Below are 144,179 nucleotides of genomic sequence, written 5' to 3'. Positions count from 1 at the left end.
CTGTCTGCGCAGTTTCCCGGGTCTCCCGCTTCTTCCCACCGTCCGCCAGGCTGATCGGCAGAGCGAAACTGCCCGCAATGGGCTGCGCCAGTCCTGGGGTGTTCCCGTGTTCCTGTGTTCCCGCCACCCTGACCAGGATAAGCGGCTTCAAAAATGGATGGATTCTTATTTTATTAAGGACTTTTGCATTGTCTCTCTAACGTATCTTAATTCTACATGCATTTTATACTGAATGTACTTTTCTGCTTTAAAACCATGTCTGTAGTGCTCTGTACAAAACCTGTTGGGAACCTTAACCTTTGTCGTATTGTCTACTTCAAATAAACCATTTACAAATGTGCCTGCACAATATATATTATAAAGTAAAGTATATATATATATATATATATATATATATATATATATATATATATATATATTCACATTAACCCATTTACACAGAAAAGTATATTTAATTGATGTAAACAGCAACATCTTTTATTATTATTATTATTATTATTATTATTATTATTATTATTATTATTATTATTAATGAGTGTTATTCTATCTTTTGGAATTGCTCTCAAATTAGCCTGCCCCACTTATGCGTGACCAGACGTTGTAATTTACATTGGATCAGGACTACTTTACTTTTTAAACGTAAAATCTTTCAAAGACAGTTAACAGAAAATAAAGCTTCTACAGTAAATTAATAACTGTAACAGAAAAAACACCACCGAGTACATACTGACTCTAGACATGATGATTCTTCGGCGGTTCTGTCGACCCTCTTGGTTGTTCGTGAGTTAAAGGGTTCGTTTAAGACCCGTGAGATCCGTGGAAACACAAGGGAGCATTTAAGAGCCTTTTCATCATGATCGCGATTGATTTAACACACATTCAACTGCTTTAAGGATCCTGGTTTGCAGGGAACCTTGGTAAAGGCCTCTAATAAGAACCAGGATCCTCCACAGTATCAACCCTGGGATCCAAAAAGGTTCTTATTACAACCTTCACTTCTTAGAGTTTACATATAGGCTGAGTACTGTAATTGTATATGGAAATATACATGTTAATTTAAATTAGTGATACCATAAGCTTTCATTAATTCTAATACATGTTAGGACAGCCCTATAACTCTTAATATGTCAGCACAGTGGACAGAGAGCAGGACAATATCACAGCGATATTAATATGTCATCACAGTGGACAGAGAGCAGGACAATATCACAGCGATATTAATATGTCATCACAGTGGACAGAGAGCAGGACAATATCACAGCGATATTAATATGTCATCACAGTGGACAGAGAGCAGGACAATATCACAGCGATATTAATATGTCAGCACAGTGGACAGAGAGCAGGACAATATCACAGCGATATTAATACGACGCTTCGCGCTCGTTTCTCAGATTCTGTCGGCTCTTCTGAGAAGCTGCTCGGCCCACGTGACTTGCTTGCTGTCCAATGGCGTCAGTCAAATATATTCACAATGTCCCTCCCTTTCCGTAATCGCTTCTGAAAATGGTGCAGCAGCTGCTTTATTTTTTCAGCACTTCCAAATCTCTCAGCCCCTGCTTTATTTTTTCAGCAGCTGTTTTATTTTTTCAGCAGTTGCACTTCAGGGCCACCGTAGTAATTGGTGTGTAATGCCGTTTCTTTGTTGTTTTCTTCACTGCAAGTTTTTTCTTTAACCATTTGTTTTTTCGAACCAAGTGCATCTGAAATGCTGTGATTTATTTATAATCTATTCTGAGAAATTACTTTGACTTAGTCAATTTGCATTTCATGTTATAATAAACGTATTTATATAAGCAAAGTTAAGAACTACACTTGACACTGTCTACTTCCATTTATTTAGAAGGGGTTTTGTGTGAGGAAACCTGAAGAGTCGAAAATCATCCAGAGATGTATGGTCAATCAAAAGGAGCAGCTGCACGAAAGAGGTCCAACAGGCAATCTCAAGAACAGTCTTAGAAAAGTTGGTCAGGAACACCCATATATGATCAAACCGGGGCAAAATGAAGGCATGCGTTGTAACACTCACAGTGTTACACAAGTGGTTAAACACCCACCTGCTCCTTTAGCTGGAGACAGTAGCCTGGCCAGGTAAAAACTTCAATTCCCACAGTCCTCTGTTCTCTCTCTCCCCCATTGGCTCATTCAAATCCTCCATTGTCCAATGACAGCCTAGGCAGCACCTGTTAGTATATACAGAGCAGCCATAGCCGGGGTGCCTCGATGGTTTTGCAATCCCTTCTCAATCCTATCTCTATTGCGTTTACTTTCAGCAATCCTGCGGTCACGGGTGACCGGTACACCGGACTGGAGAACCCAGGTGCAGAGAGAAGGAGAAGTGTTGAGACAGGCGAGGGTCTAGTGCAGGCAAACAGGATCCGAAGAGATAGGCAAGAGAGTAGTCAAAGGGCAGGTGGTGAGTCAGGCCATTGAGCAAACAAGTCCTTAGGGAGAATCCGAGAGGCGGTGAACAAGGTGCAAGAAGAGATATCTGGAATACTTAGAATTGACTACACAAGGAAGAACAAAACTGAGAATTGATTTGTGGCGATGCAGGGGTTTAAATAGAGGCCTGGGTGAAGCAGAGGACAGGGATGTGAGGTGCGGGGCCAATAGTGTTGAAGATAGAAGCTAGCATGTGCACATGGTTCTGTGGAATATAACTGGAGTGATTGATGCTAATGGAATGGAGAGAAATGGTTTATAACTCGGGAGATGGCGACCTCTGGTGGCGAACAGGGGAATGGGCGAGTGAGGATGACACACCTGCTAACAGATAGTTGTACACTTCTTTGTTTTTTGTTTCTGTTAGCACTATTTATTGTGTTGTCTAGTGTGGATTCCTGTTGAGTGTTGTTTTACAGTCTGTGCGTTCATCTCCACTCCTCATACCTCATACCTGGACCATTGCAACGCTCTCAATTTTTCCAATCAATCTCCTCAACATCCATTGCTGTTTTTGCTGGAGTTCTGCTGGGTGAGCTGACTCCACCCTGTTGACATTGGTTTGGTTTTTATGATCATTTTCATCAAGACTTGGACATTTTTCATTTCTTTTGTTACTTTGCAGGATGGTTCATTTTGCCTTGACTTTTACTTTTCTTCGGCCTGTTTTCAGTTGTGTTTTCTGGACTGTGTGCATCCATTTCAATCTAATTTATCTCCAGTCCAAGTATTCAACTTGTTTCTTACAAGGTATGTTTATTGGGTTGATGGTCTGTGGATGGTCTGAATGTTAGTGAGTGTTTTGGGCTCCTGCTTCAGCACAACACTTTCTTTCTCTTTTCTCTCTTCTTTGTCTCCTGTTGTATTCCAAGTACTTTTCTACCTTTACCAAGTTATTTTCCATTTATCAATTAATATCCCTTCTCTATCCATATATAGTGTAGTTGTACTCTGCAGTCTTTCTTTTGTCCCATATTGTATACTTCACTTATTTAGTGGCTTCTTTCCTATATATCCTATTTCCATTTCTGTCACACTGAATCCCCACAATAAACTGAATTGGATAAGAATTGACACATCTGACATCCCTGCCTTTGCTGTTTGTCACCCATGCCGATATACTTTGGTGGATAAGGCACATCGGGGGGTGTTTCCCCTGTGTATGAGGCGAGAGACAGACACACCTGGCTGCCTCTACTGACCACAACTGCTCTCTGTGAGGAGCAGTGAGAGAGATTGGGTATTCTCAGTTTCTTTCCTGTAACTCGGCAGAAGCTTAATATTACCTGTTTCAGTAATTATATTAGTTTTTTTGTCACCAATTAATGATTATTGCACAGCTTTGACTTGATCATGTCTTCCCTTTAAAAATAATCTTATTAAAGTATAAATTGGCCTATGAGTTTTCAGTTTTCAGTTAAACTATTTTTTGAACTCACTGAAAAACCAAGCATAAAAAAATCCTATTACAATCCTGTTTCGTTTGCAGACTTGTTTTGATTTTGCCCCTTCGCAATTCTCTTTTTTTAAGTTACGATGTGTTGCTTGGTAAACTAGAGCGTGGTTATATGTAAACCTGTAAAATGTCTTTGACTGTCTTTTCGTTGTGAATGTATTCACTGGTTAAAATAAATTCCAAGTGATGTTGATATGTAGGTATACTCTCGTGTCACTGCTCCTTTCTTTTGGTGTGGTATTTTTGATTACATTTATCATACTTAAAGATTGTTTATACACTATTGAATGTATGTGTGAAGCACACACACACATACATTTAGGTCCATACATTTTTGGACAGTGACACTGTTGTCGTTATTTTGGCCACCACAATGGATTTGAAAGGAAACACTCTTTTTCAGCATCTGGTGATGTCTATGGGTTCCAGACTTCAGGCAGTCATTGACCGCAAAGGATTTGCAACCAAGTATAGAAACTCACAATTTAAGTCATGATTATGTTATTTTGTCTAAATTCTTTTGGGCCCCTAAAATTGGGGAGACCACATATAAAAATGGGTGTAATTCCTACACCGTTCACCCAATTTGGATGTAACTACCCTCACATTGATGAGTCTACACTTCAAACACATCTTGATTTTTTCCTTTCAAATCCATTGTAGTGATGTACGAAGCCAAAATGATAACAATTGTGTCACTGTCCAAATATGTATGGACCTAACTGTATATGTGTATATGTATGTACAGTACTGTGCACAAGGCCAAGCAACTCAAAAAAATGGCAGCAGGTGCTCTGGACTGATGAGTCAAAATGTGAAATATTTGTCTGTAGCAGAAGGCAGTTTGTTCGCCGAAGGGCTGGAGAGCGGTACACGAATGAGTGTCTGCAGGCAACAGTGAAGCATGGTGGAGGTTCCTTGCAAGTTTGAGGCTGCATTTCTGCAAATGGAGTTGGAGATTTGGTCAGAATTAATGGTCTCCTCAATGCTGAGAAGTACAGGCAGATACTTATCCATCATGCAATACCATCAGGGAGGCATCTGATTGGCCCCAACGTTATTCTGCAACATGACAACGACCCCAAACAGCGACAGTCATTAAGAACTATCTTCAGTATAAAAAGAACAAGGAGAACTGGAAGTGATGGTGTGGCCCCCACAGAGCCCTGATCTCAACATCATCAAGTCTGTCTGGGATTACATGGAGAGAGAAGCAGCTGAGGCTGCCTAAATCCACAGAAGAACTGTGGTTAGTTCTCCAACATGTTTGGGTCAGCCTACCTGCCGAGTTCCTTCAAAAACTGTGCAAGTGAACCTAGAAGAATTGATCCTGTTTTGAAGGCAAAGGGTGGTCACACCAAATATGGATTTGATGTATATTTTTCTTCTGTTCACTCATTTTGTTAAATGATAAATATAATCTATTAACGTCCATTTTTTAAAGCTTACTTTACAGCATTTCTTCACACCTGCCTAAAACTTTTACACAGTACTATATGAATACATGTGAGTCTGTCTGTCTGTCTGTCAACGGCAAGGCAGTGTGACCCCCTCCATGGGCTTTATCCCTAAGGGTCCAGATTTAAATGTAAGCACTAAATTAAATGTAAGTCAGTTTCTATTAGAGCAAGTGGGTCAATAATAGATCCTTGGTAAAATGTCTTTGCTACTCATATGACATTAAATAACATTGGAAAAACAAACACACAAGCACCCATTAGCAGATATATGGCTGAGAGTCAGACAGGTTTCTTTAATTAACAAAATCAAAAGCGAAATTTTGATACTGACCTAGCTGCATGGTTTGGGGCGGCCAATTCAGGAATAAACACTACAGATGCCGAGTTTAATAATGCAATCTGCATCCCTCCAGCATGCTTCAATGGGAAGCCAACATAATGCACTTGCAATTTTACCAAAATTAAAGTAGGAACTACCTCTAACTGTGCCACATTGAGCCCGATAGAAGCAATTCTAATTGATATTTCGATGTCTTCCCATGAGGATTAATACTACAGGATGGGCATTGTGTTAACTCTGGCATTTGGGTGGGAAGTTTCTGATTAATTAATTTAACATATCAATCCATGTCCCATTGTAGCTGAATCTGTGTTTTACAAGTTGGAGACTAACATCCACTTGCTCAAATCCCAAAAGTGAGTGTTTAAGACTGATATCAGGTGGTGTATTTTCACCAGTAGACATAGTTTAGCTTTGACTTCCAGTTGAATTTCTTCTGTTCTAACTATCCTGGTTTTCCAATTCTCACTGCTAACCCATTTCTGCATTCAAAGGTCTCTACATAAACAGGACATACGTCTAACTGGTGTTAGAGCCTCTGTTATGGTCAACAAGCCAGAAGCAGACCTGAAACAATTTCTCTGATCCCACTATGATTCGTGTGTGTGACGTGGTAAGAATGGGCATTTGGCCAAAAGGGGGGACAGTAGTGGTAAAATGTACTTTTATTATTCTCTTTATATTCTTTGCTATTAATGGATTCATGCTGTAAATTCAGTTTTCTCTAGAAAGCAATCATTAGTATGTATTTATTCTTTCCCTGGGGCTCCTTTATTTTTATTTAATTGTACACAGCTAATGCCTTCTAGGTTATTCAATCAGCTAAAACCGTTAAACAGTATAAAGGTTTCATGGTTCCCAAGCCCTTACCCTTTATTACCGCTAGAGGCCATCATTTCCCTGCCTTTTCATTCACTTCTCCCTGCTCTCATTTTTCAATCCACTTAACATTCCTCTACACCCATGTGCACTCTTGTTCTCTCCCTCTGCTCCCATTCGCCCTGCACCTCTCAACCTGGTTTCTTGTTCCCTTCATAAACCCCCCACTGCCCTCACTCTGGGCAAAGTTTTGTCAGCTCTGACTGCATCATTAAGCCTTGCCTCGCCTCTTGCCCCCAGCCTACTTGATCCTGACCCTCACCAGTGACCTTGACTACATCTCTGCCTAGCCCTTTATTGCCTTCATCAACCTCCTCTACGACCACTGCACTTGGGTCCCCTGTTCCCATGCCCTGGACTTAAAACAATATCTTTGATAAAATCTGCTACCAATCAACTAATCAAACACTTTAACAACAGTAACAAACTCAGGTTCATGCATGTTCATCATGCATGCGGTAAATCTGTTTTGTACAACTGTATTTTAATGTGATAGATAAAACTGTAACATATTGTCTATCTGAAGATACAAAATGGCTTCTCACACTCCCATGCTTAGATATTTTTACTTAAGGCACTGACTTAACCCATATTTATTTTCTTGTAATAAAGTTGTTGCTACTCCATTGGTGTGTCCTGAGAATTCATGAAACCACTTCACAATTGTAGGGGGATTTTTTTTTTTTTTTTAATAATGTTTCAAATGTGTAAAAAAAAAAAAAATACAGGACACAGGAAGGAGCAGTACACAAAACGAATAACAAATCTGTGGGCCAGAACTGTAACCGAGAGGTACATGTTTCCGTCCCGGTGGGGAGAGAAGGATAGTGGCAAAGTGAAAATGGCAGTGGAGGGCAGCAGGCTTTTCCACTACAATGACAATGACAGACCAGTCTGTCTATTACAAACCTTCCCTTACAAACCACGACACTAAATCATTTATGGGTGGAGAATCATAAAGAGCTTATGCAAACAAATCAGTGGTAACAAAATAAGGAGACATACATACTGTGTGTACATTTTACGTCACCTTATTCTATTATCAATGATATGTTTGCATAAGCTCTTTTTGATTCTCCACCCACAAATTATTTAGTGTCATAGTTGGTAATGGAAGGTTTGTAATAGACAAACCGATCTGTCTTTGTCATTGTAGTGGAAAAGCCTGCTGCCCTCCACTGCCATTTTTACTTTGCCACTGTCCTTCTTTCCCCACCGGGATGGAAACATGTACCTCTCGGTTACAGTTCTGGCCCACAGATTTGTTATTCGTTTTGTGTACTGCTCCTTCCTGTGTCCTATTTATTTATTTTTATGTGGGGACACTGCTATGTTTAGTGCAGCCAACTTAACATAATACACACTGCCGAGGGTAATACACACAAAGAAACCTAGGAGGGGCTGGGGGTGCAGTGGGGCTGCTGTGGGAGTATCAAAGCAGGGAAAAGGGATTAAAAAAAGAATTACAATAAAAAAAAGTCCAGTAAGAAGGAGGGTCTTCATAAAGGGGATCTTCACTGCAGAGATATCACATCTGTCTCTCTCCCTCTCATCACACTCACACCTTCTTCACATAAAAGCCACATCTGGGATCTTCCTTTGAGCCTGAAGAGGAAGAGAGAAAGAGAGAGTGAGCAAGAGAGAGTATGAGAGGAAAAGTGAGAGGTAAAATGAGAGTGAGTGTAAAAGAGGCTGACCTTGAGCTGGGTGAAGATCTTGGAGGCTCTGTTGAAATCCCACGCATTGTCCTGTAGACACCTGCAAAACAATCTCTACTGTTAACAACACTCAGCACACACAACACACACACTATTGTATATAATCGACACACTGATGTTAACACACACTATTGCAAATATCAATGTGGCACAGTATGCTGTGTCAGTGGTCCCTGTCCCACTGTGTTCAATGTCCAGCAGTACGTACTTCTGTGACCACTCCAGGTTCATGCGGGACCTCATGGAGAAGATGGACAGCATCTTTTGCTGCTTTGCCGTCAGTTTGGGCACGGAGCTGCTGGGTGGCATGGGGGCCAAGGTGGTGAACGCCCGTCTGATCATCTCCGTCTTTGCATTCCGCACAAACAGCTCATCGTTCACAATACAGAGCCTGAGAGACGGAGAGAGAGACCGAGAGCTCATCATTCACTATACACAGCCTGAAGAGAAGGGTGGAGGGATGAGAGGCAGAGATGAAGAGATGAGTGGAGCTCTTACCCAGAATCTGTTGCAGGAACAGTGATGAACGTGCGAGAGAACATGCGCACTGAGTCTCCAGACTTCTCGTTCACTGAGAGGAGAGAGAGAGAGAGAGAGAGAGAGAGAGAGAGAGAGAGAGTCAGTGCCAGACACTGCAGGATAGTAGAGTCCTCCCATCTTCCTTCAAACAGTATAGTCCACTGCAGTACAGTCTAGTGCAATTTGCTGTAGTCTAGCTCAGCATTATACCCCTCCTAGCTCAGCCCCACCCCACTCACCTTCTTTAAACACCCCACTCACAGTGAAGCACACCATCTTTTTCTGGAAGAGAGAGAGACACCTGTCAGTCAATCCATCAATCACTGAAAACTCCCTCTCTCTCACACACACTGTGACACCCAGAGAGAGCGAGAGAGACAGACAGACAGACAGAGAGAGCCCCAGAGAGAGACACGCAGACACACATGGGTCAGTGGACACTCACAATGCTGGTGTGGACATCCACCACAAAGGAGCTGGGGTCGTGCTGCGTCTTGGGCAGCTCGTTCAGCAGGGCCACCACACCCTGGCGTGTTTGCTTCTGCAGGTGGAACCACGAGGCTGTAACAGGAGGGACAGGAGAGATGTCAGAGAGGCGCACAGGAGTTCACCTCACTGCGCACACCATTTTTACTATATCCACCATTCACACTATCAATGGCTTGCAGCTTGTATGGTAAATTACTTGCTAGATGCCATTATGCTGTGTATATTATGTGGAATGCTGACATATGAACTGTCTATTGTACTGAATACATTAGTCCTGTGAATTTGGACTGTGTCCATTTTACTGTATATACACACACACACACACACACACACACACACACTATATACAGCTTGCACTTGTAAATACTCACTGGGGTCTTTCAGTTCTTTGATGTTGGAACTGTTCTTGTAACCTTCCAGACTGCACCTGTACACAAGAGAGCAGGAGAGATAGGGGTCAGCACTGTTACCCTGACCACAGTGAACTGACTGACAGACACACACAGAGGCAGAAACACACACTGACAGACACACACATACAGAGTCGCACACACACACTCTTGTGGTACCTGTAGGGGTTCTGAGAGCAGAAGGGGTAGCTGAGGGAGAATGTGGCCCTGTCCTGATATGCCTCGAGAAGCGGCCGTCTGTCCCCCGAGTCGTACACTTTGTAGTACCTGACAGACAGACATAAACACACACATTAACACACTGCAAAAGCAGACAGACACATTAACACACTAAAACCAGACAGACGGACACATTACTACTTTAATAGCTAGATATAAAGACTGACACAAACAGCTACACGAACACTATCTGATGGAGTCACTCACTGCTGCAGGAAGCGCTGAATCACTCTTTTCACCTTCCTACCCACAGAAGTACTGCCCTGTAGAGAGAGAGAGGGGGAGGGAGAGTGTTAGACAAACCCATCCTCACTTGGGGACATCAGCTGTAATCTTTAGAGGGGGCATGGAAGGGTTGGGGGCTGTTACTTACCTTCCAGGCCGGGAGTGTGGTTGGGGGTTCAATCTCAAATGTAATCAGTCTGGGGAGGACATGACCATCCTGACAGAGAGACAGAGATGTTAGTGTGCATGTGATTGTATGTGTGTGAGCGTCAGAGAAAGTGTGTGAGAAGTGCGTGCAAATGGATATCTTACCAGCCTGAGCAGTCGGGGGAACTTCTCTCTGATGGCGCTGTCAGACAGGGAAACAGAGGAGAGCAGTGTGAATACAGAACCACAGAGCAACACTCTCACACACACACACACACACAGCCACAGAGCCACACTCTCACACGCACACACAACCAAAGAGCAACTCACACAAACACACACAACCACAGAGCAACTCTCTCACATACACACACACACACACACACACACAACCACAGAGCTCACACACCTGATGTAGGATGGCTGGTCTTTGTAGTTTTCGCACAGGGGGTTGTGCTGCAGCCACAGCTCCTCCAGCTTGAAGCCCTTCACCTTGTCCAGATCCCTCTCTGACTTCAGCTGGACACAGGGACAGATAGGACAGAGAGGAGCAGTATGTAGTCAGTGGGCAGGTGTGGACAGGCGCAGCTCAGGGTTGGACAGGTGCAGCTCAGGGGTGGGACTCTTACCTCGTTGTGGGAGAGGTTGAGGATCTTCAGGTTGGGCACTTTTCTCACCAACTCCAAGACTTCGTCCAGTTTGTAGAGTCTGTTGTTGCTGAGGTTCAGAGAGAGGAGCTGGGGGGAGGGAAGGAAGATTAATAAGACCCCATCCTTGTCAGCTGAGGATTACTGCTTCTCCTCTACTGCTTCTCGAGGACACAACCACCCCACCCCACAAACCGCCGTAACCCCAGTGCAGGCTGGTTGCTATGGCTTACCTCAGGGATGTTCTCCTCGATAATGTCATTGATGTCCTGCATGCCGCACGTCCTGTTCAGAATCACCTCAATATTCCGAGACACCAGGTCTGAGAGACAGGGGCGGGTTAGAAGGGTGACTGTGCGAGTAACAGTGTCAGAGAGTGAGACTGTCAGAGTGAGAGAGTGGGCAGTGACAGCGTGTGCTTACCTGCGTCAGTGCGAATGCTGCTGAGGTCCAGAGCTTGCTGGGAGGCATCAAAACGCTTACTCATACATTGCTGGCGAGAGAGAGAGTCAGAGACAGAGAGAGTCAGTTCTCAGAGTCCGCCAACCCCGGCACAATGGCGGCTGTCTGATGGCCTGAGTCACGAGCAGTCGCACAACTAGTGTGATATTGCATTGTATGCTTTAGTGTACGTCCACCCATCCGTCTGACCTTGAGTTGCTCCAGGTCCTGCGGCTTCAGTCTGTTCAGCATGCTGGGGGGCGGGGGGCTGCGGTTCATGACGATGTACACCTGTGGGGAGGCGGAGCAACAGAGCAGTCACACCCCTGAGCCAATTGACCCAGAAACCAACAGACAGAGAAACAGAGAGACAAAGAGACAGACAGACAGACAGACAGACAGCTCTGCTCACCTTGTGTCCCTCAGTGGCAGTGATTTTGCCGGACACTTTGCACAGCGCGTTGGCTGTGCAGGCGTCATCCACGTAGAACACCACCCTATTACCCTTGCAGTGATACTGGAAAGAGGGAGGGAGGGAGAGAGGTCAGTACATAGTCCCACACACAGAGAACAGTTGCATTAAAAGCCACCTCCTCCTATTATGTCACATGGTGCAGACATCAGTTTCAATCACTTGGGTCACAGATATAAACACAGGCTCACCTGTACTGGGATGAAGGGCACGGTGCACAGGCCCCGCAGGGCGGTCAGCAACAACGACTTGTCGTACTTCTCACTACAGAGGACCTGGAGCCGGAGAGAGCAGCACAGTCAGTGCACAGCAACACACACACACACAGTCATCCACACACAGTGCTGCTCACACAGCCACACAATAACTTACACTGCTCTGCTCTACTCACCGTCATTTTGAACCAGCTGCCACTGCCTCCTCGGTCACGGTCACAGTGATTCTGCCTACTGAGAGGAGAGAGAGATGGTCACACACGTCCCACAGTGGAGCTCAAAGACAGCCACAGCGGGTTACAGAGTCACTCACAATCTCCTCAGAGGGTTGCTGCTGTCCTCCTTCAGCCTGGCCCTGCGCATAGGGCCTCCTGCATCCAACAGGTGCTGCTGACAGCCTCCATTCATGTACACTGGAGGGGGAGAGAGAATTAATCAGAATAATGTGAAACAGAGGTGCTTCAATATCTACCATATACATTACAGCAGCCTTGGAATAACACTGCAGCCCTGTATCTCCATCATTCCTGCCATGTGTGATGCATGGGACCAATTGTACCTCATATCCCAGGCCTAAATAGGTTTCACAGCCACCAGCTTCACACACACTCTAAGTGTTATCATTATTATAATTATTAATAATAATATCACATGTAAGTTCCTTCATCTGCTAAATATTATTAATTTCTTGGCAGACACCCAAATCCAAGTGCAATAGTGTAAATCAATACAAATTTCAACTGAAGCAAAACTTGCCCCCCAAATTCCCACACCCCCCACACACACAATCTCATTCTGTCTCACATGTGCACACACAACCTCTCTGACACTCGCTGGTGATCACAAATAGCATTGTACCTGTCACTTTCAACAAATGGGATTTCTATATCTGTTAACCGAACAGTAATCAAACACAGAGCATTTCAAATTTTCCAAACTGTAAATAATGCTAAAGTATATGGGACTCAATATCTAAACCAAAAAGTATTTTAGTTGGACATCTGAACATCCAAAGTGCAATATCAAAAGCTGATCTAGTACAAAATCTATTGACTGAATCTAACCTAGACTTTGTTGGTCTAAATTAAACTTGGCTTAAAAGTAATATCCTGACTAGATTGATTGATGTTCCCGGTTATAAAAGATGGACCTACTTAAATTGATTAATTGAAACACAATTTTCAACAGATGGCTAATGAGCCAACATGGAAAACTAGAAAGAGTAAACCCTGATTGATCTGATTTGCACAATTAAGCCAGAAAGAGTGACAAAAACATTATTCATTAACCGGTCTGTCTGACCATAACATGATCCTGATTGTTAGAACATGTTCAAAAAAGTTTCCTGAATTTTATTCCCAAGAACAAAACGCAATTATTTAAAACAAACTAGAGAATATTGATTGACTAAATTAATAAAGAAATACGTTTTATTTTAAATGCAATCAACTAAATGTTTCTCTACCAGAATTAAATAAGGATATTTGTCAGTTATGCTTATTTTATAGTTAACATTGAGATAGAGGAGATAGAGGAGGTTAATGATTTGTATTGTTTAGGTATCACATTGGACTCTCAATTGAAATTTGATCAACATGTTAAGACACTTTGCAAAACTGTCAAGGCAAATTTAAATTGTTTCCGAATGTTAAGATATTATATCCCTCTTAATGCAGCTCAGTTGTTTATGCATGCCATGGCATTCTCACATTTATCTTATTGCATTACAGTATGGATCCAAGGATCCCAGTCAACAATTAAACCAATTACATTATTATATAAACATTAGTATTTAGTAAACATATATTGTGCCAACTTGTTTTAACACTTAGCAGCGATGGAGTTGCCACACAAGGCTTGGTGAAGGGCAAATCTTTCTCTATAAAGGCACACACCTGTGGAATACTTTACCGACTGAAATGAAAATACAAACAGAATTCAAGGATTTTACCACAAATGTGAAACGATGGATTACACAGAATCATTGATCCATATGGAGGTATGTACATATATAATATGCATATGTATGTACATATGTGCATGAGATATGCATCAGTAAATATTGCTAATGTGACCACATGACTAGCAATGATAACAGTTGTTTTGTAAGCAAGTGTGCTTGTGTTTCAAAATACTTTTACTGTCTTTCTTGCTCATTTATTGGAGGGGACCCCCCACAGGCAAGTTAGTATTCAAAGTATTTGTAAAGACTCACTCTCGGCTCGGTAGTGCCTCTGGCGGTCGGCATTAGTCATTGTAATCCAGCGCGACATGTTTGCTGCTCGTCGTCGGTCTGTTGTGTCCGTCAGTCGCAGAACATCACAGCCTCGCCGGCGGCCCGGGTTGCTAGGTTACCGCACACGCGTCTTCTTCATTATGATGTCATTTAGCTAAATAACTTCACACTCTACTGTATTACTGTACTGTGTCTAAAGACAGGGTGAGCGGATTTTCAAAAGTACAAACCAGGACATTTGGAAAAAATATTAATCCAACATATTACAGCACTTAGACATATGGTATTTAATAAATAAATAAATAAATAAAAGTATTACTTTCCAGATGCCTGCTGCTGTTTCCTATAGTTGTCCTCCTTTTTGAGCAGTGCGTTTGCAACAATAACAAATGCTTATGACTTCTCCCTGCATCATGATCCCAATTACAGTTTTTCACAATCATTGAACTTGGTTTGGTGGACACAATATCCCAAACCATTAGTTTAGGCCCCAAAAGAAAGATTATTTCAACAAAACTATAACAATTTTTCACACAGGGTTTCATACAAATTTCAGATTCATTAAACACAGTTCTCTACATAAAGCACAACTTTCATCAGTGACAACTAAGAATATAAGAAAGTTTACAAATGAGAGGAGGCCATTCGACCCATCATGCTCATTTGGAGTCCATTAATAACTAAGTGATCCAAGGACCTCATGTGTTCATGTAGAAAGCACTGCCATTCAATATACCAAGCTCTGATCACTAAAACTCAACACTAACAACACACTGCCCTCCAGGTGCAAACACTAATAAACTGAATTGTTCAATGAGCAATCAAAACTTTGGCATGAATGAAAGGGCCACAGGTGAGCTCATCTGCATTTTGCAGCAATCCCCTGTGTTTTGCAGCTTCGCTCTCTCTGCAGCTGTCAGCCACCATGTGTCCTCCACCAGCATGCCATCCTTGGTCCATATCACACAGGCCACCTGCTCATATTCCTTGATGTTCCACTGCATGCTCTGTTCCCACAGGAGCAAAGGGAGACAGGGGTGTTTCTCTGCTTTTCAACACGTGCTCTGTTTGAAGAATTTGTTTGCTGGACTGGGTGTCCTGCTCTCTGACTGATTTTATTTTCAGGGTAAAGCACTGTAAGAATAAGACGCACACAGTGCAGCTGGACAACTTCCTCCTGGGCCAGGAAAAGCTGGCCATCCAGTCACCATACCAGTCCTGACAGCAACAGGGAAGCGTGTTCCTTCAGTGTGTTAAACTGTTTTTTTTTGGCAAAAAAAAAAATGTTGTCGTTGTATTTTGCCCTTCAAGTCAGTGATGATGGCGGCTCTAGCAGCTCCGGTGTACTCATCATATTTTTCCTTGTGAGTGGTGTTGTAATGGCGACTTAAGTTGAAATCCTTCAGGACCGATTCTGTCTCCCATCTTGGCTGGAATATACGGTTCGTGATCAATTTGTCTTTTTTAGACGTCATTGCATCCCGGCTCCTCTGCTGCTGGCTACAGCCAAGATAAATGCGCTTTAATATTATTATTAGCCTAATGCTTGTCGAGCTGGTGCCCTCTAGTGGTTGACTGTAGTGATTAACTGAGCTAGCAATTATTGCGTTGAAGTGCGTGTGTCGCCGCCTGTCTGCTGGAGGATGAACTGCAGCTCAGTCCGGCTGTCCAGGAGATTTCCGCGGCCGCTATGATGGGCCGAGTTGCCCATCGCTGTGATAGTCGATCTGTTCACAGCAACACATCCAATACTTGATCCACAGACATGAGGCTGGCACACACACACACGCACACACATTAACACACATACACACACTAACACGCCCACTAACAATGATACACACCAACATTGACACACACACACACATTTATTTACAAGCAGGTCTCACAAATTAAATACTCTGGAAGTTGTATGGTTTGTTTAAAGGCAGCTCTGTGATACCACTTCCTGCATTGACAACAGAGAACCATGCCCTTTCTCATGTGATTGGTTCATTTACATTAAAAACTAAACAAACCTTATCTACAACCAACAAATGCACAATACTTCATTGCATAAAACCTATTGCTTTAATATTAAAATGGAATAAAATAGAAATTATGTTTTGAATGTCAATTACAGTGAAGAAATGGATTAACAATATAATTTTCTGAAGTATGCAAAGCAAATAAAAAGAGTTAATCAGTTAATTAACATAATGCAGTCTGTCTTTATTGCTGTTAATTGCTTATTAATATTCTTTACTGTTAATATTTCTATGCAAACACTTGTTTAAGGGTGATTTACAATTGTTTCAAGATATCACATTATTTTACATACAGTTGCCCATTTACACAGTTTATTTTTTCAGATAAGGTTGAACTTGCAGTGTACAAAACTGTAGATGACAGAATATATATATATATATATATAGGCAGTCAAAGCTATTTGTGCTATGTTTTCAGTGTGTTATCGATATTCCAGGCCTGTCATTCCACTTTTATGTTTTATATGAGGTTATTTTAATGAAAGCGTATTCAGGATTTTAGGATTCCTGTGTGGGCATTCTGTTTTGTCATTCCTTTAGTCTGTCCCAAATACGGCCTCCTGTCCTGACCAGTGATGTTCCCCACAATAAACTAACAATAAATTTATAGCAACATTTCTTTGTGTTCTAGGTAAGTTGGTATTGTGATTTTATTTGTATTTATTTATTTAAATATCATCCACAGCCCTTTAGAAATAATAATAATAACAAACTTTCAAATCAATAGAACTGTTACTTTATTGTTACCCATCTCTGCACTCTAGGCATGATTGAGGAAAGAAAAAAAATATATATACGTATATATGTGTTAGTGTTTGCTTGGAGATGATGTGACAACGCTTTGTTAAAAGTAACTATGTAACATGTACTCCAAGTAGTTTTAAATGAGCTACTTTTTACTTTTCCAGTACTTTAACTTGTAAAATTTCATTAAAGTAACAGTACTTCTACTCAAGTAAGATTTTTCAGTACTCTTTCCACCTCTGACTACACCATGTGGTACCGTGGTATAGTTTAACTACACCACTGTATTATTATGGTTGTACAACATTATTGTAACATATCAGGGAATGTTGACCATGGAAAACTGTGGAATATACTCAAAGACATGGGGGTGCCAAGCCACCTGATCAACCTCATGAAGAACCTGTACACTGATCAAGAAGCGACGGTGAGAACTGACTATGGAGAAACGGACTGGTTCAGGGTTGCAAAGGGCGTCCAACAAGGCTGTATCCTGTCGCTGTATTTGTTCAACCTTTATGCTGAACATATTGTATGAAAATCCAGACTCGGTGATGCTCAAAGTGGAACCATATTTCGAGGAAGAAAAATCAACAACCTGCGGTATGTTGATGACAACCCTAATTGCGGAAAGTGCAGAAGATCTGAAAGCAATGATTGTCAAGATCAAAGAAGATAATGCCGCAGTTGGACTAAAGCTGAATGTGAAAAAGAAAAACTCATGTCAACAGGAATCTTACAAAGCCTCAAGACTGGTGATGAAGAGCTAGAGATAGTTAAAGACTTTATTTTCCTGGGATGGCAGGTAAGTCGAGATGGCAGTTGCAGCCCTGAAATCAGAAGACGGCTACTCCTGGGAAGAAAAGCAATGATGAAGTTGATGAAGTCCAAGGACACCTCTTTGACAACAAAAATATGAATCATCAAGGCAATGGTCTTTCCTGTAGCGATGTATGGATTCGAAAGTTGGACAATCAAGAAAAATGATCATCGAAAAATGGACTCCTTCGAACTCTGGTGTTGGTGACGGCTTTTGCACATTCCCTGGATTGCCAGAAGAACAAATCGGTCAATTCTGGACCAAATCAAGCCAGAACAATCACTGGAACCATGTATGATCAAATTGAAGCACGCATATTTCAGACACATAATGAGGAGAGAGGACTACCTGGAAAACAAATATCATGCTTGGAATGTTGGAAGGAAAACGAAAAAGAGGAAGACCAAGATCAAGGTGGTTGGATGCTGTGAATAATGATACGAACATGAGTTTACAAGACCTAAAGAATGCCATCAATGACCAAGGAACTTTATAATAATAATAATAATAATAATAATAATAATAATAATAATAATAATAATAATAATAATAATAATAAAATCATAGAAAACAGAAGGCAAATTTGAATTAAGGTAGCATTTTATTCTTTTGTGAAAACGCATCATGTAAAAATCTTTAAATTAACAATTTTATAAATAATGTTGACAGTAACACAAATAATTTATTCAAGTACAGTATAAATACTACCAAACCCTCAATTTCTCTGATAAAAAAAATACACTTCTGTTGCAGACCTGATCACAATATCTTTTAGATAAATAGTAGTACAAAAACATTCAGTAAAAACATATCATTATCAATATATCAAAATAAATACTATTGAAGTCACAAAAATGCATATTCTGTGTTGTTCTGTGTGTATCACACTCTTTGTCTCTGTGTGTCAGTCTATGTGTGTCACTCGGTATCTCTCAATGTGTATGTTCTGTGTAGCAGTGTGTCTCGTTGGTGTGTCTTTATGTGTTATTGTGTGTCTATGAGTCTCTGTCTCTGTATAGCTGAACATTATAGTGTTTCAGGTCAGAAACTGAGTGCTGAGGTCCAGGGCCAGCTCAATGTACAGGCGGACTAGATGGTCGCCTAGGGCCTCATAATATAAAGGGGGCCCCTAACACATGACATAAATATTAATTAAAAAATAACTTTGATAGCTAGCCTACTGCAGTTGCCATCCAAATGATGATAATGATTACTAGTTAATTACTACAGTAGTTTGCCAGTTGTCAGCTAATGATTGTTGATAGTATTGTATTAATTTTGTTATTTAGTATGCACTATAGTATTTTCAATACTGAGTATTTTTGGTGTGGATGCTATTTTACCTAAACTGAAATAACAGCAATAACTAATAAACAATGTGCACTATTTACACTTGCATTCATTACTAAATGTATTCTCAACATGTACAGTGTATGTAAAAGTGTAATACATGTTCTGTGATGTGTACTATTTCAATGTTTGTTTGCCTTTTAGTTTTACATAAATATTTTCTTAAAGATGGGTACCACTTAACACATTTTCAGGATGGTGGTGGGCTCCAGACCTCTAGCCTCTGACCTCCAAAAGGCTAAGGCTGGCTATGTCGCTGATCCAGGCCTGTATGAGGGCTTTGCTATACTTCAGGGAGTCCCATGGATTGGAGGTGGTGCAGGGACAGCTGCATTCCAATGGGGGCATAAAAGAGTTTTTAAGTTCGAAGTGCTACAAGAGAGGAGAAAGAGTGGGAGAGAGATAGTTAATACAGTACAGACACACACTGTAAAAATTGAAATATCTGCTTGCTGTACTTTCTCCTATTTCTGTGAAATGTGAAATGTTACTTAGTCACAGCTTCACTAACCTGGACCTCAAGCCCAGGAGGAATTCTAACTATATAACTATGTGGTGTATTACTATTGCTTTATCTCGGTTCATCTGTCTTTCAGTGGACAGAAGGGATAAGTCTGGAAATGCAGATGTCTCTGCAATCTAGACAATCTAAACATAATGATCTGGGTACATTGCTACAATGTACAAGGAATTGATGTGAGCTAATAAAGAAAGCAACTCTAAATAAAGTCATATTTATAAAACGATGGGAGATGGGAAGATGGGCAGCTACAATAATGTCTTTGCCGTTCTTGAGTGATGTAATAGAAACACATGGCTGCTGACAAGGAAGGCTGAGGGAAAAGAGACACAGAGGCCTGTATACACAGAACACAGCACTCCCCCTCAGAAACAATATGAGATAAAGCCAGCAGCAGAGGCAGCTCTACAGAACATACTAAATGTACTGTAGCAGAGGGACATTTTTCGCACATATAATACAACCCTCAACTCACCCGTGCTAAAGTCTGACAGGTCAATGGCAGGTCGTTACCACAATCTAAACAGTGTACTTCCCAAAGTCAAGTCTATTGCAGTCAATCTGGTAACTTGAATGGGTGGAATGATAGACCGGATCATAGTATTGTAGTGTTGATGATATACTGACAGCCACGACTACCGGAGGCAAAGCACAGCCTGTGTGTGGGGAAGAACAGTGTGTGGAATTTGCTCTGATACCTGAAGGGGAAAGCATCACAGAGGATCACAGACATGCCACAGCCCCACACTCTGAATGGCCTAAGGAAGGTATTAGGAATAGCAAATTGCCTCACAGAGTTTATACCAGAATATGCAAATTTTCAGCCACACCATATGAGTTGTTGTAAGGCCAAGGAAAACTCTGATAAATATGGCATGCTATAGAATGATAGGGAGAATATGAGGAATCTTTCACTGACTTAAAAACACAGTTTAGTTCCAGTCCTGCTCTTGGCGTACCAAACAGAGAAAAATATTTTCATATCCAGGTGGGCTCGTGTAAAGGCAGACTTAGTGCAGTGTTGGCACCTGACCATGAACGGAGGGTCAGAAAGCAGATGTGGAAAAGGTCCCCTGTGGACGATGGCGGGGGGAACCTGCACACAAGACGTCTTAGCACTGCTGCGCCTATGGTGGGTTTTCACAAGCTTACTTTGCACAATATGCATACACCTGAACAAATGTTGTTGGAAGGGAAAAGCAAGGGTGTCTCTGCAACAAAGAACGGCAAGATAGCTTACTGACATACAGACACAAAAGCACAAAAAGGTCAGAAGGCCAGTTTCACTCAGGCTGTGCCAGGTACTGTAGGTGCCTCCGCAGTTGGGGGAGCACAGATAGTCTAAATTGTGTATCTTGCCTCCTGCTATTTCTGCACAATGAGCTAAGATCTATTTGGTGCAATTAAGTCGCATCGAAATGCTGTCTGTAGATGCAGACATCAGGAGCATGTCAATTAGTCCCTGCGATAATTCATCCCCGTGACAGTTCACACACACACAATTACTTATTTTTACTTATTATAATGTAAGTTTTTAATTGATACATTAATTTGAGACTATAACCCCAATAATACAATTGTATGCAATTAATCACGCAACTGGCAGTGTGAGCTGTAGGCTACTTAAAAAAGGTTTCAGATTAAACATGTATATCAGTTGGTGCAGTGGTTAAGGACTGGTGCAGTGAGCCTAGTTACCCAGTTTCAATTCCCATTCGGTGTTTGTTATTTTCTTATGTGTAGATTTTTTTTACATATATATAATTTCCTGAAGTTAAACAGTATCAGATTAGAACCAACAATTATAAGGCTTTTGAAAATACAGTGCTTACATGTGGAGGGTCATTCCTTCTGACAAATATAATTTATTCATTTGTTATTTTTTCACTTCAATGTTAAATTCAGTGCATATGTGGCTGCCTTAATAGTGGTTAGGGCTCTGGGCTCTGGAGTAGAGGGTTGTGGGTTCACTCCCCAGGTATTGTATCCTTGCGCAAGGTACTTTACCTAGATTGCTCCAGTAAATACCCAGCTGTATGAATGTGAAAAATAATGTGATATGTTGTAACAATTATAAGTCACCTAAAAAAATGGACAATATTATTGTTATTGATTTCTCACATTAAGTTTGGCTGAATTCGAATAATGATCCACTCTAATTGGGTGTCAATGAGTGAATTTGCCTTGCTGTCTGATTTGCTACTAGTTCATGTTCTCTGAACCACAAATCTACTATGATACCATTTAACTCTGTCAAATTATTAAAAACAAAATCTACACATAAGAAAATAGAAAACATTGATTAGGAATCAAATTCAGATCACAAGGTTTGCAGTACTGTTCCTTAAACACTGCACCAACTGATATACACATTAAACTTGAAACCTTTTTTTAAGTAGCCTACAGCTCCCACTGCCAGTTGCATGATTAATTGTATAAAACTGTAGTATTGGGGTTATAGTCTCAAATTAATGTATCAGTTGAAAACTTAAATTATAATAAATAATAAAAAATAATTGTGTGTGTGTATATATATATATATATATATATATATATATAGCCTGCTTACTATATATAGACATTGACAAATTTGTCGGGACGGATTGTCACGGGACAAATTGTCATGGACCCGCAGACAGCCGATATGCATTTGGGGTGCTACACGATTACATGACGGGCTATGACTGCATCTGGACACCCTATCAAAATCCAGTGGTTATGCACATTTGGGACACAATGGACACAAATTCAGGACAGTTATCTGTGGTGAAAGGGAGGGTGCACCTCACGCAAGATCCTGATGTTCACAAGTAAAACAATAACATGGGGGGTGAGCTGACTGAAGGGGCTGGGTTGGGAGCCATGGCCTGGTGTGCAGAAGCAAGCCTGAGCCACAAACCTCTGGATTTGAAAGAGTTTCAGAATTAATTTTGGGAGAAAGGTGTGCTATTGCCTGGTTTAGCAAAAGATCCATTAATTTAATGGTGGGAGGGGTTGGTTGTGAGAGAAAACAAATGGGTAGTTCCACATTCCCTGCAGCAACCTGTTATGAAACTGTAAAAACAATGCCTGTGGTAAGAAATAACTTTTGATGGTCTGGAATGCAGACTGCCATGGAGGAGTGGTCCCATTCATGTACTGCAGTGAATCAGGGAAAGGGAGAGAACTAAGCTGTTTAGGCCTGAACCCCCCAAGGGACCTTGGGAGGCAATCCAGATCAATTTAATTGGACCCTTGCCCAGTGCAAAAGGGGGGTACCACTATTGTTTGGTACTGATGGGTGAAAATTATTCCTACAAGTTCATACACTTGCACAGATTTTAGCTTGCTTCTTAAATGGCTCTATTACCAAAAATCATAGTGTGGATCCCTTATATAATACATGAGGCTTACACTAGAAGCAAGGAGTGAAAACATAACTAGATGAGTGAATTTGTTTTAATAAGGGAAATTGTATGCTAGGACTATTTCCAGAGTGGAAGCATAGGATAGACTTTAAAACACGTTTGAAGTATTCGGATCTGCCTACAGGATTGTAGCACTGTGAACATACTGTTGCGATGAATTTGACTCACACCAAACTGACTAAAATCTAACTTTCTAGACCTATGCATGGCTGAAATCTAGAATGAGTGATTTGGTGAATGATTATCTGACAGATCTTGCTTCCCGGGTTCGTGGACTGATGGAGTGAAGAAAGTGAGACTAAAGGGAGGTCTGATGTTTCTGGATTGTTTGGGGCTGGTAACTCTTTGTTTAACATCAACTGGCTTGATGGAGAGTCTTAGTATGCCACCTGATTAGTTCCCACATTTCTAAAGGGATACGACATTTGGCCCTGGGAGAGGAAAATATAATAAGGGCAGTACAGGCTAAGCTGCGGCTTAGGGACAACAAGCAGAGCCCATTTCAAATAGCCCAGCATGACGTGTGCTCAAAACCTTTTTCGAGCTGCTATTTATGCTTGGGAGTAGTGCCCTGACACGCTCTAACAGATATAACTCATATTCAGAGTCTTAAAAATAGTCTTTAATGTATTAATAGCATTAACGTTGCTGGTGCTGTAGTGCTTGATGACTGCTATGATGTTCAATGGTCAGTAATGTGATGATTGTATTGGATTCCTTGCTCGTTTTCCTGAATACCATCCCGATCAAGTGTAACTACAATTTGGGCTTTAGGAGTAAGTTATCAATTGGGAACTGACTGGGTATATGACCCTCTGTAATCTATAGTCGTGGTTAAATTCTGACCCTGTTTCATGAGACTTCTCCTTTTGTAATTTGTTCATTTAATACTCTGCCATTTATTTCTGAAAATAAGACTAAAATAATGCATGTTGGTTCCTTGCACAGTTATGTAAATGCAATACAGTACATCAACACTGTACTAGGGGGGTAAATACAGTACAGACACATTGACTGACTGATCTATCTATAAATCAGCTGTACTTACCATTTTGTCCAATGTCTTATTTAATTCGTTTGAGTGTTTAATGATCTCGTTCAGGCGTTCTCTGTAGCCTGATTCATTTCCTCCGAAGCGTGACAGACACTTATTATACACACACATCCTTTCTGCTATACTGCTCTGTTACAGAGAGAGAAAGAGAGAAAGAAAGGGTTAATACAGTACAGTACAGACACACTGACTGGACACTACAGTACATTAACACTGCACTGAGATAGAGGGTTAATACAGTACAGACACACTGACTGACTGAACACTACAGTACATTAACACTGCAATGAGAGAGAGAGGGTTAATACAGTACAGACACACTGACTGACTGGACACTACAGTACATTAACACTGCACTGAGAGAGAGAGGGTTAATACAGTACAGACACACTGACTGACTGGACACTACAGTACATTAACACTGCACTGAGAGAGAGAGGGTTCATACAGTACAGACACACTGACTGACTGGACACTACAGTACATTAACACTGCACTGAGAGAGAGAGGGTTAATACAGTACAGACACACTGACTGGACACTACAGTACATTAACACTGCACTGAGAGAGAGAGGGTTAATACAGTACAGACACACTGACTGGACACTACAGTACATTAACACTGCACTGAGAGAGAGAGGGTTAATACAGCACAGACACACTGACTGACTGGACACTACAGTACATTAACACTGCACTGAGAGAGAGAGGGTTAATACAGTACAGACACACTGACTGACTGGACACTACAGTACATTAACACTGCACTGAGAGAGAGAGGGTTAATACAGTACAGACACACTGACTGGACACTACAGTACATTAACACTGCACTGAGAGAGAGAGGGTTAATACAGTACAGACACACTGACTGGACACTACAGTACATTAACACTGCACTGAGAGAGAGAGGGTTAATACAGTACAGACACACTGACTGGACACTACAGTACATTAACACTGCACTGAGAGAGAGAGGGTTAATACAGTACAGACACACTGACTGGACACTACAGTACATTAACACTGCACTGATAGAGAAGTGAGACAGAGAAAAAGAGAGAGACTATGCCTTGCAGTCATTCATTCCATAGTAATGACATTCACCATTATGAAATTAGCATATTACACTTTGAGTAAATGCATATTGGTGCCTTGATTCAGCAGCAGCAACTACAGACATTTATTTAAAGACACATGCATCCCTTAATTACTACATCTTATTCAATACTATTTCATAGAATTTATAAATAAATCACCTATTTTTTCAGTTAACTAGTAGGAACACATAATTTGCCAAAAAAGGATACTAATTAAAAAAACTGAACTATTTATATAGAATAGTGAAATAATAATATCAATGCTGTGACATATATATTAGAAAGATGACATCATAATAACAATGCAAGGTTGTGGCAAATAGCACATTAAGTGTCACTTTCACTGTCATGTAAGAAAATGTGCTGTACATTACATTTTGCAATTAAATATAAGCATCGTCATTTGGTTCACCCTGCCTTCTTTCATAGATTGACATTGTTCTGTAATCACTTCTGACAGCATCTACAGAATTCGAAAAAACTAACTTTGGCCTTTTATATTAAATTGGGAAACATTCCTTCAGCTTCACTCCAATGTATAGGTATTTTATCCATTTCTGATATATAGTCAGCATGAATGTCTTCTTCAGAAATGTCATGAAAGGTTTTTACACATCGTTTGTTCATTGTGACGTCTGTTCTGCGTACCTCTTGTGCCATTGCTCAGTATGTATTAATAATTCTGCAACTTGATTATGTTTGGTGGATTCTTTCAAACCACTTAATCACATCCAGCTGTCCCATGCCATGCTTCAAACCAAAGAGAGTTGCGATTTTAAGCTTTGCACATCTTTAAGCAATTTAATAACTACTGGTGAAATGTGTGTTTTCTTGTCCACGAAGCCAGTGTGAAAAGGGATGTATTTGGAATGATATTCAGTAGCAGAATACCAAGTACCTCATCGTGTTATGTGTGGCTCAGGTGGAAACTTTATGGATCATGTCCCTGGCATTATTGGAGACAAATCCAGTGACATTATTGAAATTAACTTCAAATGTGTTTAAACATTTAATGCAGTGCAGATTAACTGCATGGGCTTATATTACTTTCAGTTCTCAGGTATTACATAGTCCTTGGAGAGCAAACAAAATGTGTAAAGCATACAGATTGATTTACATCCATAGACTATTCAGTAACTATAGGTACACTGTCAGACATCTTTACCAATTGTACAATTTTCCTCTTGTACAAATCAGCATTTTGATGTAGACTGTAGATTGAGACTTGAGCCAGCAGTGTATAGTATAGTTTAGGGCCCAGATTGGAGCCAGCACTTTGTGGACTGTTGTATAATATATGGCCCAGATTGGCCGTGCAAAAACACTAGTCCAGGTAGTTTGCTGTAGACATTCAGTGCATTTTTTTAAGCTTGGCATCGGTACAGCTTCCCCCTTTTGACAGGGTATCGATAATTGGGCAACTTCCTGTTGATGGCGGCCTACGAGGTAGGTACGAAGCTTACAGGGTCATTCTCTGTGACCCCTGGGAAAGAGTCAGTGTCCACGCGTTTATAATTACATAACAATGAGCGTTCAAAAGTCCAGTTCCTGTGATGTCACGTTTGAGGACACTGACAAGTGTACCAGAGGTATTTAGTATCACATGGAAATGCTTTACATTGATTTCCTTTTAAAGAGGCTGACAGGAGATATGATAGTGTTGCTGTACTCACCAGAGTTGTGTTCCAGGCACTGTTTTCCTCAATTTCACACTGGATTGTCTATCAGGGAACATAGTAAATACTGGGTTATTCATACAGTAACTGAGTGACTGTGTGTGTGTATGTTTGTGTGTGTGTGTGTGTGGGAGGGAGGCAGTGTGTGTGTGTGTCTGTGTCTCTGTGTGTGACTGTTTCTCTGACTGTCTGTGTGTGTCTATCTGTCTCTGTCTGTGTGTGTGTCTCTATGTCTATGTGACTGTGCCTGTCTCTGCATGTGTGTCTCCCCCACTGTCTCTCACTTGGAAGTCCCTGTCTGTGTGACTGTGTTTATGTGTGTCTTTTCTCTTGCTCTCTGTCTCTCCCTCTGCCTCTCACCTGGACATCAATTCCTGCGAGCCACTTCTTCCCATCATCCAGCGCCCCCTTCAGAATATTCAGTTTGCCCTTTGCGTTGTCAAGCTCTCCTTTAGTGGGGGCACCACTCACACATAGCACCCACAAACATAAAATACCCAGCACATACTCCACACACAAAGCAATGCACCCACACTGCACTAAGGGGGAGAGAGGAGTGAGAGGGAAAGGGTGGAGAGAGAGAAAGAGGGAGAGAAAGACAGGGTTAATATAGTGTAATATGACGAGCACTACAGTATCGTAACATAACATTACACTGAGAGAGAGAGAGAGAGAGAGAGAGAGAGAGAGAGAGACAGCCAATACAGTACAATAAACACACACTGTCAACTTGTATAATGTATAGTACATAATTAATATTATACTAAAGCACTCCCCATGATATAAAACCAAAGGAAAATAATAGTAGTAATAATAATAATAGTCATAGTAGTAATAGTAGGACTAGCAGCAGCAGAAGTGGCAATAGTAATAGAAATAGTGATAATAACAGTAGCAGCAGTAGTAACAACATATAGTAACAGTAGTACATATACTTTTAGAATATTTCTATTCTTCGTATTCTCCTTTTATTTTTATGTTTTTCATAAGTGTAGATATGCATGTATTTTTCAATATTTCTCCAACATTTGGACAGCATCATTTGTCTTATTGTTCTATGTTCACTTTCTTGCAATATTGCGACAATATTATTGGATAATTGGGTTAGTAGTAGCAGCAGCATCCACATTAGCAGTTATAGTAACCACAGCAGGAATAATAGGAGTAGCAGCAGTAGCAGAACTGGTAGTAATTGAAGTAGAAGTAACATACCAGTGGTATCAGAAACACTAGCAGCAGCAGTAGCAGTACTGGTAGGAGGGGCAGGAGAAATAGTACCAGTAGAAGCAGTAGCAGTAGTCTCAACAGTAGCAGTAGTTGACGTAGTAGTAGCTGTGATAACAGTAGTAGTAGCTGTTGCAGCAGCCCAGTAGTATCTGAGTAGGAGAGGTAATATTTTTAGTAGAAGTAGTAATAGAAGCAGTAGAATACCCAGTAGTCACAGCAGCAGAAAATCACTGCAAAATCAGTAGTGGTATCGATAGTAAGTACTCACTTGTCTTGATCGCTGAAGACAGAGACGCAGATACACAGAACCAGAAAGGACCAAGTCAGTAGTGTCTCTTCACAGACAGTACTCTGAATATCCAACACACAGCCCATCGCAACAAAATCACAGGTATATATACAGCAAGAGAGAGAGAGAGAGAGTGAGAGGGAGAGAGCTCTTACCTCACTGACACCACACTCACCAACAAAGAGAGAAAAAAAAAGAATATTTTGGGGATTTTTATTTGTTAATTCTAAGAAGAACATCCGTTGCATTACATGGTTGAATTTGTGTGTGTGTGTGTGTGTGTGGGGGGGGGGTGTCTTGGCTTGAAACACATCCTATTGCCACACAGGTGAGAGAGAGAGAGAGAGAGTGAGAGAGAGAAAGAGAGAAGGAGGGAGTGTGGCGGTAACTGTTACAACTTGCTCTGTGGTGCTGAAATTTGCATATTTCAACCTCCACGTGCCTTGTGACATCATAGGGCTAATGCCTAGAACTGTGTTACTACTTATCCCCCCTGAAAATGTATACATTAATCAATCTCACTTGCATACTTGAAAACCACTCTGGCCTGATAATCTCTGATCTTGCCACACTACAGTGTCACCACAGCAGGGGGATACAGTGAAAGTACTATAGAAATACAGTGGGTGGTTGCAGTAAAAGTATAGCCATTTGGTTACACAGTACAGTTACTCTACAGGGGGTAGGGGGCTACAGTAAATGTACTAATGAATAGTTACACAGTTGAATTTCAATACAATAGGAGGCTGTAGTAAAAGTACTAAAAAAAAAGGTCTGACGGTACAGTAACTCTACGCTGAGGGGACTGCAGTGTGAGAGCTTAGTGGGGGATCTGTGGTGGACTGTGTGGCACACTTTTTAGCAAGATCTGTCAGTTGCTAATGAGTTACACTCTTCTTCTGAGCTTTTGAGTTGATCTCAGGCACCAGCCGCACAAAATGTCGTGTCCCCCACTTCAACAATACTGCCTCAATGCACGTTCAATGTCTATGCACTAAATTGCTCCCCTCTGTTGATTCCTGTTGTTCAGGTACTTATTCCTGCGCTTTAAATCACAATACTATAACCATCCATAATTTTCACCAGCTCTGACCACAACGCACACAATATTGTAAAAGCTATTGTGCTGACTGCTAGTACTTAGTAGTGACTTATGTTTTCTGTTGTAATTACTTACATTTGCAATACAATGTGTTGTTCTTGTACTTACAAGTTACCCCTTATGCATTGTCCACAGGATCAGTGCACTGTTAACTTGGTGTGACTGCGGCTGTGCCCTACAGGGTTACCATGTTTTTCTTTTTTGTTCAACACTCCTTCACTGGCCTTCCATAGACACCATGCCTCAGAAATATTGATTGTTGTGTATCATGGTATTCCCAGTGGTGCCGTTAAGTGCAGCACAGACAAGGTGAGACATGTGAGGTGTAATTCTAATAATAATGAAAAGAGTCATTTCAAAAATAAAATAAATCAATAAAATAAGTCTGTACATAATAATCGTGCATGAACAGGCTGAGGGGCTGCAGACCCCTCCTGTACTGTACTGGACTGTAGCTCTCCGGGACCATGGCTAGATACCTCCTTATACCTCCTTATAAGTAAACGAGAGCTGATTCTTTCGCCACAGTGAGAAAGGAAGGTGGTGTGAAAACATGCTTCCTAGCTGGTGCACAGCTTCAAACAGGCACGTCTTCATTGCACAATAACGTTCACATGTATTTGAGCTCTGGCTGCCCGGCTGCAAGGCAAACAGCACTCCACCCCAGTTTGACCCCTCGCTCACAGCTGTGTAAATAGCTCTTAATCGCTTTCCAATACTGTGTGTGTGGAGGCTGGCACAATGTCTGTGTGTGCGTGGGCCCTCGTGCCCCTGTGCCAGGGCTACTGGCTTATGCGACATTGAGATGTTCTACAATAGGCCTGCTCTATGTATCTGACCGTATGTGTATACTGTAATGTACAATATCGGTGTGACTATTTCATTGTCTTGCTGCATTGTTCTTGACCCACAAAATCAACTTCTCCTGATTTGGATTCAGATATGTCTCAGTGACAAACAGTGGAAATGGTCCCAGAGATCTACAGTACAGCAGGGGACTGCAGGCCTGGTCCTGGAGATCCGCAGTACAGTACAACAGGGGTCTCTAACTCTGGTCCTGCAATACTGCACTGTACTGTAAATCTTCAGGACCTGGGCTGTAGACCCCTGCTATACTGTACTGTACTATACTAGACTGTCAGGACCAGGACTGATGCTGAGCTGAGGTGTCAGTACCTGTGCGAGTCACAGTTACATGCACTGGAGTGTGTCAGTGGGGTTTTTCCTCAGTGTGCTAAGCTTTCCTATCCTTTTCTGAGAACTTGGGAACCATTCACTTGCTCAGGCACTAACGGCCTGAGGACTGCAGGTATGCAACAGTGATGCAACATCAGACGATATCAGCACAGTTACTCATACTTTTAAGGAAACCAACAAACTAGAAAGGTGATGTAATTGAGTCGCAGACAGTATTACCAGTCTGGAACTAAAAGTGAAATAATGGATGTTGAGATCAAAAATTACACAATTGAAAGCAAAATGTGTAGAATTGTAAACAAAAATAATGATATTGATATAAAAAGCAAAACAAAATTTGCAAACAAATAATTTGAAATCGACAGAAAAATTGTAATTGATTGAGTCAATTTCCCTCATGCCTGTCCATTGATTAGGTTAGGAACCATCACACAAACCTAGTGGACCAATGGAGACCCATGATCTACGCCTCCCTGTAAACCCCACCATCACAGAAAAACTGCCAACACTCGCCAAAATGTCAGCAAAAGCAAAGAAAACGGTGGCAAAAACAAAGATTCAGTAACTCCAGGTGAGGGAATGAGAGAAATTGATTCAAGTTTTGCTCTCGCTTTAAAATCATTTGCTTTCAAGTAAGTTTCTTTTGCTTTCGATTTTTTTTTGTTTACAATTCTAAATATTTAATTTTCAATTATTAGATTTTTTATATCAACATCCTTTGTCTATTTCATTTTTATTTAATTTTTCTCGTTTACCATATTTTTAAATTTGAATTCAATACTTATGGCACTAATTTGATTCTGTAATGCTTTGCTGTTGTGCACAGCTTCTTCTTAGCAACTGTTGGTAAAGATGGCAAGGAGCACAGTCTGCTCTATCTGTCCCACTTCTTTCCAGGCTCCCGTTCGTCATAGCAGGTTTAACCAATTCAGGCATTAGCTGGATTCAATTAGCCCGATCATTGAAGTCAGGCTGTCTCCATGCCTCAATCCCGAATAGTATGGAAGCATATAAAGGACTTAATTCAAAAGAAAGTGCAAAATGGAACATCATTAATCCCACAATTGCATAATGATGTTCCATTTATGCACGGATTATTTGCGACAAAATTAAAATGAAAATGCAATAATCTCATTTGCATTTTCATTTCCATATACTAATATGCACATTCCAAGACAATATTAAAATGTAAATGCAAAGGCCCCTCTACTATTACAAATGCATGATCAACCCCACTTCAAGTCTTTATTCCATTGATAATGCAATTGTGAAATGAGAGAAACAGCGCCCCTCTTTGCAAATGCATGTCATACCTTTTATGCTGTTTTGCAGATTAAATATAAATGCAATTGCAATCGCTATTGCAAATACATGATCATGTTGTGACTTTTGACCTTTGACCTCTGAACCTCTGGACACGCCCACAGGACTGAAGCACTGTCATTGGTCAGTCATCTCTGTTCTCTGCTCTGTGCTCTGCTCTGTGCTCTCGGAACATATTACATACAAAGGAACAAACATATCCTAACAGAATAAACAGAACAGGTACTAATAAAATAAAAATGTTCTAATAAAATAATACATTATTCTCTCTCCCTCTTCAAAGAAATATAGTTGTATAAGTGTGTCTCATTTTACATACATATACAGATACACACTGTCCAGTAGAAGAAGGTTACAAAATGGCTGCTCCAAAGTGCTTCATTAAGTGGGGGATAAACCCTCTCACTCACCCACAAGCACCCTCCATGTTCAAGTCATATTGGGAAAGGACATTAACTCAGTTAGTTGGGGTATACAGTTAGGTCCATAAATATTTGGACAGTGGCACATAATTTTGTTTCTGTACGCCACCACAATGGATTTGAAATGAAACAATCATCAAGGACTTTCATCTTTAATTTGAGGGTAGCTACATCAGGGTACATGAGGGTATATACATTACATCCAAATTGGGTGAATGGTGTAGGAAATATACTTATTTTTATATGTGATTCCCCCAATTTTAGGGTCTCAAAAGTAATTGGACAAACTAACATAATCATGAATTAAATTGTGAGATTCAATACTTGGTTGTGAATCCTTCACAGTCAATGACTTCCTGAAGTCTGGAACCCATAGTCATCACCAGATGCTGTGTTTCTTCCCTGGTGATGCTCTGCCAGGCCTGCACTGCAGCTGTCTTTAGTTCCTGCTTGTTCTTGGGGTGTTTTGCCTTCAGTTTTGCCTTAGAAATCAAAACAAACCAATCAGAGAGAGCAAAAACATTAGGCGTGGCCAAATCAACTATTTGGAACATTATTAAAAACGTACTGGTGAGCTCAGGAACACCAAAATGTCCAGAAAACCATGGAAAACAACTGTGGTGGATGACAAGAATTATATCCCTGGTGAAGAAAAACCCCTTCACAACAGTTGGCCAGATCAAGAACACCCTCCAGGAGGTAGGCGTATCTGTGTCAAAGTCAACAATCAAGAGAAGACTTCACCAGAGTAAATAGCAGCAGGATGAATTCTGAAGTGTTTAGGGCTATATTATCTGCTCAGATTCAGCCAAATGCTTCAAAACTCAATGGACAGCACTTCACAGTACAGATGGATGATGACCCAAAGCATACTGCGAAAGCAACCCAAGACTATTTAAGGCAAAGAAGTGGAATGTTCTGCAATGGCCAAGTCAATCGTCTGATGAATCCATTGAACATGCATTTCACTTGCTGAAGGCAAATCTGAAGGCAAAATTAAATTAAATTAAAGATGTCTACCCTTAAAGCACATCTTTATTGTTTCCTTTCAAATGCATTATGGTGGTGTATAGAGCCAAATTGATGACAATTGTGTCACTGTCCAAATATTTATGGACCTAACTATATAACACGGGGTGAATTATGTCCTTAACAGCACCTCATACATATGTTATTTCTATATGACACATGTTTCTTGTGTGTGCCAAATATGTCTGTTTTATGTATAGTACCTATTTTTTAGCAATAGTATTTTACCTTGCAGATAGTTGCCAAAAAAAGGAATTATTGTATCATTGTTCATGCTTCACTGCTGGTTTAAACTTTAGTTGCCTTCATCCTCAATTCGTGGAACGACTTTGCTCCCTTTTTCTTGTGCTGTCTCATAGGCGGTCCCTACGTTGTCCATATTTTAGTTTATGCATGAAATGGCTTTAGAACTGTTGCTATTTTGAACTGGAAGTTTGATTGATTTCAGGAAAAGTTGTAAACAAAGATCTGTCGCAAAAAAATATATATTTTAACATATGGTCCAATGTATGACTCAAGTAGATGTATTTGTTAAATTATATCTTGCCAACCGCATTTATAGTGTTCAAATAGACAACCACCTGAATGCTGCAAATTATATTGGCGATCTCTCGGTAGCCTACTCATTATCTAATAGCTGATCTAATTACAATTGCTCATTGATCTCTAAGGAAGGGCGTTGTCATTTTAGAGGGGTGAAGTACGAGCTTTGAATGCACAGATCCGGCTGGGTCCTCCTAAATCCTGCCCGGTGGCGCCCGGAGATCAAAGATAATAACTTTATTTTTATTTAAGTCCAGTTGGCGACAGCAAAACATGATTAAGCCAAGGAGATCAGCACACATGATCAATGAAATATCAAGGCGATTTACAAAGCAGTCACATCCCAGCTAACACACAACGTAGTCACAACGTTGTAAATGAATGGCAACATTGTGTGTTAGCGGGGATTTACACTGTACTTAAATGTAGTCTGACAATACAAAATGCAATCAAAGCCCGTATAGTATTGGAATAAACATTATTATTATTATTATTATTATTATTATTATTATTATTATTATTATTATTATTATTATTAGTAGTAGTAGTAGTAGTAGTAGTAGTAGTAATAATAATAATAATAATAATAATAATAATAATATCCCCTATGATATTGCTGTATATGTCATTTAAGGGGGTAAGCGGTGCACCATATATGAAATAATAGTAATAATAACAATAATAATTTATACATATCACAGATGGGCAAATTATTTTATTTGCACTTTTTATTATTAGTATTCTTAGCAGTAGTAGTAGTAGTAGTATGTGTGAATTCCTTTATATTATTATTATGGGTTTATTTTTTCAAAATACTGCACTGCTTGTTTGACTGTTTGCTTCACTAATTATTGTTTGATTGTTTAATCACATTTTCTTTTCTTAAACTATCCAGGATACTGATTAATAACGTCTGGGAGTGAACCGTATTCTGTCTTTGAACATTAACCTGCTACTATTATCTTGACTGGGAAAATAATGCATTATTTTAGTAGATGTGTTATATGTTATGTAATCACACAGACTTCTTGGCGTGTCTTGTGTAATCAATAAACCTGTCATTACGGCAATTACTTGTGTCCGAGCCTGCGTGGGGGTGTATAGAGAGAGACCCCCCTCTAGTCACTCCAATTTTCGGGAGAAAGTAAAACTGCTTTGTATTGTAAATCACCTTGATATGCCCTTGATCATGTGTACTGATCTCCTGGCTTAATCTTGTTTTCCTGTCACCAACTGGACTTAAATAAAATCTTTGATCTCCGGGCATCACCTAGTGCCACCGGGTGCCACCGGGCAGGTTTTAGGAGGACTGGATCCGGGTCACTTAAAACAAGCCTGCGCTGGAGCAGGTTTAATACTTAGGATGTGTTGCTATAGTATCTGACTCCGCTGGACTTTACGCTTTGCTTCGAGGAACAGAAAAATCCAGACTTCTGTCAAGTTATCCCAAGAGTGCTTTTTGTTGTTGTTGTTGTTGTTGTTGTTGTTGTTGTTGTTGTTATGTATTTTTTCTGTTAATTTTGTACAGGCAGTATAGAGGGGGGCAGAGAGCCCTGACAATGGGAGATGTTCCACTAAGGAAATTAAAGAAAGGGAAACTGCTAGTAGGAAAGTGCTGAAATGTTTGTACCTCAAAGCCAGGAGTATAAGGAACAAGATGTTAGACCTAGAAGTCACAGTGCTGGTGTGTGACTATGATGTTGTAGGAGTGACAGAAACATGGCTTACAGAAAATGATGGGGATGAATACAAGTTGGAAGGATACACACAGTTTAGGAGAGACAGGCAAAATCGAAGAGGGGGTGGGGTAGCAGTATATGTGAAAAATGACATTGAGGCAGAAGAACTCAAATTAGATCCCAGTAACGAAACAGAATCTTTGTGGGTTCAACTTTTGAATAAAAGTTCCGGAGGATGTTGCATTGTACAGTGTAATCAGGACTGCATGTAGCAAGTATGTGGCTGTTATAATGGGGGATTTCAATTTCCTGAACATAGACTGGGAAAGCCCGGTTGGGACTACAGAAGCAGAAATAGAAATGGTTGAGATGGTAAATGACTGCTTTCTAACTCAATTTGTCAGGGAACCAACCAGAGCGAGTGCATTAATTGATCTGATCTTTTCAAATGACCAAGATAGAGTCAGAGGGACACTAGTTAGAGAACCAGTGGCAAATTGTGATTGTGAATTGTTAGCTTTGAGCCATACTTTAAAAAAAACAAGGACCAAGTCTAAAACAAATATCTACATTTTTAGGAAAGCAAACCTTGAAGGTTTGAGGCGGGACTTAGAAGAGTTAGACTGGAGCACACTGGCTACAGATTTAGTTGAAAATGGATGGTTACATTTTAAGAATATACTACTTGAGACTCAGGAGAAATTTGTACCAAAACTTAGCAAATTGAGGATCAAAAAACAGTGGCCAAAATGGTTTAATAGAAGTATGCAAAAAATATCAAGAGAAAGAAAATATTGTGTATTGCATACAAAAGGGTTAGAGATTAAACAAAATACAAAGAATATTATGAACTGCAAAGAGATCTTAAGAAATGGATCAGGAAAGAAATTAGGGAAATAGAAAGAAATAAGGTTCTTGGAGCTAAAACTAATGCAAAGGGCTTTTTTCAATACTACAACAGCAAGAGGTCAATAAAGGAGGAATTGAAACATAAAGGGCAAAAATTGAAGTATCTTCGAAAATGAACAAGATGTGGCAAATGTTCTATATGAGTATTTCACAGAGGTTTTTAGAAAAGAAAAAAGAGTGAGATTGTTAGTGGAGTTCCACAGGGATCAGTACTAGGGCCTTTGCTGTTTCTAATCTATATTAATGATCTGGACCCTGGGATAGTTAGCAAACTTGTCAAATTTGCAGATGATACTAAAATAAGTGGCTCAGCAGATACAATCTCAGCAGCACAGGCTGTTCAAAGGGACTTTGGTAATACATGCAGGTAATACAAATGTCCACTATAATTACACTATGGGAGGAATAGAACTGGAAGAAGTAAAGCATGAGAAAGACCTAGGAGTCTTCATGGACTCACTCTCCCCAGCCAAACAATGTGGGGAAGCAATAAAAAAGGCAAACAGAGTGTTAGGGTATATTGTCAAAAGTGTAGAATTGAGAACAAGGGCAGTGATGTTCAGACTGTACAATGCACTAGTTAGAGCTCATCTGGATACTGTGTACAGTTCTGGGCTCCACACTTCAAGAAAGATATCGCTGCTCTAGAGGCAGTTCAGAGGAGAGCAACCAGACTTATTCCAGGTCTGAAGGGAATGTCCTACTGAGAGACTGAGACTGAACCTTTTCACCCTGGAACAGAGGAGACTATGTGGGGACTTGATTCAAGTCTTCAAAATCATAAAAGGCATCGACCACATCAAATCAGAGGAGCTTTTCCAGATCAGCAGGGACACACGCACCCGGGGACACAAATGGAAATTGGGCTTCAAGGCATTCAAGATGGAAAACAGGAGACACTTCTACACTAGAAGTAGTGAGAAGTAGTAGACTAGATAGGATCCTTGGATCACTTAGTTACTAATGGTAAACCCGATTGCGACCGCTACAGGATATAACAAGATGTTGGAAGTAATCCACACAAAACACAGGATAATCTGTCCACCAGAGGTTTTCCTATCCATCACTGGCCATGTTTTCCCTGGCCAAGCAAAGGATGAAATACCCCCTGACATGCCTTATCCACCTCTGACAGGACTGTACTGTATGTCCCCACAAGCCATTTCCATAGTGGAGGAAGGTTTTCCCATTCATAGGGATTTCATAGACCTTCTACTGCCATGCTAAGAAACACTTCTCTTTGGGGTTAAAGAATGGTGAGTAGAGTGGACGAAACATATTAGAGACTGTTGGATTGGTATTGAACCAGTTACAAATTGGGCTGCTCTGACTCTCTTTGATTGTGTTGGAACAGACCATCCCGTAGACCATCGAGGAAGATGAGCCGATGGCCTATGTTATATGGGCCAAGGGTGGTGTGGTGTTGGAGGACACCATGGTGGCTGATAGATGCACAAAGAGTGATATGGCAAAACCCAGGTGAGCTCACCTGTTTCCCTTTCATTCATGTCAAAGTTTTGATTCCTCATTGTGGGTCCTCAATGGATGATTGACTATAGGGGTCATTTTGCAGTTTCTGCAGGAGCTGTTGGCTATGGCATGTCCCCATCCATACTAAAATCTACCTGGCAGCAACTTCTTCTTGTCATGTTAGGATTGATGAAGTGTCACCTGGGTCTCATTTTCTGGCATCACAATTATTGAAATTGTAGTATCTTCGCCCCCCTGTGTGTCCTTGCTTCCTTCGAGGTGCTTTCTAAGGACCCTTCAGTCAGTTGACTTGAAGTTTCTCTCTATGAAGATGACATTTTTCTCAGTGAATGTGTCAGCTAAGCAGATGAGGGAGTTGCTTGCACTTTCTGTGCATCCTTCTTGTTTGCACTTTGCTTCAAAGGAGGATCAGCATTTGCATTCCCTTTGCCCTGTGCGTCAGACTGACCTGCTCTGTGTCTGCCATGCTATGCAATTCTTGGGACAGGCCATATCTAATTAACACCTGGCCCATTGGATCGTGGACACCATCTCTTTAGCTTATTTGTCAGCTGGTTTACAGCTGCCTGAGCACTTACTGGCGCATTCTACACTTGATGTATCGTCTTCATGGGCCCTCTTTCAAGGTGCCCCGCTGTCTGAGTTGTGTGAGGTGGGGAGTTGGTCTGTGCCCCCATTTTACATGTTTCTACAGGTTTCATGTGATGTGCGCTGCTCCATCCCTTACTGCTTCTGTTTTACATAAGTTGGAGCAGGTCTGAGTTTCCCTGCTCTCTCATCATTTTCATCTGGTGTTGAAGGAGTTCCTTGGGTGTGAAATACAATAAAGTATTCGGCTGACCTAGTCCTCCCTCGTGATGATGTGGGTATACTTTGACCCATAGTCCATGGGAAACTTTATGTTAATCAATTTTCAAAATTGCTTTCTTGGCCTATGTAACTAGATCAAACGAGGAAGTTACGCATGCATGCAGCATACATTGGCTGTTTCAGGGGGCGTGCCAAGTGCACCAGTGCACGCAGGAGCCTATTGACAGCTTTTTTATAAGGCTTTTAATTGTTTCTGTGTCACAGGTCATTACCCATAATGCCTGGGGAACTCTTTCTTCTTTTCAGATAACCAATATTGCATCCACAACCCAATGTTGTATATTTAAATAAACACTTTTTATTATACATTTTTAAATAGAATTTAAGTCGGTCTCTTCACTTCTATAAACAGAGGTGCTGCAGTGAGGGACCGCATACTAAAGCCACTCTGTTACAGACCCTCTCTCTACCAATATTGCAGTGGGCAATTCTCTGAACATCGGAAGAGAGAGGGAGAAAGGGGATTCTGTGAAGACAGAGAGAGAGCAGGAATGTACCTGCCCTGGGGCCCAGCTTTCTCACGTTTCCTCTCTGATCGTCACAGAAACAAAGGGAAGGAAGGGAGGGAGAGGAGCTGCAATACCTGGTATAATCAGTGAGAGAGAAATGACGTTAATTATGTCATAGTTCGGTTGCATAAACATAGACTAAGTCTTTGTCATCGTATAATTATAAGTCATTCTAAAGATAGACTCTTAGTTAAAATGGTTGCATAATACAGTATTTTGTTAGACAGGTCTTACTGAGTCAATCAAGCAACACATTCAAGGAATTTCACTTGAAGAAAACAAAAACATGGCAGACGCTTCTCTAAAACGGCAACGATCCCAGTTAACAGTAACTGACAAATTATGCTAGTTTTTCAAATATAATGCTGAAAAACATATACATTTTCTGAAACTTGCACCAACGCACTCAAGGTGTGAGATAAAATAACTAAACCTGCTTTTTGTGTGGTGTGTAAAGGATGTGCAGAAACGATAGAAGAATATGCTAAAACAAATATTAGAGGAAACATCCATGTACTGGAGGAGGACCTCCCTCAAATTATATATGGAAAACAGGATTGGTTAGTATTTGGGGAGGAGTTTCAATGTTTTGCGGCATTGCCGTGGGTGGGAGAGTGTGTGTGAGCCAGAAGGAGTCAACATTCGTCTTAGTCTCAGGCAAGCAGTTTTAATGGAAAGATAGATTTTTTATGTTTTATGCAACCAGCCCCAGTACACTACAGTACATTGAAATAAACCAATACGCAGTATTAAGTCTGTATATATTGGTGTGAATGTATTCATATATTTACATTATTAGCATGAAATAAGTACATTTATAGGTCCCTTATATTGTGTTACATTCCCTACCCCACCCGCTCCTACTGTCACCTTCCACGGGAATCTCCCCTCTCTTCACTTCTGCCTGCATCTTCTCTGCTCTGACACCTCTTGACTCACGGGAAGTGATATCATGTTCTGCTTTCCACCCTGTAATTTCACACCTGAATAATTGGTTTGCATTATTGCATTATAGAAAATAACAATAATAAAATAATTTCATAATTCTATTTTTTTTTCTCTCACTACATATTTGGTTTGACTTGCTTTTGAGTGTTATATTTCCTTTATTTGTATTGTTTTACTGAGCTATTCACCCCTAATCAATCTACCCCCCTCACAATGTTGAGCACAGATCCCTATTGGCTGCCCAGGGGATTAAATATAGGACACCTGAAAAATAAAGGAGAGCAGACTAGACAGGTAGTTGGCAGGAGTCGAGTGGTGAGAGAGTGAATCCAGGCAGCAGACAGCCAAGTGTTTGGGGGGGTGGAGTAGAGTGTATTCCTCACCCCAGGGCAAGAAAGTCATATAATTGAATTAGTGTATTCAGAGTTTTAATGGTTAGGGATTTTTATGTGATTTTTGTTTATTCGTACATTAGTTAGGAATTTTTAATTACATATTTTATCGGCCTGGCAAATGTAATATGATATGTAAGATGATTTTAACAGATACTGAGTTTCCCCAGCCGGACAGAACCGAAACCAAAAGAAAAAACCTAAACGTAAGAAAAGCACAAAGATTACAAAATAAAGTAATGAAAGTAAAGAGAAACAAGCTGATCAACAAAAACAACCATCATCCGCACTCCTGCCGGAACTCCCACAACACCCCAGACACTCACAGCATGCACTATGTGTGTGAGAAAGAGAGGGTTAATACAGCACAGACACACTGACTGACTGGACACTACAATACATTAACACTGCACTGAGAGAGAGAGGGTTAATACAGTACAGACACACTGACTGACTGGACACTACAGTACATTAACACTGCACTGAGAGAGAGAGGGTTAATACAGTACAGACACACTGACTGACTGGACACTACAGTACATTAACACTGCACTGAGAGAGAGAGGGTTAATACAGTACAGACACACTGACTGACTGGACACTACAGTACATTAACACTGCACTGAGAGAGAGAGGGTTAATACAGTACAGACACACTGACTGACTGGACACTACAGTACATTAACACTGCACTGAGAGAGAGAGGGTTAATACAGTACAGACACTGACTGACTGGACACTACAGTACATTAACACTGCACTGAGAGAGAGAGGGTTAATACAGTACAGACACACTGACTGACTGGACACTACAGTACATTAACACTGCACTGAGAGAGAGGGTTAATACAGGACAGACACACTGACTGACTGGACACTACAGTACATTAACACTGCACTGAGAGAGAGAGGGTTAATACAGTACAGACACACTGACTGACTGGACACTACAGTACATTAACACTGCACTGAGAGAGAGAGGGTTAATACAGTACAGACACACTGACTGGACACTACAGTACATTAACACTGCACTGAGAGAGAGGGTTAATACAGGACAGACACACTGACACTACAGTACACTGAAATAAACCAATACAAAGCCCAATAATCCTCATATATAAAAATGTGATTTTATTTTGATATGTTCCTTATAATGTGTATCATCGCAGGTCTGTCTTTATCTGAACACAGAATCGGATAGAAGAGAATGAGAGAATGAGAGAGGAAGACAGGAGATATGTGGAATAGAGCAGGTGATGTAGATGTTTAGAGTATAGGACAGGACAGAGAGATATAAAGATAGGAGATAACAGGGGGAGTAGGAACAGGGGATATAGGAGGAGATGACAGAGAGAGAGAGAGAGAGAGAGAGAGAGAGAGAAAAAAGATGGAGAAGAGCAGTGACAAACACACAGGGATCAGTGAGCTCTGAACTAATTACAATAATCCCAGGGTTACAACACCCTTACCAGGTATTCCACTATAGGAATAGTCACAGTGACTCTGTCAAAGTCATGGTTCAGGAACCACCACAGCCCAATCTGCACAATGCAGGAGCAGACAACAAAAGCTGGGCACAGAGGATGTTATAGTGTAGGGATGTGCAGTATGGCAGAGTGAGGTATATTGCAAAATATAGTGTATATTTGTAGTGTAATATGTAGTGTAGAGTAGAATAGCAGTGTAGTGTATTGTATGGTGTAGTGTGGTATAGTGTAGTGTAGTTTAATACAGTGTGGTGCAGTGCATTGTAGTGTAGTGCTGTGTGGTCATCCACATAAATATCCTGCTAATACACACTGTCTGGTCATAGTGCTCCCTTTTCAGAAACCCCTTTCCTTCACACAGTAGAGTCCCTCTCAAATCAAAACAAACCAATCAGAGAGAGCAAAAACATTAGGCGTGGCCAAATCAACTATTTGGAACATTATTAAAAACGTACTGGTGAGCTCAGGAACACCAAAATGTCCAGAAAACCATGGAAAACAACTGTGGTGGATGACAAGAATTATATCCCTGGTGAAGAAAAACCCCTTCACAACAGTTGGCCAGATCAAGAACACCCTCCAGGAGGTAGGCGTATCTGTGTCAAAGTCAACAATCAAGAGAAGACTTCACCAGAGTAAATAGCAGCAGGATGAATTCTGAAGTGTTTAGGGCTATATTATCTGCTCAGATTCAGCCAAATGCTTCAAAACTCAATGGACAGCACTTCACAGTACAGATGGATGATGACCCAAAGCATACTGCGAAAGCAACCCAAGACTATTTAAGGCAAAGAAGTGGAATGTTCTGCAATGGCCAAGTCAATCGTCTGATGAATCCATTGAACATGCATTTCACTTGCTGAAGGCAAATCTGAAGGCAAAATTAAATTAAATTAAAGATGTCTACCCTTAAAGCACATCTTTATTGTTTCCTTTCAAATGCATTATGGTGGTGTATAGAGCCAAATTGATGACAATTGTGTCACTGTCCAAATATTTATGGACCTAACTATATAACACGGGGTGAATTATGTCCTTAACAGCACCTCATACATATGTTATTTCTATATGACACATGTTTCTTGTGTGTGCCAAATATGTCTGTTTTATGTATAGTACCTATTTTTTAGCAATAGTATTTTACCTTGCAGATAGTTGCCAAAAAAAGGAATTATTGTATCATTGTTCATGCTTCACTGCTGGTTTAAACTTTAGTTGCCTTCATCCTCAATTCGTGGAACGACTTTGCTCCCTTTTTCTTGTGCTGTCTCATAGGCGGTCCCTACGTTGTCCATATTTTAGTTTATGCATGAAATGGCTTTAGAACTGTTGCTATTTTGAACTGGAAGTTTGATTGATTTCAGGAAAAGTTGTAAACAAAGATCTGTCGCAAAAAAATATATATTTTAACATATGGTCCAATGTATGACTCAAGTAGATGTATTTGTTAAATTATATCTTGCCAACCGCATTTATAGTGTTCAAATAGACAACCACCTGAATGCTGCAAATTATATTGGCGATCTCTCGGTAGCCTACTCATTATCTAATAGCTGATCTAATTACAATTGCTCATTGATCTCTAAGGAAGGGCGTTGTCATTTTAGAGGGGTGAAGTACGAGCTTTGAATGCACAGATCCGGCTGGGTCCTCCTAAATCCTGCCCGGTGGCGCCCGGAGATCAAAGATAATAACTTTATTTTTATTTAAGTCCAGTTGGCGACAGCAAAACATGATTAAGCCAAGGAGATCAGCACACATGATCAATGAAATATCAAGGCGATTTACAAAGCAGTCACATCCCAGCTAACACACAACGTAGTCACAACGTTGTAAATGAATGGCAACATTGTGTGTTAGCGGGGATTTACACTGTACTTAAATGTAGTCTGACAATACAAAATGCAATCAAAGCCCGTATAGTATTGGAATAAACATTATTATTATTATTATTATTATTATTATTATTATTATTATTATTATTATTATTAGTAGTAGTAGTAGTAGTAGTAGTAGTAGTAATAATAATAATAATAATAATAATAATAATAATATCCCCTATGATATTGCTGTATATGTCATTTAAGGGGGTAAGCGGTGCACCATATATGAAATAATAGTAATAATAACAATAATAATTTATACATATCACAGATGGGCAAATTATTTTATTTGCACTTTTTATTATTAGTATTCTTAGCAGTAGTAGTAGTAGTAGTATGTGTGAATTCCTTTATATTATTATTATGGGTTTATTTTTTCAAAATACTGCACTGCTTGTTTGACTGTTTGCTTCACTAATTATTGTTTGATTGTTTAATCACATTTTCTTTTCTTAAACTATCCAGGATACTGATTAATAACGTCTGGGAGTGAACCGTATTCTGTCTTTGAACATTAACCTGCTACTATTATCTTGACTGGGAAAATAATGCATTATTTTAGTAGATGTGTTATATGTTATGTAATCACACAGACTTCTTGGCGTGTCTTGTGTAATCAATAAACCTGTCATTACGGCAATTACTTGTGTCCGAGCCTGCGTGGGGGTGTATAGAGAGAGACCCCCCTCTAGTCACTCCAATTTTCGGGAGAAAGTAAAACTGCTTTGTATTGTAAATCACCTTGATATGCCCTTGATCATGTGTACTGATCTCCTGGCTTAATCTTGTTTTCCTGTCACCAACTGGACTTAAATAAAATCTTTGATCTCCGGGCATCACCTAGTGCCACCGGGTGCCACCGGGCAGGTTTTAGGAGGACTGGATCCGGGTCACTTAAAACAAGCCTGCGCTGGAGCAGGTTTAATACTTAGGATGTGTTGCTATAGTATCTGACTCCGCTGGACTTTACGCTTTGCTTCGAGGAACAGAAAAATCCAGACTTCTGTCAAGTTATCCCAAGAGTGCTTTTTGTTGTTGTTGTTGTTGTTGTTGTTGTTGTTGTTGTTGTTATGTATTTTTTCTGTTAATTTTGTACAGGCAGTATAGAGGGGGGCAGAGAGCCCTGACAATGGGAGATGTTCCACTAAGGAAATTAAAGAAAGGGAAACTGCTAGTAGGAAAGTGCTGAAATGTTTGTACCTCAAAGCCAGGAGTATAAGGAACAAGATGTTAGACCTAGAAGTCACAGTGCTGGTGTGTGACTATGATGTTGTAGGAGTGACAGAAACATGGCTTACAGAAAATGATGGGGATGAATACAAGTTGGAAGGATACACACAGTTTAGGAGAGACAGGCAAAATCGAAGAGGGGGTGGGGTAGCAGTATATGTGAAAAATGACATTGAGGCAGAAGAACTCAAATTAGATCCCAGTAACGAAACAGAATCTTTGTGGGTTCAACTTTTGAATAAAAGTTCCGGAGGATGTTGCATTGTACAGTGTAATCAGGACTGCATGTAGCAAGTATGTGGCTGTTATAATGGGGGATTTCAATTTCCTGAACATAGACTGGGAAAGCCCGGTTGGGACTACAGAAGCAGAAATAGAAATGGTTGAGATGGTAAATGACTGCTTTCTAACTCAATTTGTCAGGGAACCAACCAGAGCGAGTGCATTAATTGATCTGATCTTTTCAAATGACCAAGATAGAGTCAGAGGGACACTAGTTAGAGAACCAGTGGCAAATTGTGATTGTGAATTGTTAGCTTTGAGCCATACTTTAAAAAAAACAAGGACCAAGTCTAAAACAAATATCTACATTTTTAGGAAAGCAAACCTTGAAGGTTTGAGGCGGGACTTAGAAGAGTTAGACTGGAGCACACTGGCTACAGATTTAGTTGAAAATGGATGGTTACATTTTAAGAATATACTACTTGAGACTCAGGAGAAATTTGTACCAAAACTTAGCAAATTGAGGATCAAAAAACAGTGGCCAAAATGGTTTAATAGAAGTATGCAAAAAATATCAAGAGAAAGAAAATATTGTGTATTGCATACAAAAGGGTTAGAGATTAAACAAAATACAAAGAATATTATGAACTGCAAAGAGATCTTAAGAAATGGATCAGGAAAGAAATTAGGGAAATAGAAAGAAATAAGGTTCTTGGAGCTAAAACTAATGCAAAGGGCTTTTTTCAATACTACAACAGCAAGAGGTCAATAAAGGAGGAATTGAAACATAAAGGGCAAAAATTGAAGTATCTTCGAAAATGAACAAGATGTGGCAAATGTTCTATATGAGTATTTCACAGAGGTTTTTAGAAAAGAAAAAAGAGTGAGATTGTTAGTGGAGTTCCACAGGGATCAGTACTAGGGCCTTTGCTGTTTCTAATCTATATTAATGATCTGGACCCTGGGATAGTTAGCAAACTTGTCAAATTTGCAGATGATACTAAAATAAGTGGCTCAGCAGATACAATCTCAGCAGCACAGGCTGTTCAAAGGGACTTTGGTAATACATGCAGGTAATACAAATGTCCACTATAATTACACTATGGGAGGAATAGAACTGGAAGAAGTAAAGCATGAGAAAGACCTAGGAGTCTTCATGGACTCACTCTCCCCAGCCAAACAATGTGGGGAAGCAATAAAAAAGGCAAACAGAGTGTTAGGGTATATTGTCAAAAGTGTAGAATTGAGAACAAGGGCAGTGATGTTCAGACTGTACAATGCACTAGTTAGAGCTCATCTGGATACTGTGTACAGTTCTGGGCTCCACACTTCAAGAAAGATATCGCTGCTCTAGAGGCAGTTCAGAGGAGAGCAACCAGACTTATTCCAGGTCTGAAGGGAATGTCCTACTGAGAGACTGAGACTGAACCTTTTCACCCTGGAACAGAGGAGACTATGTGGGGACTTGATTCAAGTCTTCAAAATCATAAAAGGCATCGACCACATCAAATCAGAGGAGCTTTTCCAGATCAGCAGGGACACACGCACCCGGGGACACAAATGGAAATTGGGCTTCAAGGCATTCAAGATGGAAAACAGGAGACACTTCTACACTAGAAGTAGTGAGAAGTAGTAGACTAGATAGGATCCTTGGATCACTTAGTTACTAATGGTAAACCCGATTGCGACCGCTACAGGATATAACAAGATGTTGGAAGTAATCCACACAAAACACAGGATAATCTGTCCACCAGAGGTTTTCCTATCCATCACTGGCCATGTTTTCCCTGGCCAAGCAAAGGATGAAATACCCCCTGACATGCCTTATCCACCTCTGACAGGACTGTACTGTATGTCCCCACAAGCCATTTCCATAGTGGAGGAAGGTTTTCCCATTCATAGGGATTTCATAGACCTTCTACTGCCATGCTAAGAAACACTTCTCTTTGGGGTTAAAGAATGGTGAGTAGAGTGGACGAAACATATTAGAGACTGTTGGATTGGTATTGAACCAGTTACAAATTGGGCTGCTCTGACTCTCTTTGATTGTGTTGGAACAGACCATCCCGTAGACCATCGAGGAAGATGAGCCGATGGCCTATGTTATATGGGCCAAGGGTGGTGTGGTGTTGGAGGACACCATGGTGGCTGATAGATGCACAAAGAGTGATATGGCAAAACCCAGGTGAGCTCACCTGTTTCCCTTTCATTCATGTCAAAGTTTTGATTCCTCATTGTGGGTCCTCAATGGATGATTGACTATAGGGGTCATTTTGCAGTTTCTGCAGGAGCTGTTGGCTATGGCATGTCCCCATCCATACTAAAATCTACCTGGCAGCAACTTCTTCTTGTCATGTTAGGATTGATGAAGTGTCACCTGGGTCTCATTTTCTGGCATCACAATTATTGAAATTGTAGTATCTTCGCCCCCCTGTGTGTCCTTGCTTCCTTCGAGGTGCTTTCTAAGGACCCTTCAGTCAGTTGACTTGAAGTTTCTCTCTATGAAGATGACATTTTTCTCAGTGAATGTGTCAGCTAAGCAGATGAGGGAGTTGCTTGCACTTTCTGTGCATCCTTCTTGTTTGCACTTTGCTTCAAAGGAGGATCAGCATTTGCATTCCCTTTGCCCTGTGCGTCAGACTGACCTGCTCTGTGTCTGCCATGCTATGCAATTCTTGGGACAGGCCATATCTAATTAACACCTGGCCCATTGGATCGTGGACACCATCTCTTTAGCTTATTTGTCAGCTGGTTTACAGCTGCCTGAGCACTTACTGGCGCATTCTACACTTGATGTATCGTCTTCATGGGCCCTCTTTCAAGGTGCCCCGCTGTCTGAGTTGTGTGAGGTGGGGAGTTGGTCTGTGCCCCCATTTTACATGTTTCTACAGGTTTCATGTGATGTGCGCTGCTCCATCCCTTACTGCTTCTGTTTTACATAAGTTGGAGCAGGTCTGAGTTTCCCTGCTCTCTCATCATTTTCATCTGGTGTTGAAGGAGTTCCTTGGGTGTGAAATACAATAAAGTATTCGGCTGACCTAGTCCTCCCTCGTGATGATGTGGGTATACTTTGACCCATAGTCCATGGGAAACTTTATGTTAATCAATTTTCAAAATTGCTTTCTTGGCCTATGTAACTAGATCAAACGAGGAAGTTACGCATGCATGCAGCATACATTGGCTGTTTCAGGGGGCGTGCCAAGTGCACCAGTGCACGCAGGAGCCTATTGACAGCTTTTTTATAAGGCTTTTAATTGTTTCTGTGTCACAGGTCATTACCCATAATGCCTGGGGAACTCTTTCTTCTTTTCAGATAACCAATATTGCATCCACAACCCAATGTTGTATATTTAAATAAACACTTTTTATTATACATTTTTAAATAGAATTTAAGTCGGTCTCTTCACTTCTATAAACAGAGGTGCTGCAGTGAGGGACCGCATACTAAAGCCACTCTGTTACAGACCCTCTCTCTACCAATATTGCAGTGGGCAATTCTCTGAACATCGGAAGAGAGAGGGAGAAAGGGGATTCTGTGAAGACAGAGAGAGAGCAGGAATGTACCTGCCCTGGGGCCCAGCTTTCTCACGTTTCCTCTCTGATCGTCACAGAAACAAAGGGAAGGAAGGGAGGGAGAGGAGCTGCAATACCTGGTATAATCAGTGAGAGAGAAATGACGTTAATTATGTCATAGTTCGGTTGCATAAACATAGACTAAGTCTTTGTCATCGTATAATTATAAGTCATTCTAAAGATAGACTCTTAGTTAAAATGGTTGCATAATACAGTATTTTGTTAGACAGGTCTTACTGAGTCAATCAAGCAACACATTCAAGGAATTTCACTTGAAGAAAACAAAAACATGGCAGACGCTTCTCTAAAACGGCAACGATCCCAGTTAACAGTAACTGACAAATTATGCTAGTTTTTCAAATATAATGCTGAAAAACATATACATTTTCTGAAACTTGCACCAACGCACTCAAGGTGTGAGATAAAATAACTAAACCTGCTTTTTGTGTGGTGTGTAAAGGATGTGCAGAAACGATAGAAGAATATGCTAAAACAAATATTAGAGGAAACATCCATGTACTGGAGGAGGACCTCCCTCAAATTATATATGGAAAACAGGATTGGTTAGTATTTGGGGAGGAGTTTCAATGTTTTGCGGCATTGCCGTGGGTGGGAGAGTGTGTGTGAGCCAGAAGGAGTCAACATTCGTCTTAGTCTCAGGCAAGCAGTTTTAATGGAAAGATAGATTTTTTATGTTTTATGCAACCAGCCCCAGTACACTACAGTACATTGAAATAAACCAATACGCAGTATTAAGTCTGTATATATTGGTGTGAATGTATTCATATATTTACATTATTAGCATGAAATAAGTACATTTATAGGTCCCTTATATTGTGTTACATTCCCTACCCCACCCGCTCCTACTGTCACCTTCCACGGGAATCTCCCCTCTCTTCACTTCTGCCTGCATCTTCTCTGCTCTGACACCTCTTGACTCACGGGAAGTGATATCATGTTCTGCTTTCCACCCTGTAATTTCACACCTGAATAATTGGTTTGCATTATTGCATTATAGAAAATAACAATAATAAAATAATTTCATAATTCTATTTTTTTTTCTCTCACTACATATTTGGTTTGACTTGCTTTTGAGTGTTATATTTCCTTTATTTGTATTGTTTTACTGAGCTATTCACCCCTAATCAATCTACCCCCCTCACAATGTTGAGCACAGATCCCTATTGGCTGCCCAGGGGATTAAATATAGGACACCTGAAAAATAAAGGAGAGCAGACTAGACAGGTAGTTGGCAGGAGTCGAGTGGTGAGAGAGTGAATCCAGGCAGCAGACAGCCAAGTGTTTGGGGGGGTGGAGTAGAGTGTATTCCTCACCCCAGGGCAAGAAAGTCATATAATTGAATTAGTGTATTCAGAGTTTTAATGGTTAGGGATTTTTATGTGATTTTTGTTTATTCGTACATTAGTTAGGAATTTTTAATTACATATTTTATCGGCCTGGCAAATGTAATATGATATGTAAGATGATTTTAACAGATACTGAGTTTCCCCAGCCGGACAGAACCGAAACCAAAAGAAAAAACCTAAACGTAAGAAAAGCACAAAGATTACAAAATAAAGTAATGAAAGTAAAGAGAAACAAGCTGATCAACAAAAACAACCATCATCCGCACTCCTGCCGGAACTCCCACAACACCCCAGACACTCACAGCATGCACTATGTGTGTGAGAAAGAGAGGGTTAATACAGCACAGACACACTGACTGACTGGACACTACAATACATTAACACTGCACTGAGAGAGAGAGGGTTAATACAGTACAGACACACTGACTGACTGGACACTACAGTACATTAACACTGCACTGAGAGAGAGAGGGTTAATACAGTACAGACACACTGACTGACTGGACACTACAGTACATTAACACTGCACTGAGAGAGAGAGGGTTAATACAGTACAGACACACTGACTGACTGGACACTACAGTACATTAACACTGCACTGAGAGAGAGAGGGTTAATACAGTACAGACACACTGACTGACTGGACACTACAGTACATTAACACTGCACTGAGAGAGAGAGGGTTAATACAGTACAGACACTGACTGACTGGACACTACAGTACATTAACACTGCACTGAGAGAGAGAGGGTTAATACAGTACAGACACACTGACTGACTGGACACTACAGTACATTAACACTGCACTGAGAGAGAGGGTTAATACAGGACAGACACACTGACTGACTGGACACTACAGTACATTAACACTGCACTGAGAGAGAGAGGGTTAATACAGTACAGACACACTGACTGACTGGACACTACAGTACATTAACACTGCACTGAGAGAGAGAGGGTTAATACAGTACAGACACACTGACTGGACACTACAGTACATTAACACTGCACTGAGAGAGAGGGTTAATACAGGACAGACACACTGACACTACAGTACACTGAAATAAACCAATACAAAGCCCAATAATCCTCATATATAAAAATGTGATTTTATTTTGATATGTTCCTTATAATGTGTATCATCGCAGGTCTGTCTTTATCTGAACACAGAATCGGATAGAAGAGAATGAGAGAATGAGAGAGGAAGACAGGAGATATGTGGAATAGAGCAGGTGATGTAGATGTTTAGAGTATAGGACAGGACAGAGAGATATAAAGATAGGAGATAACAGGGGGAGTAGGAACAGGGGATATAGGAGGAGATGACAGAGAGAGAGAGAGAGAGAGAGAGAGAGAGAGAAAAAAGATGGAGAAGAGCAGTGACAAACACACAGGGATCAGTGAGCTCTGAACTAATTACAATAATCCCAGGGTTACAACACCCTTACCAGGTATTCCACTATAGGAATAGTCACAGTGACTCTGTCAAAGTCATGGTTCAGGAACCACCACAGCCCAATCTGCACAATGCAGGAGCAGACAACAAAAGCTGGGCACAGAGGATGTTATAGTGTAGGGATGTGCAGTATGGCAGAGTGAGGTATATTGCAAAATATAGTGTATATTTGTAGTGTAATATGTAGTGTAGAGTAGAATAGCAGTGTAGTGTATTGTATGGTGTAGTGTGGTATAGTGTAGTGTAGTTTAATACAGTGTGGTGCAGTGCATTGTAGTGTAGTGCTGTGTGGTCATCCACATAAATATCCTGCTAATACACACTGTCTGGTCATAGTGCTCCCTTTTCAGAAACCCCTTTCCTTCACACAGTAGAGTCCCTCTCACACAAAACAGTCCATTATTGTCTGAGAGAGAGACGGAGAACGGGGGCGATGGGAGGTGGTTCCCGACACTTTTGTCGGGCCATGTATTTCATGTCCAGTCCAGGTTTCACAATGCTTTCAGGCACATTCAGGAGGTCTCTTCAGGTCCGTCAGAGAGGTCACAGTAGGGTAGACAGGAGCTCCATTCGGCTCCATCATGTCAGAGCACCAGTCTGTCATCCCCTCCAGTACAGCTCACCCAGTCAGCCCATGTATCTACAGGCTCTGAAATTTTCAGTCTTTTACTAAAGTCCACCAGCACTGGCCCCAGTCTAGGCCCTACACTATACTATACTATACTATACTATACTATACTATACTATACTATAGTCCACACAGTGCTGTCACCAGTCTGTAGATATTCAAAACTGCTTTTCCATATGTGGCCACTAGAGGGAAACCATTCCACTGTTTCTTTTTAATGTTTAAATACCAGTCACACTCCCACGGGTCCTGCAGATGTCTTGCTTAAGAAGACAGAATACACAGCCTCATTGAACCACTGTTTCTGTCCCAGGTGGTAGTGAAGTTCTTCCCAAGGGAGCGGATGGGGGGCAAAGGTCACCCACCCCCAAAGCTTGTGGTTTGGAGGATGTCTGTCTCAGAATGGAGGGGAGCCAGCTCTGACTGGGGGGTTATGAAGCATCATACCCCCACCAATATGTCAAAATGAAGGGAATGGATTTGATCACAATGCAATCCATTCTCTATAATATAGTCTGAATCCGCCTGCTGATCCCTCACCTATACTGAGGAGGTACTTTGTCTTCGGTTTGATGATGGCAAACCTTTTTCCCAGTGTCTCAGTCCTGTTATTGATCAGATCAACAGGAAACAGGGAGGGGTGGGGGGTAAACCTGATGACCCCCTCCTCCCCCAAACAGTTTATGCTTCAGGGCAGCTCCAGATATGGGAGTGTTGTGGCCAGGCTGGGCTCAGCAGACTGTAGGGATGGAGTCAGTGGCGATGGCGTCTCTCAGCCCAGACACCAGGTGAGTCCACAGCACTGACACCTGGTGGAAAGTGGGGGACATGGAGACTGACTGGGAGTCATAGTGGGATTTGGACTGGAAGCTGGACTCGATTTTGTTGCTCTTGGTGAGGGACTCTTCCCTTAGGTTCAGCTGGCAGGTCACATTCTGAGAGTGAGAGGGAGAGGGAGAGAGAGAGGGGGTTAATATAATACAGTACAGTACAGACACACTGACTGGACACTACAGTACATTAACACTGCACTGAGAGAGAGAGGGTTAATACAGTACAGACACACTGACTGGACACTACAGTACATTAACACTGCACTGAGAGAGAGAGGGTTAATACAGTACAGACACACTGACTGGACACTACAGTACATTAACACTGCACTGAGAGAGAGGGTTAATACAGTACAGACACACTGACTGACTGGACACTACAGTACATTAACACTGCACTGAGAGAAAGGGGGTTAATACAGTACAGACACACTGACTGGACACTACAGTACATTAACACTGCACTGAGAGAGAGGGGGTTAATACAGTACAGCACAGACACACTGATGGACTGGACCCAACAGTACCATCAAACAGACCATCACTCTGTAGCGATTTAGCAGGTCTCCCAGTGTGGCCTTGCCCTCCTCCAGCTCCCTCCACTCCATGCCCTTGAAGATGGATGGCACCCAGGACTGCTGCGTGATGTTCAGCAACCTCTCGTATAGAGAGTGGTAGAATGAGAGAACGGAGAACAGCTGAGAGAGAGAGGGAAGGAGAGACGTCAGTGGCAGTGCAAGCAGCAGCAGTAGTTGTACTAGTAGTAGTCGCCATAGAAGCAATAACAGAAACCTGTTTGAGGGTACAATAACAGTAGAAGCAGCAGCAGTAGAAGTAGTAGTAGATGTAGCAGTAGTAATAGTAGCAATAGCAGTAAGTTGTTTTGTGGGGTGTCAGCAGCAGTAGTAGCAGTACTTGTTCTATGGTATAACAGTAGTAGTAGTAGTAACAGTACCTTGTTGTGTGGGGTGACAGTAGCAGTATTAGTAGAAGAAGTAGCAGTAGCTTGTTGTGTGGGGCGACAGTGGCAGTAGTAGTAGTAGCACTAGTAGAAGTAGTAGCAGCAGTAGTAGCAGTACCTTGTTGTGTGGGGCGACAGTGGCAGTGAGGTCCTTGTAGGAGAGGAGAAGAGTATTCTTTAGGCTTCTGTTCTGTAACAGAGAGAGAGACTGAGCCACACTGTGTTCAGGCTGTAATACACACTTACTGTACTGTTGTACACTGTGGTCCCCTAAACTGCAATACATTGTGCTGTACTATACTGCACTGTATTGTGCACAGCAGTTTATTAATAATAACTATATACGCTGGCACGATGGCTAAAACAAGTGCAAAACAAAATCAAAACAATAACAACTCATGTCCATCTTATATCATACTTTTATGGGTCTTTTCAATGTGGATTTGAGGTGAAGGTGATGAAATTTGCTGCAGCTGCAGTGCTATGGACTGGCAACTGTCCGCACCCCAGTATTTGGGCAGGATTGCTGTATTGTACTGTACTTTAGTGCCCCACACAGCACTGTACTGCACTACATTGTACTGTACTGAACTGCACTAAACTTTAACACACTGCCCTGTACTGTACTCTACTGTACTGAACTGTAGTACTACATGGTAGTACACTCTCCTGCTCTTTAATACAATGTAACACACAGTTATGTACTGTACATACACATACTGTATTGTACTGTATGCCACTAGCCTATACTATACTCTTCTACAGTGTAAAACACTGCCCTGCACTGCCCTGTACTCTGCTGTACCCGACTACACTCTACTGCACCCTGCTGTGTTGTACTGCACTGTACTACATTCTACTGCACCCTACTGTACTGCACTGTAATGTACTGTACTACACTGCCCTGACTGCACATTGACCTCTACCTGAGCAGCACCAAAAAAGGCAGCATGGACTTGTTTCCATGTGTTTCAGTGATTATCTGATCTCAGGGATGCATAATCTCATACCTATCAGACTCTATATTGGGAAAGGAATGCTTCATTTTCATGGGATATCAGTTTGTCTTTATGGTTTTTGATTTCATCTTTTTTTAACACACAATTTGTTGTTTCTCAGTTCCTGAGAATCACAGCATTCCCAAAATAAAAACACAACAAAGCCAAACAAGAAACGGCTTACACTTTAGTTGGAAAAAGGAAGGAGCAGACTGGCCATGTTCCAAGGTAAAGCAAAACCACATCCACTCACACAGACACTCACAAATGCATGCTCTCTCACACACACACAGAGACTCACTGAAACACACACACACACATGTGCACTGACGCACACACTCATTGACACACACACCTGCTCACAAACAAGGAGAGAAAGAGAGAAAAGGGCCAAAGTGAATTTGCATATAGCAGAGGAATGGAGCACTGCTTGGACTTGCTGGGAATGCTCAGGTCAGACCTGCCTGGAATTCACAGCTTTCACAGAATTCAAGCAATCACTTCCCTGCATGTGGAGACTCTGAGATACTGAGAGACTGAGAAACTGTAACATTGGGATTGTGTCAGACTGGACTGATACACTGCATGACTGGCACTCTGACTAACTCACTGACTGACTGACCAACACACTCACCAGCAGATCTCTGTCCAGTCTGCCCAGGGTGTGGTTCAGTCTGCCCATAGCCTTCCTGTTCCTGTGCGTCTCTGAACACTGTAGCTGACAGTGGGCCCCCAGGGGGTGCCCTAGAACAGCAATGGGGTACAGCCACAGCACACACTGGGACAGCACACAGCACAGCAGCCAGGGGCCGGCTGAGAGAGAAGGAGAGGAAGAGGGGGGTAAATGCAAACATTGATGGACATACTGGACTGCAGTACATTAACACTGTGCTGTCAGTCAATCAATCAGTGCATCAGTCAGTCAGTGTCAGTTGGTCAGTCAGTGTATCAATCAGTCAGTCATGCCGTGCTCAAAAGTATACTATGCTGCATTGCACTACACTGCACTATCACTGCTTTATATTAAGCTACACAAAGTCACAGCGCACTACACTACTGTGTTGCACAACACCGCACTCCACTGCACTACAGTATAATACAACACAATACACTTGAGTAGCGAGATCCAGTGATATGACTGTAAGCACTATAATCAGGATGCGATGATTCATTCTCTACCCTCCAGGTGTTTTCTAAACAATATAATGTGATAACCGCACAATAACTCTCATTACTATTACGTAACCGAACGTAACGTAACGAGAAAGTAAAGCTTGTGGGGCTCCTGTGTGTATGACCAACCGCCAAGAATCACAACTTGCACACTTGCTAAAACTCCCAAAACTCACTTATTATAACATAAGCATCGTTTTGTTTGTTAACATTTCGGCCTTCATCAGAATACCCCGCCGCCCGAAACGCACTTTAAAACCGCAAATGATCAATCATAACTCGTTTTTCTTTTCTTTTTTTCCAATGTTTTTATTCACGACAATGGAACGTGGAATTGCAGATATGGGAATAACGACTGTGCATGTTACAAACCATCTACATTATGATGTTGTGTGGTTTCCTGGTGTAATTTCGTTGATGGGAAACGGCACAATAATCAGAACAGGTCATCTAAATCTTAATTCAAGGCGTGTTTGCCTTACAGCGCCAGATATTCATTCAACCGGCTGCAAGTCCGCAATGCCTGACCTGATGCGACGCGATACAATAATTGCAAACATGCGGGTCCGTTAGAAAGGCGAGCTTTTAATAACACCCATTGATAAGCAATGGGACGTTGGGAAGTAACACATTCGCAAACAATAATAATATTATCAGGCAATAATAATCATCATTCATTATTAGACAACATCCTTTCACAAGCTCAGCCTCTCTCTCGTCCGTCGATTCTAACATGTGGAATTGTACTGCCCACACAATCATGTAGTGATTCACTATGCTGCACATACTATATTAATCACCTCTTGCACATACGACCCGACCCGACCCGAATCTCTTACCTGTTCGCATTTTGTCTCGGATTGTTCACATCAAAGTTTGTTGCATCCTTCCGACTCAGCAACTGCATCCCGCGCACCCATCAGCCCCTCTCTTCCCCCTCTCATACCCAGTGACAGCGAGCAAAGGACCACTGCATCATTTTATGAATCAGTCTGTATCTAGCCAGTTACCACAGGTCTCTATAGCTCTGTGTCACTTTGCCAGTATTAAGACCTCTCTCTCTCTCTCTCTCTCTCTCTCTCTCTCTCTCTCTGTCTGGTTAATGTAAATCTAAGCGCTATACAGTATTTCATAGGTATTTTTGTTTCGTGGGAACCCGCCGCGCACTCGAGCAGGTGAGCCAATGTGGGCTTCTGCCAAGACGACTGCGGTTCCAAGGAAAAACATCTCTCTGCCGTCTGACGAGCTGCTAGCACTAATAACAGTAACTACAGGAGCAGCGGCGAAGTAGCAGTGGAGTTGCAGTTACAGCTTTAGCAGTAATGCATTGGCATTAGTAGTAACAGCATAAGCAGCTGCAGCACTACGCAGATGTAGTAAGCCTAGGAGAAAGAAAAAAACATGTTTGTAGTAGTAGTAGTAGTAGTTGTAGTAGTAGTAATAGTGGCGATAATAGTGGAAGTAGTAGCAGCAGTGGTAGCAGATGCAGAAATTATAATATTAGTATAGTAGCAGTAGAAAAAAGTTGTTTGTGTAGTAGTAGTAGTAGTAGTAGTAGTAGTAGTAGTAGTAGCTATATTTTACTAGTAGTAGTACGAAAGCAGCAGAAGCACCAGCAATAATAGCCACAGCAGCAGCAGTAGTAGTAGTAGTAGTAATAGTAGTAGTAGTAGTAGTAGTAGACGTAACAGTAATAGTAGTAAGTACCTTGATGTGTGGTTTGACAGTACTAGAATCAGCAGTAGTAGTTGCAGTAGTTTGAGTAGCAATAATAGTACTACTAATGCTACTACTACAGCTGCCATTGCTATTGTAGCTGTTACTACTACTACTACTACTACTAATAATAATAATAATAATAATAATAATAATAATAATAATAATAATGCTATTGCTATTGCTACTTCTACTAGGCTACTACTGCTGCCATTGTTACTGCTATTGCAACTACTACTCTCTTTCTATCCATCTCTGTTTCCTCTCTCTCCCTCAGGCAGGCCAGGACAGTGCTGATTGCAGCGAAGCATTACAGTTTACACAAGAAACATTTTCAAAGAATAAACAATTGCAGCAATTGGATAAGGGCGTCTGCTAAGAAATAATAAAATAATAATAATAATAATAATAATAATAATAATAATAATAACTAATAATACAATCAGAAGACAACATATACATCTATATTCGGATGTGTGACAGGTTTGTATTAATGGATGGGGTAGGGATAGGAGAGGATACAGTAATATGATAGACGTCCAATACAAGTAATCATGAGCATAAGGAAGCCAAGTTTAATTAGAAAGTGTTAGTTCATAAACAACATTGCAAGCATGCTGCGTTAACGAGCTGTGCGCGCTGACAGTTCCTTGCCTCGGGGCCAAGGGCGGGATAGGCCAGCGAATGGGTTCAATATGTAATACACAAATGATCAGCTGTGAATTTAAACACACACTTGAAAGAAAACGAAATGAAAATACAATATTAATATTAGCAGTGAAGAAATTATAAACAAATCAGTGATTCATAACTGAGACCCGTCACCCTATGCGTCTGGTTAGTTCTGATCCAGCCTAACTGGTATATTTAAGACACCTCTCCGATTAGCCTTTAAAGGACCCTTTAAATTTAGATTTACCATCAACTGCAAAGGACAGATTTTAAATGAAATGCCTGATGGAAATTACAAATGCGGAAATTAGGCACAATGAACGATTACATATCCATGTAGATGTGCCTACTTTGGAAAAACGATCAAGCAGGTTTTTCAAAGTGAGAAAAAGTGAATGGCGGAGCAACACCAGGGCTGTGTCATAATCCGCCCTTGCGGGGCCAATTCGCCATTTTAAGCGCTGCAGCAATGGATGGGAATGAGTGCATCCGAGAGCAGTGGCATGGGCAGTGGCATGGGCATGGGCAGTGGCATGGGCAGTGGCATGGGCATGGGCAGTGGCAGTGGCATGGGCAGTGGGTAAGAAACGTTGCAGACGTCCGCTGGGGGTGGGTGAGTCCAACGACCAGGGCAAGACATTTGGATTTTAGCGTAAGAAAATTGGGATGCTAGATTATTGAAGACATAGCATTATTAATGATTAATATTATAATTATTATTGTTGTCTTAGGTAGGTTTATGTAGCCTAATATTACCAAATATGTATGTATGTATTTATTAATTTATGTATTCCATCTCCGTGGTAGGAACAGCTGCAAGGCATTGTGGTTGAAAGTGACAATATTATCCAGGTAACGTTTTTTCCAGCAGAAGACGGTGCGGTGCGTAAACGTGAATCTGTTGGCGTTTCTCTTGGGAGCCTCGGCTGAATAGTCAGTCATGCAAATGAACTAAAACAAGTAGCCTACAGAACATAACTTTCAGTTGATTAATTAAGCTGCTCTAATTGCATGATACCAGTGAACAAATATATTTCGAGGTTTTTATTGTTAAGAAAAACAGGGAGGTATAAACTTCAAAACCTTGCAGCTGCGAGCAGCGAACTCCGCAGACGCCGATTGCTGGTGAGAGAAGTTCGTGGCGGAGCAAACGTTGCCCACCTGCAACACAGCCATGCAGCGCACATGCATACAGGCTGGTATTTAAATAGAGAGCCAGAGCAAAGAAGCAGTTATGTATGTATGTGTGTATGTATGTATGTATTTATTTAATATAGCTCATTAACTCATTGAAACTTTGTGTTTAAGGTATGGGCAGATTTACTTTCTTTCCCAAAAGATCCTGCAGGACTTAAAATGCCTTTAAAACTCCAGGTCAGAGCTGTCCATATTTTCTTAATGGACTCATTTAGCATCCTCGTTGCTAAGCCGGTTGCTTCCCCTGACTCTTGCAGTAAAAGCGCAACTGCATGCAGAGTGCGGCTAATCAGATGCTAAACAATTACAATGTAGTGCTTGTTACTGTCACTCGTCAAGCGATAATGGAGCTACAGTAGCGAGAGTAAAGTGACACGAGTTGCCATGCTTTTAATATATATATATATATATATATATATATATATATATATATATATATATATATATATATATATATACACTCACCTAAAGGATTATTAGGAACACCTGTTCAATTTCTCATTAATGCAATTATCTAACCAACCAATCACATGGCAGTTGCTTCAATGCATTTAGGGGTGTGGTCCTGGTCAAGACAATCTCCTGAACTACAAACTGAATGTCTGAATGGGAAAGAAAGGTGATTTAAGCAATTTTGAGCGTGGCATGGTTGTTGGTGCCAGACGGGCCGGTCTGAGTATTTCACAATCTGCTCAGTTACTGGGATTTTCACGCACAACCATTTCTAATGTTTACAAAGAATGGTGTGAAAATGGAAAAACATCCAGTATGCGGCAGTCCTGTGGGCGAAAATGCCTTGTTGATGCTAGAGGTCAGAGGAGAATGGGCCGACTGATTCAAGCTGATAGAAGAGCAACTTTGACTGAAATAACCACTCGTTACAACTGAGGTATGCAGCAAAGCATTTGTGAAGCCACAACACATACAACCTTGAGGCGGATGGGCTACAACAGCAGAAGACCCCACCGGGTACCACTCATCTCCACTACAAATAGGAAAAAGAGGCTACAATTTGCACAAGCTCACCAAAATTGGACAGTTGAAGACTAGAAAAATGTTGCCTGGTCTGATGAGTCTCGATTTCTGTTGAGACATTCAGATGGTAGAGTCAGAATTTGGCGTAAACAGAATGAGAACATGGATCCATCATGCCTTGTTACCACTGTGCAGGCTGGTGGTGGTGGTGTAATGGTGTGGGGGATGTTTTCTTGGCACACTTTAGGCCCCTTAGTGCCAACTGGGCATCATTTAAATGCCACGGCCTACCTGAGCATTGTTTCTGACCATGTCCATCCCTTTATGACCACCATGTACCCATCCTCTGATGGCTACTTCCAGCAGGATAATGCACCATGTCACAAAGGTCGAATCATTTCAAACTGGTTTCTTGAACATGACAATGAGTTCACTGTACTAAACTGGCCCCCACAGTCACCAGATCTCAACCCAATAGAGCATCTTTGGGATGTGGTGGAACGGGAGCTTCGTGCCCTGGATGTGCATCCCACTAATCTCCATCAACTGCAAGATGCTATCCTATCAATATGGGCCAACATTTCTAAAGAATGCTTTCAGCACCTTGTTGAATCAATGCCACGTAGAATTAAGGCAGTTCTGAAGGCGAAAGGGGGTCAAACACAGTATTAGTATGGTGTTCCTAATAATCCTTTAGGTGAGTGTATATATATATATATATATATATATTGCCATGCTTTGACAGTAGCCTAGTAGAAGTAGCAATAGCATTATATATATATATTGTCACTGCTATTGCAACTACTCTCTTTCTATCCATCTCTGTTTCCTCTCTCTCCCTCAGGCAGGCCAGGACAGTGCTGATTGCAGCGAAGCATTACAGTTTACACAAGAAACATTTTCAAAGAATAAACATTTGCAGTAATACAATCAGATCGTGTATGGTGGCTGAAAGGTGCTAAACATTGTTTTTCCATGCATTCCCATGATGTGCGTTTCTCCAAGCCTTTTGTTCTACAAACACTGATATTTAAATTTATTTTTTTAAATATATACATACAAAGATCAGCCATAACCTTATGACCACAGACAGGTGAAGTGAATAACACTGATAATCTCGTTATCATGGCACCTGTCAGTGGGTGGGATATATTAGGCAGCAAGTGTACATTTTGTCCTCAAAGTTGATGTGTTAGAAGCAGGAAAAATGGGCAGCGTGAGGATCTGAGCGACATTGACAAGGGCCAAATTGTGATGGCTAGATGACTGGGTCAGAGCATCTCCAAAACTGCAGCTCTTGTGGGGTGTTCCCGGTCTGCAGTGGTCAGTACCTATCAAAAGTGCTCCAAGGAAGGAAAAGTGGTGAACCGGCGACAGGGTCATGGGCGGCCAAGGCTCACTGATGCACGTGGGGAGCGAAGGCTGGCCCGTGTGGTCCGAGCCAACAGACGAGCTACTGTAGCTCAAATTGCTGAAACACTTAATGCTGGTTCTGATAGAAAGGTGTCAGGACACATAGTGCATCGCAGTTTGTTGCGTATGGGGCTGCGTAGCCGCAGACCAGTCAGGGTGCCCATGCTGACCCCTGTCCACTGCCGAAAGCGCCTACAATGGGCACGTGAGCATCAGAACTGGACCACGGAGCAATGGAAGAAGGTGGCCTGGTCTGATGAATCACATCTTCTTTTACATCACGTGGATGGCCGGGTGTGTGTGTGTCGCTTACCTGGAGAACACATGGCACCAGGATGCACTATGGGAAGAAGGCAAGCCAGCGGAGGCAGTGTGATGCTTTGGGCAATGTTCTGCTGGGAAACCTTGGGTCCTGCCATTCATGTGGATGTTACTTTGGCACGTACCACCTACCTAAGCATTGTTGCAGACCATGAACACCCTTTCATGGACACGGTATTCCCTGATGGCATTGGCCTCTTTCAGCAGGATAATACGCCCTGCCACAAAGCAAAAATGGTTCAGGAATGGTTTGAAGATCACAACAACGAGTTCAAGGTGTTGACTTGGCCTCCAAATTCCCCAGATCTCAATCCAATCGAGCATCTGTGGGATGTGCTGGACAAACAAGTCCTACTGCGCATGAGCGTGTCATGTCCCGCGTGGCAGTGAGGTCGCGTTGCTGTAGCGCAGATTCCAGCAGTTCTGCGCAGGTCTGCAGAATTCCCCCGATCCCATTGGTGGAGCAGCGCACATCTGCGCACAACTGCGGAAATCTGCGCTACCAGAACGCGACCGAGTCTACTATTTTGAGTACTGTAGAATCGTTATCAAGATGAACAGAGTCGATTTCTTATTACAAATTTGCTTTTCTTTGTTGTCATTTGAAGACAATATTGAAATCCAACGTTTAGGTCACGATCAAGCGACGCAATCAATAGGGCTTTATAGAGGGGTTCAAAGGAAACGTGTTACGCAAGCGCTATTGGAAAATCGCCGTTTCGTTTTCCTTGTGTTTTAACTCGGGCAGAGACCGTGTGGACAGACTGGACTCTCAGAGACACCAGAAAACATGAAGGTATTTATAAAGGGACATCAAGCGCACTGCTGCTGTTCAGGCAGATGAGACAACAGACGTGTACGGTCTATAAAAATCAGGTCAGCTATCGGTGAGTGTTATTTTGAATTAATTAGCTACATGATTAGCTATAGAGAAGACAGGGATATTTGGGTTTGACATCTGTATTTGTGTTCTACACTATATTCGTAGGCCTATTTGTATTTTTATGTGATATGGGTTGTGATGTAATTGTTATTTATGCAGCTTCATTAAGTAGAATATTCAAATCTTTAAATCTAGCGAAATGTATTCTTGTATATATACACAAGGTGTCTTGGCACATCATTTACAATTGATTGTGTTTTTTGTTCATGTATTGTTGTTTTAATATGCTTTCTCGTGATTATTGACTCGAAAACTGAATATCAGTTCTGCGTGCCATGACATCATATTCACTAAAATGTTGTATATGTTTTTTCTGATAATGTATATTTGCACCCCAGTGGATATATAATGTTACACGTGTTTATAGGTCTTTTCTGCTCGCTGCTGGCCTATAGACTGATTGATGCTGGAGTGAAAAGACTACCAACATTTAAACACAATACATAGGCTACATAGGCTGTTGAAATGAATACATATATATTTGATTTATGTATATGTTTTTATTTATGTTTATTTGTTTGTTGGCACAAATGAGTCTGCATATTTCACCTGATGTTATGTGCCCCAGTTGTTTGTTGTTAGTTGACTAATGGCTTTGATATCTTCATAAAGTGTAGTAATATAATCAGTTCACAATACAATCAGCATACATACTAGTACAATGAGATTACAAGTGCAGGGATAATACAGTTAAGTTGTAGGTGTGTGCTAAAGGGTGAGGTATGCATAGAAGTTGCAGTAAAGTGCTAACAATATGTAAGTAATGAGAGCATAAGGAAGCATAGATGAATAAAACAGTAGTACAGTACAGTAATATAATGCAGCACAATAGAATAGTACAGTGCAGTATAGTACAGAACTGCGCAGTATAATGCAGTGCATTACACTGTATAAACTACAGTGGCTCTTTATCTCCCTCTAGGGTCTACTACTACTACTACTGCTGCTAAAACAAGTACAACTACTATTAACTAATATTTCTTATACTGCTACTACTTCTACTGCAGGTAACTAACCACAACAATTATGATTCATTATAATGTATTATTATTATTATGATTAGTAGCAGTAGCAGTAGTCATACTAGTAACAACAACAACAATAATAATAATGATGATGTCAAAATGAAGGGTAATTGCTGCACACAGTCCTTGCGTCATTCCGACAGCACCGCCTCAGTGCACCCACGAATTCTGCACATAATGTACATGGTTAGTGTGCTGTGTTGCTGGTTTGGATACATGGTTGCAGTTCTCTGGCTGTGTGGCAGGCTGTGATGTACTCTGCTGCGATCACAGCGCAGTCTCTGTCCCCCCAGCCCCCCCTCTGAACCTGGCCTCTGTGCTGAGCTGGGGGGGTCAGGGGCTCTGCTGGTGAATCTGGGGAAGAAGGCGTCTCTAACTTGTGTGCATTTGGCGCAGGTCAGCAAAGTGCACCTGTCTATCAAGACCCACACTGTCCATTGTCTGCACAGGCGTCGGTCTCTGGGTGTCCAAGCCTGCCTGTGTCGTCCAGTCTCCACCTCCTGTCTCAGCGTGGGCTCTGTGACCTGTGTCAGGTCATCTGCAGGGGTGTAACCTCTGCTCAGGGTCCTGTAGCACTCCAGCTTGTTTTGCTGTTTGATGAGCATCAGTACTCGCTTGCCTGGGAACAGGCGCCTCTCGTTCAGGTACTTCCTATTGGAGTCGAGCAGGGCTGGCTGGCTGGTTGATCGGGCCAGGTCTGAGGGCTGAGCTGAGGGATGCTGCCTCCATCTGTGTCTGACTCCCTGTGTTCCTGTCTGTGGCAGCTCTGACTGTCTCTTATCTGAGCAGCTCCTGTCTGGTGTTGAACAGTTTTGTTTTGTTGCTGCAGGTCGTGGAGTTGTCTTTTTCGGTGGGATACTGTGGCCCTGTAGTCATTTGTCGCCTTGCTGATCTCGTCGTTGATCAGCTGCATGTAGGACGCCGCCAGCGGGGTGAGAATGTTCTACTTGAATTCAGTGAATTCTGGGTGACTTTGTTGGGCTAGGTGTCTATGGTCTATGGCTAATAGGCTGGGCTATTGCTTGCTAAAGGCTGATGGTTGGGCACGGGCCCTTTTGTCCTGTTACACAGAAAGTGCCCTCCCGCAGTGAAGCTGTGCCTCCCCCGTTGGACAGATCGTCACCCCCCATCCCCGGCTCTACCGATTCCCCTGCTCCACTGATTGTTAGGACCAGCCCCCCCACCCCCCGCCCGGTGATGGATCACCAGGATTGCCCCCTTTTTGGGGATTTTCACTCCTGCCTTCTTTTCAATGTGCATTTCAAGAAAAACTATCAAATACACATTAAACCATAACTTTTAAATGTATCATTGTGTGGATAAAGAAACAGAATCTCTCTCGCTGCAGTGTTAATGTACTGTTGTGTAGTGTGGTTATTCGATTGTACATGTATTTTTATTATTAATATTATTTCAATTTACTGTTTGAGATTCCTTGTTGTTTTAATTGTTGCGTAGTGTCTGTGGGTTGTTCAGTTTTTCTTTTAAGTCTCAGCTGGAGATTTCTTGTTGTTTTAGCTGTTGTTAATGCACTGTATTTTCCAGTCAGTGTGTCTGTACTGTCCTGTACTATGCTTCTTTTGTTGTCTGACTTCTATAAAATCTATTTTAGTTTTTTGTTCCGTGTGATTAATACCTGTACTGTACTATGTGTCTGTACTGTAGTGTGTTTCTGTACTGTGTGTGTCTGTACTTTGTGTGTGGGCACTGTAGTGTTGTAGTGCAGTGTAGTGCAGTGTGTGTAGACCGTGTGTGTACTTTCCGTGTGCTGGGCAGTAGGGTGAGCTATAACGCCACAAAACTCCCTTTGACAGTTGAAATATAGTACAGACAAGTGCCAGAGAGAGAGAGAGAGAGAGAGAGAAAGAGAGGGAGGGAGGAGTGGGGGAGAGAGAGAGGGAGAGGGTGGGGGTGTTTTAAAATGTCGAGCCATTTATAGAAAGCAACGAGAGAGAGAAGGGGGGGGAGAGGAAAAGTTGCTAGTACTATTACATACCAACCATGCACACCATACAAACTGGATTAGCCTGTATAGTAGGGTCTTAGTACAATTAATAATAAGAAAAGTAGTCCTGCTGTTTCGGGGAGTACAAGCGTGTTGGTGTGTGTGTGTGAGTGAGGGGGGAGAGAGGGAGAGAGAGAGAGAGAGGGAGGGAGAGAGAGAGAGAGAGGAAGTGGGCAGAGAGTGAGCTTTTTAATTTGTATAAAGAGAAAAGTAACACGTCCTACAACAGGAACAACACATCGTAACGTGTCATCGGCGTCAAAGACAGACTGTCCTGTTTCCCGCGCAAGTAAGTGACTTTTACCGTTGTAGTAATGAATAATGAATAATGTTGTGTTGGTTGTGTACAGTGTACATGTACACATAGATCTGGGTCCATTTTATGAGAGCGTGTGTGCGGGTCTGATGCGCAGGTTTGAGACAGAATCGCCGCACCGCTACACACGTGGCAGCCGGGCGAGCGTCTCACAAGCGCCACATTTCATACACATTTAATCACCACCACCATCATCATCATCATCAGCATTATCATAATCATTATCATTATTATTATTATTATTATGATAACTTTGTTGCTTTGTTTTAGTCTTGTTTCTAGCTCACATCGAGTCGCGGTTAGTGTAATAGGTTATTTATGCGATTAAAACCCGAACGAAAGTATGATTTAAAAAGTAATTAAACTGTTAGTCACTTAAAAATAATAAGACTAATAATAATATAGCCCAAACTTTAAAAATAAATTTAATATATTATTAACTAGCATATTTTACTATGATGGCTATGATTATTATTACTGTTATTATAACTATATATTATAGTATGACTATAATAATAATAAGGATATTTTTATGAGGGATTATTTTTTAATATTAATAATAAAACATTATTATTGGCAAATTATATGACAATAGGTTAAAACTATATATATATATATAATGTCTGCAACTCCCAGTTCAAAAGTTCAATAGTACTAGTATACAGTTCAAATACAGTAGTACAAAATGTTTGAATACATTATTATTACTGTTATTGTTGTTATCCTTTACTGAGGTCTGACTGACCTTGTGATTTTGACTGTGGAGGGAGGCAAGAGAGAGGGTCAATACAGTACTACAGTACAGACACACTGACTGGACACTACAGTACATTAACACTGCACTGAGAGAGAGAGGGTTAATACAGTACAGCACAGACACACTGACTGACTGGACACTACAGTACATTAACACTGCACTGAGAGAGAGAGGGTTAATACAGTACAGACACACTGACTGGACACTACAGTACATTAACACTGCACTGAGAGAGAGGGTTAATACAGTACAGACACACTGACTGACTGGACACTACAGTACATTAACACTGCACTGAGAGAGAGAGGGTTAATACAGTACAGACACACTGACTGACTGGACACTACAGTACATTAACACTGCACTGAGAGAGAGAGGGTTAATACAGCACAGACACACTGACTGACTGGACACTACAGTACATTAACACTGCACTGAGAGAGAGAGGGTTAATACAGCACAGACACACTGACTGGACACTACAGTACATTAACACTGCACTGAGAGAGAGAGGGTTAATACAGCACAGACACACTGACTGGACACTACAGTACATTAACACTGCACTGAGAGAGAGAGGGTTAATACAGTACAGACACACTGACTGACTGGACACTACAGTACATTAACACTGCACTGAGAGAGAGAGGGTTAATACAGTACAGACACACTGACTGACTGGACACTACAGTACATTAACACTGCACTGAGAGAGAGAGGGTTAATACAGTACAGACACACTGACTGACTGGACACTACAGTACATTAACACTGCACTGAGAGAGAGAGGGTTAATACAGCACAGACACACTGACTGACTGGACACTACAGTACATTAACACTGCACTGAGAGAGAGAGGGTTAATACAGTACAGACACACTGACTGACTGGACACTACAGTACATTAACACTGCACTGAGAGAGAGAGGGTTAATACAGTACAGACACACTGACTGACTGGACACTACAGTACATTAACACTGCACTGAGAGAGAGGGAGCCTGGTTTTTTATCCACACAATTATTATTTCATATTTATGGTTTAATGTGTATTTTATAGTTTTTCTTGAAATTATCCTTTCTAACCCTGATTGAATGGAAAAACAAAACTATGACTGTACTAAATGCCTGTCATGCCAATTAAGTCTTTTGGATTTTGAGAGAGGAGAGGGAGAGGGAGTGGGAGGAAGGAGTAGGGATGTGCAAAATCATTTGATGCCAAATATCACAAACAGTTTGCCTACACTGTGATTAAGGGGGTGGAGTGTGGTGTGGCACAGTATGGTGCAGAGCAGCCTATGTATTGCAGCTCAGGTTGAGAATTGCAAATAACGCTGACAAAAAATATGTTTTAACTATAAGCGTCCCGTTTTAAGAACCAGTTAAATCAATATTTTGCACTTGCAGCCTGTGATCAAAAGTGAGTTTTGCTGTGCAGTACTGTGCTGTACTGTGCTGTATTGTGTTGTTTAAACATCACTTCTTGTAAAATAAGACAGTTTGTGTTATCTCTGTAACAGCTTGTGTTATCCCACAGAGTGTGTAGAGAGATATTGGGAGCAGGCAATTAAGATAATGGGTTGAGTTGAGACCAAAGGGGGAGGGGTGAAGGAATCTCTGTCACTGACTCTCTCCAGGTATGTGTTTTCTTCATGACCTTGACATTTCCCTTCTTAGGGAGAGGATATGGTGGTGGTGGGGGGTGGACACAACACAAACAGAGAGATGCAGAGAAGGGAAGGGTCAATAAAACATTGTACAGGACAGGCGCAATGACTGATGGACTGGACACTACAGTACATCAACCCTGCACTGAGAGAGAGAGAGAGTAAAAGTAGCAATAGTAAGAAAAGTAGCAGCAGTAGGAGTAGCAACACTAGCACCTGTAGTTGTAGTTGTAGTTGCAGCAGCCTAATTCTTTAGAGTAGGAGCAGTAGCAGGAAGAGTAGTGGTTGTAGTTATTCCACTCTACACTCTCTCTCTCTGTCAGACACACACCACTGTGTACAGACACAGATTAACACATGTGTGTTACTGCACTGTACTCCCTCTCTCTCTCTCTCTCAGTGCAGTGTTAATGTACTGTAGTGTCCAGTCAGTCAGTGTGTCTGTACTGTATTAACCCTCTCTCTCTCAGTGCAGTGTTAATGTACTGTAGTGTCCAGTCAGTGTGTCTGTACTGTATTAACCCTCTCTCTCAGTGCAGTGTTAATGTACTGTAGTGTCCAGTCAGTCAGTGTGTCTGTACTGTATTAACCCTCTCTCTCTCAGTGCAGTGTTAATGTACTGTAGTGTCCAGTCAGTCAGTGTGTCTGTACTGTATTAACCCTCTCTCTCTCAGTGCAGTGTTAATGTACTGTAGTGTCCAGTCAGTGTGTCTGTACTGTATTAACCCTCTCTCTCTCAGTGCAGTGTTAATGTACTGTAGTGTCCAGTCAGTCAGTGTGTCTGTACTGTACTCCCTCTCTCTCTCTCTCTCTCTCTCAGTGCAGTGTTAATGTACTGTAGTATCCAGTCAGTCAGTGTGTCTGTACTGTATTAATCCTCTCTCTCTCAGTGCAGTGTTAATGTACTGTAGTGTCCAGTCAGTCAGTGTGTCTGTACTGTATTAACCCTCTCTCTCTCAGTGCAGTGTTAATGTACTGTAGTGTCCAGTCAGTGTGTCTGTACTGTATTAACCCTCTCTCTCTCAGTGCAGTGTTAATGTACTGTAGTGTCCAGTCAGTCAGTGTGTCTGTACTGTATTAACCCTCTCTCTCTCAGTGCAGTGTTAATGTACTGTAGTGTCCAGTCAGTCAGTGTGTCTGTACTGTATTAACCCTCTCTCTCTCTCAGTGCAGTGTTAATGTACTGTAGTGTCCAGTCAGTTAGTCAGTGTGTCTGGATGCTACTGTATGAATCCTTTCTCCCTCTCTCTCTCTCTCTCTCTGTCACTAACATACACAGGAAGCTATACATTTGACAGACCAGAAAACCTGTAGGAGAAAAACAGAGAGAAAACTAGAGAGAGAGAGAGAGAGAGAGAGAGAGAGAGAGAGAGTGGAGGGAGAGTGTGTCAGTGGGTCAGTGTCAGTATCAGTTACAGCACAGAGCCCTACATTAGCACAGTCTATAGAGCACAGTCAGACCTACCAGGGTGTATCTAATGGGATTAAACATGGATATACTGATTGATGGAAACACTGATATACTGACTGATACACTGACTGTAGATTATTGTTGTAGTGCATAGAAGAGGTATTGTAGATTGAATAACATTATAGTATACAAAGATACTTTATACAGAAATATATTGTATCTTATTTATATGTTTATTAACATTTTAGTGCATGTAGCCTAGATAGTGTTTAGGAGAAAGTTGCTATGGATAGAATAATATTCAAATGCATAAGCAGACGCTGTATGCAGAATTGCATTTTGGTGTATAGAATAGCATAGGGTACAGCATGATTACAGTATATTTAGACACTATTGCTTATTAATGTATAGGGAGACACTATAGATAAAATATAATTTTAGTGTATTGGAGACAGAATAACATGATTTAGGCTTCAGTAGATGCACCTCTCTCTCACTATTTGTCTCTCTCTCTCCATTTCAGTTCATTAGCCCTCCACAGTCACTCTGTACCCGTGAGTTAAACAGTAACTGCAGTAACTCTGTGCCATTACTTTGCACAGTGTGTGTGTTGGCATCAGAGTGGTACCAAAACACCATCTAATGACGCCATTAAAAAGGCTAAACAGCAGCCTGGCTACGAGTCTCTGGGATCTGTTAACGGATCCGAGAATCAGAGTGTGACGATTCTGTACTTTCTGTCAGTGCAGTGTTTAATGTACTATAGTATCCTGTCTGTCAGTCAGTCAGTCAGTGTGTCATTACATTACATACATACATTAACATACATTGTTAGCAAACTGTGTTTTAAATATTGAATGTCATGCTTTGAATGTCATATTTTTTAATACATTGGATAATACAGGATAATACATACATTGTCATAATACATTGTCTACAGTCAGCACATTTCCTCCCCTCCACGACTGTGCTCATGTGCCGAGTGTCACAGTCTGCCCCTCAGGCTGTTGCAGCTGGCTATGTATTGAGCAGCCATTATTATTATTATTATTATTATTATTATTATTATTATTATTATTATTATTATTATTATTTTAATGTATTTATTAGCAGACACCCTTATCCATCTGAATAAGTCAATTGGGGCTGTGAGTCCCTCCCCTATTAGTTTTCCATGTTCAAAAAAATTGGATGGGCATTTCTTATTTATATAAATATTAAGAATATTTCCCGAGTTTGGGAATATGTATTGCAGTGCAGAAGAAAGTGCATCTGTCTCCACCCCCCTGTCCCACAGTGACCTCCCTCCCTCTCTCTCTCTCTCTCTCCCAGTGGTAATGCCTTCAGAGAAAGCGTGTCTATCAGTGTTTGTACTGTTCTGTAAACTGTCTCTCTCTAGACTCTCGCTCTCAGTGCCGTATTATTAACATTATCAAGGTACTGTAGTGAAGGTTATGCATGGTTAAAAGCAGTGATGTCGTGCTATAGAAAAAGGTACCGGAGTGGTCCCAATAGGAATCGTCGCTGGTGGGGCTGGGGGGTGCTGCTGACTGAAACTTACCCAGGACTGCAGAGTGCCACATATGGTTATCAGAAATTAATAATTTGTAGGTCGAATTCCTGTTTCCAATGTAAAGAAATCAGCCTTAATGACATAAGGTCATCTAGTAAAGAGGCCTCCTGACAGAACTAGGACTCTGCGTTGGGCAGTTAGGTGGTCCCTTATGTGGAACCTTGTGTGTGTACTGTGTTAACTCTCTCTCTCTCTCTCTCTCCCTCCCCTTGTGTGCAGTATGGCTCCCTCTCTGTCACAGGCATACCGCAGGCGGTGGTGGATGGCCGGCTCTGCGGTGGTGGAGAATCTGCTGTTCTCGGCTGTTCTGCTGGGCTGGGGCTCGCTGCTCATCATGCTCAAGCACGAGGGCTTCTACTCTCACCTGTGCAAAGGTATGCAGCACACACTGCAACACTGCACACAGCACACACTGCACACAGCACACACTGCAACACTGCACACACACTGCAAGACTGCACACAGCACACACTGCAACACTGTACACAGCACAAACTGCACACAGCACACACTGCAACACTGTGCACACACTGCAACACTGCACACAGCACACACTGCAACACTGCACACAGCACAAACTGCACACAGCACACACTGCAACACTGCGCACACACTGCAACACTGCACACAGCACACACTGCAACACTGTACACAGCACACACTGCACACAGCACACACTGCAACACAGCACACACTGCAACACTGTACACAGCACACACTGCAACACTGTACACAGCACACACTGCAACACTGTACACAGCACACACTGTACACAGCACACACTGCAACACTGTACACAGCACACACTGCACACAGCACACACTGCGCACACTGCAACACTGTACACAGCACACACTGCACACAGCACACACTGCAACACTGCACACAGCACAAACTGCACACAGCACACACTGCAACACTGCGCACACACTGCAACACTGCACACAGCACACACTGCAACACTGTACACAGCACACACTGCAACACAGCACACACTGCAACACTGTACACAGCACACACTGCAACACTGTACACAGCACACACTGCACACAGCACACACTGCAACACTGTACACAGCACACACTGCAACACTGTACACAGTACACACTGCACACAGCACACACTGCAACACTGTACACAGCACACACTGCACACAGCACACACTGCAACACTGCGCACACACTGCAACACTGTACACAGCACACACTGCACACAGCACACACTGCAACACTGTACACAGCACACACTGCACACAGCACACACTGCAACACTGCACACAGCACACACTACAACACTGTACACAGCACATACTGCAACACTATACACAGGACACACTACAGCACTGTACACAGTACACTGCAACACAGCATACACTGCAACACTCGATATACATCAGTATATACCATAGAAGAATTTACTGCAGTGGCCAGTATTACCGTCAGTGGGTGGGGCGGGGCAGGGCATCCCCTATGCCTATGGAGTCAGGCATACATACTGTTAATACTGGAGGGGATTTTAATATTCTCTCAACAACCCCCCCTTTAAAATGTATTAGATTATTAGAAGAAAATGCAGCTTGGTAATGGCACAGACAGCCAACACTTAAGCTCTAAAGAATGACTGACAGGTGGTTTGTGCTCCTGCGAGAGAGAGAGACAGTTTGAGCTGCTTCTGCTCACCACGATTGAGGCACCAGAGTTACTGCTGACACACAGCATCTTCCAATAGGTTTTCTGTCATTTATGGAAATATGTTGATGCTGCAGCTGTGAACAACCTGACAGACTCCTTTTCCGAAGTTTCATTTGCAGCTGCAGGTTATTAAACAGCTTTATACAATACATTATTTTTCACTGCGGTGAGGTGGTATACCATTTACTGCCACAGCCCTAGTACGCAGCACACACTACACTGTAACACCACTGTACACACAGTAGGTGAGTGTGTCTGTACTGTACAGTATTAGTCCTTTCTCTCTCTCCCTTCTTTTCTTTGACTTTTTCACAGTGCAGTAGTAAGGTACTGTAATGTCCAGTCAGTGTGTGTGTACTGTAAGGTATTAACCCTCTCCCTCTCTCTCGCTTTCTTTCAGTGTCCAATTCCTCCACAGTGTTCAGTAACTCAACCTTGAAGCCCAGCTGTGTTGAGCAGGAGGAGATGCTGAACCTGGGCTTCACCATTGGCTCCTTCTTGCTGAGCGCCGCCACCCTGCCCCTGGGCATTCTGATGGACAAATATGGGCCCCGCCCACTGAGACTGCTGGGCAGGTAGAGACCGAGACAGTTAATACAGTAGAGCACAGACACACTGACTGGACACTACAGTACATTAACACTGCACTGAGAGAGAGAGGGTTAATACAGCACAGACACACTGACTGACTGGACACTACAGTACATTAACACTGCACTGAGAGAGAGAGGGTTAATACAGTACAGACACACTGACTGACTATAATTGTTTTGTACACATTTCACAAATGACTGTGCTAAACTCTTGAAACAAAAACCAAAACTATGCAATCCAGCATGAATAGCCTATAACCAGTGCAAAATGCAAGTTTTGGAGTGAACTTATTGCACCACAATATGGCACCAAAACATCAAATAGTTTGACTCATTGTGCTGCAGACCACTCTCACACTGCGTGATGGACGTTTCCACTGTCCCAGACCACCACAACTGTATGGTATGTCCCTATGTTCCAGCCTGTGTATGTAGATGGCTATTTCACAGCACTCCCAGTAAAGACAGCAGGTGGGCAGCACTGTCGGGCCCCAGCACAAGGCTTCGTGCCACAGCTGCAGAGTCTGTGATGGCAGCACACATTGTTACATTCCCTCCTCGATGTCCTGTTGTCTGCAGTGATGTTGTGCTGGCTGTCCTTCAGACGAATGTCCTTCTGTGCAGCACCATTTCCTCTGTGGCCCTCCCCTGCATCGCAGTGAGCACACGGCCCGACCAAGCCTGACATCTGTCCTTTCAGGGCTGAAATACAGAGAGCACTGTAAATACAGTCATTTCACACTAAGAACTATAGTAATGTGCACATTCTTTCAGCCATTTCTGCACCCTCTAGGATGTGGTCAATCAGCGGTGCTCTCATTTCATTTGAGACAATACCCTGACCACGAGCTATCGCGCTGGACCACGGCCACATCTAGCCACTTCATCTGCAACCTCCATGTTGTCACACACTGCTGCTGTTTCCTCAATTCAGTTTCCTTGCATTCTCACAAAGCTAGTTGCAACAATGAGCAGTATTTGTTACCAATGAGGAAATTAGTACATGAATACTATTTACAGTAATGGAGCAGGTGATTGTTGGCTGGAATTTTTCAACTCAGGTTGGGATTCTGTGTTGAAAGACTTACAGTGTGAAAAATGTGTTGAGTTTAACGTAGTACAGACAGCGTTGTGTTAATGTCTTTTTCTGTTCAGTCAGTCAGTCAGTTTTATTTTTAGATACTTATATATTTTTTAATTAATTGTTGTAATAGCTCCCTCTCTCTCTTTCAGCTCATGTTTTGCTTTATCCTGTGTAATTATGGCTGCCTCTGCCTACGACCCAGGGGGTGAGTCTGTGTGTGCGTGTGTCTCTGTGAGAGTGTATGAAGCTGTGCGTTTGAGTTTGTGTCTGTGTTTCTATGTGTGTGTATGAGTGTATGTGTTTGTCTGCTTCTATGTGCATCTGATAGTCGGTGTGTGTGTGTATGAGTGTATGTTCCTCTCTTACCCCTTTTCCACTGGCTTATCTGACCAGAACCCGGCTGGCGTGGCTCGGCACATTACCCACTGGCAATTTTGTCGAGCCAACCGAGAACCAGGCTGTGAATTTTCGGCCCAGCTAGGTGCGGGCCAGCACTAGGAAAGGAGGAGTTAACTGGACTAGGTAGATCAGTCTACCCTATTACTAGGTCTAAAAACATTACAAATAGTTAATACAGTAATAAAATACATTACAAATACTTAACAGACTAGTACTGCTATTTATATACTGGATCATAGGATTGATCTACACATTTAAATCTATTTATTTGTTATAGATCGATCCGAGCAATAGCCCTTCTTCATCTGTAAGTTAGGTCTTTAACCTCTAACAGCCAATAACTTTTTTAACTCGTTCTCTCGCCCCTCTATAACAGTAAAAGCTGATAGCTTTTTAATTACAAATTACCATGGTAACAAGGATTAATCCAAACATTTGCATGTTCCAACAGCTTTTGAAATAGTTAAGCTTCCCTTTTTTCCCCTAAGGTGTTTCCTCAAGTTGTAAATTGTTTCTCTCTGAGAAGCTTGTCTCGCTTCTTTTCGCAGTTGGTGCGTCTTTGGTGCGTCGTTGGTGCGTCGTTGTTGCGTCGTTGTTGCGTCGTTGGTTAGACTAGTTTGAATAGATTCTTCAAACAAAATTATTTGTACAAGTAAACTAATAATACAGGTCAAATCTACCTACAGAAGATCAGCATATTAAGTTGTACTGAAATGTCATTGTATGAAAAGAGTAGCATTACTTATATTACTATTGACAGTTGCCTAGAACTTGGACATATTTACATATTTACATATTCCTTATTGTGAGATTTTTGTTAAACATATTTTATTTTCCAATGCCAAAAGTTAGAGAGTCTAAAATACTTAATGTATAAAACGCTTAAAGTGGCTAATGTGCTTTAAACAACCATTACTTTTTAAAGTTTGTCCTTTTACATTTGGGTACTTCCTAATGCTACTGATAAAAGATGGAGTGATTTAAGTAACATTAAGCCCTGCATATAATCCACGCTTAATGTGGCTTAATGTACTTACAAGTTGTTTATTATTATTATTATTATTTTTATTATTATTATTATTATTATTATTATTATTATTATTATTATTATTAACCAATTAGATCCTAACATTATGAATGACAAGACCCATTTAACTTAACACAATCAATATCAACTTCACGTTAAGCCCAAATACAGTAAACCACATTAAGCATGTTCAACTTTAAGCGCAACACACGCTTGTCTACAATACGGCATGACAAGATACTTATGCTTTTAATTTTAATAAGTGGAACAGGGGCATTGTGTCTGTCTGTCAGAGTCAGCCTGTCACTGTGTTAATGTAGAGTTGTGTCAAGCTGTTCAGGTTATTCAGGTGTGTTGAGTGTGTTCAGTCATTGTGGAGTTTCGGTTTGTGTTGTCGTCAGCTTGTCTGTACTGTGCAGTAATTTCTCTCTCTCTCTCTCTCTCTCTCTTTCTGCTGCAGTTTTGTCCGCACTCATCTTCATCGCTCTGTCCTTCAATGGCTTTGGAGGAATCTGCCTGACGTTCACCTCACTCACGGTGAGAGGGAGAGGTGTTACAGATAGAAATGCTGACTGACAGGACACTATAATACTGGACAAATGGACAGAGAAAGCGAGAGTCAGTCTCACAGTGCCTCAGCGTTATTGTTTTAGTGTGTCTCAGTGTTATGGTGGCACAGTACTATAGTGCACTGTTGCTGTAGGGTCAGTGGGCGTCAGTGTTGATAGTGCACTGTTGCTGTAGTGTCAGTGTTTTGTATTTTGGCTCTGCAGTAAACGGTGCCTCATGACTTCCAGCACAGGATTCCAAAACACTGCTCTGGGCAATCACAGCGCCCCTCTGCCAACACACCCCCTGCAGGCTCCGCCCACCCACCTCTGTCCGGTACACAAGGACACATCTCCCTCTCTCTCTCTCACGCTCGGACTCTCTCTCCTGCTCTCGGTCTCTGCTGCGTCTCTGTCTCACTCTCTTTCACTTTCTCTCTCACACCCTCATCTCCTGTCCCTCTTCCTATGTTGCCCTCTTACTCGTCCGTATCTTTCTGTCTCTTTATCTGTTTCTTCTGTCAATCTATATACAGTACAATATAGTACAGTACATAACAGTACAGCATAATATAGTATACAGTACAGTTCAATACAATACTGTACTATACAATGCACAATAATACACAGCACACTACACTACAATATAGTAAAGTATAATGTAAGAAAGCACAGTGCAATTCAAGACAATACATTGCTACTATAAAAAGTTATTATATAGTGCAGGTACAAATGCAGATGCTACATTACAGGTTCACAAGCAGAGACCAGATACAGCCCTGGAATGTGCTCCCTTTGCTGTCTCTTCATGATAATAATCAATCTAGGTACAGTCATATTGGTGAGATAGGGAAATTATTATTATAATAATTATAGAGGATACCCTTATATTGCTACAGTACCTTGTTCAAGGGTACAACAACAATGTCCTCCATCTGGGATTGAACCCACAAAGCCACAACCCTACAACCCTCTGCTTCAGAGTCCAGAGCCCTAACAACTACTCCACACTGATGCCCATGTGCCTGAGATGGAGAGAGAGTGAGCGAGAGAGAGAGAGACAGACAGCGACAGAGAGAGGGAGATGGGTGCTGTCACACAATAGAGACACTGTGCGGTTGTGTTGCAAAAGAGGGACAGCTGTAGTTGTTTTAAGAGAAGGAGGTATGGGGGGGTGAGGGGAGAAAGAGTAGGAAGGAGGGAACAAGAGAGAGAGACTGTGTCAGTGTTAGACAGCAGACACATACTGAGGTAATGCAATACACTGTAGCCCCACTACACACTGGCTGACGGATACACTGACTGACAGACAAACTGACTGCCTGACACAGTGAATGACTGACTGACACCCTGATGGACTGGGAAGGAGGGCAGAGGGAGAGACAGAGGGCGAGGGGGTGGTGAAGGAGGGGGGAGTAGGATGGTGGTAAAACGAGGGAGAGACAGAGAGTTGCTGTGGTGTGTTAGTTCTTTGCAGTAACCCTGTTGTTTGTTTTGTGGTTGCCGTGTTCAGCGCATTTGGCTGTTTTCTGTCAACTGGATCTGCCAGTTCAGAATGTCAGCTCGAGAGAGCTAATGAGAGAGGAAGAGGGGGAGAGGGGGTGGAGGGAGGGCGAGAAGAGGGAAGGAGATAGGGAGATGGAGGGAAGGGAACTCAGGGAGGGAGAGAAGGAGCAAGAGAGGAATAGGACTGGAAGGAAGGGAGGGGGAGTGTGAAATAAGGGGGAGATGGATTGACAGGTAGGAGGAGATAGTGGGAGATGCGGAAGGGAAAAATGAGAAAAGTGGGGAAGGGAGGGGAGAGGGGAAGAGGGAGTGAGTGAGGTTATAAAAAAGCATGTAGTTTTTCTTTTTAATTTAGTTTTTCTGTGGTTTTCTCTATCTTTTCTGGAATGGGATGGAGAGGGGGAGAGAGAGACATTTCTTGGCCCAAGCTTTGGAACATACCTTGGACAGAGAGAAGGAGGGAGAGGGGAAAGAGAAGGGAGGGGGTAGTCAGGGGTAAAGGGAGGGAGAGGGGGAATGGAGTGATTGACGGAGAGGAAGGCGAGAGAAAAGGCGTGGAGGGTGAGAGAGGGAGGGAGGGAAAAGGATTCAAGGACAAAAGTCCTGATATGAACTTGGAGAGAGAGGGGAGTGGCGGGAGAGGGAGGGACAGAGGAAGAGGTGAAAGTGGGGGAGGGGAGACGGAGAGAGAGAGTGAAGGAGAGGGAGTGGCACAGAGAGAGGGGGGTTGAGGGTGTGGAGAGAGGCATGTCCTAAATTTCAAAGCTGATTGGCTGAGGCTAATTTTAGGAGTGTATGATGTAATGTTCCATTATGCTGATGCAAGTTTCGCTCCCAGTGTCTCTGTACAACTAGATGCATGCCTCCGATTCCCCCTGGTGGCAGGAGTCTATCGTTGCAACAAACCATTTACCCAGTACAGTAAATGCAGAGACTATAATAATTATTTTATGTGATATAATGCAATGTAAAATCTGTCACCATGAGTATTAATCCTTTCTCCCAAATTCAAAATCAAATGTGTTGCCAAAGCATTTACAGATATAGTAAACAGAAAATGAATACAATAAAATAGAAAAATAAACTTTTAAATAGCTTTACAGGTTTTACACATGCTGAACGGACTCTATATCTCTCCCCTGCATTGCACAGCCCAGTGACAGGCGCCCAGCTCTGCTTGGCAGCCATTGTTAGAAGTCCTCAGGATACTTCTGAAGAACTAACTTTCTCTCTTTGTGTACTGTAGTATCCAGTCAGTCAGTCAGCCTGTGTGTCTGTACTGTACTGTATTAACCTTGTCTCTCTCTCTCTTTCTCTCTCTCTCTCTCTCAGTTGCCCAACATGTTTGGTACTCTGTGTTCCACAGTGATGTCTCTGATGATCGGCTCTTACGCCTCCTCAGCAATTACCTTCTTAGGAATCAAGGTTTGTGTGTGTGTGTGTGTGTACAGGTTTTCGTGATATATGTGGACTTTTTTTTAGGTTACAAACTGGTAATTACTAGTTTATTATGCTATAAATGTGAAATGTGGGGAATTTGTCTAGAGTCCCCATGAGTCAGATTGCTTAAAAACATACTAAATGATGTTTTATTGAAAATGTAAAAATGCAGAAAGTTTTTTGTGAGGGTTAGGTTTAGGGTTAGGGTTAGGGTTAGGGGATAGAATCTATAGTTTGTACAGTATAAAAATCATTATGTCTATGGAAAGTCCTCACAAGGATAGCAAAACAAATGTGTATATGTGTCTGTGTGTGTGAGTGTATGTGTGTCTGTGTTTTTTAACTCTCTCTCTCTCTGTCTCTCAGCTGGTGTATGACGCTGGGGTGTCGTTCACAGTGATCATGTGGGTGTGGGCAGGGCTGGCCGGCTTGGTTTTTGTCAACTGCTTCCTCAACTGGCCACTGGAGTCCTTCCCATCTCCCGAGGAGATCAACTACACGTCAGTACTGAGAGGGTTAATACAGTACTGCAGCACAGACACACTGACTGACTGGACACTACAGTACATTAACACTGCACTGAGAGAGAGAGGGTTAATACAGTACAGACACACTGACTGACTGGACACTACAGTACATTAACACTGCACTGAGAGAGAGAGGGTTAATACAGTACAGACACACTGACTGACTGGACACTACAGTACATTAACACTGCACTGAGAGAGAGAGGGTTAATACAGTACAGACACACTGACTGACTGGACACTACAGTACATTAACACTGCACTGAGAGAGAGGGGGAGGGTTGGGGGATAGTACAGCACAGACACACAGAAATGGGGGGTGGGGTGAGAGTCAGTAACTGATACACTGGCTGACTTCTTGCTAGCATTTTTACTTGATCTCCATTTTCTTTCCTCCTCTCCATCTCTCCATCTCTCGCAGTAAGAAGATCAAGCTCAGTGGTCTGGCTCTGGATCACAAGGTGACGGGCGACCGCTTCTACAGCCACGTCAGCAGTGTGGGCCAAAGGCTGAGCCAGAAGCACAGAGACACGCAGTCCTCCTCCCAGGAGATCAGCACTGGTGCTCCAGCACAGAGTGAGAGGGAGGGAGGGAATGTGTGTGTGTGTGTGGGTGCGGGGGGGTGGTGTGGGTCTGTGTTTGTATGGGAAGTGGAAGGGGGGAGAACAAGATAGAGAGAAAGAGTGGGTTGTTCTTGTGTCTGTCTGTACTGTACTGTATAAACCCTCTTTCTCGGTGTAGTGTAATTGTACTGTACTGTCCAGTTAGTGTGTCTGTACTGTAATATATGAACTTTCTCTTCTCTCTCTCTCTCCCTCCCTCTGACTCGCCCTCTCAGGCTCAGTGCCCTTCCGACGCTCTGTCTGCTCGCCGATCTTCCTGTGGAGTCTGCTCACCATGGCAATGACCCAGCTGCGCATCATCTTCTACATGGGGGCGTTGAACAAGATGCTGGAGTTCATAGTGATTGAGGGAAAGAACATGCGTAAGAGTCAATATTAGAGACACTGAGAGTCAGTATTTCGCACAACGAGAGTCAGTTTTATACACTAATGCCTTGGTTCCACTGGCTTAAGCGTCCGTGCCGTGCCGCCCTCGGACCCGTCCCAGAGCTGTCTGTAAGACCAGGCCGTTGTGGAGTCTGTCCCTCTTAGGGTAGGAGCAGAGCGATTGTGGGTTTGGTTTGTGTTTCGTTTTAATACCAAAGACCGAAAAAAACAATACGAGCGATACAGCCTGACGTGGAAAGGACTTTTGTGTCTATTTTATTCTTTCTGCTTTACATGATTGGAGACGACATAATTAATACAAATTTATGTTAAGAGATATTAGGAAGAGCTAAACATGTAGAGACAACATTATTTTCCGACAACCATTACGTTACGGTATGAACTTTTCCATGTGCAAAAATAACAATAAATATTTGCTATTTAGTATTATTGTTATCATCATTTGTGCTAGTATATATGTATTTTAAACAGCACAAGGTGACTCCATTAACTTATTACTCTTTCTGCAGATTTGTAACTGCAAACATTTTATTTAACAACAACATATTACCAGGGACACCTTTAACCAGGCAAAGTTACAGTTGAAACAAAATACATACATTTCATGATTAATCATACAGTAACAGCAGCTACAATATAGCAGGTTATAATTGAACTGAAATGTGCTCAGTCATGGCGTTTATGGATGCATTTATTAAACCAGTCCTTAATGTTTTAGAGGGAAACCCAGATCTGCTGTATTTATTTATTCATTAATTTAACTTGTAAATGGGCGCACGTTAACTGAATCGTGTTTATGATCATGGTCACTACGGAGCTGTTGTACAACACACATGCACACCATTCACAGGACGAAAGCCTGAAACACCTTCCAGTTGTTCATAAAATATTAATAAAATCGGATGCTACCGCTCTGATTATTGTTCTTCAGTTTAGTTTTTTCAACTTTTTTTCATAGTGAAAGGGAGAGAGGATGGACATGAGAGTCAATGTTGTACACACTGGGGGTCAATATGGCACAATCAGTATAATAGTATTATTGTGTATAATTTATAAATGTGTAATTTACCTATGTGTATTAACATCCCCCCACCCCTTCTCTCCCCTCAGTTTCAGTGGATATATCGCAGAAACCAGAGGAGGAAGGTGAGAGACCAGATATACTGCACTGCACTGTGTGTGCCACATCACAGTGTGGCGACTGTGTGACTGTACCGTATCCCAGTGTGGCGACTGTGTGACTGTACCGTATCCCAGTGTGGCGACTGTGTGACTGTGCAGTATCCCAGTGTGGCGACTGTGTGACTGTGCAGTATCCCAGTGTGGCGACTGTGTGACTGTGCAGTATCCCAGTGTGGCGACTGTGTGACTGTGCAGTATCCCAGTGTGGCGACTGTGTGACTGTGCAGTATCCCAGTGTGGCGACTGTGTGACTGTACCGTATCCCAGTGTGGCGACTGTGTGACTGTACCGTATCCCAGTGTGGCGACTGTGTGACTGTACCGTATCCCAGTGTGGCGACTGTGTGACTGTGCAGTATCCCAGTGTGGCGACTGTGTGACTGTACCGTATCCCAGTGTGGAGACTCTGCAGTATCCCAGTGTGGCGACTGTGTGACTGTACCGTATCCCAGTGTGGCGACTGTGTGACTGTACCGTATCCCAGTGTGGCGACTGTGTGACTGTGCAGTATCCCAGTGTGGCGACTGTGTGACTGTACCGTATCCCAGTGTGGCGACTGTGTGACTGTGCAGTATCCCAGTGTGGCGACTGTGTGACTGTACCGTATCCCAGTGTGGCGACTGTGTGACTGTGCAGTATCCCAGTGTGGCGACTGTGTGACTGTGCAGTATCCCAGTGTGGCGACTGTGTGACTGTGCAGTATCCCAGTGTGGCGACTGTGTGACTGTGCAGTATCCCAGTGTGGCGACTGTGTGACTGTGCATTATCCCAGTGTGGCGACTGTGTGACTGTACAGTATCCCAGTGTGGCGACTGTGTGACTGTAACGTATCCCAGTGTGGCGACAGTGTGACTGTGCAGTATCCCAGTGTGGCGACTGTGTGACTGTGCAGTATCCCAGTGTGGCGACTGTGTGACTGTACCGTATCCCAGTGTGGCGACTGTGTGACTGTGCAGTATCCCAGTGTGGCGACTGTGTGACTGTGCAGTATCCCAGTGTGGCGACTGTGTGACTGTGCATTATCCCAGTGTGGCGACTGTGTGACTGTACAGTATCCCAGTGTGGCGACTGTGTGACTGTACAGTATCCCAGTGTGGCGACTGTGTGACTGTACCGTATCCCAGTGTGGCGACTGTGTGACTGTAACGTATCCCAGTGTGGCGACTGTGTGACTGTGCAGTATCCCAGTGTGGCGACTGTGTGACTGTGCAGTATCCCAGTGTGGCGACTGTGTGACTGTGCAGTATCCCAGTGTGGCGACTGTGTGACTGTAACGTATCCCAGTGTGGCGACTGTGTGACTGTACAGTATCCCAGTGTGGCGACTGTGTGACTGTAACGTATCCCAGTGTGGCGACTGTGTGACTGTGCAGTATCCCAGTGTGGCGACTGTGTGACTGTGCAGTATCCCAGTGTGGTGACTGTGTGACTGTACCGTATCCCAGTGTGGCGACTGTGTGACTGTGCAGTATCCCAGTGTGGCGACTGTGTGACTGTGCAGTATCCCAGTGTGGCGACTGTGTGACTGTGCAGTATCCCAGTGTGGCGACTGTGTGACTGTGCAGTATCCCAGTGTGGTGACTGTGTGACTGTACCGTATCCCAGTGTGGCGACTGTGTGACTGTGCAGTATCCCAGTGTGGTGACTGTGTGACTGTACCGTATCCCAGTGTGGCGACTGTGTGACTGTGCAGTATCCCAGTGTGGTGACTGTGCAGTATCCCAGTGTGGCGACTGTGTGACTGTGCAGTATCACAGCGTAGTGACTGTGTGACTGTGCCTTATCCCAGTGTGGTGACAGTGTGACTGTGTTTCAGTGGACTTCTACTCGTCGATCTTCGCCACATTGCAGCTGCTGTGTCTGGTCACCTGCCCTCTGATTGGTTACATGATGGACTGGAGGATGAAGGAGTGCGAGGAGCAGAAGAGCCCAGAGACAGAGGGAGAGAAGAGGTGAGAAAGCAAGAGAGAGGACACACTGACTGACACACTGACACACTGTAGTCCCTTCAGTTTCCTGCAGTAACTGTTTGTGTGTGTGTGTGTGTGTGCAGCACCCCCCAGCCCCCCCGCAGGGATGGTAAGATCCAAAAGCTGACCAACTGCATTAGAGCCTTCATCATCACCAACCTGCTTCTTGTGCTGTTTGGGATCACCTGCCTCATCAACAACCTACCTGTACAGGTGAGTCCCCTGCGCCCCTCACACTGTAACTGTCTCGTGAAATGCCAGTCCTGTATTCTACTTCACTAGTACAGCACTGCGCAGTATTATACTGAAGCTGTCCTGCACTGTGCTGTACTAGGGTCGCCTAGTGGCGCAGTGGCCTCAAGGCTCCTGGGACCCGTGTCTGATTCTGGCCTCGTGTGTCTGCTGTGTGGAGGGGCTTGTTCTCCCCCTGTGTTCTCTGGGGGCCCCGCTCTCCTCCCACAGCCCACACTACTCTAAATGGCCCTGTAGTCATATTATACTATACCCATACTCTGCTGTGCTGTATTGTACCGCTCTGTGCTGGACTGTATTATAAAGTATGATATGACCGCTGCATTATTGTGGATTTGAACCCCATCTCTCTCTCTGCACAGGTCGTGTCGTTCATCCTCCACACTGTGGTGAGAGGCTTCATCCACTCATGCTGCGGAGGCCTGTACGCTGCCGTGTGAGTTTACTGCCCGGGCACACAGCACTGCGCCGTACCGCACCGCGCCTGCCCTGCGCCTGCCCAAGTCACAAGGGTCCATCTACACAATACACACATGTTGGTTGTCTCCCACAGAACGCAACCCCCAGCCTTTTAGCTGGAGTCCTCCTGCTTAGTGATCCATTTCTGTTGATTCATACATAGCAGTTGTACCGCTGTATTAACCTGCCCTCTCTGTTTCTCAGGTACCCCACCAATCACTTCGGCACCCTGATCGGGCTGCAGTCGCTCATCAGCGCCCTGTTCGCCCTGCTGCAGCAGCCGCTGTTCATGGTCATGGTGGGGAACCTGCACGGCGACCCCTACTGGGTGAGAGAGAAGAGAACGGAGGGAGAAAGTGGGGAAGGAGATGGAGAAGGGAAGGGAGCGGGGGAGGGGGAGGGAGAGGGAGATGGGGAGGAAGCAGAGGGTGAGAGAGAGAGGAAGGAAGGAAGGGGGAGGAGAGAGGGAAGACAGAGTGGTAGGAAAGAAGGGTGAGGGATGGGGAGAATGACTGGGGAGGGAGACAGTACCTGAGACCCTTAATGGGTATGAAGAAGAGAGAGGGAGGAGGGGGTGGGGAAGAGAGGAAGGACAGAGAGAGAGGGAGAGAACAAGAGAGGTGGAAAAGAAAGGGAGAGGAAGAGGGAAGACGAGGAAGGAATGATAGAATATTAACAGCTATCCCCTTCTCTCTCTCTCTCCCTCCCCTTTTTTGCACCCAATCGCAGATCAACCTGGGGCTGCTCATCTTTTCTTTGGCTGGGTTCCTGTTGCCAGGCTACCTGTTCTATCACCGAAGGAACCTAGTCCGGGAGAAGGAGAAGCGCGAGGGGGAGGCGGTGGACCAGCAGGAGAGCGCCAGCCTCAAGCAGCATAGCAACGGGCAACTAGCATCCAATTATGAAATCTGAAGCCCAACACTAGTAGTAATAATAATGATAATAATAACAATAATGATAGGTGGTGGTAAGTGTGAGTTATTGAGCTATAGGATTGTACAGCACTCTCACTTGCATTTCCTGTGACACAAAATAACTTTTAATCTGTACTGGACCCCCCCACACACCCCTGCAGTCACCTCAAAATGGTTTGGTCCTGGCATGCACTCTAGCAACATAGGTCAAGCCTGGCCGCTCATATAGGATTAAGATGAGATGACCTGGGGTTGGAACACAGTAGGATTATTAACCGTTGCAAATATTAACACAGTGCAGCATTGTGTACTGAGGACTGCAGCTCAGTGCAGCACCAGGGGGGGCCACCAGAAGCTTTATACGGACTGTGTAATGCCATCAAAGCCTCAAAGGATTATTTTTTTCCCTTTATGATCGTAAAACCAAGTGCCTTATTAAAATCGCAATGTCAGCAGGACTACAGCTCCCATGCTGCACTGGGATTCCGGAAGCAACTGTGGAATGCCGCACAGCATCATGGGCGATGTAGCGTGGTTGTGTCAGGTTTGTGTCAGATGCAATATTTATAACCAAAGTGCCTTAGAAGAATTGGTGCCTTACCCACAACGAGAGGGAAGCCTTATACCGTACTCAGATGTGTGAATACGAAATGCAAGCCCCATTGAGGCTCCCATAGCAAGCTGAATGTAACAAAGCATTATAGGACACAATTTAATTTGGGTTAAAAGTATTTCTTTCAAATCATACCTCAGGGAGCAAAAGGGCCTGTTATTATTATTATTAATTTTATTATTATTATTATTTTTGTTGTTGTTATTCGTTTGATTGTAATTATTCTGACAGGGAGCTGCAGTCCCCCTCCTGTGCCTGCAGAGTGCGGGGCTGCGGTCTCTGTCGCTCACTGTATTATTACTGTTATTAATCTGCTGGAACTATTTCATTTCAAACCAAAAATCTCTTGAATTGAAAGCGAACACACAGTCAGTCAGAGAGAATGATGTAAGAAGGGAGGAGGGTGAAGAGAGGCCATCATTATTGGATTTGTCAGTTAGAATTTCTTTAGCATTACTGACATTTCAACACTAATAAGGAACCTTCTGTTGAACTCCACAGCCCTAAGCAACACACTCGCACACACACGCCACACACACACTAATGTTATGACATGTACCACAAGTGTTTTTAATGACGTTTTAAATGTGTTGAATCGTGTATTTTTAAAACGAGTGTTTATATATTTTAAGTTGTATTATATATTATTACTGTCCAAATTTTTATTTTCACAAATGTTTCCTTCCAGTTGTGCATCTTGTACTGCATTGTGAGACCAATAATAGTGTTGAAAGAACTACAAGTCCCACAAGGCCCTGGGTGATGCAGCCATGCAAAGGGAGGGTGTAATAGCACAGCCCATGGGAAGTGTAGTTTTTGATAACTTCAGGGTTTGGTTGAAGAACCACAATTCCCATGCTGCACTGGGGCCACTAGAGCCATTGAGAAGAGTGTGTGGGCAGCAGAGCCTCACTGGAGACGTAGTTCCTTACAAACATTTCACACACTCGAGCCTCAGGGAAGAGAAGAGCTCAATCTTTGTTTGAACAGTAGTCATTATAGTTATTAGGTCTCGTGATTAGTAATGATGCTATCACACAGATCAATGCTATCAGTTACCAAAGTGACAGTGAGCTGCAGTTCCCCTGCTGTGCCTGGGCAAGGTTGGGGTGCCGTTTCTCACTGGACCATCATCATCATCATAGGAGAGAAATACATATTAAAGTAAAAATGTTAAGTTAAGAGCACTTGCCAGCTGTATAAAACAAATTAAGTAGTGTCCCCCTTAAAGACCTTCAAACTACACAGTACAGTATATTGTACTGTGGAATATGAAGTAGTAATGTACAATACTGTAACAGTAGAGCTGTAACCTACAGCATGTAGAGTAAGATAAATAGGGCAGGACAAAATAGTGCAGAACAGTATAACAGTACAGTACGAGAATAGTAGTGCAGTACAATAGTGCACTAGAGTACAGTTCAGTAGAGCACAGCACAATACAGTACACTACAGTACAGTATGATACTCGTTAAGGGACAGGGTATAAAGTCAACACACTACAATACAACACAATGTGACTCGAGGGGAACTGGGCTCAGTTTTGCACAGCTGGCCGAGTCAGGGAGGAGCTGCAGGAGAGCGCTCAGTCATAGGAGGAACACGTGAATAAATTCCTGGATTTTTGTCATCATTGTCGTTTTTGGTTTTATTGTATCTCGTTTTGTTTTGTGTTGTTTGTTTTTGGCGGGTTATTTGTTTTGATTCTCTGGAATTTCATTTGATCTTGTTGTCTTTGCGGTGCTGTTTGTGAATATGAAAACCCCACGTTAAAATATTGATTCAGTAATAAATACAATAAAATTGTAAAATTTACAATTTCAAAGCAATTCTCTCGCACTCTCTCTCTCTGTGTCAGTGTGGTAGAGTGCTGGTGCTGCGTTCTGTAATGTACTGTATCCTCCCACCTCTCTGAAGTCAAGTCCAGCAGGGTCTCCAGCCCTGGCCCTGCAGAGACAGTCCAGTATTATAGGACATTCTAGACAATCTGTCCTTCCAGAGGGTTGGACTGGAATCGAACCCAGAGCTGCAGTTTGTGTGTGTGTAACTGCTGCCAAGAATAATTTCAGTCAGTGGCCCAAATTCATAACAGGTTCACCTTATGTTAAGCCATAAACATTAACAATTTAAGTCAAAAGCAATGGGTCCAACATTTGCGTTTTGGGAAAGTGAATTGGTCTTTGAACCCCCATGTGACCGAGTTCACACCAGCTGTCTGATGGTTTGCTCGTTGGAGAAATGGGTTAGTAGTGCAGGTTCAGTGAATAGTTCCCGAGTTACTGTTACTGCACTGACACACAAGACGGGCACTGTGTGTCTGTACAGGATGCAAAAGTTTATTGTGTTACAGTCAGTATACAGCATTCAGTCTCTCTCCATCTTTCACACTGTCAGTCTCAATTTCTCTCTAACAGAGACTGAAAATCTCATTTTCTCACACACTCACACACACACACACACTCTCTCTCTCTATCTCAGGTTGTTGCTGCTGTTGGGTTGAGCCCCAGGCAGCCCAGGGTGGTCAGGACTGTGGCGATTCTGAAAAACACAAGAAGCATTGAGATGAGGGGGGGAAACTCTCCATCACCGATTGATGACCCCTCCCCACTATAATTAATTAGGCAACCCTTCGTTAAGTCAATGGTAATTTAAGCACCTTAAAATACACACTGATTTTCAAATTAAAAGGTAGATACAAATAGGCTGAGTGGGATGAGACAGCCGGACACTAGGGGATTAGAGACACACACATGCAATGGGAGAAGAGAGACGGACAATGGTTTGTTGTCAATATCAACCAATAGAGAGTCTCCTAGCCGAGATGTGAACAATGGACGATGGAGAAAATGGTTTTAAGATAGTTTTGAAGGTTTTTTCGGCTTTCGGGACAGTGTAGACAGACAATGTAGAGAGTGTATCATTTTTATACATCATGTTTTGAGATTTGTGTGAGCATTTCATTGAGCGAACACACGCAACAATATACACCTGGTGTTCTGTACACTGATGGGTAAAATCAGTTTCATACTACTTGTAAGTTATCTTTAGACCACAGTCGAAAGTCAACAATAGACCGACATTTATCACCAGGAAAAGAAACTCCATAAAAAATAACAGACTGTGATTGACAGCTATTACACAACCTCCTAAAGAAAAAAAAGTTATGAACAAGAGGTTATTTGGCCTTGGTTTTAAAAATGACCTGATAAACAAGAAGTCTGTACTTGTCCCCTGAGCCACACATAACACAGTTGGTCACTTGGTTTTCTGCTGCTGAATATCAGTCCAAATCCATCCCTTTTACACTGGCTTCATGGAACATAAAATTCACATTTCACTAAACACTGTAGTGTTAAAGGACCTCTTGAAAATTGCTTACAGATGTGCAAAGTTTAAAATTAATTTGCATTCAAGCTAAATAATGAATTCCCAATTTAATACAAAAGGCTAAAACTGTATGTGACACGTAATGTGTTGCATGTGAACAGCCTGGCATTGTTATTATGATGTCATCTTTGTAATATATACATTACAGCATTGATTTTATGAACTCAGTATTTTATATAAATTGTTCTTTGAATCAGTGCCATTTTATTTTTTCAACAAAAGAGTAAGAAACTTGTTCCTACTAGTAAATTAAAACATTGAAATGATGTATTGACAAATTCTAACAAATAATATTGAATAAGATGCATTAGTAATAAAGGAATGCATGTCCTTTAAATAAATGTCTGTCTGTTGCTGCTGCTGCTTAATCAACGTACCAATGCACCCTAACAGAAAGACTAATTTATTTTTTTAAAGCAACTGTGAGATCATTCAATCAATCAGTGGTTTAATTTAACTACAGGGCCACCTTGCACAGGCAGAAATGAAGTGCAACCTTAGAAAGCAGGTCACATAAAATGCAGGGCCCGATCTCAGACATCATGACTGGATTCCCCGCTCCTCCCCACACGCACACACGTCCTCATTCACACAAACACACCTTTTTCTTCTTCTTGTCTTTCTTTTTCTTCTTGCGGTCGGGGTCATCGTCCCTCTTTTTCTTCTTCTTCTTGTGGTCCGAGTCTGAGGGGGTTTCTGTGGGTAAAAAGCGGTGGAGAAAAATAAGAGACAGAGTGTGTCACAGTGTTATAGTGTTTCACAGTGACACACAATGTATGTTAGTGTTATACAGCGTGTGTTGCAGTGTTAAACTTACCAGGGGGCAAGGGGTCCTGGGGGCGGTGGTGGCGGTGCTTGTGTTTGCTCTTCTTCTTGGGAGGCTGGATGTGCATCAGTCTATACTGCTCTGGCAGCTGAGACAGAGAGACATGTTACTAATGCAGTAGTACATAGAGAGAGAGAGAGAGAGAGAGAGAGAGAGAGAGAGAGAGAGAGAGAGAGAGAGAGAGAGAGAGAGAGAGAGAGAGAGAGAGAGAGAGAGAGAGAGAGAGAGAGAGAGAGAGAGAGAGAGAGAGAGAGAGACTTACAAACAGGCAGTCAGAGACGCACACACACACACACACATCTCCACACACATACTAACCGGTCCTGTGTGCAGTCTGAAGCCAGTGAGCATGGCTCCAGTCAGGGGGCTGAAGGAGTTTCCACAGACGGGCGGTTTTTCAATCAATGAGCGCAGACAGCTGCCATCCTGAGAGCCTGGAGAGTCAATCATCCCTGAGAGAGAAAGAGAGGGGGTTAATACAGTACAGTAAACATACATTGACTGAACACTAGAGTACATTAACACTGCACTGAAAGAGGATCAGTACAGTACGCACTGACTGGACACTACAGTACGTTAACCATGCCTTATAGTGAGGCAAAGGATGGAGTGTTCTGTGCTGCTTGCATCATATTTCCATCTGGTGACTACGATCCCAGCGTCTCATGGGATGGAGCAACGTGTAAAATATTCAGAGTTGCATGCAAGTAAATAGTTACAAAGCATCGTACAGCACAAATGCTCCAATGCATGCTGCCAAGTTTTTATGGGTTTGTGGTGACAAGCAACTATCCATAATTACATCTTGAAATGAAGCCCACGAGGAATATGCAGAACAAAATAAGTCAGCTCTGAGAGGCAGTGTGGAATTCACTGCAGTTTGTGATACAGAAAATGTGTCAATCCTGGGTCACAGCGATGAGCCCAGCAACTTCAGAGCCTGCTTAGAGAAAATCTGTTCGCCACCATTGATCACAGAGACCACAAGTGCAGCAGCACCGCTGTCCATAACCAGCGCAATGTAGTCATTCCAATTGCTGCTCTGGATCACGGTGTGCCAAGGGTCACTGCAGTATCTTACTCCACTCAGCAGTGCTCTTCAGGACCCACCTTGCCATCTTGTGAAAACCAGTCAACAAGCCAGTGATTTAGTTTCCCTGCCCTGAGGGACAAAAGAGTAGATGTGTGGCTCTAACAACCTGCGTGTAATGCCTGCACTGTGAACTGGCTGCAAAAACCAAAATAACTGTCCCAATGTCTCCTACAGCTAGAATTCAAACCCACAGATCAAATGGCCCGGCGATAACGGCACAGGAATACAGGCGCTTTCTTTCGTCTCTGGATCATCCATCCACACAGTTGAATGAAAGAGTGTGCGGATCTTTGCCTGACTTAAAGCCCAATATCTGCTACTCAACAAGTTGCCAATGCCCTTCAAAGCTATGTGGAGTGAAATAAAAGAAAAGAATGAGGCTGTGATGCCCAGCATATAGAGGGCTGACACGACTAAAGGCACTGGCTGTGATGACCATGGGCCAGGAGGCGGCCATCGACAGTGAGAAAGTGTTGCGGGACATTGATACAACAGGAACCTGAAGAAACGCTCTGCTCTTTCAGGACTGAGCCCAGAAAAAGCACATGCACTATAGCTCTATCCCTAATTGAATGTTATAGTTCCCTGAAAAATACATTGTCCCAATCATTATTATTATTATATAGAGCTGTCCCGCTGTTTTAGATGTGCTGTGTACCTTGTGAACCATGTCTGGGCCCCCTACACAAACAAACGCAAACATCATCTCTCCGGTACCTGGCAGCTCTGGGAGGAAGTTGCTGAGCTTCTCCTTGACCTTCTTGCCGCAGAACTTGTTGTAGGCGTGCTCCAGGCTATAGTGCGTGATCAGGTTAGTGTTCCCGGTCAGCTCGGTGCCCACTGAGAGAGGAGAGAGCAGACAGCACCGTGCACAGGCAGGCACATTGTTCACTACGGGCTCAGTACTGTGGTATACCAAGTGCAGGGGTTGATATACAATACACACCCCTACACTCGCCTTCACTGCGCTGTACAGACACGCATACAAGTCCTTACACACACCTCGTTATTCTGGTTCTCAACACACCAGCTGCTATTCCGAGCAAGTCATTTGCAGTGAATAGTATTATTATCTCCTTAATAAACAGAGAATTGTATCTCACCCGGCAGTTCTCGCAGTAAATAGAAAGGCTCGTTCATTGCGGCGGGTTTCCGCAGAGTAGGCCCCTCATCCCCGAGCTGGGGTGGGATCTGCACCGCCATAGGCACCTGGTTCTGCGGCTGCGGGGCTGGAGGCTTCCCCGGCCCGAAGCCCAGCGCCGAGGAGCCTTGAGAATCGCTTTGTCCGTACAAAGAGAATATTTCTGTCATGGCTACAATGAATAATAACACAAATTAAAATAATATAAAACAATTAAGGGAAAAAAATAAATACAGTTAAGCAATAATAATACTTCTAAAACGGACCGTCCTTCCTGGGAACGCGGTCCGTGTTTATGTTGTGAATTGAAAGGCCAGGCCACCGTACTACCCAAAAAGTCCTACCGTAATAACCGCTTTAAAGGCGAAACTTTAAAATTGAATTTGAGACAGCAGGAAATACTGACATTAATTGTGAGTATTTCGGTCATCTTCATTATTATTATTATTATTATTATTATTATTATTATTATTATTATTATTGAAATCTCATTTAGCCTCACAGGTGCTCACCTGGCAGCTTCATTAAATAGTACCCGCAAAACACCAGTCTCAACGTCAGCAGTGAAGAGGCGATTCCGGGATGCTGGCCTTCTAGGCAGAGTTGCAAAGAAAAAGCCATATCTCAGACTGGCCAATGAAAAGAAAAGATTAAGACGGGCAAAAGAACACAGACACTGGACAGAGGAAGATTGGAAAAAGTGTCATGGACAGACGAATCTAAGTTTGAGGTGTTCGGATCACAAAGAAGAACATTCGTGAGACACAGACCAAATAAAAAGATGCTGGAGGAGAGCTGGACGCCATCTGTCAAGCATGGTGGAGGCAATGTGATGGTCTGGGGTGCTTTGGTGGAGGTAAAGTGGGACATTTGTACAGGGTAAAAGGGATCTTGAAGAAGGAAGGCTATCACTCCATTTTGCAATGCCATGCCATACCCTATGTCCTCTTACAACAGGATAATGACCCAAAGCACAGCTCCAAACTATGGAAGAACTATTTAGGGAAGAAGCAGTCAGCTGGTATTCTGTCCATAATGGAGTGTCCAGCAATGGAGTCATCTCAGCCCTATTGACTGTATGGTACGTAAGAAGTGCCCATCAAGCCAATCTAACTTGTGGGACGTGCTTCAGGAAGCATGGGGTGAAATCTCTTCAGATCACCTCAACAAATTGACAACTAGGATGCCAAAGGTCTGCAAGGCTGTAATTGCTGCTAATGGAGGATTCTTTGACGAAAGCAAAGTCTGAAGGACACAATTATTATTTCAATTAAAAATAATTGTTTCTAACCTTGTCAATGACTATATTTCCTATTCAAACTCATTTAATGTATGTTTTCATGGAAAACAAGACATTTCTAAGTGACCCCAAACTTTTGACCGGTAGTGTACATATATATATATATATATATATATATATATATATATATACACATAAGTTTCATAACACCCCTATTTTTTCAGTTTTTACTGAAATTTAAGCAGTCCAGTGAATAACCTGAAATGGTACAAAGGTAAGTGGTAAACTGCCAGAGGTTAAAAAAACAAGTTACCAACTGAAAAATAATGTTATATACTGTGTTACTACACCCTCTTAAGCATTATTTGGCAGGGTTACGCACAGCTCCTGTATATATTATTTGATGTTCTATCAAACACAGAGAAGTTCAGATCCAATTTTGTAAAATCGTCGTGTATTACTATTAGTACACTGTAAACGGAGTTTGCCATCTTGACATTTCGCGCTGGCGGGGCCCTACACAGCACATTTTCCACATCAGAGAATGCTTCACATCGTCAGAAAGCGGTTTTTAAGCGTCACCTCATCTCGACAGCTTACGGTAACGTCCCTCCTTGTCCTCTACTGATAAAGCTCCGTCAAAAACTTCCCTTTCGCGCCGAAGCTCCTCCTCTTACGAAGACCGACACCAATGTCAACCAATCACATGCCGCCTCCGCCGCCCGCCGCCCAATCGCGGCCCTCGGTGCGTGGTTGTGGGCGGAGGCAGCCCACGCTCGGGCGGTTTGTCCGCAGTGACCTCTCCCAGCCCCGCCCCTGCTTGTCGTTTGTCGGAGGCACGACGGCAGCGTAGGAGACGGAGACGGGCTCGGTCGCACTCGCACTCGCACTCTTCTTCCCCGACGGCTAAAGATGGCGCTGCTTACCCCCCTGTTCGCCTTTCTGTACCACCTGCCGCGGGTGTACCGCTGGTTACTCAAGCCCTACTACGTCGCGTCGGTGCTGCTGTCCGTGGCCTTCCTGCTGGTGCGCAAGACGCCGGGGCTGTGCGAGCACCTGGCCAGCCAGCGAGAGGACGGCAACTCCTGCGACTTCGACTGGGTGAGACACTGCACAACACTGCACACTAACACTGCACACTAACACTGCACAACACTGCACACTAACACTGCACACTACTGTACACTAACACTGCACAATACTGCACACTACTGTACACTAACACTGCACACTACTGTACACTACTGCACACTAACACTGCACACCACTGCACACTAACACTGCACACTACTGTACACTAACACTGCACAATACTGTACACTACTGTACACTAACACTGCACAATACTGCACACTACTGTACACTACTGTACACTAACACTGCACAACACTGCACACTAACACTGCACACTACTGTACACTAACACTGCACAACACTGCACACTACTGTACACTACTGTACACTAACACTGCACAACACTGCACACTACTGTACACTAACACTGCACACTACTGTACACTGCTGTACACTAACACTGCACAATACTGCACACTGCTGTACACTAACACTGCACAATACTGCACACTGCGCTACACTAACACTGCACAATACTGCACACTGTGCTACACTAACACTGCACAATACTGCACACTGCGGTACACTAACACTGCACACTACTGCACACTAACACTGCACAATACTGCACAATACTGCACACTGCTGTACACTAACACTGCACACTGCGGTACACTAACACTGCACAACACTGCACACTGCTGTACACTAACACTGCACACTACTGCACACTAACACTGCACAATACTGCACACTGCTGTACACTAACACTGCACAATACTGCACACTGCTGTACACTAACACTGCACACTGCGGTACACTAACACTGCACAACACTGCACACTGCTGTACACTAACACTGCACACTACTGCACACTAACACTGCACAATACTGCACACTGCTGTACACTAACACTGCACAATACTGCACACTGCTGTACACTAACACTGCACAATACTGCACACTGCGGTACACTAACACTGCACAATACTGCACACTGCGGTACACTAACACTGCACTGGGGGGTGAGTGCAGCGCAGGGCAGACACAGTACACACTACAATACAGTAACTCTCACCCGCACAGCACATTACCGCTGTACTGAGGGAGAGAGAGGGGAGTGTTTCAGAGGGACATAAGACCAGACTGTAGACTGTACTGCTGCTAATTACATCTACAGCACTCCAAACAGTAGTTACCTTCATGGTGATATAATTGGAAGATAGGATGAGGAGGGAGAGGCAGGGATCGTTAACCTCACCTGTGTTTACTGTACACACATGGACACAAAAGAGAGAGAGAGAGAGAGGCAGTGTGTTGCCAGACAAGCATGGCGTCATGAACAGCCTCTTGTGTTCTGTGGTAAACCATGTTGTTAGCATGTGGATGTATGTACGGTCCTAAGTGTATGGGTGAGGGCGCAGGACATGTGTCTGACTAGTGTGTGCTGGTGTGTAATTAGTGTGTGTGTTTATGCTGTGTGGCATTGGCATGTGATTTGGTGTGTCGATTTGGTGTGTCTTTTTGGTGTGCAATTGGCATGTTGGAGGGTTCTTTGCTTGTGCTGTGTTGGGGGGCGGAGGGTTGTTGGCGTTGGCTGAACTGTGCTGTCGTTCCCAGAGGGAGGTGGAGATCCTGATGTTCCTCAGTGCCATCGTCATGATGAAGAACAGGAGAGCCAGTAAGGATTCTCTCTGTCTACGCTGACTGAATACTGCTCATATACTCTCTGTACATAATCATCTGTACGCACTAACTTAAACCCTCTCCCTCTCTCTCAGTCACTGTGGAGCAGCATTTGGGCAACATCTTCCTGTTCAGTAAGGTAGCAAACGTCATCCTGTTCTTCAGACTGGACATCAGACTGGGGCTGCTGTACCTCACGCTGTGCATCGGTCAGTCACTCTCCCGATTGAAACTCGGTCACTGGCAATCAATCCATAGCAATCGCACTGATCTGACTTGTGCTGCTGTTACTGTTCGTGAAAGAGCTATTGCTCATGTTAGTGTCACTGTAAGCGTAACTGCTTTAGCTAATGTCATTGTTGAAGTATCAATAATCAGTCGCTATCCATTCCAATAGTATTATTGGTACCACTGCTGCGACTGTCACTGCCATTGCTACGGCTGGTACCGTAATCCGTTATCAATCAACATGATCAGCCCTCCTGTTAGTGTTGCTGCTACTGTTACTCCTGCTCTTACTTATACTACTACTGATATTATAATTATACTCGTAGTGTCTACTAGACCTAATCCTGTGTAAATAAATACAAATATCATAATCAATGGTCTTGTTTTTGTTCCAGTGTTCCTGATGACCTGTAAGCCACCTATGTACATGGGCCCCGAGTACATCAAATACTTCAGTGACAAGACCATAGACGTTAGTGCTGTGTGTGTGTGTGTGTGTGTGTGTGTGTGTGACAGTCTATCCACTGTCTGTATCGGTGTGTGCGCATATCTGTCTGTCTGTCTGTCTGTCTGTCTGTCTCAGTCAGTGTGTCAGTAAGGCGGTGAAATCAGTGGCTTTGTCATCGTGTTATTGTTCAGTGATATTGATCAGTTTATTGATTGGTGATCTGAATCTAAACTGTTTTGTTCAGTGCTGTATTGTTTAGTGGTATTGATCAGTGCTGTATTGCCCTGTGATATGGATTACTGTATCAGTCTGTTATTGATCAGTGCGTTGTGTTGTGCAGGAGGAGCTGCAGAGAGACAGCCGTGTGACCTGGATCGTGGAGTTCTTTGCCAACTGGTCCCCGGAGTGCCAGTCCTTTGCCTCGGTATATGCCGACCTGTCACTCAAGTGAGCCCCACCCCTTAATACATGTGATACTATAGTAACAGGCAGTGAGCTCACTGGCACACTAATACAATACAATAATAGTAATAATCAGAGTAATGACAGTAATAATAAAGATCACATCCAGGATCACAGTCAGTCTGTAAGGAGCTTCTGGGCTTTATCCTGCCTAATGGAATGAGATGGAATTCGTTTTAATGACTGAATAGAATGAGATGGAATTGATTTATGCTGATATGGCTCCCTCTGGTGGCTGCTGGTTGCATCACATGCTATTTGTCAATTTCAGACTAATGCACCCTCCCTCCCTCTCTCTCTCTCTCAGGTATAACTGTGCCGGTCTGAAGTTTGGGAAAGTGGATGTGGGGCGATATGGAGAGGTATCGAAAAAGTGAGTTTGTGTTTCTCTGTGCGGTTCATGTCCTGCAGAGTCTAGGCAGTGTCTGCACTGTACTAACTCCCTCTCCCTCTCAGGTATAAGGTGAGCACGTCTCCTCTCTCGAAGCAGCTGCCCTCTCTGGTGCTGTTCCAGGACGGCCGGGAGCTGATGAGGCGCCCGCAGATCGACAAGAAGGGCCGAGCCGTGTCCTGGACCTTCACTGAGGTACTGCTGAGACACTGACACATGGATTGACCAACACTGAAGCACTGACTGATACTGAGCCACTGACACTCATTCCCTGACACTGAGATACAGCAACACTGGTTGACTGGCACTGGTTGACAGATACACTGACTGGTCCTGATGCTGATAACACTGATTAAAAGGAACGTACTGACCGATATTCTCCCTCTAGGAGAATATCATCCGCGAGTTCAACCTGAACGAGCTCTACCAGAAGTCCAAGAAACTGTCCAAGAAGAAGGACGAGCCATCAATCCCCGCCCTGCCAGAGGAGGACATGACAGAGGCACAGGCCGAGGAGGCGGAGCCAGACACAGAGACCAAGAAGGACAAGTAGAGGCCGGGCCGGCCGCGCCCGCTGTGGTGACCTAAGGACTGGGAGGAGAGATGCCGAACTGGGAGCTAGGAGCTGGGGGGTGGAGCGTTGAGAACCGTACTGAAACGTTTTAGAAACTTGATCCAGATTTGTATTATTGTTTGGAATTAAACTTTTTTTTTTTTTTCTTGTATTTTAACAATTAAATCACCCATGTGGTGAGGAAAATTAGCTTTTGATGGGAGCACTGTGTTTTTAAATTGCTAGTTTAGTGAGCCTTTATTATTATTATTATTATTACCGGTAGTAGTATGAGTGTTGTGATAACTACGGTGCCCTCGCTCAGTTCATGAAATGGAAAGGGAATGAGACTGATTTCACTGAAGGGATATTTGAGAGGGAGGAGTGGTGGGATATGGATGTAGGGCTGGAGACCCCTGCTGTACTGTCCCATAGCTCCCTTAACCTCCCTCTCTCAATCTTCCCTCCCATTCACTCATCCCTCTCTCCTATCCTGTGCTGTTCTGCTCTGTTCCCATTATAGCCTGTGCATGCGTGTGTGCGCCGGTTTCTTAGTGAAATACTGTCGAGTCTTAGTCACTCCAGCAAATCTGTATATAGTGTGTTCATTTGTTCAGTCATTGCTGATTGATAAAGTCCCTTCCTGGGGCTGGACGCAGCAGTGGCTCCTGGTTTTAATTTCCAGATGTTCATTTAATTAATTATCCATCAGATGTGTAGCATGCAGGTAATGGCTTCAGAGATCATCATATTTTGCAGCCTGGAGAGAATAATTGTAATTTAATTAATTGTCTAATCAGACCAATGGTGGAGGTGAAAATCATAAGTACCGTCCTCTTAGCACTAAACAAGATCATATCTAACCCATGATGAATGTGTGATCTGTCTGTTTGTAGCGTAGTGGACACAGTTGCTGTTCACATGGCTGCTGTTATGTTTTAATTTAACTTGGTTTAATTTAATTGATGTGTGAGTTTGCTGGACTGAACGTCTTCATTACCAGTCATTAACACATGAAATAGGTCAATAAATTAATTAAAACAATACAATATTTAGTAGTCTGTGGGTTTTTTTTGGCTGTAGGATAACTGGTGCCCTGATGTTAATCTGTCTTGTAGTTTAAAATGGTCTTAATTTCTACTTAATTTATCAATGAGTTTCATTCATTAGTTTAATAGTCCTGCTAATCCCCTGTCTTCACAGCAGGGGGTGCCAGAGCTATACATATCTGCAGCTGCAGAGAGAAGCGTTGAATGCAACAACTGTATTGAAGCTGATGGCATTGTTTTGTTCTAAGACGGCTGTGGGCTGTGAGTTGAGTTCACAGAGACAGACAGTAAGTGGGCAGTTAAATGGAAGGTAGTTGAAACTAAGTGAACTGGAACAGTCAGGGTACATTTTTTTGTTGATTTACTATGTCAGTCATTGCATCAACCAGCATTTCTTCCTTGTATCGTCCAGTCCAGCCCCCTGGTACCTCTCAGCTGTGTCCTCTGACCCCATATGACTGACCTCCCTTTCCCCCCCCAATTGACCCCACACAGCTGCTCTTCAACTTAATTCTTTATTTCTGTATTTATCCCTGCAGGTCCCTGCCAGCAACCTCGGACAGGTGACCTCTACCCAGTACGGCACTGCTGTGACACACTTACAGTCTATTACAGACACATTTGTTTCATCAGGAGTACAGCTATGTTTAACCACCATTTGCCATCTTCACACTCCTATATATATATATATAGGTACATATATATATATATATATATATATATATAGGTACATGTGTTTAGCAACTCAGCACTGGGTACAGCTGGGAAACTGATGCCACGTTCACAGTGCCCATTTAGGCCAGGCAAAAAGTGTCTTTCCAGACCCAAAACACAGCTGCTCTTGTAGACATCGCCTCTGTGCTCTCACTTCGTTCTTGCGGTTGCTCTCACACACAGACATGACTACACAGACAACCAAAGACATGCGCCTCTCGGTTTCTGATTTGCAAGCACACATCAGGGCCAGTCTCTCATTGATGCAGACTGCTGCCACCCACACTACCAGAATCCCTGCCCCCCCATACACAAGGTTTCCACTGGCTCTCCAGTCAGTAAGTCCCCAAGTCCAGTAAGTGATTGGCTATGTGGGTGAGAGTAAATTCACTCACATCACAGATTGAGTCAGTTACTCCTCTCCTCTCCTCTCCTCGCATGCTGGTAAAAGCCCTGCCCCCTCCCATTGGTGAGCAGCTGCTGCCATTTAAGCATCTCTGCCTCTGTTCCAATTGCCTGAACCTACAGATCAATCACTTTATCTGAAGACAAAAGAGCAGACCCAACTGTCAGCCAGTCCTCATTTGATCCTACCCTCACTCTACCATCTTTTCCCAGTGGCTGTATGACCAATCAGAACCGGCTGTCATACTGGCTAGGCCCCACCCACCAGAGCTGGACTACCTTTTTAAGCTATCTGCCATCAATCACTGCAAACAGTGAACCTAAGCTGCTGATTGGCTAATATAAGGAAGAAACTGTACTGTACCGATTGAAACTCTTATTCACTCTTGTAGGTACAAGCTGCCTATACTACCCCATTCTCTCACTGACTGACGGCGGCTGCCAGATACAGCTTAGGCTCTGACTAGTCCACACAGCCATCAATCATGATAGGAAAAACAGTGGTCCCCCCACCCCCTCCAATCTTGAATGTCATTGGCTGCTGCAGAAACTCCTCTTGAATATGAAAAATAACAATAAAATCATATATTTATATAAAATAAGATAAAAAAACAATGCAAATAAACAAAAGTCTTCCCTGTCATCCATGAAGTGAGTCTACACACAATCAAAGCCATGTCATTGGTTGTTGTCCCTGTCACTCGCAGCCACTCCATCCTCCATTTGCTGCTCCTGTGGTACATTTCCTGAAAAGCCCCCTTTGATAGATATTGGTTGACTCAGGACACAATCACAGTCTTGTGGCCAATCAAAGTGGTCCAAGTAGTCTGTGTCAGGGCGCCTATTGCCTGAAATTTCCTGTAAAGTCCCACCCCCCCAAAGACCAAGGGTTGCCTCTCCCATTGGCGGAAAGTTGAAATGTAGTCCTTGGGATTTTTTCTGTAGTTTATATTTTTTTATTTAAGAAATGTATATATATATATATATATATATATATATATATACACACATATATATATATATGTATTTATTCATTAAAAATCTGTGTATTGTCTGTAAAGAGTCTTTGTAGTCCCCTGCAAATCCCCACTCTAGGTCTCCCTTCCTTAAGCCCAGCGCTGGGCCAGATGTCACTCCAAGTGTCCTTGTCTGCTACTGGCCATTTGAAGAGAGTCCCGCCTCCGGGTGCACGTGATTGGTCGTCTCTGCCTGTGTCACATTTCATTTTCCTTTTACTTCCCGCACTTCTCTCTCGTTCATAAGAGTTCGTTCATTAGGAAGCGGTCTGCTTAATGACTGGGATCCTTCTCTAAACCAGAGTCCCAGACAGGCAGGTGTGTGCACCCCCACCCCCTCCTTTTTGTTCTCTCCTTTCTCTATTCTCCAGATTGACAGGAGAGAGGGGTGTAGAGTCTGTCCTCTTATGGAGAAAGGCTGTAAAACAGTGAAGGGAGGAAAGAGAGGGATGGAAATCAGGCATCTGTCTTTCTCCGTTTTAGTCTCTCCTGCCACTCTCTTCCTCCTCCTGTGTTCCAATCAGGAGGAATGGGTAGGAGGGTTGACAGACAGGTCGGTCAGTAGGTAGGCGTGCTCTTCCAGAGAGAGAGAGAGGGTGGGGTTTCGGGAGGAGAGAATTTTAATATAGAAAAAAATAAATCCATGCGCTGTGATTGGCTGGCCAGACCCCCCTTGCCACTCCCCCACCCCAGCTGTCAGTCTCTCACACAGAGATCTCGTAAGTGGTCCCTCCCACACCAGTCACCTTCTTCACCCCGCCCCCTTGGGGCCTGGGGGTGGGGCTGAGGGGAGCAGTGGAGGTGATAGTGGTGGCTGCAGCACTGTGGTGATTGGCCAGGCCTGAGACCCCACCCCCTTCCCTGCCAGGGCGGGCAGAGAAGCTGATTGAGTGGGGTGCTGGGGAGAGGGGGCGTGGCTGGGGGGAAGAGGGGAAGGAGGGAGAAGGCGAAGGGGAGAAGTGGGACCTGGGCTGCCCATTGGATCTGCTGAAGGATTTCATCTGAATCTCATCCCTGGGAAAGGGAGAGAGAGAGGGAGAGAAAGAAGGGTCGAGGAAGAGAATCAGAAAGGGGAGAGAGAATGAGAAGGGGGGGAGGTGCGAGAAGTCCAGGAGTCAGGGAGAGGAGAGGGAGTAAATGCAGGGAAAAGGAAAAAAAAAATACAAGAAAATCAGGGACTTTCACTTTGCCCCGAGTTCAAACAAACAAACATGAATTACATTTACTGTTAATGTGAAACACTGAGGGGGCTCAGGGGCTCCAGGCAGTGTGTGTACTCCAGGTGTATACAGTACAGTGCAGTGCAGTACACTACAGTGGCACCAAGTCAGTGTACTCCAGTTGTATAAATACATTCACAGTTACTGTGATGTGTAGAAACCCATTGAAGAAGAATTGAAGTGAATTGAAATACAGGAACAGGTCAGAATGGCAGAGGATAGTCAAGCAGTGACAGCAAGGTCACAGGCAGTGCATTACAGTGCAATACAGCAGAGTGCAGAACAGTACAGTGTCAGTGAGATATCATCTCTGACAAGCACGCCATGGCTAAAGCACATGCACACAGCACTATATGAACAATTTTAAAATAATACACAAACAAAAACAAATATAGAGGAGGCTGACTATAAAATGACTGGAGCAATAGTGTCCCTTTACTCTGTACCTAATACAGATGAAGGTTATGATACTAATATTAATAATAATAATGAAAGCAAGAAACACAGCAGGGGAACTGGAGCTCAAGAGTCTTAAAATAATAATCAATATTATTCATATCAATAATAAACCAATTTATGCAGCTGTTTGAACTAAGTTTTGAATAAGTTAATATTTTTTTTTTAAAACAAATGCGCTGCTGTATTGTTTCTGCCACAAGCAGCTTTGTTTTCCCCAGTGCACCATGGGAGCAGTAGTTTGGGGGAAGTGTTGGTTATAATCATGCGGTGAAAACCAAATAAAGCAAAGTTATAAAAAGATGAGTAAAGAATATGAAAAAATTAAATGCACATTAAGTATCTGCCAGTCTACACAAGCCAAAGCAAGCGCGCGCACACACATGGACAGACACCAACACACACACACACACAAAAATAAAAAAGACACAGACACACCAGCGCAGTGAAAGAAGAGAAGTAAAAAAAGGAGACACTCACAGAGAAGGAGAGCAGCTGTGGTATTACTCACTTGGGAGCTTGGATCTCCCCTCTGGCACCACTGCCGCCCCCCGCTGGCTTACTCCGGTACTGCAGCTCAGCTGACGCACTGCTGTAGGAGAAGGACTTACCCAGGGCGTGGGGGTTGGAGGAGAGGGGGGAGAGGGGAGCGTGGGGGGGCGGCGGAGGGGGCTGCAGCTCGGGAGAGCCCAGGGAGCGGGCGCGGGTGGAGTGGGGGGGGTGCTCGGAGAGGAGGGGGGGGCGACCGTAGCGGGGAGGGAGGGGCCGGGGGTGGGCGTGGGGGTGCGGATGGGGGTAAGAGGAAGGCGGGTGCTGCTGCTGGAGGAGAAGCCTCTCTCTTTCATGGAGAGGGGGGGGGCTGGTGGTGCGGAGGTAGGGCTTGTGGTGGCTGGGCGGGGGTGGGGAGGCGGAGGAGGGAGGGGGCGAGGCAGAGGAGGAGGGAGGGGTGGGTTGATGGAGCTCCGCCTCTCTCTGGTGGGCGATCTGGGCTGAGAGGTAGGGAGAGCTGTAGCCTACAAGGGGGGGAGGGGGGCCTGAGGTGGGGGCGGCAGCAGCCGGCGTGGGCCGCGAGTGGGAGTGGGAGTGGGGGGGCGAGAGCTCGGGGGCGGCGGACTCGAACTCTGGGCTTTCAGAGGGGGTGAGCAGGCTGTCATAGGAGAGGCTGCCATTCCGGGGCGTGTGGTTGGCCAGACTCTTGTAGCTGGTGGAGGTGGTGCCCTCAGAGTGCAGCGTGCCCAGTGCATTGTGGGCCGTGTGGGTGGAACGCAGGCTGGACGAGCGCGAGGCACCTCCCGACAGCGCCTGTGGCGGGGGGTCGCTGAAGGAAGGGTACGAGCGCCCCCCGAGGGAGTACCCTGGGATCCCCCCTCCGCCTCCCCCTCCTCCTCCGCCACCGCCTCCTGGGCAGCCACCCGGCCCTCCTCCTGCCCCCACTCCCCCATCCAGGCTGGGCTCAGAGCGGTAGCTGGGATGCTGGCTAGACTGCAGTATAGAGGGGGCTTCCTTCAGACTGTCACCCCGACTCATCTGGGACAGGGGAGAGGAGGGAGAGAGAGGGGCAACAGCAGTTGGTGGGAGAGAGAGGAGAGCGGGGGTGAGAGTGGGGAGGGAGGAGGAGCAGAAAGGAGAAATATGAGGGAGTGAGAGAAAGAAGAGAGGACAGTTTATATAGTAAATATATGCGTTGACTGGATCCTATATTATTGCACTTGGACAGAGAGACAAGGAGAAAGTCAGTATATATTGTTGTTATATATTATATACACACACATCTACATAAACACACAGACACACACAGAGACTTTAACAGTGAGTACACTGACTGCACATAGAGAGAGATAGTTTGAGAGAGACTGGACTCTGTGGTAGTCTGGCTCTTGACAGAGATGATCAGTAATCACATAGGCCTGTTACTATACCTGTAATGTAACAGAGCCAAACAGCACTTACCATACAGACTTACTGGACTGAATTAGAGTGAATTACAGTTGACTTAATTACAATGGAACTGGACTTGACTGGACTGGACTCAAGTGGATTACACTGGACTGGACTAGATTAGACTGGACTGTTGTGCTTTAAACAGGGTTCGAGTGGTATGGATTAGACTGGACTAGATAACACTGGAGTGGACTAGATCAGTGGTTTCCAAACACCAGTCAGCAGGGCTGTTGCCGGCCCAGAGCACATTACATTCTGGGACCCTATCACACTCCTCTCAAATCCACATTCAAAAAATAAACCGAATAGTAAGAACGTCTTTCAAAATGCTTCAGATGTTGTGTATTGATATTGCATATTTTATTGGTAAAAACCCTTTAATGATTTAATGTGCATATATTTTATATGCAATACAAGGTATGGTCTGTGATACAGCAAATTGCTGGGCCACAGTGTGAAAACATTTGGGAACTACTGGACTGGACTGGGAGGTGAAAAAGAAGTAGTGAGAAGTGACAAGGGAATTACCAAACAGCGCACAGACACTGAGAACACACTGGGAGACCACATCAGATCATAGACGGAGCTGGATTTTACCAACACGCACACTCACACGCAACACAACACGCACACGTATTACATTGAGGGGGTGCCCCAGAAAGACCACTACTTAAATTAGGCCTGACAGTCAACTGTGACTGTTTCACCATCACAAACACCACCTAGGACATGGTGGCTGTACTGTTATAATCATGTATTAAACTGACCCTGTCTATAGAGCTGTAACAGTGGTACACTGTCCCACTACAGTTATATCACACACACACACACACACACACACACACACACACACGGATTTCAGTATAACTTACTGATCGACCGATTGCCACTGAGAGTCACAAGAAAAAAAAGAGGGAACGAAACCATTAACAAAATTAAATTAAAATAAAGGACACTAGTGACAGACAGACAAGTATTTAATCCATGCTGAACACAGGTGAGTCACAAGTACTTGACACAGTGCTGATAACTGAAAGTAATAGACAGACGGGTAGACAGTTAGTGTGGAGCTGTAAGAGCACACAGGACAGATGGTAAGTATATACCCTGTGCTGAGTCACGGCCCGGTTCTGTGTAGTGTGGTGTAGTACAAGGGGTGTGGTGTGGTTTAGAGCCATGCAGTGCAGTGTGGTGTGGTGTAGCAAAGTGTAGTAGCGTGGCACAGTATGGTGTAGTGTTGTGTTACCTTGTTGCTGGTGGTGTGGTGTTGTGCGTAGGCGGGTTGTGAAGTGTGGTGCAGTGTTGTGTTACCTTGTTGCTGATGGAGTGGGTCAGGGCAGTGTGATTCTTGCCCGGGCTGCTGTACGTGGGTCTGTACTTGTACATGGTGGGCGTGGGGGGGGTCTCATTCAGCAGACTGCTCTCTGAGAGGAGGAGAGAGAGAGAATAAATACATAACAGCACATACAGAGCGACTGACTGGACACTACAGTACATTTACACAGTACAGACAGAGAGGGATAGTGAGGGGTAATTTAACCCTCAGAGTACTACAGGGCCGATTCTCTGCCCTAAATTCTGCCCCCACACATGAGCCCTACAAAAGTTCTGATTGGACTACTTTACATAGCAACAATAGTCTTAACCAATAGCAGATAGATTTGTTGTTTTTATTGGTTACAAAAAAAGTTTCAGAGGAGATGTGAAAAATTGCAAATTTAGAGTACTTTTAAGGGTAGGTGACAGTACATATGAAGACGTTTCTGGTTTATTTCAGCTGGTCGAACAGAATTGCCACAAAGAAAAACAGCTATGATTAAGAAATACACAGAAATTAGTAGTCCGAGATATATTTAACACAGCAAACCCGACCAGCTGATTTCTCTTGTACTGAATCAGACACACACATTTACAATGCAAAGTAAGCAATGTAAATGCACTACTATTGTTATGATTCAATATTACTGGTATTAACACTAACAACAATAATAAGCACATTCAGAGATGCTTTTATATTTATTCAACACTTTGTGTTGACTTTAACCCATTACATCCTTATAATAAAGTGTTAAAATTAATTTTATTCCACTAGGGAATAAACTAATATATTATAATACATATGTATATGGTATAGGAACAATGCAACAAATGTATTATGGTTGTGTTGGTAAACATACTGGGCAATTTATATGAAGATGTGACTTTTGAAGGTAACCACATTTTTGGGGGGGTTTTGACGAGTTTCTAGACAGGTGCGCTCCTTGCAAAAATGATATCTCTTGAATGCTTATTTGTAAACATCTGTGTTTTTTGTATTTTAAAAAGAACATGCAGAGGATTCATATAGATGATTTTTTCAGCGTTTATAAGCCAGGTTAATTTTGAAAACAGTGTTTTCAGAATATAAATGCAAATATTTGATAATTACAAAAATAAATTAATAATAGAAAGAATGAAAAACTTCAATGTCTTGCGTTGTGATATTTAGGTTTCATATGTATATATTTTGTATGTAGTATTATGTAATTTGCTGTACTATACACCAAGCACTGTGGTGTGTGAAACTGCTATAGTCCTGACGTGTACTACATTTGCCAAGAGGTTAGTACTCCGAGGGTTAATAGAGTACAGTACAGACAGAAAGAGGGTTAATATAATACAGTACAGACGCAGAGGGAGAGGAAGGGTGGCACAGTACACAGTGTAATGCTGTGGAAAGTACACGGTATAGTACAGTAAAACTACAATAGACAGCAGAGTGCTGTGTGTATAATGCAGTAAACAGTATAGTATAATACAGTCTGTGTACTGCAGTGTAAACTATGCACAGTACAGTGTGTATAATGCAATACAGCAGAGTGATGTGCATCATGCAGTCTGCATTAATGTTACCCTCTGTGGGCCCCAGTGAGATCTGGGCTCTCAGGCCAGGGTATCTGTGCAGCTCTGGTTTGGGTGGGGGGGGCGGCTCAGCATCGGCAGACTGGCTCTCCATCACCTCCAGACTGCCCTTAGACTGCAGAGAGTGAGCGAGAGAAAGGGTCAGTACAGTACAGTACCATACAGACACACTGACTGCACACTACATCACTAACACAGCACTGACAGAGGCCAGGAGGGAGAGAGAGTTCATGCAATATATTAAAAACACTCTGATTGGACCATACAGAACATTAATTTTCTCACCCTGCCACCGATCCTTCCATCTCCCCCCACCTGCTGCTCTCTCTCTCTTCCATTCTCTACCATCTGTCTCTCTCCACCAAACCTCTCACCTTTCCTCTGCCCCTCTCTCTACTCCCCCTCCAATTCTCATCTCTCTTCCCTTGTCTCTTGTCTTTTCACTTCACCCTCCCACTGTCCCACCCTCTATCTCCCCCAGTTGCCCATAATCTACACCCCCCCCACCCAACCCTCTCTAACCCGCCCCCTCCCCCTCCTGACCCGTGAGTGGTGCAGATCCCCCTGGATGCCATTGTCCAGCACCTTGCCCCCCAGCTGGGCATCCGTCAGGTCAGGCCGCAGGAATGGTGGTTTGACCACCACACATTGCTCCTGACGAGGACGGCCCAGATACCTGAGAGAGAGAGAGTGAGAGAGAGAGAGAAAGGGGGGGGGGAGGTGTTAAAAGAGCACAGACACACTGACTGACTGGACACTACAGTACATTAACACTGCACTGAGAGAGAGAGGGTTAATACAGTACAGACACTGACTGGACACTACAGTACATTAACACTGCACTGAGAGAGAGAGGGTTAATACAGTACAGACACACTGACTGACTGGACACTACAGTACATTAACACTGCACTGAGAGAGAGAAAGGTTTAATATAATAAATACAAAGAAAGACACAGACACTGACCTGGGGGCCTGCGAGCTGCACAGTACGTGAGACACGTTCTTCCAGCAGCCATTAGTAAAGGGATTGACCCCCCCTCGGAATTTACCTGTCACCTGACAGAGAGGGTTGATACAGTTCAGAAACACAAACATTGTGGAGAGAGAAGGGGGGATAAATACAGTACAGAGACACAAGGGGGGCTCAGTGTGATATTACAGGATTATATTAAGTGAAAATGCAGACTGCAGCCTTGTACCTCAAAAGACAAAGAGAAAGAGACAAAACCGAGAGAGAAAGATGAGAAGGGGAGTCTCACTGTGACGGATTAGACTGCCCTAATGATCTGCAGTCCTGACTGTCAGGCTGCTGCCTCCCCTGACAGTAGACTGGAGGTTATATTTGCAGATTAGGAAGGAGTGAGTGTGCACATAAACGGACGACAGCGAGCATGAGAGGATATGTGAGTTTACGAGAGAAAGGGCATTTGCGACAGTGTGTGCGAGAGAGAGACCGCGTGTGTGCAGCAGCGTGCCAGAGAGAGATTATGTGTGCCGGCAAGAGAGTATGTGAATGATAGAGTGAGTGGGTGTGAATGGGTTGTGTCTAGTGTCAGTCTGTATATGAACTAGTGTTTGTCTGTGTGTAGGAGTGATTGCAAACTGTGTGTTTGTCGAACTATGCATGAGCGTGCATCTATGTATGAGTGTGTCCTTGTGTGTCAATATACGTGTGCACATGTGTCAGTCTTTGTGCGAATGTCCGTGTGTTTGTGTCTTTGGGGGGGGGGGGTGGGCAGTGCCCACAGACAGTGCATTGTTCAGTTGTAATAATTTTCAGTGAGATTACAGATTGGTAACCCCATCGGATTTTGGAAAATTGGGGGGGGGAGGAAACTAGGTCATGTGTGCAAGATTATAATAACACTCCTCTGGTTTAAATCAGAGCCAGACTGTGCAATACAAACAAACACAGACAAAAAAACACACAAACAGACACACACACACACACACACACACACACACACACACACACACAGATAAACCCATGAGTACGAGACCTCTCTAATAAAGGGAGGCTGCATCAGACTCGGAGTACTCTATTGTTGTACTGATCTCAGGCTCTTCTGTGTGGAGTATCCATTCTATCAGTGCTCTAACAATGAAGCATTCCAATGTTCTTCTCTTCTGTTATTGGAATATTCCAGTGCCACACTGAGACCCTGACAAACACTCTGGAACCATCACACACAATGACATACAGGTAGACAAACAGCTATTACACATAGGCTGACCGTCACAGACAGACAGACAGACAGACATCCCATCAAAGACAGACAAACCTGTTCATTAGTGGTGCGTCCCCGGGCCACCAGTACGATGTGGAATCCAGTGAGACCAGCTACTGGGATAAAGAATAGACCAGCAACACACATCACTGCCATACTGGAGAGAGAGGGGGTTAAGGACAATGACTGACACACCAACTGACTGACAGATACACTGCCTGACTGCCTGACTGTCTAACAAAGACACTGACTTACTGAAATCTTGACTGACTGGAAGAAAAACTGAATGGCACAAAAACTGACTGGCAGACAGTGAGGATACGTGACTGCGCAGTGCACTCCGCCCAGCTCCTGGCTGTGGTAGAGGATGAAGAGGAGACCGAAGCCGAAGACGCCCATGATGTGGGTGGTGAGCGACAGCAGGAACAGGAAAAAGTAACGGTAGTTCCGCCGGCCGATGCAGTTGTTCACCCAGGGGCAGTGGTGATCGAAGTCCTGAAAAAGAGAGAGCGAGAGGGTTAATACAGTACAGACAAACCTGACTGGGCACTACTGAGTGTTGTTGTGAAGCTTTGAAAGAGCTGCAGATCTCCAGTAATATTTGCAGACGGAGCAGTAGGAGAGTGGAACTGTAGAGTGCCTGTATGAGTGTTGTGTGTCAGTGTCGTGTGTTGCTGTGAGCGCTGTGTACCTCCACGCAGTTGTCACAGACGGAGCAGTGTGAGCAGCGAGGCGGCCGGTAGAAGCGGCAGGTGGAGCACCATTTCATGCGCACTTGGATGCCCCTGATCTCCACTGTCTTGTAGAGAGGAGCCCGGAAATCATCCTCCTTATCCTCGTCCTCCTCCGCTAAGAGAGAGAGAGGGTTATTACAGTACAATACAGACACACTGACTGGACACTACAGTACATTAACACTGCACTGAGAGAGAGGGTTAATACAGTACAGACACACTGACTGACTGGACACTACAGTACATTAACACTGCACTGAGAGAGAGAGGGTTAATACAGCACAGACACACTGACTAGACACTACAGTACATTAACACTGCACTGAGAGAGAGAGGGTTAATACAGTACAGACACACTGACTGGACACTACAGTACATTAACTGCACTGAGAGAGAGAGGGTTAATACAGTACAGACACACTGACTGACTGGACACTACAGTACATTAACACTGCACTGAGAGAGAGAGGGTTAATACAGTACAGACACACTGACTGACTGGACACTACAGTACATTAACACTGCACTGAGAGAGAGAGGGTTAATACAGTACAGACACACTGACTGACTGGACACTACAGTACATTAACACTGCACTGAGAGAGAGAGGGTTAATACAGTACAGCACAGACACACTGACTGACTGGACACTACAGTACATTAACACTGCACTGAGAGAGAGACGGTTAATACAGTACAGACACACTGACTGACTGGACACTACAGTACATTAACACTGCACTGAGAGAGAGAGGGTTAATACAGTACAGACACACTGACTGACTGGACACTACAGTACATTAACACTGCACTGAGAGAGAGAGGGTTAATACAGTACAGACACACTGACTGACTGGACACTACAGTACATTAACACTGCACTGAGAGAGAGAGGGTTAATACAGTACAGACACACTGACTGGACACTACAGTATATCAACAGATTTTTCAGCATTGCAGAGACAGAGAGAGAGAAAAATACTTGGCATCTATGTCATTGTGCCTGTGTGTCAGTGTGTGAGAGAGTAAGAGTGTGAGTGTGTCATTGTTACCTCGAGGGAAGATGCCAGGGTCCATGAATGTGGCCATACAGAAGTTGGCCAAAACAAACAGGAAGACAACACCATTGTAGATGGGGATCGCCATGGAGAACTCATGCGTCAGCCAGGGACACCTGAGACAGAAAGAGAGAGATGATGAAGTACACTACAGACTGACTGGACACTACAGTACAAAACACTGCACTGAGGGAAAAGTAGGAGGGTTAATGCAATTCAGTATGGATAAACTAAATGACAGGATACTACAGTTAATTAGCACTGCACTAGCTAGACAGAAAGACACACTGTTATTTGCAGGTTATAAGTGTTTCTTTGCTGCAGTCAGTGTATGTATAGGCTCATACAGGTTAATTTGGCCTCTGGGGGGTATTACAAAACAAAAAAACTACCAGAGAGAAACAAAGAGTGAGGGAGAGAGAGAGGGAGAGAGAGGGGGGGAGAGAGAGAGAGAGAGAGAGAAAGAGGAACAGTGTTTCATTAAGGGTGACAGATGTTGGCCTAGATTTTTGCTCTTGCTGTTTGTTTTTAATCCAGGGATAACAAACTGAATGACAGAGAGAGTGAGCAGGATAGAGCACAGTAGAGGAAGAGTAAGGGAGGCAGAGAAAGAGAGGGTTAAAATTGTTTAGTGCTGATGCACTGACTGGATTCTACAATAAACAGAGAGAGAGAGACACACACACAGATACTCACGTGAAGGCGAAGAAGAGGGTGGTGGAGCCCACGAGGAAGGTGGTGGCAGCCGACACAGGGATGTACTTGCTAGGTTTGAGGCTGCGGGAGGAGGGGGTGGCCCCTCCAGAGGACTTATTCACACTGGGCATACTGACACACAGAGAGAGAGCGAGAGAGAGAGACGAGGGAGGGGGTGCCCTAGTGGTTAGAGCCTAGGGACAAGGGAGGAACAAACAGAGGGAGGGAGGGAGAGGAGAAGTGAGAGTTGAGGAGACAGTGGTCAGAGAGAGAGGGACGGGGGCCAGCTTTTGGTTAGACACGGGGAGCCCCCAGAGTTCAACATAGCCCAGACAGGGAGAAAGAGCAAGGCGGTGGAAAATTTGATACAGGAAGAGGGTTGAGATTGCTGGATTGTTGAGAGGTGAATAGTGGACTCAAGATTCAAAATCAAGAGAGAGAATGAAAGAGAGGGGGAGGAAGAGGTATAACAAAGAGTCTGAAACCTTGAATTTAAGCGCACTGAGTGTAGATGGGTGGAGAGAGAGATAGAGAGAAAACAAGGTGCTGTGTGTGTTTGCGTTTATGAGTGTGGAGAGCTGTAGAGAACAAACTTTGGCTACAGAGGCAAAATATTTGGCAGAATTTGTGCAAAAATTGACAGAAGTCAGACAGAGAAAGAGATGGTTACTACAGGACAGTATAGACACACAGACTAAACACATGCACTAAATATTTAATACAGTAAAGTACACACACTCTGACTGACTGCACTGAGAAAGAGAGATGTTACAAAATATGATACTTCTAGGTGTTTACTGTTTGGGGGTTACGGTGATTACAGTTAAGAGAGTCAAGACATTAGATTAGTGATAATCCAAAGCAAAATACTAAATAATATTACTAATAATGATTAATTTATTGGGATTTTAAGAACACTGAATAAAAATGAGGGGATATTCTGTAATGAACCTTCCTGGTGTGTGTATTGTTAGCACACTTTATAGCACTGTTAGTCTGACTGTTGACTCCCTATGCTGTTAATGGTTTCAAAGCGCGGTGTCAGTGAGAGAGGATTCATTTATTCCAGACAGGCTGATTCAGTTAGTGGGTCAGAGTTTGGCAGTGGTAGCTTACAGTGAGAGGAACTGTCTGATTGGTTGAATGGATTTGAGAGGCAGGAGAGAGAGAGAATACAATTACTTTAGTGAAGGGTGCTCTAAAAGGTATTCAATTCAAAAAGGGTTAGACTTCAGGGGATTTTGGACAAAGGACCAAGAAGTGTTGCTGATGTGGTTGCTGGCTCAATCTTGAAGACACGTGACTGTGCTACTTCTATAAGATGAAGGTGGGCATTAACAATGGCAATGAGACTAAAACTGGGATAATGAGTTTGGAAGCAAATTATTGCAGGTTTATTTAAAACGATAGACTTGAAACTCACTCCGGAGAGGATTCGGAAACGGTTGCACTTTTCCTTCCCTTCCCGTTCACTGCCGAGGACTTTGCGATTCCTAAAGGTGAACTTTCTCTCAATACAATCACTATAGAAAGACTAAAAAATATATAGATTTCCTTTAAAACAGTGTGGATCTGAAAAATTATGTTTAAAACAGCACTGATGTAGACTATATGCCTGGGAGAGAACACTCCGGCTCCAAATGTGTATTAATAAATACAGGTAGAGAAGTGTGTATCACAGTACAGCGTGAGTAAAATAAATAAAAACAATAATACAAATATTTATTTTGGTATATAACTATGACCGTTGACGGAGGCAAAAAATAGAAGCTTAATTTAATTCACCAGAAAACTAAATCATAATCTATGGCTTTCTTTGTGTGTGTTGAAATAAAAACTGGTAAGATCTCTTACTAATGAGTGCACAAAGAAGGAATAGTCTCTCAGCCCAAATGCAAGCACAATTCTCCGCAGGCCCGAGTGAGTACAGGTCTACTGTATTAATCTAGTACAGCTCTCTACACACGAGCTTGGCTGTGGTTCGCAATGGGCTTTAACGGTGCTAATCCGTTCTGTCTGGTAGCGGTGCTCAGAGCTGCGATGTCCTAATCCTGTGGCGATTAAAACCCGGCACGTTCTAGGTCACCCTGGTAATACAATTAAACCCAACGAGATGAGAGGGGGAAAAAAAGTATTGATTTATGTTTATAGATATAGTTATAGAGAGATCTATTAATATTATCCTTCAAATTGATTTACAGTTACCCATCTAGTGCAATTTTATATTTGGGGACCTAACAGCCACTGCCTATGCAAAAATACGATCGTTATGGTGTAGGTTTGGGTATATGGATGGGAAGCAAATATGTCTACTTATTTAGGTTCAGAGCAGCTGGGAAAAAAATGTATTGGACTTGTGGAGCTTTGTTTGCCCCTTTTCGCTTTCTGTACTTCTTTCTGTCAAAACTGTGCACTTGCAAACCGATGGATGGGGAGTTAATAAGAAGAAGCAATTAAAATAGACTAATACATAAATAAATGGACAGAGCGGAGCAATCAGGGAGGCTGTGTTACAAAGAACGTAGTGTGGGGGGGATTACAGTAGTCAATCCTCACAAGCAGGTATGTGCTTAAGAACTGTCTCCATAAAACAGACTTCAAATATTGATATGCACGGAGTTTAATTACATTGCCTGATATTTAGAATTCTATGTACAAATATATTTTATTGCACATGTGTTAGGGAAAAGTTAAGTGGTGGTACTTGAGATCAGGAGAATCTTTAACATTTAGGGTGGCATCAATTTAATTCCTAACAATGGGGTTAGGAAAGTGGTGGGTGGTGGGAATTGTTATTTGTTAATGGCTGATCAGAGAATAAATCAGGATTGGCAAGATGAATGACATTTAAAGTAAAGGTGTGATTTATATTATTAATATTAGGACTTGGTATTTTTGCTCAATGTTGTAGGTTTAAATCAAATACAGGACTCTGTTATGCATTGTTTTTATATCAATTTGGAAATATAGCTTGAGATTATTACTACTACTTTAATGTGGAGCAGTCTGGTCTTTTATTACAGTTTGGACAGTTGGAAAGATCGAGGAAATGAGGCAGGATTTTGGAAGGCAGAAATAATTTAAATACGAGTGATTTCAGAACTATCTTCAATGAGTTTGTTGTGGGTACAAAGGGAAGAATAACCTGTTATTTTTTTATAGTGGAAGCAAATTTCAGATTCTTGAATTAAGAAATAAGAAAAATAAAACAGAAAAATAGAACAAGAAATTATGTGTATTTTTACAAAGCGTTTCTAGACAGATGTGGAATTGGGATGTTTTAATGAAGAGGGATTTATTTTTCTAAATGACACGCTTTCTAACAGCAAATTGCACAAACCCGGCTGTGTATATTATTACTGCCGAGAACGAATATAATTATTTTTGTTTTGCTGTTGTTTATTTGAGGAAGAGATCGTAGAGGGTGGGGTCTATTGAATTATTTATATGGCATGTGGAAGTGATTAATTACAAGTGTGTTAATCAGTGAAAGGGATGGCTGTCTATATTTAAAATGTTAGGGTCCACTTTTTACATACATATATGAGCAATCATTTAAATAAAGACCAGTCCTGTTTAACATGCAAACCAAAGCTAATTATTTCAGTTTACTGATATAAATCTATAGATATACACGTGTTGAATTCTTCAATATTAATTTAGGAGATTTGTTGGGGGGTGTATGGAAAATAGAGGAGTTATAGATGCATTATTTGGTTGGATTTTAAAATACATACATGTACACTAGCTTTTTGAAATCAGAGAGAGGGGAGTGTCGTCAGCCGAGAGAGAAACTAGATCAGAAGTAGTGGTGGAAGATGGGAGGGAAAAAAGGTAGAATGCCAAACAAAACAAAAAAAAGGAAAGGTAGAGTGGTAGAGAGCGAGTGCGAGAGAGGAGGCAGTTCCCTGGACTTTAATATTCAATACTATTACCAATCTATAACTAGATGGATATGAATTTGGACACTTATTTCTGAAGGGTTAACGTTTGTTTCTTAAGTACAAGCAATAGTCTGCTTTGTAGAATGTACGTGTTAATTTTTGGAGGGGGTTATAAAAATAAATAAATATATGGAGTCCTTTTATTTCTAAAGAAAATACAGAAATGGCTTACATGCTTTAAATGTATTAACTAGATTTCGGCCCAGTATTATAACTAACTCAGAAGAAACTTGAAGACTTGGAGGCTCTTCTTGTGGGGTGGGGGAAAATGATCAGTCGTGTAGAAGTGGACTGTGTCCCAGTTAGCCCTTTTGACTATGTGAATCCACAGTGAGAAATGGACCAAGGAGTTAGTGGGTGTCTCAAAGGTCTAGGTTTACACTGCAGTAGTGAGCTGTGATAGCTAAACAGAGTATAAAGTAATGTGTATGTTTATATATTTACGTGTGTCTGCAATGTGGTAATATATTAGTCTTAAAAGACAGGGTTTTGTTTTGGAGTGTGTGGCATAGGGGTCTCTTGGTTAAATGAATATGAAATAAAGCGTTTGGAAAAGCTTTGAGCCACACGAGCTACAGAACAGAGAACTTGTGTGTGTGTGAGAGAGAAAAAGAAAGAGAGAGAGAGAGAGGAGAGAAGGTTATTTAAGAGGATCTTAGACCACGATTCAGAAATACACTGTGTTCGCTACGTCAAGGCTACAGACACAGTGACAGGGCAGTGTATGCATGCGTGTGTGTGAGGCAAGAGATTTAAGGAAATCTTAGACCAACTGATTAGTGTGTATGTGATTCAGTTTTAGACAAATGCAGTGTGTTGTATGTTGGGTAACATTACAGAATAATAGAGACAGTGTTCAGTTAGTTTGCCAAGTCTGTGAGGGACAAGGGGCTTTAAAATCCTGTCTGAAAGACAAGAGCAAAAGTGAACTGGAGTTTCATATTAGCTCATAGATTTTCTTTTTGAATTCTCTCTTAAGGCAAGTAGTTTCACTTGATGTCCAAACAGGTTTCTTTAGTACATCCAGGCAAGGTATTTTTCAAGGTGGAAGAATCTGAGCCAGTTTTAAAACCACTTTAAATTAAAAAAATATATATAATATATATAATTCAGTGTGAAGATTCCAGAGATGATGTGAAGAGACGGTGCACGAGAAAAACCTTAAAAAGAAAGGCTGTTATTTGTTTGTTTCATAAATTTGTCCTTGTTGGATTCGGGATCCTTACTAAAAAAAAAAAAGGTCTCAAAAAAATAAAAATAATGTGAAAGGAAAATTTAAGAAAAAAAGGTAATTTCAATTTTAAAAATCCATTCGACTCTGTAGGATTTTCGTTCTAGACAGTCCGAGGTTTGCAGTCAGTTTAAATTTGCGAGTCTGTGTGTGTGTGTGGCCTTGGTATCAGAGATTAAAGTGTCTCATTTACGCTAAAAACTCCAGCTCTGTCCTTCAAAAGAGAGAACGAGATAGCACCAAGTGTTGAATTGGAAAAAACTAAACAAAAATAGAATTATAACTGTATCCGAATGAGAAGGGAAAACTCAAATATAGGGAAAGATATTTGATCTGGCTGGGATATCGCAGTGGCTGCAAAATTGTTGTTCCATTAGACAGTTGATCAGTTCTGAAGCTGGGTCAAGGACAGAGTTATCTTCAGGCATTAAAAAGAAGAAGAAAGGTAACAATGTTAGAAGTAAGGTTACAATGCAAAAAACTCTTTAATGTCTTTGGGTTCCTTCCTGAGATTTGCAAACCCTGACTAGACTTTTTTTTTTTTTCCTTTCCTTTTCCCCGAGAGAGAGACAGGGAGTAACTGCGTGAACCCAAACACGACCCAAAACCTAGCCCCTCCTTGCTCTCGCACTTTTTCTTTCCAGGGAGAAAATAAAGCAAACAGAAGACAGAGAAACAGAGAGGTGTAATGTTGACAAAATGATTGCTGGTCTCGTTGCCTCCCTACAGATCCATTCTAACTGTTTTCTTAAAACAGGATATAAAAATCAATTGACTCCTGGTTGAATCTCTCCGTGACAGAAATTTCCTTCGGTTATTTGATATATATTTGCTGCTGCTCTGTTGGATACAACTGTGAAGTTCCTCCTGAGACGAATTCCACTGAACTGAAGTATCAAAAATCAGTGTTTCTTTGTTAATTGACTTCGATATCCTATCTCACACCCAGCTTTGGCAATAGTGTCTATGTGCTCCTCTTTGGATGGTTGACAAATCTTCCCCAGGAAAGGAAAATCAGAGACTGGAAACCCAGTGTGCTTGAACTCTTCTGCTGCTCCTGTATGTCCGTTTCTTTCTTTCTCTCTCTCTCTCTCTCTCTCTCTCTCTCTCTCTCTCTCGAGTGCTGAATTCTTGCTCTGTCTATCCAGGTCTGCGGTGTCGCTTGGGCCTCTGAAAGAAAGGAGGGAGAGAAGTTAAAATCTACAGTACGGTAGGGGCCTCCGGCCCTGGAGAGTTACAGTACAGTAGTACTACAAATTTAACTACACTGTAATAAAATATATTACTACATTATACTACATTACACCATACTGTACTCTTATACACCTTATGGTATAGTCTAGTTATAGACCGTATTTTTTGCCGCCTCATCACAGTGAAAAATAATGTATTGTCAATACCAGTTATGTATTTATTTTAATATATTATAGAGATTCTGAAGCCTCGCTAAAGGTAAGGTTGCTGCACTGTGGCACCAGAGATTGGGGTTTTGAAATAATTTTAGGACAGTCAGAAGTATTCACTCTAAATCAAAAGACACAGTAAGTGACCAGCTTTTATGTTGCTACTGAACTGAATATGTACGGTTTGTATTTTGTTTGATTTATTACTAGCTCTATTGGGTTTTTAGTTATGTAATTTGTAAATGAATATGTATCTGTTATTTATGATTTTTATATAGTGCTCCTTGTTTTTAAGAGCTTAAGTAGTGATTTGTAACAAAACTTGTTGATCACAATTTTGTGTCTGGGACTTATTGTTGGTGATTAATTATCAAGATGAGTTGTCACTGGTGATGAATAGCTTGTGATGAAATGTTCGTTATGAAGTGATTGACAAATAATTTGCAATGGAGTCATTTGCACATCATTCTTTTAAATATTTAATTTGGTTTGTATTTGTTAATATTACCTTACATTTCGTATTTGTGTAGTTTTGTGACTGAACAATAAAACAGAAGAGTCCTACAATTTTGAACAGCGCTGCCACCCCTCCATGCAACGGTAATGCCGGTTACTGCAGTAAATTCTGAAACTGAATCAATACAAAAACTCAGTGACCGGCACTGCCCTAAGTTATATTACAGTATAATCTTTCAGAATAATAAAATATGGTACAGAGGTGTGTTAAATGTTCATGGAAATTTCTAGTGCTCCTGATTAAGGTGGCTGATTTGCCTTTCAAATGAACATTAGTCAAAACAAGACATCACGGTAAACACAACAATGGAAAATCACCCTCAGAGCAGAGATCTGAAGGACTCAGTGTGGGAAGGGGTTGTTGCAAGAGGGGGACATAAATCGAGGTTGCACACCCTGCTCAGTGCATCTCACTCTGACACTACAGAACCGCCATAGAGTGCAATGGATTTTGACTTAGGCTGCTCTGCACTGAAACAGTCTGTGCCAAATGTAATTTGCAACAAGATATAGATTCAGTCAGTAATAAACACACAATAGGATGGGGGAGAGAGTGAGTGAGCAAGAGTAAGGAAGAAACACAGCGAGCCGGTACAGTATAGCAGAACAAGACGGTACTGCTAACTGCTGCAGTACTATGTTTTGGAGAGATAGAAAGAGACAGCGACAGGGTTAATGCAATTTAGTACAGACAGACACACTGGAGGGGGGTGGGGGAGACAGTTAAACAAGTGAATTTTGTCCTCTGTATGAGAGAGAGAGAGAAACAAACTGTTCCCACAGTAGGCCTGTCTGTACCCGACTGGATTTTCCAGTTTTTCTGACTACCAGAGTTTTGGAAACTCCTGGAAAGCTGCAGCACCTGCTGGAGAACAACATCCTTACACTTCCTCATTCCTTCCCTCCCTCCCTCACTCACACACACAAGGAAGATAGCACAATATAGTTGAGTAGAGTAGTGCTGTTACAATAGGGGGCTGTAGTAACAGTACAGTAGAATAGTGCTGTTACAATAGGGGGCTGTAGTAACAGTGCAGTAGAATAGTGCTGTTACAATAGGAGGCTGTAGTAACAGTGCAGTAGAATAGTGCTGTTACAATAGGGGACTGTAGTAACAGTGCAGTAGAATAGTACTGTTCCAATAGGGGGCTGTAGTAACAGTGCAGTAGAATAGTGCTGTTACAATAGGGGACTGTAGTAACAGTGCAGTAGAATAGTACTGTTCCAATAGGGGGCTGTAGTAACAGTGCAGTAGAATAGTGCTGTTACAATAGGGGACTATAGTAACAGTGCAGTAGAATAGTGCTGTTACAATAGGGGGCTGTAGTAACAGTGCAGTAGAATAGTGCTGTTACAATAGGGGGCTGTAGTAACAGTGCAGTAGAATAGTGCTGTTACAATAGGGGGCTGTAGTAACAGTGCAGTAGAATAGTGCTGTTACAATAGGGGGCTGTAGTAACAGTACAGTAGAATAATGCTGTTACAATAGGGGGCTGTAGTAACAGTGCAGTAGAATAGTGCTGTTACAATAGGGGGCTGTAGTAACAGTGCAGTGGAATAGTGCTGTTACAATAGGGGGCTGTAGTAACAGTGCAGTAGAATAGTGCTGTTACAATAGGGGGCTGTAGTAACAGTGCAGTAGAATAGTGCTGTTACAATAGGGGGCTGTAGTAACAGTGCAGTAGAATAGTGCTGTTACAATAGGGGGCTGTAGTAACAGTGCAGTAGAATAGTGCTGTTACAATAGGGGGCTGTAGTAACAGTGCAGTAGAATAGTGCTGTTACAATAGGGGGCTGTAGTAACAGTGCAGTGGAATAGTGCTGTTACAATAGGGGGCTGTAGTAACAGTGCAGTGGAATAGTGCTGTTACAATAGGGGGCTGTAGTAACAGTGCAGTACAATAGTGCTGTTACAATAGGGGCCATCTGCCATGACAGAGGGGTGTCCCCAATCCTTAACCATTAATGTGCCTTAAACATTACTGTCAATAACAACTGCCCTCCTAATACCCCATATGTCTCCCCCCACCCCCCCCCACCCCCCACTGTACTGTGTAGGATAAAGGCAGGGAACAGTGATAAGGATAGGGATTAGTCAGTTTAGGAGTCTGTACTAGTACAGTACAGTACAGTACAGCAGGGGTCTCCAGCCCTGGTCTTGGAGAGCTACTGCACAGCAGGGGTCAAATAGAATACCATCACTGTGTTTACACTGCAGGTCATTCCTAAAACAGCTTAGGTATGACCTTGCATGCATACCTCCCAATTACAATACTGGGCAAGGAGAGAGAGAGAAAAATAAAAGAAACAAGAAAGGTGAAAGAGAGAGAGAGAGAGACTCTGTGACACTGACAGACTGAAAACTCTCCACTCCCACTCATTCATTCCCTCACAGCAGCACAAAAGCAGTCTGATTCACCATTTGCCTTCGTGATTGAAATTTCCATTGAAGCCAGTGCAGCTCAGAGCCCAGCGCACACACCCTCTGAACACCACTGCACATGAATACACCTCACACAACAGCACATAAATGCACCATACCTGGACCAGCCCAAGCAGAAAACCCAGCACGCTATTTTGTACTTGCTCTTAAACAAAATCTAAGGACAGATAAGATTATAATATAAAGATACATACCACACTGGCTCCAACCTTGGCCCTATACTAAATTAAGTCCACACATCACTGCCTCCAGGGTGATCCCCTGTACCCGGGCTTGAATTATGTTTTTTGTGAGTGAGGGACCCCCATGTTGTCATAAATTCCCTCGGGGGGGGGGGATTCACAACATTTACAGGTGAGTGAGAGTATTTTGTAGAAACAAAACTGAAGCTGTAACAGTTACTAATGTGAATGTTGGAACTGTTCACCAAAATCCTGGGTTATTTAAATAATAAGCAATGCATAGGTCAAACCTATATAATAAAATAGTATTATATAAATATAAGCAGATGTGTTTTAAGTTTGTTTGGTTAGACATTAATAGAAAATAAAGCTGTCACAAAGGCAAAACTGCAGATAATTTTTTCAAACTTTTAATTACCAAGTAATTGGTATTTCTTCTACCATTAAAAATATTAACGTTTAATCTATTAGCATTTTTCTGCATTATTGCCTACTTTTTCAGACACTGATATTTTCACAAATGAACTGTGCTCTCCTATATAAACACACTGGCAGCGTCTAAATCCAAGTGTTATAACACCTACCTTGATTTGAAGGTTCTTAGCAAATTTTTATTGAACAAAACAGTTGTTTACACTATTAATGTTTTTACAGTTAAGCACTGTTAAAAAGCAGTGACTTACAAAGAAGGTAGTGTTCTTCAAGCACCTATTATTAAGCAAGTATTTGTTTCACTACTTAGTTTTTCCACACGCAAAATAAACTTTTAACAGTAATTTCACTTGTTCGGGTAAAATGTCTGTAGGCTTACAAATTCAGCTCGTGAGCATTGCATTATATGAACATAACTACTACTATAATTCACAAAGCACTGGCTCCAGTCTGAGACCCTATTTTATGCTATAGTCCACATAGCACTGGCTCCAGTCTTAACCGTTTTTACTCTCTCGCTGAGCTACAAGAGCTGTAAAACAAGTCCAGCATTAATGTGGTAAACAAGAGAAAGAAAGTACCAATAGTATAAGCACTGCCGGGATTGGTGTGTTTACATAAGCATTGTGGTCTGTAAACACCACCCAGAGATCTGCAGTTGTAGACTGTGAACAGTGATGAAACACAGTCACTGTACTCTATGACACACAAACTGACCTGCACTGCTACACAGCTGAAGATCTAGTGCATCTGTGTGAGGGTCTCACAATTCACACACAAGATCAGAGCATTATTATTTTTGTTAAAATCATGATTTATATTACTATTATCATTACTGGTGTTATAATCATTATATTACTTCTACTATTATAATCTTTATCGTGATTATTATTTCCTTAGCAGACACTCATACCCAGGACAACTCAGTTGGTCAGAGATACAGGCCCACCACTTTCCATACAAATCCAGTCACAGCAAGAACATTACAGCATACCAGTCTGGAGTGCAATCAACTAAGGAGCAACAGTAGACTGCAGTGAGAGCACGAGCCGAGGACAGATCGAGGCAGATGCGCACTGACTGAGACAGATGGGGACAGACACAGAGTGTGGCACACAGACCATAGTGTAACCTGGGTAGGGGGTGATGCTAGTATGAAAAGGTTTAGATGCAGATACAGAGATAAATACACAGAGGCAAACTCACAGACAAAAAAAGAGAGAGACTAGAGGAGCCCAGAGAAACATTCAGAGTGAGATACAAGTGACAGGTTTAACTTTACTGGATTTGTTTACATCGGAAACAGACATGCAACCTTCAATGTACTTATTTCCAAAGACCATATTAGGCAGTTAGTAGTCCTCAGCAAGTTTCTGGCAGCACACCCTCTCCCTTGAGTTGAAAATTCACCAGCAAATCCAAGTTTGGGGCAAGTACAATTTTAATTTCAAGGCATGCTGCTGTTGTAGCCTGAATTAAAAATAAGTCAGATCCTGAGCAGTGTCCCCTACCTCAGACTGAACCCAGAACCCTCAACTCAGAAGTCCAGAGCCTTAACTACTACTCCACACTGCTGCCCAGAATTTTGTACAGCTTTTAATTACATTTCAGGAAGGATGTAGGGCCTATTCTGTGTATGATGGTTAATTGCACTGTTCATAATAATCTGAGTTCTCATGTTTGATCAGACACTCACCCAGTTTCAGTCCAGTGGTATAGGGGGATTTGTTTTTTATGGCAAACACAGAATCCAACAGGGCTGCCGCATGTCAAAATGAAGGAACCCCCGCCAGAAGCCATAAGTATATGTGCAGAGTGGCATCAATATGCAAGTGAAGTATGAGGGCAAAGAACTTGTAATCTGAGTGGCATCAAAATTAAAATTAAGATGTGATTTTGCTGCAAGAAGATAATTTAAATTCATGATATTCCTTACAAGAACAACAGACTTCCTGGTATTCTGACTTGAAAGCCTAGTTACTGTTTTAACCCAGAGATGTCCAAGAGAGTCCAGCATTGGTAGGCCAGTGTCTAAAAGAAATAGCATTTGACGTTGACAGCATTAATCAAGTGTTGATGGGAGAGCTGCAAGGGAGAAACCTCATGTTCAGAACAACAAGCCCCCTGTGAAATTTAGGATTGTTACAGATTGTGGATCTGGTTCGGGTGCCAATCTTACAAGCAGAGTTAAGGGTTTATTTAGATGTTCCGTTCTGGGATATGAGACTGACAACAACAGAGAGGACCTGGGGCCAGTGACATCTCAATGAGCCACACATTGTGAAATGAATCACTGGCTAATGTTAAATAACAAAGGCTGTAACCATTGGCAACCATACAGGTGATGAAACCCTGGAGTTAGAAGAGACTAAATCTTTGAAATCTGCAACTTTGTGTCTAAGAACTAATTCAGTACATTGTGAGCCTTCTCAGTGTCAGTCTGCGGGGTTTTAACACAGAATTATAATTTCTGCATATTTACCATAGTGAGTAATACAGTACAAAGACTGAGGAAAAACAAATGCACATTTTCTTATGTGTATGTGGACTACTGCCTAGAAATGTCGTTACTGCAACTGCCACCTGAATATGAAACTCTACACAGTCTTTTGAAACAGGGTGCCTAATTCAATCAGTGCAATTCTACCAGGACTCAGACTAGGTGCATTATCATGGAAAACAGAGCTAAAACCCTCAGCAGAGGTGTCTTCAGCCCTGGTCCTGGAGGGCTACATTACAGTGGTATACTGTACACAGCACCATTAAAACCACAAACGCATCACTAAAAAAAAAAACTCTTGATATCTACCAGACAGGGAACTATAACAATTGGAGTTCAAGAGAAATCAACATCGTAAAAACAAACATCTAATGTATTTATAAATCTAATGACACGTGACAATAAGGCTGAAAACAGCTACTATATACGAGTACTACGAAAGTTATTACTAATCACACTAGATACTACTGCTGTAACTCGAGATACTACAACTTTAAAGATACACAAGATAAGGGCCACTATCGCGATCACACCAAGACTGACGGAAACTATCAATTTCGCTTATTCTAACAGCAAAACCACATTTTACGACACACCTTCAAAAACGTACGTATTACCACTGCTGAGTCCTGGGGGGCTCCCTACTTCTCATTTAAAAACTGAAATACACACACGTTATTATCTACACACACATATACGTGCATTTTAGTATGCGGCCACGTAGTGTTGAGAAATCCGCTTGACCTTTATATACAGTTATATGTTGACAGCGTTATGTCTAATTCCTATGCAATGTAACTCGCACTACTTAGAAGTGTCATGAAAAAACCGGACCATAAAACCGAAACTGGAAAATCTCCGCATTTCGACGTTTTTGGACACCAGTAGCAGACATGAGCAAAGTGTCTCGTCCTCACAGGCGACCACAGTGCTGCTCTGAAGCTTTAATCTGTGACTCCAGTCCTGGCTGGTTCTCAAAAAGCATCACCCCATAAAAACACAGCGGCGGGCGAGCGACACTCAGCAGAGATCGACCAAAACGAGAAACAGCCTCGTTGAGCCTCACCTGTCGGCTCCACTCGGGCAGCTCTCGGTGTCCGTCCTTATTTTGTGCGAGGGGGGTGTTTTTTCTGGGTGTGTTGCTTTCCCTCGGTGCGCTGCGGTTCCCACTGACTAAGGCCGCAGATTGGATCCCCGAGCTCGCCGCCGCCTCCTCAGGCGGCCTGGGCGGGCCCCCACCTGGCCTCGACTGTGCGGCACAGCCCGTGGCGTGTGCGGGGCCTCGGTCGCAGAGACGCCAGGGAGCTGACTGAGGACTAGGGGAGGGGGAGACGAGGTCTCCGCCGATGAGCAGCAGTCCCAGGTTATAGTCCAGAGACGTCGGGTAAAACACACGCCCGGTTCCTCCCCGAAAATAAAAATAAAACACCCCAAATGTGTAAATAATAAAAATAGTCCAATAGGGAGATAAACAAGCACGAAAACGCACAATATTCTCCTTTACTGTCCCGGCGACGGAATAATATATATTTCCACACAAACGGTCTTCACACAGAGCTGATATCTGTTGCAAAACCCTTCCGTCCTCACAAGACTTGCGAGTTATTTCCCTTCTAAACCGTCTTTAAACGGACAGTGTGTTTAAATACACAGCGATAACACCAACATGGAGAGAGACTCACTCCACACATACACGCCGTTATCAGTGCGTGTGGATGTATTTTCTAATGATTATTTATTTCTTCTCGACGACGCCTGACCGTCTGTCTCCTCGGAGTCGTGTGTGTGTGTGTGTGTGTGTGTGTGTATCCCTTACGAAAGAGGTCCGGGCAGAACACTTCTGTACAAAACACCTCCAAAATAAAAATGCGCACAATACACCTTTAATAAACCGTTCCTCGCTGTCCGTCTGTAGCCGATCGGACGGCTCTACTGACCGTCAGTCAGTCGGCGTTGAACGGGAGAAGGACCGTCTTCTCTCTCCACGCCAGTGCAGGCAGCTCGAAACACACAACACGGCGAGCTCCGGCCGCGACTCCTCCATCCTCTCCCGTGGCGACGTCACTGTCCCCACCCACTCCCTTCGCCCCATTGGCTCCGCGCCCCGTCGCTCAGAGCAGAGGCAGCCAATGCCGTGGCAGAACGGGGCTCGGTCGTGGCTGCCGGCCAAAGTGGCTGCAGGAAGTGAGGTGCCAGGTCCCGCCCACCTCCGGGTCAAGTCACATACATGCATGTATGTTACAGACCGCATAAGAGTGTAGTTCAGCAAGTAGCAGTGATTCATAGCATAGTTTCGTATTCAGATATATACAGAGATAATAATAGACACCAAGGTGTTCGTCTGTTTTGATTATATTATTGTTATTAAATAATGAAGCAGTTTAGATTTCAGGCTACTCTTTCTTATTTACATAGGCCTAAGTGACTGACATAGTGAATACTGATATACACTGATACACTGACTGACTGACTGAATGACTGACACAATGACTTGCTGGCGGACATACTGACACATTGGCTCATCCTGTAGACAGAAGGGGGAGTGTGTGTGTGAGAGAGAGGAAGGGGAGAGACAGGATAAGCCTGACTGACATCTGGGGTATTAGGGCTGAGCCATCCGAAATATCAGCCACATCTGTCACCAGAATTATAATCATCTTAATAGCGATAATAATGACCATAATAATACACCAAGAGAGCAGCGTTAGAGCGCCATCTCGCTCTTTGCAGTCAGAACGGTGGCACTGCATTTTAACACTACAAGGCCTGCTAATAACACGATAGTAGGATCCAGGTAGAGAAACAGCACTCCTCGCTGGGCGCAGGCCATTAGTAGAACTGCAGATTTCTGTGATTAATAGTAGATTACAATTATAATAGATTAGCATAATAATATTAATAATAATTATTATTAATAAACCATTTAAACAATTTCTTCCTGGAATGGATTAGGGAAAATGTGTCTCGGGAGAGAGGAGACAACAGGAGAAAATAATTAATAACAGAAAAGGATACAAGACTGACAGAGTGTAGGCATTTAAAGTATAGGACTGGAGATAGAGGGAATGTGGGTGTGTGTATAAGGGGGAGGAATAATAGGCACAATGTACCAGATGTACAATAATCTCTCAATACAATTTCCATCATTGTACAAAGTTTATTAAAATGTCCTTAAAGAAACAAACAAAACTGTACAAAGTGTGACAAGCCAAAGGAAGCCAGAAAAGTGTAGTGACAGAAATGTAAAAAAATAGACATCACTGACACTCATCCAAATAAAAATAAAAACCCTTAGAATATTAAAAAAGTTACCCTTCCATTGGCACCACACTCCCAAAAGTACTTTTGGTCATAAAATAAATAGATTTATTATTCAATGTTTCTGTTTGAGATTTATAAGGGGTGAAATATGAGGGAGGCAGTCAGTGTCTCAGTCAGTCAGTGTTTCAGTCACTCAGGCAGCGTATCAGTCGTAAGTTAGTCAGTCAGTCAGTCAATCAGTCCGTAAATGTCTCAGCCAGTGTTTTGACATTTGACATCCTCTCTACTTCAGATCAATAAACCGGATGTCCATGATGAGTAGGGTGTGGCGAGGGAGGGGCCGGGGGGCAGGGCTCAGCACGGTCATCAGCTGGTTCTGAGTATCCACCGCCGTCACCACGATGAAGCCACACACCGGGCTGTCCAGCACCCCTGCCGCCCCTTTCCCTCCGTCCTCCCCCTCTCTGTCTCCCACACTGCTGACGCTCAGGACGTGGTGGGCCAGGTCCCGGCCCGGGGTGACTGGGACCAGTTTGAGCTGGGTGTCGTCCTGGGACATGCCCAAGGGGAGGCAGGAGTCCGGGATTGAGGGGGCACCGATCTTGAAGATGCGTACGTCGGAGAAGCGCACATCGAAGGCGTGGGGGAAGAAGGAGGCACCGCGGAAGCCATAGAAGTACTCCCGAATCCGATCGTCCCGTGCCTCCCGTCGGCACGCCTTGGAGCGCTCTACCACCTGAGGGAGGGGGGGGGGGAGGTAGAGAGTTAATACAGTACAGCACAGACACACTGACTGACTGGACACTACAGTACATTAACACTGCACTGAGAGAGAGGGTTAATACAGTACAGACACACTGACTGACTGGACACTACAGTACATTAACACTGCACTGAGAGAGAGAGGGTTAATACAGTACAGACACACTGACTGACTGGACACTACAGTACATTAACACTGCACTGAGAGAGAGAGGGTTAATACAGCACAGACACACTGACTGACTGGACACTACAGTACATTAACACTGCACTGAGAGAGAGAGGGTTAATACAGTACAGACACACTGACTGACTGGACACTACAGTACATTAACACTGCACTGAGAGAGAGAGGGTTAATACAGTACAGACACACTGACTGACTGGACACTACAGTACATTAACACTGCACTGAGAGAGAGAGGGTTAATACAGTACAGACACACTGACTGACTGGACACTACAGTACATTAACACTGCACTGAGAGAGAGAGGGTTAATACAGTACAGACACACTGACTGACTGGACACTACAGTACATTAACACTGCACTGAGAGAGAGAGGGTTAATACAGTACAGACACACTGACTGACTGGACACTACAGTACATTAACACTGCACTGAGAGAGAGAGGGTTAATACAGTACAGACACACTGACTGACTGGACACTACAAGAATTCTATCAAGAATTCAAGCCACAGGCAGGAAACAAACGTCTGTATGACACAATCCATCTCCTGCAGTACAACAAACACTTCTTAAAAGCCGCAGTAAAGGGCTGTAGTGTGAATAAGCATGATAAGAACTGGAACACAGAGGAGTCCCACAGCACCTGGAATAAACCAATCATCCTTGTTCCAAAACCAGACAGCTACTTACAGTTTTGTAATGACTACCGGAAGCTCAACAAGTTTTCAGATTTTGACTCCTATCCCATGCCCTGTGTGGATAGCTTTTCGCTTTTAGGGAAAGCCCCATTCATCATTATCCTGGATCTAACAAAGGGGTACTAGCAAGTTCCCCTCAATCCCAGCACAAGAAAGAAGACAGTCTTCTCTACTGAGAGTCAATACCACATGCTACCGGTTGGTCTTACACGGTGCCCCTGCAATGTTTCAGAGGCTCATGAACATTGTCCCCCGATCCCACCAGAAATATGTGCCTGCTTACCTAGATGACGTCGTCATAGGTTAATACCCTACAGGTACAGTACAATAACCAACAAACTGCCATCAAAAACCCTGCCGCCACTTACCCCTCCAGACTTGGGCAGCAGGACAACCTTGACGAAGTGGGGAAGGTCCCTCTTGAGCTCGTTGTACAGTCGCTCCTGGTCCAGGACCAGTACTACGTCTACCTGGAAGGCAGAGGCTGTGTGCACCAGGGCCTGGTACCCGGCCCCCTTCACCCAGCCGCAAGTGTTGATCACACAGCCTGACACGCTGGAGCGCCGACTCGCCTCGCACCTCTGACTGAACACCTCCGCCAGGCAGGACGTCAACTGTGGGGGGGGGGGGGGGGGTGAGAGTGGAAAACAACTGAGTGAATGAAATGCTGACTGACTGCTACCCTCACTTCTTTTGATGCTGGTGCCTGACTGAAGCTCTCTCACCTTGTTGTTGTTACCTGACTCTCACTCACTCACTCTCACCTTGTTGTACAGTTTGATGTTCGTGCCGGGGCTGGTGGAGCCAAAGTGGTAGACAAGAGGCGCCTGTACGGAAAAGCCCTCCTCCAGATCAGCGGGACGCTCAATGCCCAGCGCTCCTAAGGTGCCTGGCAGTGCCACGGCTGTCTGCCCCACGTCCAGCTCCACCAGCGTGGGCCGCCGCCCCGCCCGCACTGCCCAGCACAGCAGCAGCCGGCACAGCGTGGACTTGCCCACATCTGTTGGGCCCACTACCATTACCTGACAGATAGAGACAGAGGGTTAATATAGTACAGTGCTGACTGACTGGACACTACAGTACATTAAGAACTAATAAAATTGGGTAGTTCTAATTCAATGTTTAAAAAAAAGATGCATATTCGGATTACAGTCATGTTATACACAAGCGATCTGGAGAAAATAAACAATAATATAATTCCTGGCATCATCCATTTTTATCAAGAATTTGAGCCATGGACAGGAAATAAACATCTGTATGATACATTCCATTTTCTGCAGTACAACAAACATTTCCTGAAAAACTCAGCAGGAGGTAACACTATGAACAAGCTCAAGAAGAACTGGAAATCCAAATAAGCACCGACAATACAAATATGATAGGAACAATGATTTCGGAGGCATACACACTGCTTTATGAGGACCAATCAAAAACTCTCGTTCTCTCACCCGTGGTCCTCTCTCGTTGTCTCTCTCGGCCTGCTGTCTCATCTGCTCCAGGGCTGCATGTGTGTTCAGGTACAACAGCATTGGGGTGTCCTTAGAAACATAGGCCACCTGAGAGAAAGAGAGAGAGTTAATACAATACAGTATTAGACATCAGTCTGTCACACTATATTGCCATATATCTCATTGAAATTCAGTACTTCAGCCCGTATCTCAGTACCTCAGCAATTCAGTCTACCACAGTATAGCACAGTTTATCACAGTGAATGAATTTCAGTACCTCAGTCTTGCCGGTGAGACAGACACTGCAACCCTGCCAGGTGAACACGGCGATCTTGGCCCCTGGTCCAAAGCTGTACTTCTTGTTGCGGTTCAGCTCTGACCCGAACACCTCACCCAGGCCCGACAGAAGTTCCAGGGTGACTCGCTCGGGTCCCTCCACCTCGAACCGCAGCTCCGTCTCTCTCTCCAGGTCAAACCGCACCCCCCCTGTCCCCCCTGACCCAGAGCCTGCACCGCTGGTCCCCTCCTCGCTCCCACCTGCCCGCTCCGACTCTGAGGACATAGCTAAGGGAGGGAAGGGGGAGAGCGGGAGATGTAGGGAAGGAAAGGAAGGAAAGGAGTTGGGAGAGGTAGAAGGAGAGGGTGGCAAAAGGGAGGGAGAGTGAAAGGGAGGTGGAGGGGAGAGAGCAGAAAAGGGGGAGGGGGGAGGAAAAAACAAGAGTTAATACAGTACAGTACAGACACACTGACTGGACACTACAGTACATTAACACTGCACTGAGAGAGAGAGGGTTAATACAGTACAGACACACTGACTGACTGGACACTACAGTACATTAACACTGCACTGAGAGAGAGAGGGTTAATACAGTACAGACACACTGACTGCACACTACAGTACATTAACACTGCACTGAGAGAGAGAGGGTTAATACAGTACAGACACACTGACTGACTGGACACTACAGTACATTAACACTGCACTGAGAGAGAGAGGGTTAATACAGTACAGACACACTGACTGACTGGACACTACAGTACATTAACACTGCACTGAGAGAGAGAGGGTTAATACAGTACAGACACACTGACTGACTGGACACTACAGTACATTAACACTGCACTGAGAGAGAGAGGGTTAATACAGTACAGACACACTGACTGGACACTACAGTACATTAACACTGCACTGAGAGAGAGAGGGTTAATACAGTACAGACACACTGACTGACTGTTTGGACACAGCAGTACTACATTTCACTCAGTCAGTGTGTGATATGAAGTATCCATTTTGTCTACAGTAGCTACTAAAATGCAAAACATCAGTAGCAGCGACGAATGCTGCTGGGCAGTGAATATAGTAAAAACTACTAGATACCGTTTAACCTACAAGCGAACGCTACAGAAATACATTATTTTAGGTAGCTGTATTCAATTATTAAGTCAAGACGACGCATATGCAACAATGCACTGTAGATTATTAAAATTGCATGGAAGTTTGACTGTAAACCGGTTGAACAAGAAAGTCGGTGATTAATACTTTTGCTAGATAAAACACTGTACTAATTTCGTAAGGATCATAAAGTGATTAGATTCAATCGACCACGCGAGTTATATGAATAAAGAAGCTCACTCACTTTTATCTCACAGACACCCACTTAAATACTGAAAAACAATCCAAAACAACGTGAGTCGCTCTGTCGCTGGAGAACAACGTCACCGCCCCTCGCTCTCCAGACTTCCGTCGCAGAAGCTGACGTCACCGCGGCTTGGTTTTGTATTTGCCACTGGAATAGCTTTCTTCTCTCACTTATTCGGCGATGCGTTTGGTTAAGTTTGCTATATATCCTTCGGTAATCTTCACTTATAAATCAGTGGTTTGTTGAAGCACTAACCCGACCACAAGGACAGCGGTACAGACTCCAGTGAATTGAAGTTAAATCGGTGTGGGTGTGATCTGACCTGAGGCACCTCACTCATTTTAATGTGAAGTCCTTTGGAAAATTGTATCATACATTTCAAATATATGCGTCTACAGTTTTCATGATTTGTGTAGACTGTAATGCATTGTAATGTGCTTTACCATATTTTACATGAACAATTGTGTATGGTACTGTAGCATATTATAGTTTGTTATTGGACTGTACCTGTATTGTACGCTGCAGTTTAATTACAACACACCCACATAAATTGTAAAGCTTTTTTGTACAATTTTGTATAGAATAATGGTCACTTTGTAGTGTAACCCCTCCCTTTATAAAACACAGCTCTACACTATACTGCAGATTATGTCTCTTGTTTTAATGCAGTGCAAAAACGCAGAATAAAATAAAAGCAAGTTCAGAAAAATAACTTTATTTCAACATAAAATACAGCATAACAGTTTTGCAAAAAGGAATGCGGTGTAATTCTCTCGCCACTCAACCAGTCTCTCATACCAGGGCAGGGAGGACATCAAAGGAATGACTGGAGGTCCCCGCTGGTCAGTCCTTGTCATAATGCACCTGGAACAGGGAATTCTGGAAGAGGATGGGCTGTTCGGCAGTGGGGGGGGGATTAGAAATGTAGTGTATTACACCAACACTGTACAGCAAAAATAATCAATCACATTGACACAATCTGTAAAGTTACAATAGTGTATTAAACTGACAGTGTGTTCAAGGTGTTGACTTGGCCTCCAAATTCCCCAGATATACTTAATACAGTAACTAGTGCAATTTATTAATTTAAAACACATTAATATGGAAGAGCCCTGAAAAAAAAGACAGCTCTCTGACCTGTGTCTCACTGGCTCTCCAGCGCTTCCTTCAGGGCAGACAGCACCACTGTAGGGTCAGGGAACTTCAGTTTACGAGGAGGACCCTTCTTAACACCGGACCACAGACTTACCTCTACACAGAGAGAGAGAGAGAGAGAGAGAGAGAGAGAGTTAACGCAGTACAGACACACTGACTGACTGGACACTAGAGGGTGTGTCAGGGACTCACGCTGGCCCGGGGTCAGTGTCAGTGTGATGTCGAAGCTGCCCCTTCGGGGTTTCTCCGGGTTGCAGAGCACAGGCAGGTCAGGGTGCTGCTCCAGGATGGCCCCACGCAACGCCTCTGCCTGCCTCCCAAACACGCGTCAGCTCACACTGCAGGACAGAGAGAGACACTGAAGACACTCACACAATGAAATCCAGGACAGAGAAACTGCTGAGGAGACTAGCAGTCAATGCAGAATGATTGCAAAAAAAAATGGGATTGCAGTGTAAAATGTGCCATACAGACTTCTTTAACAAATAAAGTTAAAATAACTAAATTAGCTATCCTTGAATACACGCACAGATAAAGATGACCATTTTACATTACATTCAGTATGTCTACACTTAATTCCATAAACACCACAATGCTGCATCGAGGACCTGTTGTGTAATAGAAAAGTGGCAAGTTTGAAAATGTGCATTTTAACATATTAACTATTCTGACCTCTGATCTTCCCCCATCATGTTACAAGTCATAAGACCATTTTTAGACAAAGTCAGTTAAATATTAAAATGTCCTGTACATCTCCTCCCCCCTCCTCAATACACACAATGTAAAGCCAAGTACAATAAGAATCACTTGGAAATATTTTTTTTAGTGAAGGGGAAATGCGTGGAGAGATGGACCCAGGTGTAATGTCCGCACACTGGACACTGGCCACCGGACGAATCACAGGCACTGGACGCAGCATAACTAAGACAGCTCACCAGTGCTCGATGGTGATTCTCCGGCCCTCTGCTGCCCCCTCCTGCCCGTCCCTCCTGCCCCTCTCTTTCTTGGGCTGCTTGCTGGCAGTGTCCTCTGCCTGGGAAAAAGCCCCCTGCGGCTCCGGGGCTGCCCTGCGCTTCTGCCCCCTAGCGGCTGAGAGAGACACACATTCATCAGACAAAAGCAATCCTGCATTAAGGGGCAACATTAAACAGGGGGCAGCATTGTTATTAGACTGGGACTGTAAATACAGTGTTTAGACACGCATGGTCAGATTAAGTGGATGCCTGCACGCCACGTTTAGCGCTGAAATGGGTTTCTCACTAGAAACATCTGATTCAATATGGCGCAACAACGTCATAACAGCAGGATCGTCTCAGTTGCAAATGCACTTCTTTACGGCTGTACAAATGACAATGTACATTTCCTATGCACGGCCCGACACGCATTGCATATCACCTATTGTTCAGAAAGCTGAAATAAGACAGTACACGCGTGGGGAAGTGTTGTAAAGCAGCGGTTATGTGTTTCTGCTGTAAAGACAGTTACCTGGTTTAGAGCGAGTCGCCATTTCTGAGCGTCTCCACCGCGCGCTTCAGCACTGATCGGGACAGTCCAATAGGACTTTAACATGGGGGCCGACTGGGCCAAACCATATTCACACTTACAACTTAAAACAAAAACCCAAATGCCAAATAACTCAATATAAGTGTGCAACAACTCATTCAAAACAAACTGTGTTTAAAGGGCAAACTGCCAAACCAACAAAATAGTCAAATGCATTTAGAATTAACAGAAAATGCACCAGATAAATCATAAAACAAATAAACAATGAAAATAAAACCAAAACAATCTGATGCATTTTCAATTAAAATATAAACGGACAATGCATTTGACAAAGAAACAAACCAAAACAATCAAAACAAACAAGTGCTTTTAAAATCAACACATTTCATTAAAAACCATCATGCATCAATTAAGGAATAAAAGATCTCCAGCAGGGGTGCAGCTCCTGCTTGTCCCTCCCACAGGGCCTGTTTCGCGGCGCAGACGACACGCCACCAGCTGGGTGACGAGGGTCCAGTTGAACTCCACAATCAACGTCGCTCTGGAGGTGCAGGGGTGTCGCCTGAGTCCTTTCGCACCGCCAGACGCCAAAGTCCTGCTCCTTGTCGCTGTGCAGTTTCTCTAGGTTTTCGAAATGTACAATTATACAGTATAATCGTATAATCATACATTTAAAAAAATTACTCACTTCTAAATCTTTTGTAGTCGTTTTGTATTACTTTTGTATAAATACATGTTCATTTGGATTCATATGTTGTTTTTTTCTGACTATGTGAATGAAAAGACACATATTCACCTGTTTTCTCATTGGAAATAGGTACATTTCACAATATCACTGTCCTGGTCACAAAAGCAGAGTTTGTGGGGAATAATAGCCATCTTCTATACTTTTGAGGCATAAGCAATTAGGAAATAACACTTACAACCCAGGAACACAAATGGTGTTACATAGTGTAATTGATGCATTGCTGCCCTCTAGTGGGGCACTTTGATATTACTATAAGGGCTGGTATGTTGCTATGTGCTGCTCTTCTTTTTTTCGGCTATCACTTTGCTGAATGATGCTGTGGAAGGAATCCACCTCCTATCTCTCTCCCACTCCCACTTCTCCGTCTCTATTCCTCCCTCCTTCCCTCATCTTACAAACCCTAAACACAACAAATAATAATACAAAAAACAATCTCTCTCTCCTCTCTCACTCTGATGACATCACATTAATAGCTAAAGTCTCTGTAACAGGCTCCCCCTCTTTCTTCTGAATCATCATGAGTTTCATTAATAAAAGGCAGCAGTGCTGCCTCAAGGTCAATAGTAGAGTAGAGTAAACAGTAGAGCTTCAAACCTAACCAAAATTAACCTGTTGAATTGAAAAATGCAGATTTCAGCATAAATAGACATATTTATTTATCATGAGAGGGCCATACACAAGAATTATAATGCTGCAAACTACAAGAAATAAAGTAAAAATCTAATTATAAATTGCTGAGATGTAGGTCTACTCTGTTTTGATGACACAAGCTCAAGTACATAGTAAACATTTTGTTATGACCATTCATATATAGGCATATATTTAATATATTTTGTATTTTAAACTTTTTTGTTTTATGGGCAAGTATTCAAATGTTAATTGTCAATTGTATCATTTGTGCCAAGTTGCTATCCAGACAAGTTGATATAGGGAGTTTATTAAAAACAGTACATATTTCAACATTAGCAAAAACTGTAGCAATAATTATTGTAGTTTGACATTATTCTTTGCTGGCATTGAACCAAGCCCATCTCTCTCTCTGCAAGTGGGTTCCTCTCAACTGCAGTGCTTCATTACAGATGCAGTCCAGCCCCATCCACACCATCTTTAGTGGTAAGGAAATGGAGCTGGTTCAAACAGTACTTAGGAACTGTTATTGACAATAAATTGAATTGTGATGCCAATACAGAGGCTTTTTGTAAAAAAGTGCAACAGCAGAAATTAACTCCTTCCATATGTGCAATGAATTGACAACCTTGTTTTAAAGAAGTTTTATTGAATCTCTTCTAACCTTTTTTATTTTTGCCTTTGTGAATATCAGAAAAAGATTGTTTTATTTCATTAGATGCTTGAAGATTGAATGTACACTGTTCAAAGCTGTGTGGTTTATAAAGCTAGAAACTGAGTATGTAATATTGCGTTGCTTAAAATATCCAATAATATTGTTTGACTTAAGAAAGAATGTTGTATGTGTTTTTAAGAAACTATTTCAGAAGTTTAAGCTAATTGATAACATAATTTAGATTTGCATCCTACATGTGTAGGTGTAGGTCACCATAGGGTGCTGATGGTGACACTGTGGCACCTGCAGGGACATCTTTAGCTTGTGGCCACAGTAAATTGTATACATGGTTTTGTAGGTCTGTTCAATTCATACATAATCTGTGAATGTTAATGTAAGTAATTGTTATCTTTATGGATTTGTTTTTTCATTTTTGTAGAATAAGTCCTCTACTTGGGGTTCATTTTTGTTAGGATCATATTTCCTAAGATATATTTTATTTTAGTTTTTTTTATTTGATAAACACACTGGAAACAAGAAAGAAAATGCATACTCTATTTTGTAAACTGTATCCAACAGATTACTATCTCCTACTTCTCCTATCGACTGATGTGCACATTTTTAGAGTAATAAACCCCCTAAAGGTATTTTATGTGTCCTGTGTTGGTTTATGTACGACAGGCTACATATTGGTGTTGTTGGATTGTGGTTGTTGTTGTTAAGGTCTCTGAATGTTTTAACCCCTGACTGCAAACCTAATTTCCCATTGGGGATAATAAGGATTTGATTGTTTGATTGATATATGGTACAGAGCAAATTCTCAGATAAAGAGAGACGCTTTGCCTGGCCTTCTGAGACTAGATACAGGTGGATGTATATCAGCTGGCTTTGCATCGTTGCCTTCATCTGTTCATCTTCATCTTCATATGTCGTTTATTTATGTATTATGAATGTGATGGGTTGTAGCTATATATGCCTGACCAAACAAGGCATCTAAAACGTGATTTGAATATGCCAAAGGTTTGTTCAATTCCAGTAGGGGTTGTTGCATTCTGTAGTCCGTGGTCTGGACCACTTGGACCATATCGAGTGGTCTGTGCACTAGTTGCCGTGGTCCCTGCAGTGGTTCCAGGAGTGCTGCGGACTGCTGCGCAGTGGTCTCTGCTGTTGCCCAGACTCCTCCGCGGAGCACCTTACCTTATTGCTGTGCTTTGAATTGCAAGTTCAGTCTAGCCATGGTCAGCTGCACCTCAGCGTGGCCGGGCTGTAACTGTGCGCCTGCACTGTGCCAGTACACTGAGACACGAAAGGTCAAAACGCGTCTGGGACACTCGACACTCTGGGATTTAGAGTTTTAAACTGGAGGCTGAAATACTGCTAACATTAAAGTGCAATAAACTTTGGGCTGAAATGTTTTTACGATATCTAACACAGTCTTATAGTATAAGTTATACAAGATATTCAAAAGTAGTAACCGGGACACATTGAAACAATATATAAAACAAATTATATCACTTAAAATTTAATCTAGTGTATTTTGTTTACCAGCTCATTGCAAATAACCGTGTTACTTCTCCCTGTATCATGATCCGATTAACATTGACAATATAGCTTAATGAAAGTATCCTAGATATTCTCCCTTATTATTTATCTGTGGGAGAATGAACTGCGTTGCATTACTAAATACAGTGCGCTGGGTTTAAATCTGTCCTGTGTAGCCACTACATATCTACATCATGAAATATACAGTATGACAGTTGCAGCCAGTTTCCTAATCAAAACTCATACATGTGTATATGAATACACCTACAATACTCTGGGATCCGTAATTTACTCGAACAGTTTTTCCACAAATTCAGTGTTAGCATGTTTTCTCTGTATACCTGCAACTTTATCAATGTGCAAAATAAAAGAGTCACACATCAATAACATCGCGGGTGGAATCGGCTTTTATTGTGAATGGGATTCCTTTAAAAAAACACCTTTTGACAATCTTTGAATCCACCGTCAACAACCCCCACAAACTCTACTCCCCCTCCTCCTCCCTCATCTCTCACTGCTGATTATTTTGCCTCCTTCTTCTCCTCCAAGATTGCAGACATCTGCAAGCTCTTCAACAGTTCCCCTCCTCTCCCATCACACCCAAACCTCCCACCGACCAAGCTTCCTTTTCTTCATTCTGCCCTCTCTCAGACTCTGAAGTTTCCACTGTCCTCCTACAACCTACAATGTGTGCCTCTCCCTTCTTGCCTCCTCCAAGCGACCGCTCCTCTGCATTTAAACATGCTGCTGTCATCCCACTCCTCAAGAAACCAACCCTTGACTGCATGTGTCGGCTATAGTATCTGTGTATGTTTCCTGTTCTATTTGTTTTCTAATGCTGTTAACGTTGCTATTGAAATGATCCATGAAGTCACTACAGGTGAAATTGGGGGGGATAACCTCAGAAGGCTTTACCTGCTGGTTAGTAAGTGTCGCTATTGTATTAAAAAGAAAATGCGGGTTATTCTTATGCGTCTCTATTAAATTGGAGTAGTAGGCAGACCTAGCAGAGGACAGGGCTGCTTGTATCTTATTATACTGTCATTCCATGCCATGTGGAAGACCTCTAGTTTTGTTTCTCTCCATTTACATTCACATGTACTCCATTCTGTTTTAAGTGAGCGAGTGTGTTCGTCAAACCATGGTCAGTGTTTCTAAAGCAGTGCTTAGTGTATTGTTGAAATTATTTAATAATTAATCTGCAGATCCTGTTTTGATAAAGCTAGCATTTGACAACAGGGTTGTGAATTTATGAATAGTAGTGGGATTTAGGCAACGAGTTTCTATATTCCTCTCCTGTGTGTATAATTCTACTTCAGGCAGCTCAAATGTAATAAGGCAGTGGTCGGAGATCATCTGGTTTTGGGGTGATATTATTAGGTTGTGAATCTGTACCCCACGGGTAATAACTAGATCTAGTGTGTGATTGTGACGATGTGTGGGTCCAGACACATGCTGAGTGAAGCCTACAGACTCCAATAGGGACAAGAAACTAACAGTGAAGGGGTCGGTTTTAATGTCAATATGTATGTTAAAGTCCCCCAAAATAATGAGTTAACCAAAATGTATGGCTAAGTCAGATAAGAGATTGCTAAATTCGGTCATAAAAAAGGAATAGGGGCCTGGTGGCCTATAAATAGCTATAAGCTCAATAAGTGGATTAAGCCTAAATTCTACCTGGTGAATTTCAAAAGATGTGAAGCTGTCTAATGGCTTAGTAGAGGCGCAGGTCTGTGCGGTAGATGGCGGCCTGTTGCACGGGCCTTCTGGCAGTAAGAGAAGTCATTAGGGGAGGCTTCTACTAATGGAATAGTGTCGTCTGGTCTCAGTCAAGGTGAGCACATCTATGTGTGTGTCAGTTATGGTGTCATTTATTAAGGCTGCTTTGCTAGGTAGTGAGCAGATGTTTAAGACAGCCAGCTTATACATGGGAGGAGTAATGTGAGCAGGTAATTTCTGTCTTGTAGACTTGTAGACTGTCTTGACTAAGTCGACTGTAATACAGAAGTGTTCAGTCATTTAAATAGCTACTGAGTCTTAAGAAACTCGACCCTTGGAACCAAACAGGGCCCTGCTTTCCTCAAAGACTTTGTCTTCAAGTTACTATGGTGGAAACCCTGCTTGCCAAGAAGACATCCTGTGCACAACCTTGGAGCCTTCAAACCAGTGGAAAATCTGTTTGTAAAAGACTGTTTCGCGAAACCCCAACTTCCAGGTGCATCGACTGAGTGGAAGTTCTTGGACAAAGCCGAACCGGACTGCCTTTGTTCCAAACCACACGGACCTCGTGCCGTGTGCTGTTATCTGAGCCCGAAGACAGAGAGGCCTCTCTGCGACGAAGTTCAGACAAGTTAACAGTTTGGAGTTCATGATTCATGACA

At 42.8% G+C, this 144,179-nt stretch overlaps 7 protein-coding genes across 11 annotated transcripts; 2 read left to right on the top strand and 5 right to left on the bottom strand.

The window, feature by feature from the left end:
* Window positions 1-7,861: 7,861 nt before the first annotated feature.
* On the bottom strand, window positions 7,862-14,368 carry LOC136764103 (nuclear RNA export factor 1-like). Its single transcript, XM_066717924.1, has 21 exons — window positions 14,298-14,368; window positions 12,396-12,495; window positions 12,259-12,316; window positions 12,059-12,142; window positions 11,808-11,912; window positions 11,606-11,686; window positions 11,378-11,447; window positions 11,188-11,276; window positions 10,937-11,044; window positions 10,717-10,826; window positions 10,473-10,509; window positions 10,309-10,377; window positions 10,143-10,198; window positions 9,876-9,983; window positions 9,678-9,733; window positions 9,263-9,378; window positions 9,057-9,099; window positions 8,797-8,869; window positions 8,507-8,689; window positions 8,278-8,338; window positions 7,862-8,185 (listed from the first exon to the last, which is right to left on the bottom strand). The coding sequence occupies exons 1-21, from the start codon at window positions 14,353-14,355 to the stop codon at window positions 8,150-8,152; spliced, it is 1,701 nt and encodes a 566-aa protein (XP_066574021.1). The 5' UTR covers window positions 14,356-14,368; the 3' UTR covers window positions 7,862-8,149.
* A 52,609-nt stretch (window positions 14,369-66,977) lies between these two features.
* On the top strand, window positions 66,978-89,795 carry LOC136764520 (large neutral amino acids transporter small subunit 3). Its single transcript, XM_066718663.1, has 15 exons — window positions 66,978-67,317; window positions 72,973-73,127; window positions 74,845-75,019; window positions 76,271-76,326; window positions 78,008-78,084; window positions 80,934-81,026; window positions 81,408-81,541; window positions 81,990-82,144; window positions 82,407-82,553; window positions 83,689-83,724; window positions 85,575-85,710; window positions 85,812-85,941; window positions 86,343-86,416; window positions 86,644-86,767; window positions 87,169-89,795. Exons 2-15 carry the CDS (start codon window positions 72,974-72,976, stop codon window positions 87,349-87,351), a joined length of 1,674 nt encoding a protein of 557 aa, XP_066574760.1. The 5' UTR covers window positions 66,978-67,317; window position 72,973; the 3' UTR covers window positions 87,352-89,795.
* Window positions 89,796-90,280: 485 nt separating this feature from the next.
* Window positions 90,281-94,761, bottom strand: LOC136764521 (mediator of RNA polymerase II transcription subunit 19-B). Of its 2 annotated transcripts, XM_066718664.1 has the most exons (7): window positions 94,680-94,761; window positions 94,376-94,585; window positions 93,990-94,112; window positions 92,498-92,631; window positions 92,171-92,267; window positions 91,955-92,049; window positions 90,281-90,504 (listed from the first exon to the last, which is right to left on the bottom strand). In XM_066718664.1, the coding sequence occupies exons 2-7, from the start codon at window positions 94,581-94,583 to the stop codon at window positions 90,436-90,438; spliced, it is 726 nt and encodes a 241-aa protein (XP_066574761.1). In that variant the 5' UTR covers window positions 94,584-94,585; window positions 94,680-94,761; the 3' UTR covers window positions 90,281-90,435. The 2 variants fall into 2 exon arrangements, with proteins under 2 accessions (XP_066574761.1, XP_066574762.1); XM_066718665.1 differs by lacking the exon at window positions 93,990-94,112 and having other exon boundaries at window positions 94,376-94,726.
* Window positions 94,762-96,467: 1,706 nt separating this feature from the next.
* Window positions 96,468-101,547, top strand: LOC136764519 (thioredoxin-related transmembrane protein 2-B). The gene is made up of 8 exons (XM_066718661.1): window positions 96,468-96,754; window positions 98,349-98,409; window positions 98,510-98,623; window positions 99,038-99,114; window positions 99,431-99,537; window positions 99,860-99,925; window positions 100,009-100,138; window positions 100,332-101,547. The coding sequence occupies exons 1-8, from the start codon at window positions 96,566-96,568 to the stop codon at window positions 100,494-100,496; spliced, it is 909 nt and encodes a 302-aa protein (XP_066574758.1). The 5' UTR covers window positions 96,468-96,565; the 3' UTR covers window positions 100,497-101,547.
* Window positions 101,548-102,046: 499 nt separating this feature from the next.
* On the bottom strand, window positions 102,047-129,538 carry LOC136764518 (palmitoyltransferase ZDHHC5-A). Of its 4 annotated transcripts, none has more exons than XM_066718658.1 (12): window positions 129,450-129,538; window positions 114,918-121,262; window positions 114,216-114,337; window positions 113,121-113,278; window positions 112,752-112,924; window positions 112,484-112,586; window positions 111,166-111,257; window positions 110,742-110,874; window positions 110,190-110,313; window positions 108,609-108,721; window positions 105,868-106,883; window positions 102,047-104,694 (listed from the first exon to the last, which is right to left on the bottom strand). In XM_066718658.1, exons 2-12 carry the CDS (start codon window positions 115,046-115,048, stop codon window positions 104,385-104,387), a joined length of 2,475 nt encoding a protein of 824 aa, XP_066574755.1. In that variant the 5' UTR covers window positions 115,049-121,262; window positions 129,450-129,538; the 3' UTR covers window positions 102,047-104,384. The 4 variants fall into 4 exon arrangements, with proteins under 4 accessions (XP_066574755.1, XP_066574756.1, XP_066574754.1 ...); XM_066718659.1 differs by having other exon boundaries at window positions 129,506-129,538; XM_066718657.1 differs by having other exon boundaries at window positions 128,635-129,532.
* Window positions 129,539-130,711: 1,173 nt separating this feature from the next.
* On the bottom strand, window positions 130,712-135,661 carry clp1 (cleavage factor polyribonucleotide kinase subunit 1). Its single transcript, XM_066718656.1, has 6 exons — window positions 135,566-135,661; window positions 134,206-134,492; window positions 133,929-134,036; window positions 133,245-133,502; window positions 132,849-133,094; window positions 130,712-131,565 (listed from the first exon to the last, which is right to left on the bottom strand). Exons 2-6 carry the CDS (start codon window positions 134,488-134,490, stop codon window positions 131,113-131,115), a joined length of 1,350 nt encoding a protein of 449 aa, XP_066574753.1. The 5' UTR covers window positions 134,491-134,492; window positions 135,566-135,661; the 3' UTR covers window positions 130,712-131,112.
* Window positions 135,662-136,267: 606 nt separating this feature from the next.
* selenoh (selenoprotein H) lies at window positions 136,268-138,314 on the bottom strand. The gene is made up of 5 exons (XM_066718655.1): window positions 138,209-138,314; window positions 137,659-137,812; window positions 136,916-137,061; window positions 136,706-136,819; window positions 136,268-136,462 (listed from the first exon to the last, which is right to left on the bottom strand). Exons 1-4 carry the CDS (start codon window positions 138,228-138,230, stop codon window positions 136,713-136,715), a joined length of 429 nt encoding a protein of 142 aa, XP_066574752.1. The 5' UTR covers window positions 138,231-138,314; the 3' UTR covers window positions 136,268-136,462; window positions 136,706-136,712.
* Between the last annotated feature and the right edge of the window lie 5,865 nt (window positions 138,315-144,179).

The sequence above is a fragment of the Amia ocellicauda genome, chromosome 12 (genome assembly GCF_036373705.1).
Source record: "Amia ocellicauda isolate fAmiCal2 chromosome 12, fAmiCal2.hap1, whole genome shotgun sequence".
Taxonomy (NCBI): Eukaryota; Metazoa; Chordata; class Actinopteri; order Amiiformes; family Amiidae; genus Amia; species Amia ocellicauda.
This window is presented reverse-complemented; position numbering and strand designations above follow the sequence as displayed.

Coding starts and splice junctions, on each gene's coding strand:
- LOC136764103 (XM_066717924.1), bottom strand. CDS start 14,355: ATGTCGCGCTGGATTACAATGACTAATGCCGACCGCCAGAGGCACTAC. Junction 9,379..9,677: donor CAAAGAACTGAAAGACCCCA/GTGAGTATTTAC, acceptor CTCCTGTTACAG/CCTCGTGGTTCCACCTGCAG. Junction 8,339..8,506: donor AACCTGGAGTGGTCACAGAA/GTACGTACTGCT, acceptor ATTGTTTTGCAG/GTGTCTACAGGACAATGCGT.
- LOC136764520 (XM_066718663.1), top strand. CDS start 72,974: ATGGCTCCCTCTCTGTCACAGGCATACCGCAGGCGGTGGTGGATGGCC. Junction 81,027..81,407: donor TTACCTTCTTAGGAATCAAG/GTTTGTGTGTGT, acceptor TCTGTCTCTCAG/CTGGTGTATGACGCTGGGGT. Junction 81,542..81,989: donor CCCGAGGAGATCAACTACAC/GTCAGTACTGAG, acceptor CATCTCTCGCAG/TAAGAAGATCAAGCTCAGTG.
- LOC136764521 (XM_066718664.1), bottom strand. CDS start 94,583: ATGACAGAAATATTCTCTTTGTACGGACAAAGCGATTCTCAAGGCTCC. Junction 92,268..92,497: donor TCAGACTGCACACAGGACCG/GTTAGTATGTGT, acceptor TCTCTGTCTCAG/CTGCCAGAGCAGTATAGACT. Junction 92,050..92,170: donor CCAGGACCCCTTGCCCCCTG/GTAAGTTTAACA, acceptor TTTTACCCACAG/AAACCCCCTCAGACTCGGAC.
- LOC136764519 (XM_066718661.1), top strand. CDS start 96,566: ATGGCGCTGCTTACCCCCCTGTTCGCCTTTCTGTACCACCTGCCGCGG. Junction 96,755..98,348: donor ACTCCTGCGACTTCGACTGG/GTGAGACACTGC, acceptor TGTCGTTCCCAG/AGGGAGGTGGAGATCCTGAT. Junction 99,538..99,859: donor TATGCCGACCTGTCACTCAA/GTGAGCCCCACC, acceptor TCTCTCTCTCAG/GTATAACTGTGCCGGTCTGA.
- LOC136764518 (XM_066718658.1), bottom strand. CDS start 115,048: ATGCCCAGTGTGAATAAGTCCTCTGGAGGGGCCACCCCCTCCTCCCGC. Junction 114,338..114,917: donor ACCCTCTTCTTCGCCTTCAC/GTGAGTATCTGT, acceptor TTTCTGTCTCAG/GTGTCCCTGGCTGACGCATG. Junction 108,722..110,189: donor CTCACTGGGGCCCACAGAGG/GTAACATTAATG, acceptor TCCTCCTCTCAG/AGAGCAGTCTGCTGAATGAG.
- clp1 (XM_066718656.1), bottom strand. CDS start 134,490: ATGTCCTCAGAGTCGGAGCGGGCAGGTGGGAGCGAGGAGGGGACCAGC. Junction 133,503..133,928: donor ACAACGAGAGAGGACCACGG/GTGAGAGAACGA, acceptor TCTATCTGTCAG/GTAATGGTAGTGGGCCCAAC. Junction 131,566..132,848: donor TGCTGCCCAAGTCTGGAGGG/GTAAGTGGCGGC, acceptor CCCCTCCCTCAG/GTGGTAGAGCGCTCCAAGGC.